Raw genomic sequence first — 113,358 nt, forward strand, 5'->3', positions numbered from 1 at the left:
GACCTCCAGAAAGCTGATACAAGACCCACCACCTAGAAATAAAACCTCACGGTTTACAGATAAGAGATGTTTCATTCATGTTTAGAGTGACCTGATTTTATCTTAATAGGCAAATGTAGAGTCAGATATATATTTTTTTGAATTTGGGTTTTTAAGTGGTTTTATAGATCATTTGCTGTATTCTGGAACCTTTGCAACCCATTCCCTTCTGGATCAGCTTGCTATCAGTTCCTGGCTCCTTCCCAGCAGCGGGAGAGTTAAAGTCGATATCTCTTGCCAGGAATAGCTCCATATTGATTACCATCAGCAACCTTGGCGTTTTTCTTCCACTGTCTGCCCTTGGGACCTAAAAACACAGAATATGATGGGCAAATCAGGGCCCATTAACCCGCCTGGTCTGCTCATTCTCCTGTCCACCAAGAAGCGTATTATTATGTCTTCTTCCAGGAGAAATATCTCATAATTGGGTGTTCTTCAGACCGTGACATTGTTTTTTCTCCTGGAAGGATTGTTCCAGGATTGTTTGGTGGACATTGTAGTGACAATAGGACCTTCGTCAATGTCTGTCGTGCCACAAAGAACGTGGCCAGGTCTTTATGCGGACACAGCCTGACACCAAACCACGGAATATGGGCTGTGACGCGACGTGATGCCACCTTGGCCAGGCAGTGGTCATTGCTAATGGATTTATAATGTGGGCCGGTCAACCACCATCTTTCCTGATAAACAGAACTATAAAATGACTATAAAATGTCGATTTCTGGGGTCATTTTAGAAGATCCATCACCTTTACAGAGGAGGTATCCATCTTGACCTGACTTTAGTAAATATCTCTCTCCATTCATTTATTGAGCGGGCCAGATGGAATCTGATGTGTTGTGGCCACCTCGAAAAGGAGGAGCGAGAATTGAATTGACCAAACCTGGTTAGATTGTGAGGTTCTCGACCGTGAAAACCCAAACTCTCTCCAGCTAAGACGACTGCCTAGGCTGCCCATGGCTGACGCTGCTTTGTGAAGCTGGTAGAGATCTTCCTCAGAAAGAGTTAAATGTTCCCGACAGCAGCAGAAGAATATGTTAGTGGTTGGATTCCTCTTATGACCCCTTTAGGGTAAAACTATATTGGAACCCAACATCGATAGGCAGTTAATTATCTTATTAATCAATGGGCTAATTAGGAGAGAGCGTGGTTCCTCTACAAGCCCATCACAAACACGGTCTTCATGACCTCGCCTGTTATTGATAGAATATGATGCATGGTACCTATAGAATGGGCACGGGGTGGTAATTTTGTAAGTAGTGGGGTAAGTGATGTCAGAATGATGGCATTTATTAATTCATCGTATGTTCTGCCCTCTCCTGGGACTGGTCTGACCCTGGAGGCCATGTTGGACGTTGGCCAATGTCTACATTGGCTTTTAGATAACGGGGTACTGGTATTTATGGGAACCTCTTCCATTAACAAAGGGGTAAAGGCTAGATTAGACCTCGATGTTTGTTTCTCCAGTGTCTCCTTCTACTTGTTTGAAGGACATTGACGTTTACAATACATTGTTTCAATCAACAGCCGACAAGGCCTCCTATCAGAGATATAAGAGTAAGCGGCGCTCGATTTTATTTAATTTTATTTATAGACAAAATCCTTCAGTAATTTGTCTTCCAGGGCAGGGAGCTCGTCATGACGTAGGATGCGACTATCCGGCTATTCCTCGATCTGTCATGGTGAGACTGTTATTGGTGACCCTCTTCATCCAGGGGTATTAGACAGGGTCAGGGCCGACGGGCTCAGCGGGCAGAGCCACACAGTGACCCGATCCGCTGCTGCAGAGGCCGATCTGGTGCCGCAGCGTGTGGCCGGTGGCTGGATAAGCTGCATGAACATAAAAACGACCTTTGTTATCAGGCGGCAGCTGGCCTTAAAGCGCCATAACCGCTCTGTGATCATCAGTCCAGCCCTGGACGGGGTATTTAAATAGGGAAATGTGAATTTGCCCCTTTGTGGCATGTTTTTTTAATTCACTGCAGGGAATCGCTGCAGACCCTCAGGATGTGATAAAGGGGGCATCTTGTATTTGCCTGATGGTGCTATACAGAGGCAGGGCCCGAGCAGCCACATGTTTGGCTCTGTGTTCCTGAGTAGGGGGAGATGAGTATTCCTTTGTCTCACCTGCCTGTACTCTCAGGCACCCTCCTGCCCCTCTTCCCACAGAATCTGAATACAAAGACTGGGGAGAAAAAAACATACAGTGTGAAATACTCCACTCCTATACTCAGATTCAGGTTTTATGGCTCACATACCCCTGAGCACCGGATGCAATGGGCACTGGGTATACAGGCTGGGTATCACATGCAGTGGGCACTTGGTATACAGTCAGGGTATCACATGCAGTGGGCACTGGGTATACAGGCTGGGAATTACATGCAGTGGACACTGGGTATACAGTCAGGGTATCACATGCAGTGGGCACTGGGTATACAGTCAGGGTATTGTATACAGTGAGCACTGGTATACTGTCAGGGTATCACATGCAGTGGGCACTGGGTATACAGGCTGGGAATTACATGCAGTGGACACTGGGTATACAGTCAGGGTATCACATGCAGTGGGCACTGGGTATACAGTCAGGGTATTGTATACAGTGAGCACTGGTATACTGTCAGGGTATCACATGCAGTGGGCACTGGGTATACAGGCTGGGAATTACATGCAGTGGGCACTGGGTATACAGTCAGGGTATCACATGCAGTGGGCACTGGGTATACAGTCAGGGTATTGTATACAGTGAGCACTGGTATACTGTCAGGGTATCACATGCAGTGGGCACTGAGTATACAGGCTGGGAATTACATGCAGTGGACACTGGGTATACAGGCTGGGTATATCACATGCAGTGGGCACTGGGTATACAGGCTGGGAATTACATGCAGTAGACACTGGGTATACTGTCAGGGTATCACATGCAGTGGGCACTTGGTATACAGGCTGGGTAGCACATGCAGTGGGCACTGGGTATACAGTCAGGGTATCACATGCAGTGGGCACTGGCATAGCTGGGTCTCTGGCAGAATTGCGGCATGAGACGGGTTAATAGATGTACAACTGAAAAGCTGAAGCTGCAAGCTCCGCCCTCCGTGACGTCTCCGCATTCTAAAATAGAATACAATAACAATCCGCAGCCGGGATCTGGAGGGATCGGGACCGCACACCGGGGAGACACACCGGCACCGGGGACACACCATAGGCACACACCGGCACCGGGACCGGGACACACCGGGATCGCGCGTCAGCCGCAGACATGGTGTCTCCAGTCACTGTGGTGAGTATCAGATTATTTACATTCCATCGGGGTAAACAGGGCAGAACGCGGGGTGCCAGCCGCACAGGGGGCTCATGCCAGGGGTATCAGACAATGCCCCCGATGATAAGCCCTGCACATTGCTCAGATCCGCCCCTAAAGCCGCTGAGTGATGGGAGTTTCCCAGCTGTCACTACCCCCTGTCTGTCTCACAATGTGCAGGGGGCTGTGTGTGTTTGGGGGGGCTGTGTGTGTTTGGAGGGGGGCTGTGTGTGTTTGGGGGGAGGGGAGTTTGGGGGGCTGTATGTGTGTATATCTGGGGGGGCTGTGTGTGTGTACACTATGTGTGTGGGGGGATGTTTGTGTACACTGTGTGGGGGGCTGTGTGTGTGTGGGGGGCTGTTTGTGTACATTGTGTGGGGAGTCTGTGTGTGTACACTGTGGGTGTGGGGGGTGCTGTGTGTGGAGGGGCTGTGTGTGTACATTGTGTGTATATGGGGAGGGTGTGATGCCCCCATCCATTTGGTGCAGTGGGTGAGCCCAGTGTGTGTACTGTTTTTTGTGCCCTTTGTGTGTTGTCTGGTGGTTGTTGCTGTGCAGTGTGTGTTGTGTATTGCTGTGTAGTATGTGTTGTGTATTGCTGTGTAGTGTGGCAGTGCCCTGGGTGCTGGGTATGTGGGCATCACATTGTGTCAGGTGTATTCCTCAGCACTTTGCATTGTGAGCTTTACTTAGTATTGTCTATTGTTTGAACAAATTGTGTAACCTGTCATATTTTGTGTTTTATTCTGTATCGTATTGTTTGTTTGGCAGTGTGCTGTATTTTTGCATTTTGTCTTGTCATGTATTGTGTTGGATGAGCGTTGTATCAGGATGCATTGTGTGTGTTGTGTTATTGGCTGTGCATTGTGTCTGGATGTATATTGTGTGCTTTGGCTGTGTGTTGTTGCGTTGGCTGTGTGTTGTGTTGGCTGTGTATTGTGTTATTGGCTGTGTATTGTGTTATTGGCTGTGTGTTGTGTCGGGATGTATATTGTGTGATTTGGCTGTGTGTTGTGTTGGCTGTGCATTGTGTTATTGGCTGTGTGTTGTGTCGGGATGTATATTGTGTTATTGGCTGTGTATTGTGTTATTGGCTGTGTGTTGTGTTATTGGCTGTGTGTTGTGTTATTGGCTGTGTGTTGTGTCGGGATGTATATTGTGTGATTTGGCTGTGTGTTGTGTTGGCTGTGCATTGTGTTATTGGCTGTATATTGTGTTCTTTGGCTGTGCTTTGTTGTCCGTTGTGTCTCACATTTGAAAACATCAGACACGTGACGCCGTGACATGTGTGTTTTTGTGCTGATCTGCAGTCCTGCCCCGGGGAGGGCTTTACCCACACAGAGTATTATACAGCCATTAACCCTTTAAGTGCCAGAACACACATTAACCTGCAAACATCTCCCCTTGTGTTAGAAAAACAACACTGTTTGTACGCCACCGCCGCTGTGGCGGGCGTCTCGGTGTGCAGAAGGATTACGGAAAAAACACGTATGGAAGTTCAAGAGTTAAAAAAAAAAAAGGAAAACACTATGGCTAGATTTAACCCCTTGAGTGCTCACCTGCATAATTGGGGGGGGTTGCATTAAGAATACTTTGATCCAAAATTAACCAGGTGTCTTATCACCATAGCAACCAGTGGAATTTCACCGCTGGTTAGACCATTCCATTGGTTGCTATGGCGATTGGACACCGTCTTAATTTTTTTTGTTTGCCTACGGATGGCCGGAGACCTTTGGGGGGCTTGTTGTGCTTGTTACCCGTGCTCTAGACAGCATTTGAGTTAGAAGGTCATCTCAGGACTTGACCCTAAGATTCTGCAGCGTCTTCTTCTCTAAATAGCTGACCGGCGCAGGAAATGAAGGAGTTAATTTAGCACCTTGGAAATGTAGAAGACGATCTCCATTCACGTGACGAGAGCCGCATTGAGAAATGTCAGTTCGCCCTTTGGCACAGTTTCCCCTCCTGCATAGATAGACGGGGAGGACCGCAGTGACCCAGAGCCCTCCGTTTTAGGTCTCCAAACATGTTGTCATCATCAGATTCTCACCGCAATGGTAACAAAGTCACGATAGATACTGCAACATCAACAAAAATGTTACCTTGTGATTCGGAAGGCCAAGTAGAGTTCTGTGGAGACGGGAGAGGTTGGGAGAGATCTCCACCGGTGGTCCAGAGCGACCAAGATTGGCCATCAAAAGACTGGTGGGGTTCCTGCCATGAGTGGACCTTCCTCAGACCCCACTGGGTTCAGCTTATACTCATTTACTGAGTGCAGATGGTCTCAGTAGGATCTTGTTTGATGTAACGTGGTGATGACCCAGAGCCTGGTCCTCACTGAAGTCCCAGGAGATGGAACCCACCAGATCAGCTCGATGGAGAGTTTGAGCTTTTTCAGTGGAGGCCCCGTGTCTCAAAATACATTTTATTAACTGTCCAGGAGATTAAGATGGAGTGCAGTGAGTTTTTTTCTTAGTAAATGTGAAAGAGAAGGCGGTAGATAAGTGGAACAGCCTCCCAGCCGAAGTGGTAGAGGCTAATGCAGTGAGGGTAGTAAACATGCATGGGATAGACATACGGCTCCTGAATCTAAGACGAGACCAACGACTGATTAAGGTTTGAGTCTTTACAGCAGGAGAAACGGGCGACTAGCCGGGGGCCGGATGGGGCCGATCTGCCGACAGGTTCTAGGTTTCCAGCACAAGTATAAGAGTTTGAGCCTTAATTTCTAAACCTAATTTTAATAAATTAATATTTTAGGGAAAAAGAAAGAACAGAGAAAGTAAACAAACCGTGTGTCGTTTGCATGTGAGTCCAGATAAGATTATGAGTATGGGGGGGGCTCGTGGGGGCGCGGGGGGGGGTAATGTCTCTGACCTCCAGCCCTCTAATACATCCGCTGATAACACAATCAGACTGAACGCCGGCTACTCGCTGTGACCGAGTTAAGTCATGCTGAGTTGAAAAATAATTTGCAGTCGAAGGTTGAAATCAAGTAAAATTCCATGCATGGAAAAGCAAATGTAATAAGGAACAGCCTCCCAGCAGAAGTGGTAGAGGGTAATACAGTGAGGGGATTAAACATGCATGGGATAGGCATACGGCTCCTGAATCTAAGACGAGACCAACGACTGAGTCTTTACAGCAGGAGAAACGGGCAGACTAGACGGGGGCCGAATGGGGCCGATCTGCCGCACATAACTCGGGCGGATGAGTTACCGCTCCATTGTACTTTGTCCAAAGACTATAATTCATTTCCTCGTTTAGCACCGACGCGTTTCTCCGTGCTGTAAAATTGGGTTTTTACTGACTTGTTTTGCTCTGTCCGGCATCACATGATCCCCACTGCAGCGCGAAAGCAGCGTGTCTGCGCATGCCCACCGCAAAAACTCCTAAAGTACCACCTCGGCTAACGAATCTCCTGCGCTGGTAAACACGGCGCGGCTGATACGCGGCACTTTGACTTATCAGGAGGAAATTTTAGGAGCTTGGCCGGCATCCAGCCATTGTGACGCTCGGCTTTCCAGCCTGCCGACCAGTTTGTCCTCTTGATAAAACCATTAAGCTAATTGCTCAGCTCGTTCCTGAACTTCAGACATTGTCGTACTTGTTGGAAACGACTTAGAAGACCAACCCACCTTATCTCCTCAGTCCTCTCCTGCCGTGGCCCAAACCCTTTAACATGATTATTCTTATAATGGGTATACTGGTCGGATTGTTAGACCCCAGCGGGTTACTGGGACGATCACGATGGTCATCACTTCTCCATTAACTCTCAGGAGTAGATCTTGGAAAGGTTCTTCACCAGTTCCCAACCAACCACCACTGGTTCAGGTAGAACGTGACCCATGGAAGCCATCAGAACCGGGGTCTTGCGCATGTACGGTCATTAGGAACATATGAAGAAGAAAAAAAGCGAAAGAAGAGAAGGAGTACAGGAAGAATCCAGGGAGGGTGGAAATGCTGTCTATAAGACTGTCCTCTGCTGTGATATCTGGAATTCTGGACCAAAGTCGACCGTGAGGAATCCTCGGGGGTATCTCCTCCTGGAGACCCAGGCGAGTCTGAACCTGCTTAGGATCATTACCGTGACTCGTTAGCCCTCATGCTTGTTAACACGATTTAATTAGTATTTCCGTCAAGTTTTATGAACGTTCTCTTTGTTCCACCGCGTTACACGCGTGACCCGAAATGCCTCCGTCCGTGGCCCCCGCTATTAAAGTATTAAGTAAAAGAACGAAAAGTGTCAAGAAGATTAAGGAGTCGGAATGTAAAGTATTCGAATTCCAAGTCCTTAAACTCTGAATGTAGCAAAACTTAGAGGAAGCACATGCTGGGGTCTCCAGAGCTGAATGCTTAGATGTTCTGGGGCGTCCTAGACGTTCAGTGTCCGATCACGGAACGGAACTGATCTGCGGGACGTAATAGGTCGCGGGGAAGTTGGGGCAATTCCTGGGTTAATGGCAGAATGATAAGCTATAGGACAGTAATAGGGAATCTTTACCTACTTCTGGTCTGGTGGTAGATGTAGGAGGTCTTCTAAGTTCTAGGTGGTCTTCTCTGTTGTGGTTTCCCTAACTTCTAGATGGCCAGTGACTTCTAGAAGGCCATCCAACCAAGAAGAGTCTCAATAGCTTGTCGTCAGAAGCGGGTAACACCGGTTAGATTCGCGTTTACGGAATAATATTTTTGTGCTGGAATCTTTGAAGATCTCATCGTGAGTCAAACCGTTGTCATATTTTAACTGGTATGGTGTAAAGGCGTTGGTTCCAGCCGCAGACATGAAAATACTTGTCTGGAAGTCGGTTGAGTATATAGGAAGGTTTGGCCGGATCGTTATCATGGAGGGGAGTCGGTTGGGTATATAGAAAGGTTTGGCCGGATCGTTATCATGGAGGGGAGTCGGTTGGGTATATAGGAAGGTTTGGCCGGATCGTTATCACGGAGGGGAGTCGGTTGGGTATATAGGAAGGTTTGGCCGGATCGTTATCATGGAGGGGAGTCGGTTGGGTATATAGGAAGGTTTGGCCGGATCGTTATCATGGAGGGGAGTCGGTTGGGTGTATAGGAAGGTTTGGCCGGATCGTTATCATGGAGGGGAGTCGGTTGGGTATATAGGAAGGTTTGGCCGGATCGTTATCATGGAGGGGAGTCGGTTGGGGTATATAGGAAGGTTTGGCCGGGTCGTTATTATGGAGGGGAGTCGGTGGGGTATATAGGAAGGTTTGGCCGGATCGTTATCATGGAGGGCAGTCGGTTGGGTATATAGGAAGGTTTGGCCGGATCGTTATCATGGAGGGGAGTCGGTTGGGTATATAGGAAGGTTTGGCCGGATCGTTATCATGGAGGGGAGTCGGTTGGGTATATAGGAAGGTTTGGCCGGATCGTTATCATGGAGGGGAGTCGGTTGGGTATATAGGAAGGTTTGGCCGGATCGTTATCATGGAGGGGAGTCGGTTGGGTATATAGGAAGGTTTGGCCGGATCGTTATCATGGAGGGGAGTCGGTTGGGTGTATAGGAAGGTTTGGCCCGATCGTTATCATGGAGGGGAGTCGGTTGGGTATATAGGAAGGTTTGGCCGGATCGTTATCATGGAGGGGAGTCGGTGGGGTATATAGGAAGGTTTGGCCGGATCGTTATCACGGAGGGGAGTCGGTTGGGTATATAGGAAGGTTTGGCCGGATCGTTATCATGGAGGGGAGTCGGTGGGGTATATAGGAAGGTTTGGCCGGATCGTTATCATGGAGGGGAGTCGGTGGGGTATATAGGAAGGTTTGGCCGGATCGTTATCATGGAGGGGAGTCGGTGGGGTATATAGGAAGGTTTGGCCGGGTCGTTATCATGGAGGGGAGTCGGTTGGGTATATAGGAAGGTTTGGCCGGGTCGTTATCATGGAGGGGAGTTGGTGGGGTATATAGGAAGGTTTGGCCGGATCGTTATCATGGAGGGGAGTCGGTTGGGTAGAGTTGGGTTTAATAAAAATGGGAAGAGGTTGGATTTCCAGAGTTTGGAGATAAGTCGGTGGTCTGTTGCTAGAGACCGCGGTGGGTTCTCAGATTTGAGTGCCGTGTTTCCAGAACCCGTTTATTAACGATGGGCGTCTCTCCACGGTTAATCTTTTTTATTGAATGTAGCGAGAAGAACCTTTTGTAGTTTGTAGAGAGTCTGTATTTTTATGTAGTTTGTGTTTTTAACCCTTTTTTTTTCTCTCCCCCAACAGGTCAAATGCGAGGGTCCAAAGCTGGTACCGTTTTTCAAGGCCACCTGCGTTTATTTTGTGCTCTGGCTTCCGACGTCGAGTCCGTCTTGGTTCAGCGCCCTCATTAAGTGTTTACCCATCTTCTGCCTCTGGGTATTCCTTCTGGCCCACGGGGTAAATTTCCTCGTCAGCCACCGCAGTGCCAAGAGAATTTTCGCCGGATTAATATTCTCGGCGGTGGGAGATGCCTTCCTGATTTGGCAGGAACAGGGATACTTTGTGCACGGTGAGTGGGGAGAAAGCGCCGGCGATCTTTAAACCCGCAGGATTATTTCTCAATTCAGCTTTCTGTGAAAGGAATTAACCGGCGATACAAAGTAACAGAACGTGCAGTGATATCACACCGGAGATAACGTTTTAATTTCTTATCAGGGGCCAACCTGTTTCCTACATACTAACTTTGTAATTACATTCGCTTTATAACCCCCAGCGCTGTATACAGTAATATAACCCCCAGCGCTGTATACAGTAATATAACCCCCAGCGCTGTATACAGTAATAACCCCCCAGCGCTGTATACAGTAATATAACCCCCCAGCGCTGTATACAGTAATATAACCCCCAGCGCTGTATACAGTAATATAACCCCCAGCGCTGTATACAGTAATATAACCCCCAGCGCTGTATACAGTAATATAACCCCCAGCGCTGTATACAGTAATAACCCCCAGCGCTGTATACAGTAATATAACCCCCAGCGCTGTATACAGTAATATAACCCCCCAGCGCTGTATACAGTAATATAACCCCCAGCGCTGTATATAGTAAAATAACCCCCCAGCACTGTATACAGTAATATAACCCCCAGCGCTGTATACAGTAATATAACCCCCCAGCGCTGTATACAGTAATATAACCCCCAGCGCTGTATACAGTAATATAACCCCCCAGCGCTGTATACAGTAATATAACCCCCAGCGCTGTATACAGTAAATATAACCCCGAGCACTGTATACAGTAATATAACCCCCAGCGCTGTATACAGTAAAATAACCCCCCAGCACTGTATACAGTAATATAACCCCCAGCGCTGTATACAGTAAAATAACCCCCCAGCGCTGTATACAGTAATATAACCCCCAGTGCTGTATACAGTAATATAACCCCCCAGCGCTGTATACAGTAATATAACCCCCAGCGCTGTATACAGTAATAACCCCCAGTGCTGTATACAGTAATATAACCCCCAGCGCTGTATACAGTAATATAACCCCCAGCGCTGTATACAGTAATATAACCCCCAGCACTGTATACAGTAATATAACCCCCAGCGCTGTATACAGTAATATAACCTCCCCCAGCGCTGTATACAGTAATATAACCCCCAGCGCTGTATACAGTAATATAACCCCCCAGCGCTGTATACAGTAATATAACCCCCAGTGCTGTATACAGTAATATAAACCCCCAGCACTGTATACAGTAATATAACCCCCAGCGCTGTATACAGTAATATAACCCCCAGCCCTGTATACAGTAATATAACCCCCCCCAGCGCTGTATACAGTAATATAACCCCCTGCGCTGTATACAGTAATATAACCCCCAGCGCTGTATACAGTAATATAACCCCCAGCGCTGTATACAGTAATTAGTGGAAGTTAATCTTAAGAACCAAGACTCTTTTGACCAGAGGTTTAAATCTACCAAAAATCTATACCCTTTGTGTGTAGGGGGTTGATGTTCCCTCCGGCTCTCAGTGGGTTAAATGTCCTTGTGAATGAATGAACCTCGTTCGTTCGCTTTTTGTGTTGGACGCGGACCTCGTAGCCGCTAACCTACAATAGCCCCATTCAGCAGCGTCTGACATTAAACGCTTTTCCCACGTTTTTATTTATTTCATTTATTTTGGAAGTTAAATAAAATCCCCTTAGGAGAGGGGCCGGGGCCGGGGGGGCCGAGGGGGGGGAGCAGAGGGATCTCAGCAGCTGGGGTATTTGGCAGGAATTAATACTCATTCAGGTCTCTATAGCACAGAAGACCTTTGTCATGATACGGCTAAGTTTCAATTTCAACCTTTTTTGCTTTTTCTTGGTAATTTTCTGGCGTCCCGTTCCAGCTCCAGCGATGACAATCGTGCGGGAAGCGGCCCCGGTTATCAGTATTTGAAACAATGTGTTGGGTTCCTGTCTGTTTTTATAACGTTTTAAAATTTTTCCACCAGAGTCTGAATCAGACGCGCGCTCCGAATGGAAAATTTCACTAGAGAAACATAGAAGTGAGATCGGCCCCATTCGGCCCCCTTCTAGTCGCCCGTTTCTCCTGCTGTAAAGACTCAAACCTTAATCAGTCGTTGGTCTCGTCTTAGATTCAGGAGCCGTATGTCTATCCCATGCATGTTTAATACCCTCGCTGTATTACCCTCTACCGCTTCTGCTGGGAAGCTGTTCCACTTATCTACCACCCTCTCAGTAAAGTAAAACTTTCTTACATTCCTTTTAAGCCTCTGAGCCTCTAGTTTAAAATTATGGCCTCTTGTTCTCCTTTGAAACAAACGTCCCTTCTGTACGAAGTTAAAGTACATCAAATAAATAAAAAAAATAAAAAAAAAAAAAATATATCTATATAATAAATAAATTTATAAAATATACTATATAAAATAAAAAATCCATATATATATATGTTTATAATAAATTTTTAATGAGATTGGGTACAAATAATTGAATATTTTCTGTTTTGCAAATAAAATCATTTAATAAGCGGGATGGCTGCGTAATACCGGCGATGGCTCCGCGTGTGACCGGCGCTGGCCCCGCGTGTGACCGGCGCTGGCCCCGTGTGCCGCCGTACGTGTCTCAGTTGTATGCTCTGTCTCGTTGCAGGTCTGCTGATGTTCGCCGTCACCCACATCCTGTATTCCTCGGCCTTCGGCATGAAACCCCTGGACCTGAGGAGCGGACTCGTCGTGGGTCTGATCTCCGTCGTTCTCTACACCTTTTTGTATTCCTACCTCTCCGGCCCGTTCACTTACCTGGTGGCCGTCTACACGGCTCTGATCTCGTTCATGGGCTGGAGAGCGATAGCCGGCGTCCAGCTCTGCAACGACCTCTGGACGTGGACCAAGCTGTCCGCCTGCCTCGGCTCCGTGCTCTTCATAGTCTCCGACCTGACGATCGCCGTCAACAAGTTCTGCTTCCCGGTGCCCAGCTCCAGAGCCATCATAATGGCCACTTATTACGCGGCCCAGATGCTGATCTCGCTGTCGGCCGTCGAATGCAGGGACGGCGATGACTACAAGAAGAGGAAGTAAATATCCGCGCGGACCTTTCCTGGAAAGAAAGAATAATGGGGTCCGAGACCTCAAAGGTGTGTACAGTGCGCCCGGAGCGGCATGTCCGCCGCCTATCCGGAGCCTCCTTTACAAGAAAAACACAAAAAAGGGTGAAAAAGACAGATAATCACTCGCTTGTTGCATTCCCTGCGGCTGCCGCCATGTATCGCTTCCTCCTGCAGAGTTTACTGTGAACCATGCGCAGGCCGGGGCCTGTATGTATGCGGAAGGGACCCGCTGTCTGCGCCGGTTACCGGATACCGGCAAAGTCTTACCCAGAACGCATCCTCCCTGTTACGTTGTGTCTCGGTGGCGAGCCCCCACCCCCCGGAACGCTGTCTAATTCATTGTCTTAAAGGCAAAACCACAGACAAAAAAAACACATTATTTCTACACAAATGTCACATTTTGCACAGTTTGGGGGCACCAGGCGTTTCGGTTGGTTAGGGCCACCGGCAGCAGGTCGCCGAAGGGATGAAGCCGGTGCGTGGAGACGTTCTGGATACCCATAAAAAAAAAAAAAAAGTGTTTACTGCGTCTCGTCTTAAAATGATCGGGTCCGAGATGAAACAACGGTTGCTATGGTAATAAGACCCCAGTTAGCCGGGATCTGCCCCACTAATTGCCATTTATCTTTAATAAATATAAGTTTCGAGTTGGGGGGCCCCAGAGACAGACTGAAGATATTTAGACCGCTCCGTCACTTTAAGGCCAGCGGCCGTCCAACAATTGCAGCCGGCGGTTGGATACGCGGCCGTGGCTGGGGGGGCCCTATTGTATTTTTTGATTAACAATTATTTTTATTGATATTTCAAACATCATTTTTTTGCTATAAAACAAAAAAAAATAGGTCTCCGTTTCCTCTTTGGCACCCAAATCGCAGCCGTGCCTTTAATTACAAAACTGAGAGATCTAATACCGATTACAAAAAAGAGCAAGTTTAAAAATTACAGATTTTGGTGCAATCTCATTATTATTATTATTATTATTTTGTTTACTTCTTTAGCTCAGCAGATCTGTGACGTTAATAGAAATAAATATTTTTCCTAGATTATTGATATTATATATAATATATTATATATAAAATTATATATATTATTATTATTATTATTATATATCTATAATATTATATTATAATATTATATATAATATTAATATTATTATTATTGGTTTTTTTTTTAGGAGTGAAGATTAATTAGCACTTAGTAACCAATCATTATAATTTTGATTTATAAAATTTGTTTAGATTTCCATAAAACACCTTAAAAAAGGCGTTATTCAGCGACGTTACAATTACTGGAAAGGTATTGATTACGGAATCAACCAGAAGCCAAAACTCCGCGTGAAAACGGAAAACATTGAACGTCCGGCTTTAAGATTTACAGAAAAAGTCTTTAAAACCGAAAAACGTGTATTATTAATTATTATTATTATTATTTTTTCATAGAAAAAAAAACATTTGAATTTTTTGGTGCGAATCTGTAGAAATAAATACGGGTTAAAGTAACAGTGTGATGTCATATTACACGGAGGGCGCAGATGATACGTATTTCTCCTTTTATGGGCCACTTAGGGAACAGCGAGACTTTACTTTTTTTGGTAATCAATTGCTTCAAATGTTTGTTTTTATCACCGTTCTGTTACACCGCCGGTCTGATCGGGTGTGAAAATGGCATTATATTTCAGAACCACTATTTTCTTTTTTAGATTTTTTTGTGGATTTGGTAAATTGTTGCGCAATTGCTGGGGTTTCAGTAATTCTTCCGACGCATTCTGGCAAACTGGCTGCTGTGGGCTTTGGCTGAGCATGATGGGAGTTGTAGGCCACAGCATCCCAGTAGCCCCCCCCATGGCTTCCTATATTCCAAAAACATTTACCACGTCGGGCATCGTCTTTGTTGCCCCGTTGGGGGGGGGCGATAAAACGACCTCAGTGAGGTAAGGTATTAGCCAGGTGCAGTCACCCCCTGGCCTTCTTGCTGCTTTGAATTTCCACTCCCATTCTGCTCAGCCATCATTTGGATTTCTTGACATTTTGCTAGATTTCTATGTTTGGAAGTAATGGGAGTCGTAGGACCGCCTGGAATGCCAGACGTGATTTGGGGGTCTTTCTAGCCGTGTTACACCCCCTGTCATTAAGTGATTAAGTCATTCGCAAAAGCAAGGGTTAAAAATTTATTTTCCCGTTGGGTCTTTCACAGCCCCGTATTAACGTTTTTAAAACACAAAAAAATAAAAATAAGTAAATTTGGACATTTTCAGAACCCCAGAATATTGCTTTTCGTCTATCCGCTGGCTTAAAAGACACCGCAGAACCTTACGTAAAACTCGAATCCCGAGAGGACCTGGCTGTATGCTCTATGGGACCGCCGAGCCCTTCCGTATTGCCGGGGGGAAGAAACATGCGCAGCAGCGCGGACTCTGCACGTTACCTGTTACTGTATCTCAGCTACCACTGAATTTTCTTACTCTGTATAAATGGAATAAACGTATAGCCGAAACCAGCAGAGTCTGACTTTTTTATGACTTTGTCTTCCTCACCTGCCAGTCACTGGAAATCTCCCGCTTCCTCCTGTGGACTATAACTCTCATACGCTTAGCCAGCCACTGGCATCCTGGGAGCCGGAGAAAGGTAGGTGTATTGTTCATCAACACAAACTCCTATAATGCACAGTTAGTCATCGTGTTGGCAAACTGTTGTACTCTTGTCACTGTGGACTATGACGCTGAGGATAACAAGCCAGTTGCCACCTCAGGTAGCACCCAATACCTGTCAGAATGTGACCAGTTGCCTGATACTCTTTATTCCAGCCCAAATTTAAAGGCTTGATCAATAGCCTGACATTTCGGACTGGAGAGGCTGCTCTTGGAACTGGTCTGCGTCCCAAAGGTCTATTCTAAGGTTGCGTTGACTCTGGTTGACTCCCACCTTGACTCTTCCATTCAAACTCCACTAAGTTGGCTGAAATCGTCCGTTCTTTGAAGTAAACCCAACTTTAGGCTGACTTGGCTGCCAACTCGTGATGAGTCGACGGCACCGAGACGTGTGATGACCGCCCAACTCTACCACAACCTGACTTTTTATGAATAGTTGGTTTCAGGAGAAGGAACGAAGGCGCAGATCATCTTCTTCCCCCACTAGACCACCAAGAATAGCCCCTCGCAGACCCCAATCCAGACAGGAAACATTTTTTAGGGATATGGTGCCACTTGCTGCCATGTTTCACTGGTGGGATGATGTTTCTGTGGACCCATCATATCTGTGCATTACGTAGCATGGATTGTCAACCCTAGATGGTCTTCTTCTGGACGAAGAGTCATCTAGAACACCAGATCTTTCCCTAAACCCCATAGAGGTTTTAATTTTGCGGTGGTGCCCTCTGCTGCCATTTTCACTGCTGAGTTGATGTTCTGGGGTCCCTTTAAATGGATGCATTATATTTATATCGATTGTCATCCCTTGGTGGGCTTCATCTTAACAAAGACTGAGCTAGAACGCTGGGCCTTTCCTTAGTTTCTCATTATTTGGTGGTAGAATCTCTTGGAATCGGGGGATTAAATGTCAGCAAAACTGGAAAGTCTCAGATGTATCCTATAAAATTATAGAACAAATCCCTTTTTAATTAGACCAAGATGTAAAAGAATAAATAAAAAGCCATGTAATCCTGCCGTAATGGGGTAATCCTGTAGTGACGCCGATATTTCCACCGTTTCTACAGGCTGTACTCTGGTGGATTTAATCCGATTCCGTCCCCGTTACAGTTACAGCAATTTGTTGCCGAGCCGTTGGTTCTTGGAATTCATTCTCACCAAGGACCCTAATATTAGACATGAGATGGATCAGGTTTCTCGGCCAATGAGGGGCGCCTCAAAATAAAAACACGCGCCTTAATAGTAAGTCGCGTGGAAACATAGTGGTTGATGTCACTTCGGTTCTTAGATGGATCGTCCTGCGGCTTTTCAGGAACCGCAGTGTTAAAAATAGCAGCCAAGAAGTTCTCCTTCGACTTCCATTAACTGCCCCGTCAGGCTGCACCGTGGGGGTATCACATCTCACTTCTAGGAGACCACAACTCAAAATACACACGGGGATCTGTTTATACGCATGACGTGGTGTCCTCGTTGGTAAACACACAGCATTTGGATCCCGTTTGGATGTTTCCATGAAATGAATATCGTCACATTGGGTTTGGTCTGCTGTGGTGCTGAAGGTAAACTCATCATTGACACTAGGAGTCCGTTAATAGCGCGATGAGCAGCTCGATACTACGTTGCACTTTATTTGTGCCGCCTGAGCAGGTTCCGTATCGCTGTTACAATAGGGGAGAGCGAAAGTTAGCGAAAACATTAAAATAAACAATATAAAACTTGGCGATACGATTAACACAAGTTAACACTTACTGGTACAGAAGGAGACGAGGGCCCTGTTCCTCAGAGCTTACAATCTAGTAGGAGGCTCAGGGGGTTGCTGTTCTAGTCTATAGGCTAGTGTCCCACCTCTGCCAAAAAACATGGGGTCTTTAAGTATGAGGTAAGGCCATCTATGTCAATAATAATTAATAATAATAATAATAATTAATATTTATGATTATAATTATGATTAAATGGAGTGGCTGTTATAATTTTATAGTTTAATTTTTTAATTTTTCACTCAAAGGGTTACTAATTTTTTTTTTTTTTTTACCCAATAGGCTACTTTTTTTTTTGAATGGCTTGGTTTCTCTTTTGTGAGGTGTTCTTGCCCCCTCTAGTGGTGACAGACTATACTGCAGGGCATATTATCCAAGCTCCTCTTCTCTACCACCTTCTCAGTAAAGTAAAACTTCCTTACATTCCATCTTGAAATACAAAGCGATCGCATAAAATATAAACCACGGAGCGAACCAAAGAGCGCGTAAGAAACGTCTCAAACCGGCTTTTATTTGATGTAAAATCCACATCAGTTTACAGCAATAAAAATGACGTTGAAAACATTTTGGAGGTGATTTTTTTCTATCACATTCATAAAAATTCTAAAAATGCCCGTGCAATGTATTCCTTTGAGTTTTTTTTTTTTTAAATAATTTATAAACACTTTTGAGTTTTTAATCTCTTCACTCCCAAAATAAGACCTGAATCACGCTTGTACGCTGCTCTTTTGGCAGTGAACGGGTTAACTATTTACAAATTATATCTCGTCGGAAACAACAAACAAAAATGTGCCGTAACTGAGAAATAAAAAGCAGACTTCGGTCAAGAAATAAAATATCGAGAACGGCGGCCAACATGGAATCGCTTAAATGTGGATTTCTATTGAGCGCTAATAACAAGTGGAGGTTTTGGCTGAAATCTCCCCAAATCTACTTTTTTATATTTTAGATTCTGCTGCATTGCTTTTTGCCTAAAAAAATACATTCTTATAACCCCCCCAGCGCTGTATACAGTAATAACCCCCAGCGCTGTATACAGTAATATAACCCCCCAGCGCTGTATACAGTAATATAACCCCCCAGCACTGTATACAGTAATATAACCCCCAGCGCTGTATACAGTAATATAACCCCCCAGCGCTGTATACAGTAATATAACCCCCCAGCGCTGTATACAGTAATATAACCCCCAGCGCTGTATACAGTAATATAACCCCCAGCGCTGTATACAGTAATATAACCCCCAGCGCTGTATACAGTAATATAACCCCCAGCGCTGTATACAGTAATATAACCCCCAGCGCTGTATACAGTAATATAACCCCCAGCGCTGTATACAGTAATATAACCCCCAGCGCTGTATACAGTAATAACCCCCCCAGCGCTGTATACAGTAATATAACCCCCAGCGCTGTTTACAGTAATATAACCCCCAGCGCTGTATACAGTAATAACCCCCCCAGCACTGTATACAGTAATATAACCCCCAGCGCTGTATACAGTAATATAACCCCCAGCGCTGTATACAGTAATATAACCCCCCAGCGCTGTATACAGTAATATAACCCCCCAGCGCTGTATACAGTAATATAACCCCCAGTGCTGTATACAGTAATATAACCCCCAGCGCTGTATACAGTAATATAACCCCCAGCGCTGTATACAGTAATATAACCCCCAGAGCTGTATACAGTAATATAACCCCCAGCACTGTATACAGTAATATAACCCCCCAGCGCTGTATACAGTAATATAACCCCCAGCGCTGTATACAGTAATATAACCCCCCAGCGCTGTATACAGTAATATAACCCCCCAGCGCTGTATACAGTAATATAACCCCCAGTGCTGTATACAGTAATATAACCCCCAGCGCTGTATACAGTAATATAACCCCCAGCGCTGTATACAGTAATATAACCCCCAGAGCTGTATACAGTAATATAACCCCCAGCACTGTATACAGTAATATAACCCCCCAGCGCTGTATACAGTAATATAACCCCCAGCGCTGTATACAGTAATATAACCCCCAGCGCTGTATACAGTAATATAACCCCCAGCGCTGTATACAGTAATATAACCCCCAGCGCTGTATACAGTAATATAACCCCCAGCGCTGTATACAGTAATATAACCCCCCAGCGCTGTATACAGTAATATAACCCCCAGCGCTGTATACAGTAATATAACCCCCAGCACTGTATACAGTAATATAACCCCAGCACTGTATACAGTAATATAACCCCCAGCGCTGTATACAGTAATATAACCCCCAGCGCTGTATACAGTAATAACCCCCACCGCTGTATACAGTAATAACCCCCAGTGCTGTATACAGTAATAACCCCCAGCGCTGTATACAGTAATATAACCCCCAACGCTGTATACAGTAATATAACCTCCAGCGCTGTATACAGTAATATAACCCCCCAGCGCTGTATACAGTAATATAACCCCCAGCGCTGTATACAGTAATATAACCCCCAGCGCTGTATACAGTAATATAACCCCCAGCGCTGTATACAGTAATATAACCCCCAGCGCTGTATACAGTAATATAACCCCCAGCGCTGTATACAGTAATATACCTCCCAGCACTGTATACAGTAATATAACCCCCCAGCGCTGTATACAGTAATATAACCCCCAGCGCTGTATACAGTAATGTCAGTTGGTGACAAAAACCTGGTTTTATCTCATTTTGTTCCAATAAACTCCATTTATCTGCAGACCTGGAGCTGCTGTTGTTATCAGTGACTTTTAGATGACGTTCACCACACTGAGCTGGTGCTTTATGGCAATGTTAATGAAGTCTTTCCTCCATAGACTTTTATTAGTCACAGAGTCCATTAGGGTGATTAAGACTTAGCCATTCTATCCTACAGGCAGTATGATAAGGAGTCGAGGTCTTTGTCTAGTAGATAACATCATATTATGGGGCAAAAACTACAACTGAGTTATAAAAGAAAACAGAACAAAATGTATGAAACCTTATTTTGGATCGGATATCAGGAGTAAGACGTTAGTGATCTGCTTATAACGATTACATCGGCCCGACGCTAATTATTTGAATGCTCTTAAGAGGAAACATTCAGGGCTGACATTTCCCTTTATGTTTCTATAGCAGATCGTTCTCAAGGAGCTCATCCGAGTGTCACCTCCAGCTCATTAGATCCGAGTGTGAGGTGGGGTGGGAATAATTAACCGTCGGCTTCTCAGTTTATCCACAGTCTATGTGAAACCCATGAATTCATCACATTACTAAACTGTGATAACAATTAGCAACTGATGGGCTCTTTAAAGATGCCGGTGGCAGGCGAGGCATCGCTCATAATACGTGTATTATTATTATTTTTATTTTTATTATTATTATTATTATTTATCCTGCTCTGGAATCACTAACGTATTTTTCTTTTAAAAATGGATTGTGAGAACACAGCCTAGAATAAGGTGTAAAGGGTTAAATCTTACAATTTCAAATGAAAAGTTCACACTGGCCTTTAAGGAAAGTAATCAGCCGTTTGTATGACTCCTGACTCCTTATCATACTGCCTGTGGGGGACAATGGAATGGCTCGGTCTTAATCACTCAACTGGACTCTCTGAATAATGAAAGTCTATGGAGGAAGGGACTTCATTAGCATTGCCATAAAGCATCAGCTCAGTGCTGTTCCGGCTGCCTTTAGGGAGGTTTGGGTGTTTTCACAACAGACCAACACTCATGGACAAGACTCCTCGTCTATCAAAAAAGACAACAAAAGCTATTAATGAATTTCTTCTATGCTGCCCATTTTTAATGGAATTTACATTTTTCATAGACTCCTTTACAGCATTATGTAGAATACGGATATTTTGGAATTATTATTATTATTATTATTATTAAAAAAGAAAAATAAATAGTTTGGCCTATAAAAAAGAGGGAACAAGGGTCATTTTAAGGGGTTAAAGATGAGACAGCCCCCCCGTCATGCTCCCACGCGTATGTTTTGCTTACAAGATGAGGTATTCAAACCGAAAGCCTTTAGCTACGTCATTCATTACAGAGCTTCGACAATAAACAACAGGACACAGTATCCGGTAATGAGAAGAAATATAAAAACCAGTCCGAAAAAGCAAAAAAAGGTACTTCCCAGCGTTAAGATCATATTATAGAATTATAGAATTCCGCAAACACAGCAATTCCAAGCAATTTATTCTCTTGCCTTTTTTTTTTGCCTCCTGAAAAATAGCAAATTTAAAAACACAAAAAAAAAAGATTATTTTTTTTAAATCATCCTATAAACCGGGCCGGCGTCGTATATACAATAGAAAGTTTGGATTTGTGAAGAATGTCCCGTAAAATAAGCAGTGTGTGGGGGGGGGGAGCGTTCCGCGAGTTCTTAGCACGTTAGGTTTTGGAACTCGGCCTTAAGAGGTCACTCGGAAAGTCTCTGCTTTCCTCCAAAGTCTCTTTAGATAACCGTTCCGCCAGAACCCAGAAGCTGGGAATGAAATCTCGCTCACGTTGAGTTGGGTCAAGTTGGCCAAAGACGCCAAAACCTTGGAAAACCTTACTCTCCGACGGGGTGAGAACGTTGCTTTACGTACAAACTCAACACGTGGTGGACAAACTGGTACTGCTCGCTCGTCTGAATCATGCCACCCCTAAAAAAAAGAGACCAAAAATAGGTTACTCTCTTGGAAAGCCCACCTTTCAGGTCCATCATGGCGGCCAATATACCTTAAAAAAAATTATTTATTTATTAATTTATTTTATATTTATTTATTTATTTTTTTATTAATTAATTTAATATTTATTTATTTATTTATTTCACCAATAATAAAAAAATCTGTTCATAAAATCCTGATTTCATTTTTATTCCAGAAAAAAAAAATTAAACCACTCAACCATTGAAAAAAATCAATTTTAGGCAAAAATAAATAAATAAATCGATTGTCCTACCTGTCCAATCTCAACTGGCAGGTTGTTCTTAGAATGTCGACGGTTCTCTCGTATTCCAACTGCTTACAAAGAATACTCATCGCGATGAAGCACCCGGTTCGCCCGATCCCTGCGCTGAAACATTAAGTAGGTATAATGCTGATTAAAAGGAGAAAAAAAACACCCAAAACGGATTGTTTAAAAACGCATCTATCTGTCTGTTATGATTTAATGATAATAGAGCGCTAAGACGTGTGTCTCATTAATATGCGGTTATTATGAAAGATTGTCATCGCTTGTATGAAGTCTATGTACTCGGGGAGAAGCGCTCTCCTATCTGGCAGCTGCAGGTAAGCAGACGCTCGACAGGCATGGGCGTAGGAACCCCTAAAAATCTGGGGGGGATAGCATTTTTACTGGTAGGGTATATTCTTGTTCAGTAAACTGGGAATTGTTCATGGCAAATTTTATATAAATGTATGTGTGGTGTGTGTACAATTTCCGCACAAAAAAAGTATCATGTTCAGTTTTCACAGACAAGCTCTTTATTAAACAAACAGGTCAAAGAAAATTAACCAAAAGTTTGGCCTATATTTCAGTTATTTCACTTAGAACAACCGGTAATAATACTTTAAGTAATGCACAATTGCCAAAATTTTAACAAAAGATCCTACAGAAATGCAATGATGCAATTAACCCTTTCCGCATTTGTGGTCTGGGAGCAGACAACACTTAAATACTCTTATAGAAATATTTTATTAACTGCAGGCAGAGTAAGACCCTACAACCAACGCACTGTAGTGGTTATGGTGCAAAGTAGCTGTTTTGCACACTGGGGCACAGTCATGATCCCCAAAACTGTTCCCACAAAGTTAGAAGCATAGTGTTGTCCAAAATGTCTTGGTTTATCGCCTTCAGCTCATAAAACGTTCTACTAGATGAATGGGAGAAAATTCCCACAGAAACAGAAAAATCTTACAACCACAGATGGACCCCGCTGGACACGGCCACAGAGACTACTATGATGTATTGAAGGAACCATCTAAGACTCCTAACACGTCATACACACAGGAACATATCCACACACTTAAACACTTGAATAACATACACACGCATGCACACACTTACGTACACACACACACAATGGGTTAAACATGTGTTACAGGGAATCATAATCTTCCCTTTAAGTACGACATGCCTGCTCATACACACACATATGCACTGCTCTTACGCATGCCTGCCCACAAAAACACACATATACGCTGCAATTGCCTGCACATACACACTTGCCAGTACTCACACTTATGCACTACCCTTATACACGCCTGCCCAAACATACATAAACTGCTCACACACACATGCCTCCCCATAAATATACACTGCCCTTGCACATACTTACACAGACATATACACTATAAGACAAATACACTCCTTATATACACACATATACACTGCCCATACAGACGTACACGTAATACAATGCCCATACACACGTACACATATACACTGCCCATACACACATACACATATACACTGCCCATACAGATACACACATATACACTGCCCATACACACATACACATATACACTGCCCATACAGACGTACACATATACACTGCCTATGCAGACATACACATATACACTGCCTATACACACGTACACATATACACTGCCCATACACATGTACACTGCCCATACACATATACACATATACACTGCCTATACACACGTACACATATACACTGCCCATACAGACGTACACATATACACTGCCTATGCAGACATACACATATACACTGCCTATACACACGTACACATATACACTGCCTATACACACGTACACATATACACTGCCCATACACACACATATACACTGCCCATACAGACATACACATTTACACTGCCTATACAGACGTACACATATACACTGCCCATACAGACGTACACATATACACTGCCCATACAGACATACACATATACACTGCCTATACAGACGTACACATATACACTGCCCATACAGACATACACATATACACTGCCTATACAGACGTACACATATACACTGCCCATACAGACATACACATATACACTGCCTATACACACGTATACATATACATATACACTGCCCATACACACACATATACACTGCCCATACAGACATACACATATACACTGCCCATACACACATACACTGTCTATACAGACATACACATATACACAGCCCATACACATATACACATATACACTGCCCATACAGACATACACATATACACTGCCCATACAGATACACACATATACACTGCCCATACAGACGTACACATATACACTGCCCATACACACGTACACATATACACTGCCTATACAGACGTACACATATACACTGCCCATACAGACATACACATATACACTGCCTATACACACGTATACATATACATATACACTGCCCATACACACACATATACACTGCCCATACAGACATACACATATACACTGCCCATACACACATACACTGTCTATACAGACATACACATATACACAGCCCATACACATATACACATATACACTGCCCATACAGACATACACATATACACTGCCCATACAGATACACACATATACACTGCCCATACAGACGTACACATATACACTGCCCATACACACACATATACACTGCCCATACAGATACACACATATACACTGCCCATACAGACGGATGCACATACACGCACATATACACAGCTGCCCTATACACATATGCCTGCCCAAGTGCCCATACACATGCCTTATCATATGTATATACACACACAAATCTACCATCAGACTCCCCCACCTTCGTTCTCCACATCAGACCCCCTCCCACCTTCATTCTCCACATCAGACCCCCCAACCCACCTTTGTTCTCCACATCAGACCCCCCCACAACCTTTGTTCTCCACATCAGACCCCCTCCCACCCACCTTCATTCTCCACATCAGACCCCCCTAACCCACCTTTGTTTTCCACATCAGACCCCCCCACAACCTTCGTTTTCTACATCAGACCCCCCCACAACCTTCGTTTTCTACATCAGACCCCCCCACAACCTTCGTTTTCTACATCAGACCCCCCCACAACCTTTGTTCTCCACATCAGACCCCCCAATAATCAACCATCCACCCACCTTGGTTCTCCACAAATCTTACCTTTTCTTCCTTCTTCCTCCTTTCTGCTTTCTCTTCCTTCTTCCTCCTTCCTGCTTCCTGCTTTCTGCTTCCTCCTTTCTGATTTCTGTTCTAACTTTTCTTCTGTTTGCCGCTCGCAGTCTGTGCAGTGCGGCTGCGCAGAGCTGTTTCTGCTGAGCGCCGGGGCTGGATATAAACGTCATATCCCGTCGCCCCGGCGCTCAGTTACAGACAGCTGGTGAGTGTGACCTTAATGCAGCTGCAGGACTGGTTGAGGAGATCACGGATTTCCTTAACCAGTCCTGCAGGCTGCAGCTGCCGATCGGGCAGCTGTGAGCACCCTCACAGCTGCACCCGAGTGCGCTCACCCTGGGGGGGATTTCTATATTATCGGTCCCCCCCGCATGATTTCCTGGGGGGGATCCGTCCCCCCCGTCCCCCCCGGTTCCTACGCCCGTGTCGACAGGTGATCCTTTTGTGTATGAAGAAGGCTCCATTTATCATAATCTCATCGAGGGAGCCGCACGTACCCCCCCAGCAGCGCCACGCGGGCTGCGGCTTTTCCTACATGTACCTGGACTTTATCCGTCGGGATAAAAGCGGACGAGTAGCTGTGGCCCCGGCCCCCTGTCTAAGACGTATTACAAAAATCGTGCAGAATTCTCCCAAGAACGTATAATTAAGTCCCGCTGGGAGCTGATGAGATTCCTCTGTTCTTTCTGTAACTTTAATTAGGTTTATGGTCCAGATCTGCCCATCTCCTGGACTTTGCTCATGCAAATGGCTGTTCTGTACATACTCTGGGAGATCTAATGCCCCTTATTGCCCCTTAGCTTTATAAGCTTTCAAATAAGATCTTGTAGTATGTTCCTCCTAAAGCCAAGGGTAACCAGGGTACAGATCTCCTTCACTTTTACTCCTTTTTTGTGTTCTCCGCTTCTTCATTCTTCATTCCTCTCCAGTGAATGGACGTGGTGCTCCCCCGAGGCTCTGTCCTGTGGCAGAAGTGCTCCAGGAGACCAAGATAATTCAGACGGAGAAAGAGAAGCGTTCCTCCGCAGTTCTCTCTGCGCTATTTTGGTCTCCTGGAGCACTTCTGCAACAGAGCATCACCCCGCAGCCCACTATAGACACAGCCCCTCTCTCTCATTCCCCCGATCGGGGAGAGGTCACCTTAGTGGTGCGAGCCGAGGCAGAAGTGCTCCAGGAGACCAGGGTTGATTTTGTGGATCACTGGGAGAAGCGGATCACCGGAGAAGAAGGAAGACACAGCGAACACGAAGAAGGAGAAGAAGAGGAACGGTGGAAAAAGAGACAGAGACGGTAGGGAGACATTGAGAGAGTGTCAGAGCTAGACAGAGAGTGACAGAGAGCGAGTGTGAAAAAATTGAACTTTCAGCTTCTTTTCCTTTTGTTTCACTTGGGGTCCCCACAAATTCGAATGTAGACGTTTAATAGGAACTATTTGGACTACCTGCAATGAACAATGATGGGGCCGCTGCTCTTGGAACGCTGCATGGTCTCGTCAACATCTTGCACTAGCTTTAGGAGCGGCGGGGCTTGATCTGGGGTCTTCTGGTCTGGCCATGAGGTGTACCAGAAATGTTTCAGGGTCCTTTCCTCTTCTCCCTTCTGTGACACCGAATGTAAATCAAATCAAACACAGGCTTCTACCACTTTCGGCAAAAATAGCTTGACTATGTCCACCGACGCTCAAGAGACGTTCCCACGGAACGTGGCCGCCACTCGTCGCGTCCTCTCCAAGACACAAAGCAAGTTTGGAAACAAAAAATGTACAACTCCACCAAATGTTACATTGTTTCAAAGACGTTACCTTCAAGCTTATCAGTCTTAAAACGTAAGCGTCCTCCTGGATGATGAGGTTTATGGTGACCTCTATTCCCTCGTAGGCAGCTTGCTTCTCCGGCCAATATTCTGTGCATTTCTATTCAAAGAAAGAGCGGAAACTGACCCAAACCAGTACACCCATTAGCTTTCTACGTATGGACGCAGGCCTTATAATAACGTGGAAGGATGGAGCGGCCAACGGGTCCCTCATTGTCTACCTACTTCATTGACTTCTTCGATGTTTGTGATCATGACGATTATCGGAGCTCTCTGCTGCCAAACCATGTTCCAGAAATCACCGACGGTGTTGACCGTGGGGCCCTGGGTCGCGATATAAACCTTTTCTTCTTCTCCATAACCCTGGAGACAAACAAAGGGTCAGCCGGAGAGAGAGAGAGAAACGCGTTGCCCACCCAGAGCTCGGCAGCGTCCCAACGTACCCGTATGTAGTTGGCATTTATGTAAGAGCTCAGCGGGTCATCCTCCTGGCCGGGCGACGTAAGGCACACTCTGCTATGGGGGTCTGAAACACACAAAATCCCTTCTTTTAAAAGAAAAAATCTTTTTCTTGAAGAATTTAGAAATTCTTAACGTTTTGGTGCTTAAGAGTATTCTCTTCCCAATAATTATAGCAACATTCCTCGGTTAACTGTAATATACAGGTGTATCTCTCTCTCTTTTTTTTTTTTTTAAATAGAGTTTTTTGGTTGCTAAGCAACAGCACAAAATCAATGGGGCAATTACCGGATAAAAAAAAGCATTTCTGTTTGTAGACATGAGTTTTTTCAGGCCTGTTTTAATCATACTTGGTACCTACTTGGTAATATTGTTTTGTATCTGTTCTTTCTTACTAATCCCAGGATTTCATATTCTTTTGGATCCACAAAATTCATCGGAATTTCCTGATAAAAAAAAATACAGGTAGAAAAAATTCCAATAAATAAGATAAAAAAAGATTCATAGCAAACAATGTGCAATCGTATGTTCAAAGATCAAGTCCACGGTTAAAAGTGGTAAAAATGCAGCAATTGCCATAGCAACTGATGCAATATTACGACCAATAGGAGCCACTTGTAGCGCTTTTATTTTGAGAACAGCGCCCCCACGCAGAAGACAGGTTGCAGCTGGAATTACAGTTTGGGAAGCTCTGGATTAAAGTCTTCTGCTCTAGATATTGGTAAAGTATGCCCAAAAAAGGAGTTGGGGCGTGGAACAAAAATATAGTGGGTGGGACTTATTTTAAACCCCTCCCACTGGCATATCACGTCGTGAAAGACGGCTAAAGACTAACTTACCTCGAACCCTAAGTATCTCAGAAAATAATTTATTTTAAATTATTCTGCCTGTAAAGGTGTAGAAAATAATTATTTGCTTAAATAGTTAAAATTTGACATGAAATGACTCAAAACTGATTTTTGTTATTTTCAATAGCTTTTTCTTGCATTATTTTTGTATTTTTTTTCCCTGCACGTCCCCCCCCCCCAGCGTTGTTCTGCGTTACTAATCACGAACAGAAAAAAAAGAGCATTTCCCCGATATATAAAAGAAAAATAACTTACAAAGAATTCTTTCTGGAGAGAAAAAGAATCCAGAGCTCGCTCGTGTAATTCCTCCTTGGTCAGGACGTTGCTCGCGGTCTCCAGGTATTCCCGAGACGACTGCTCCCGGGGGGACATGATGTGTCCGTAGGGTTCCATGGATCCCGGGGTGCACATATCCAGGGTCAATGAAACATTGGAGCCCCGCCTGTACAATGAGAACGTACACCGGTGTAAATGCACCCAAAGCAGCACAAATGCCCCGAGTGGCTCTTATCGGCCGCCATATTCTATGTTTCTACCCCAATTCGTGTTTAGCTTTGAGCCGGGACGTAGACATCACCTCTCCTGGAGTCCCACGGGTTTCACGGACAGGGTCCCGAGATCCGTGTCTCCTCTGATGTCCATCAAACAGTCAAAAACCGGAGTGTCCGGGACGGGCTCGAGGTCTAAAAACTCCTCCGTTTTGTCATCTGTCCATTCGGAGTAAGTGAAGGACGGCTGGCGGCTCACAGACTGACGGCGGTCGTCGGAGAAAACCGGCTCGCTCTGCGACCTCAGATACCAGATCTGAAAGCGGGAGGGGGGGGGGAAATAATCCAGAAGCACATTTTTGACCTTGTGTTTGCCAGACGGCGCTTGTTTGGACACCCCTAGAATAACAAGAGCTTTCGTGCACAGATGTCACACTCGGTCACATTCTAATTGTTCATCTCTGCCCAGCCTCGTACTTTCATACCGTCGATGAATACAACATTCTAGAACACAGAGGAAACATTCAATGCCGGCCTGTCCTTTTGTTCAAACCTAAGCTATTAAATAATAATAATAATAATAATAATACTAATAATAATACTAATAATAAGGGCTGCGGCATTGGACGGCGTTATATAAATGATTATTAATGATATGAATTCTAAAAGGGTTTATCTGTTCTAGGATTTCTCGCTAAGGTTCTAGAACCTGCGAGGGGTGAGGAGGACGCGCGGAACGAATGAGCTCACCGTGGTTCCCGCGAGAGCCGCCGCCAAGAACAGAATCACCAGGAAGAAGCCGGAGACTTCTATTTTCCAAAATCCACTCTGCATCGTCGTAAGGTCCTGAGGAGAAAAAAATACAAACGGCAGTTTTTTCAGGGTTTGGCATTATTTTGGTTCACTTGGGGCCCCCCCCGCACACCGCGCATCATGAAGGCTCAAGGCGCCTGGGGCAGGGTTGGGGGCTTCACCTTGTGGCTCCTGTAACATGGAAGTGATAACGCTGGATTGGCAGGTTCTGTGTTGGCTTATTTTGGGGGGGGGGTCAGCCTTGGGATCCTTCCAGCGCAGCCAATGAGAACAGAGCAAGATCCAATTTCCCATTGGCTTCATGTGATTTGTCATCATGGAGCTTCTGGACAGCATATTTCTTAACCTTTATTCACCCAAATACAACTTCAAATATTTATTCGCAACTATCTATCTATTATATCTATCTATCCATCCATCTATCTATCTATCTATCTATCTATCTATCTATCTATCTATCTATCTATCTATCTATCCATCCATCTATCTATCTATCTATCTATCTATCTATCTATCTATCTATCTATCTATCTATTATATCCATCCATCTATCATTCTATCTATATCTATCTATCTATTATCTATCTATCTATCTATCTATCTATCTATCTATCTATCTATCTATTATATCTATCTCTCTATCTATCTATCTATCTATCTATCTATCTATCTATCTATCTATCTATCTATCTATCTATCTATCTATCTCTCTATCTATCTATCTATCTATCTATCTATCTATCTATCGATCTATCTATCTATCTATCTATCTGTCTGTCTATCTATCTATCTATCTATCTATCTATCTATCTATCTATCTATCTATCTATCTATCCATCTATCTATTATTTATCTATCCATCTATCTATCTATCTATCCATCTATCTATTATTTATCTATCTATCTATCTATCTATCTATCTATCTATCTATCTATCTATTATCTATCTATCTATCTATTATCTATCTATCTATCTATCTATCTATCTATCTATCTATCTATCTATCTATCTATCTATTCTAATCTCGTGTTCGGAATCGTTTCTGATGTAATGAAATAATATGAGGAGAGTCGTGCTCAGAAAGCTTGGCCGAGGTCACAGGGTGGGCGTCCTCGTCGGGTGACATTATTCGGGGGTCCACGTGATTTTATTTCAGTCTCGGGGTCGGGTTGGAGGCTCCAGACGGTCTGAACGGAAATCTCATTTACTCTTCCATCCGGAAACTTCTAACGGCTGGTATTGGTCTTCGCTGCGGCATTGAGGACGCTCCTCCCCGTTACCCGCGATATTCTTCTCCCGCAGAAAGTGAATTATTGGGTATTAATGCTATTTGGTATTAATGAGCTTTTATTACCTTTTGCCATTTTCTGTATAAATCACTTTAATTGTCCTCATTTCCCCGAAGGTTCCAATAACTTGCATCGTCTCTATATGTAAATATTCTCGCGGGGAAAGGAAGTCGACGGAAATTAAAAAGTTTGGAAGGAAGATATTATTATCACACGGGGGGGGGGATTACCGTGACGATTCCAGGCGATTGTTACTTTATGACATCATCGCTGGTCCACAAAAGGAAAGTATTAGGTTCTACAGAGTTGGGGTTCAGGGGTTTGGGTGGAGAGGACTTACTAATATCTGGGAGAGGGCGAGGAGGCAGATGCTGCCCCCTATCGTCATGATATTCCATAACGCGGCCCAGCTGGAGCGCCGGTTCCTCTCTACGTTTGGCGAGGGATCCATCCCAACGTGCCGGTCCTGGCGCTCGTCGGTCTCATCCACGGTAGCCATGTCCTCATAAGAACTTCCGTCATCGAGGGACCTAACCCCGGGGCGGAATAAACACAGCGATCAAACGTTTGCAGCGGCCCCGCCATCATTCTAGACCTAAAGCAGACGCTCTACTTGTCTCAAGTCCCACATTTTACATTTCTATACCCAAAATAAACCCGTAGAACAGCGTTTCCAGATTAAAATCAGCGATATATATCATAAAAACCATAATACACGGGGAAAGTTTTCTTGCAGGATTCTGCAGGATTATTCCTCCCCAGTGGGTCATCTCTCGGCCATCGCCATATCGTCCCTGGTCACCGACCGCCATTTTCATTATATTAATAAATTTCAATAACTTCGGCAGATTATAATAAGAAACATATATATGTATATACGTATTAAAAAACACTTTATGCATCTGCAACGGAAGCAGCCGAACTGCATGATTATTCCTCCCCATTAGGTGATTTCGCGCTATCGCTGATTGTCGTTGGATAATAATTGATAAAATAATAAATAAAGCGGTCATTTTGATAAAATAGGCGACAGATTCCGGTTCTGCATGCCGCTCGTCTCGGGGATGACTAACCCGTGCATGCGCAGAGATGAAACGTCCCTCCCCGCGCAGCGCTGGATTTATCCCCATCTCTGCCGTGAGTCATGAGAATATATTAGAATTCCGGACATGTGCGCAGCCTGCGTGGGCTGAGAAGGAAGAGGCTTCCGAGACCTCGTTCTCTTAGTTTTTTTTTTTTTTTGTAGCAGAGAACGATCTCTCGGCTCCGGAAAGATCTTTCAGATAAAAAAAACAATAAAAAAATGACAATTTAAACACGCACATTCTAATCCACGGAGAACGTCACGTTTTGAGGACGTTTTCATCTTTTTTTTCTCCCTTTACGTAAAAAAAAAATAAAGATAAAAAAAAAAAAATCCCACGTAATAAAAAAATATACGATCGGCGTTTAACCCCCGGCTTCCCGAGCCGGACGTCACAAAAAAGATTATTTGCGTTATTTAGTTACAGTCTTTGAGGATTGAATGATATATTTAGGTGAAATAATATATTTTTGGGGATAGTTTTGCCGGATGCCTGCTGGTGATTGGACGGTGTGGTCGCTGACAATTCTCTGCGGCGCTGTTGCCATGGGAGATGCATTTCTGGAGTAGACTTTAATATATTTTAGCGGATTTATGCATTATTTTAGTTATTGGTGTGAGAAAATAAGATTTCTGTCTCCTTGAGCTCCTCCCAGGTGCCCCTGCTGAGAGCCGGAAGTGTACCTAGGTATGCTTCCTGCACATGCTCAGAACACGGGAGTTTTAGTCAGTCTGAACATGGAGCAGACACGTGATTGGCTGACACTGCTTTCATTGAAGCTCAGCTCTCGGTGGCTTCGATAGGAAGTGCTGCGGGGCACGTGCAGGAAGTGTACCTAAGTATGCTTCCTGTTTCAGTGAGACATGTTTATTAACCCCTACAACTGCAACGCGCACAGAAATGCTTACATCCATGCAAAATGGACTCCAATACGTGTTGGGAAGAAAGTATGTGCTGTTACCCCAATCTGGGGGGTAAATGGGCAGATTCTCAGGGATCACACAGTTCACAGCCGGACCCTTCACACTCAGCTCTCGTTTAATGATGTCTGAGCATCCCAGCTGGTGCTTTTCTCATTCATATGCCACAACCGAAATCCCTGCTTGAACACAGGTGACTTCATTCAAAATATCACAGTTTTCAGCAAACAGACCGCGATGCGTGAGAGAAGACAGATAGATGCTTCTGCATACAGTTCCGAATGCTTACTTTCTGTGTGAATAATAGACTTCTCTGCCTTCCCTTCAGTGCCCCTCAGACTAATGCTTCTTATTTCCTACCAATTTCTGCTGCAATCTTCTAGGTCCACCTGACCTTCTCTCGCGTGCAATTCCCACCAACGCCGCTGAAACCTTCCCGTCCCTCATTCATCCTTTATGCCTCCAACACCCAATGATAAAAGATAATCAACCCTGCTTAGCGTACGGCGCTCCTATTTTTGGATTTTTAATATTAAACGCCGTGCGATATAAGTCTTAGCTGCTACGGAGAGAGAGAAGGAATGAAAAACAGAGAAAAAGAATGAAAAACAGAGAAAAAGAATGAAAATCGCCTACTTTTTTTTTTTTTACAATGGGAAATCAGGCAAAAGCTCCATTCCAACAGCTCTATATACAACAATACAGATGACTCAAAGGTCTCTTTTTTACTGGGATCGGAGATGGTATAAACAGCTGGGGAGCTGGCAGCACCAAATCCCACGTCTGACACCAATCGTCTGATGTAAGATCCCAATGACATCACAAGGAGTAAAAGTGACATCACTGTGAACCCGGCGGTGATCAAATTTATTTTTAATAATAATAAATATATCCTCTCAAAAATATAACACAATAGAAAATGGTAATAAAAGGCAGTTCTGGGCATAATTTTAATTTACGAATGAAGCTGAAATCTTGTGGAACGCATCATCACGCAAATGGCTGAGATTCTGGCCAGAAACCCTTATTTAATCATTTTCTTGCTAGGAGTAGAGATGTAAAATTCCCAGAAATGTTTTAACCATTTATTTTTTTTGTTAAAAGGTCTAAATTAATTCAATGACACGACAGACTCTGCTAGGGGGGGGGAGGGGGATACTTTTTTTTTTTTAGAGAATTTATTTATTAATGAATATCATAAATATTTAATTGCCAGTTTTCCATGACAATAGACAAAATACTATAGAAAGAGTGTTTAACCCTTTCCTTTCCCACTGTGCAAAAGAACAAAAAAAATAATAATAAATACATTTAAAAAAAAATAAAAAGACCTAATTCTGGGGTATCCACCATCAGTTGTACCCCATTATTGGATGACGCTGTATAAATAAGGCGGGGATGCCCTTTAAAGACCCCTGACGTAACACGCTGCCCCCCACTCGTCTCTGATGCCTAATGACAGATTTACCTGCTTGATGTCTAATAAAAAAACAATTAGTCATTCGGTGTCAATGAATCACTAGATCCATACATCGCCTTCCACGGCAAGTTATTAGTGAGACCCCCTCGTAGAGCGAGTTCTTTATAGCGAGACGTCAGACGCTGCCAGGTTTAAAGGACGCTTTTCATTCTTCTCATTTTTATTTTATTTTATTACAATGAGCTGCATTGCCCCCCCCCCCTGAAAAAAGACGGAGTCATCAGCATTAAGGGTGATTTTATTATTATTATTTTTTTGGGGGGGCGAGGGCAAACATAAAAAAAAGTCATAAAAAATTATAAATAAAAATTACGGTGCCAACCTTGACTCTGATTTTAATTTTAAAACTTGGCGTCTTAATAACAGCAAAACAGTTAAAATTAGAAAGTGACAATAAATCAGGAAACAAAAAAAAATTCACGTTAATTAGTTATTTTTAGTCTGGTTTTAAGTTATTTATATGTTATATTTTTTAGCATTTTTTATGCATTTTTTTCACCATCACTACACAAATTAATGAACTTTACTTTAAATGAAGACTGGTTTAAAAATAGCAAGCCCCCCCCCCCCAGTTTAATTCAAATTTTGGGTTGATATGGAAATAATACAACGTTTAAATGCGGTTTAAATAACGTGATGCGGTTTCCTAGCGTTAGACGTAAGATCTTGGTGAATGGCTGATAATTACATTTTTATAATGTCATATTATTAAAAATACAGAAACACCTAAAATACACAATCAGTAATTCATTAATTTAGTAGAGGAACGTCTGATTTCAACGGACGACATAACTCTCCGTGATTATATAATTGTTATTATTATATAAGGATCAGAGCCGTCGATTGTGCTCGTGGCCCCTCGGGCACGGACGGGGGTCTCTCCTCTCTGGGAAAGAATGGGGTATAGGAGCCGCATGGTGGCTCAAAGGGCCCCTCACCGCGCAGCACCTGGGGCAGCTGCCCTTCTCCCCCCCCCCCCACAGAAGCTACAGCCCTGCCATGGACAGAATAGCCCAAAACTATACATTATCAGCCAGCGCGATCATAAAAATATTTAATAAACCCAGCAGAATAATTGATGCCTGAGTGTGAGAGCCCACTTACCACATTCAGCAGCCCATGTCTGTACCCCTTTAAACGTTAAATTCCTTCCTCAGCACCAAATCATCCAGGTACCTGTAACGATATGATGTGAACACGTTAGATATTGCCTCACGTCCCTCGTGTCTCTGTGTAGTCTGGACGGTCCTTTTTTGTGCCCCAAAACCCCTCCTTCCTCTGCCTATGGCCCTCTTTTCTAGGTGTTAGCATGTGTGAGTGTATGCTGTTAGAATGTGTGTGTGTTACTGTATAGTATTAGAGTGTCAGCGGGTGTGTGTGGTGTTAGCATGTGTGAGTGTATGCTGTTAGAATGTGTGTGTTACTGTATAGTATTAGAGTGTCAGCGGGTGTGTGCGGTGTTAGTGTGTGTGTGTGTGTATGCTGTTAGAATGTGTGTGTTACTGTATAGTATTAGAGTGTCAGCGGGTGTGTGCGGTGTTAGTGTGTGTGTGTGTGTATGCTGTTAGAATGTGTGTGTGTTACTGTATAGTATTAGAGTGTCAGCGGGTGTGTGTGGTGTTAGTGTGTGTGAGTGTATGCTGTTAGAATGTGTGTGTTACTGTATAGTATTAGAGTGTCAGCGGGTGTGTGGTGTTAGTATGTGTGAGTGTATGCTGTTAGAATGTGTGTGTTACTGTATAGTATTAGAGTGTCAGCGGGTATGTGTGGTGTTAGTGTGTGAGTGTATGCTGCTAGAATGTGTGTGTTACTGTATAGTAGTAGAGTGTCAGCGGGTGTGTGCGGTGTTCGTGCGTGTTTGTGAGTGTATGCTGATAGAATGTGTGTGTTACTGTATAGTAGTAGAGTGTCAGCGGGTGTGTGCGGTGTTCGTGCGTGTTTGTGAGTGTATGCTGATAGAATGTGTGTGTGTTACTGTATAGTATTAGAGTGTCAGCAGGTGTGTATGGTGTTAGTGTGTGTGAGTGTATGCTGTTAGAATGTGTGTGTGTTACTGTATAGTATTAGAGTGTCAGCGGGTGTGTGGTGTTAGTGTGTGTGAGTGTATGCTGCTAGAATGTGTGTGTTACTGTATAGTAGTAGAGTGTCAGCGGGTGTGTGTGGTGTTCGTGCGTGTTTCTGAGTGTATGCTGATAGAATGTGTGTGTGTTACTGTATAGTATTAGAGTGTCAGCAGGTGTGTGTGGTGTTAGTGTGTGAGTGTATGCTGATAGAATGTGTGTGTTACTGTATAGTATTAGAGTGTCAGTGGGTGTGCGGTGTTAGTGTGTGTGAGTGTCTGCTGTTAGAATGTGTGTGTTACTGTATAGTATTAGAGTGTCAGTGGGTGTGCGGTGTTAGTGTGTGTGAGTGTCTGCTGTTAGAATGTGTGTGTTACTGTATAGTATTAGAGTGTCAGCAGGTGTGTGTGGTGTTAGTGTGTGAGTGTATGCTGATAGAATGTGTGTGTTACTGTATAGTATTAGAGTGTCAGCGGGTGTGTGGTGTTAGTGTGTGTGAGTGTATGCTGATAGAATGTGTGTGTTACTGTATAGTATTAGAGTGTCGGCGGGTGTGTGGTGTTAGTGTGTGTGAGTGTATGCTGTTAGAATGTGTGTGTGTTACTGTATAGTATTAGAGTGTCAGTGGGTGTGCGGTGTTAGTGTGTGTGAGTGTCTGCTGTTAGAATGTGTGTGTTACTGTATAGTATTAGAGTGTCAGCGGGTGTGTGGTGTTAGTGTGTGTGAGTGTATGCTGTTAGAATGTGTGTGTGTTACTTTATAGTATTAGAGTGTCAGCGGGTGTGTGTGGTGTTAGTGTGTGTGAGTGTATGCTGTTAGAATGTGTGTGTTACTGTATAGTATTACAGTGTCAGCGGGTGTGTGGTGTTAGTGTGTGTGAGTGTATGCTGTTAGAATGTGTGTGTGTTACTGTATAGTATTAGAGTGTCAGCGGGTGTGTGTGGTGTTAGTGTGTGTGAGTGTATGCTGTTAGAATGTGTGTGTTAATGTATAGTATTAGAGTGTCAGCGGGTGTGTGCGGTGTTAGTGTGTGTGAGTGTATGCTGTTAGAATGTGTGTGTTACTGTATAGTATTAGAGTGTCAGCGGGTGTGTGTGGTGTTAGTGTGTGTGAGTGTATGCTGTTAGAATGTGTGTGTTACTGTATAGTATTAGAGTGTCAGCGGGTGTGTGTGGTGTTAGTGTGTGTGAGTGTATGCTGTTAGAATGTGTGTGTTACTGTATATTATTAGAGTGTCAGCGGGTGTGTGGTGTTAGTGTGTGTGAGTGTATGCTGATAGAATGTGTGTGTTACTGTATAGTATTAGAGTGTCAGCGGGTGTGTGGTGTTAGTGCGTGTGTGTGAGTGTATGCTGTTAGAATGCGTGTGTTACTGTATAGTATTAGAGTGTCAGCGGGTGTGTGGTGTTAGTGTGTGTGAGTGTATGCTGTTAGAATGTGTGTGTTACTGTATAGTATTAGAGTGTCAGCGGGTGTGTGGTGTTAGTGTGTGTGAGTGTATGCTGTTAGAATGCGTGTGTTACTGTATAGTATTAGAGTGTCAGCGGGTGTGTGGTGTTAGTGTGTGTGAGTGTATGCTGTTAGAATGTGTGTGTTACTGTATAGTATTAGAGTGTCAGCGGGTGTGTGGTGTTAGTGTGTGAGTGTATGCTGTTAGAATGCGTGTGTTACTGTAGAGTATTATGCTGCTAGAACAAATAAATGCCAGGAATCCCATTTTACTTGGTAACAAAGCCTGCTTTAAAACACTTTTTGTATCAAAGAACGAATGTATTTATTTCTCTTGTTTTATTTGTTTATTGGGTTGTTTTTGGAAACTGCGAGAAAGAAACATTAATAACAGAAAAGAAACCGATCCCAATCACAGCATAAAAGGAAATACCGAGTATCCGACAGCCTTAGGAGATGTCTGAATCCTCGGTTATTGCATCCTTCACGCTGAATAAATAACCTTTAGAAGAAGAATAATGGGGTTTATTTACCCCGTTTCATTTATAAAGCCAATTCCTGCTGTTTCTATACACATTATCGGGGCTTTTAGGGCTGTAGAACCCTGCGATCCCCTCATACCCAGCAAACATTCTGACCTCCTAGAAAAGAGGGGCATCAGGGGAGGAAAGAGGGGCATCAGGGGAGGAGAGAGGGGCATCAGGAGCAGGAGAGAGGGGCATCAGGAAAGGAAAGAGGAGGACAGATGACAGATGAGGAGAGAGGGGCATCAGGATGTAGGGACCAAAGAGGGACTGGTCAAACTGAACAGGGACACTTAAGCTTTGTGCTCTTTTCTCCCACTGATTATGTGGGCGTGGCCCGCACTTTCTCGCACATTAAGGCCCTTTATCCGTGGAATACGATGATTCATTTCAAAGAGAATTCTGTCATCAAACATTCGTTAAGTCAGAGAGCGTTTCATTTATTCTGTGGGTAGTTCCAAGTATTATCCCCCCGCCGGCAATCTGCTCTCGTTATAGAGTTACTCTGCATCATCTCACATACAAACCCAGAACCTGCCCGCAGATCGGCCTCATTCGGCCCCCGTCTAGTCTGTCCGTTTCTCCTGCTGTAACGACTCAAACCTTAATCAGCCGTTGGTCTCGTCTCAGATTCAAGAGCCGTATGTCTATCCCATGCATGTTTAAATACCTTTTACCACTTCTGCCGGGAGGCTGTTCCACTTATCTACCAGCTTCTCAGTAACACAATTTCCATACATTCCATCTCAGCCTCTTGACATGGTCCCGGTCTCTGCCCCCCCCCTCCCCGACCGGGCTCGCAGTCTGCCGCATGACGCAACGCTGTATTTTTAACCGCAAAGCGGTAAATAAAAGATGTTGTGTGTTCGGAGCACATGCAGCGCATATTCGCTGCCTACACGTCATGTGTGGGTGCGCGGTTAGTCATCTAATGGGCATGTGTGATTGACAGAGCGCATTTCGTGTTTCATGTCAGGATGGAAGACAGTCACCAATTTAGTTTTAAATACCCGGCGTGTAATCGGCTGCCAGCGCTCCTTGGATCCCTCGCTCCTCGCTGTCTTTTGCAGCCTTCTGTCAGAAGGATTCTGCTGGCAACGCTTCGCACCCTCTTGGCTAAGAAATAAATTAAGGCTCAAAAACCCACTTTCTGCATGACCTTCAAGAACTAATTGTTTCTGAGTCACCCGGCCGGCTTCTGCAATCCTCAAAGAAACGCTCAACAATTTTATTAATTTTTAATTATTTTACTTTTTTCTTTAGGTTTTTGAATCTTGGGGCCGGGTTCTAACATGGAATCTTTAAAGAAACGCTCAACACAAGAATTTTTATTAATTTTCAATTGTTATAAAATTTGTGTGATGTAATGTAATGTTTTTTTAATGTAAAAACTAAAAATATAAAATGTTCTAAATAATAATAATAATAAAAAAATATATATAAAGGCCATAATAGCCATTCAAATAACTGTGTTGGCAGGTGCAAAGTTTGATAAATTACCATAGCAACCACTGACTTTGTCCAATCAAAACTTTTTGTTAGAAAAAGTAATTCAGGTGTAAAGTTTGATAAATTACCATAGCAACCAGTGACTTTGTCCAATCAAAACTTTTTGTTAGAAAAAGTATTTCAGGTGTAAAGTTTGATAAATTACCATAGCAACCAGTGACATTGCCCAATCAGCAGGAATATTTCCAGGGTTGCTATGGTGATAAGAGCATTTTAAGACCAGAATCACTTTTGACATATGTTTTTTAAGTTGCATTTTTGATCTATGTTATAGAGTTTTTTATTTTTTATTGGATTTCCTTACGTTTATCTTTTCCAAGGAAACGAGGATTTATGGAATAACTTCTCCGACGCTATTTTTTGGAAAATACATTAGTTATGGTTATTTTTTTTTTTTTGTTTGATTTCTTTAAGCAAATATAAAAATATAATTGGCACGGGAAGCATTGGATAAGTAAGAAGCCATCATATGAGAAGTAAAACAGGTTTTTTTAAAGCACGGCCACGTTCGGCAGATTGGAATGAATGCAAAATTAAAATGTAAAAATAAAGTCATTTTTGGCAACGCTCAACGCAATATGCCCCGAAAAAACCCTCCATGAAAGTGATTTTCCTCCTTGGTTCTTTAAGGGTGGCTTCTGTAGGTCATATACATACCTGGGAACTTCTGGACTCCCCGGAGCCCACCCTTATGGGACGCGGCCAGGCCTGACCACTGACGTTGGAGGCGTTCCCGTTCATGTAGAGGGCGTTCCCGCTGGCGTCAGGGGCGTTCCTACTGATATCGTGGGAAACACCCCATTTAAAGAGGAAATGGGTGAGGAGTGGGGACTGTCAAGACCCGGCTCCCGCGACCTGGAGGATTCGGGTGTTGACCTGGAGAACCTAGAGAAGCGGTTCTTCCCTTGGGGTTTGACCCGGAAAGTTCCCAGGTATGGAAAGAGGGCCACAGGGGAGAAAATAGGGGAATCATGGGAAAAAAGGCGGGCACAGGGGAAGAAGGAGGGGCATCAGGGGAGGAAAGGGGGGATCATCCTATAGCACCCTCACTGAGAAGGAGTTGAGTTATCTGACTGTATTCACTGAAATAACATATCAGTGGACAAGCAATTTACAGGCCCATGTAAAAAAATAATTGGCCTACCAAGAAACCAATCAGAAGACAGCTAGAGCACCAATCACGTTCACTGATATGAAATTGTGAACGCAAAAAAAAAAAAATAATAATAATGCCGACGTCTGTCACAGAATTTAAACATCCAAGTAAAAATAAGCAAAATTATGGAAACGCCTCAAAATATAATATTTTATGTCAACTGAACAATAATTTAACCCCTTCCGTACCGGCGTTCTCGGACTGTGTCTTCCCTTGAAGACCGCAGTTTTATTTAAATATTTTAATTCCGTGCTCGTGATTCGCTTCCATAGCGACGCTGGATCGCGCATCATCGATGACGTACCTGGTACGTCCCGGTCTGTGGGTGACACCCAACCAGGAAGTACCAGGTATGTCATCGGTACGGAAGGGGTTAAGAAATGTATTCTAATGTTTGTTTTATCGTAAAATGATATGTCGGTGTCGCCATTTATATGAACAGAACCAGCTCGCTTTTCTAGTGAACAGCAACCGTTGAATTTTAAAAAAGCCAAAAACTAAAGAAAATATTTTAGACATAGAGAAAAAAATTCTCAGAAAATCATTTTTTGCAGGTGGGAATTTTTTTCTCTTTTATGTAACAATTAAACTATTAACAATGTAACAATTTGTGACTTATGAATCATTTTCATATATCGGAAATAGGATTTTACTTATTTCTGGGTTTATTGTTGGTTTTGCTCCGCCGGATACAGGAAAGAAATAATATTTTTAACCTCTCTTGTTTTTTAAAGTAATCATACAAATGTGTGAAGGCTATTTATGTCACGGCAAAATACCCAAAGGAGTGTGACTCAGCCCAGAAACGGGGGCCCATTAAAGTCATGAGTCAACGGTGTGAATTTAAAGCGCGCCCCACGGAGAGGAGAACCGGCGCTCTATAAATTAGATTTCTGCGTCACCTCGACTACCGCCTGACGTTTTATTTCTGCGATTTCCAAACCCGTGTAGGATGTCGTTTTTCATTAAGATTAAGTTCAAAGCCGGACATTTCATACTCTGATAAAACAATGGACTTCAGAATGAATATAAACGTAGATATTATCTATTGATACATCTTATGCTAACACACATTCTAACACCATAGACTGACACTCAAACAATAACACTAACACACACACACACTCTAACACTGTACATAGACACTCCATCCAGTCTCACACTGTAGACTGACACCCCACACACATTCACTCTAACGCCGTACACTACCACCCAACACAGTCTAAAACGACACATTGACACCCCCATACACAATCACACTAAGACCACACACTGACATCCCACACTGCACACTAACACACACTCGGTCTAACACTGTACACTAATACACCACACACACTCACTCTAACACCATACACTAACATCCAACACAGTCTAACACTGTGACACATTGACACCCCCACAGCACAAACACTCAAACACTGTACACTGACACCCCACACTGCACACTAACACACACTCGGTCTAACACTGTACACTAATACCCCACACACTCCCTCTAACACCATACACTAACACCCAACACAGTCTAAAACTATACATTGACACCCCCATACACAATCACTCTAAGGCCATACACTGACACCGCACACTGCACACTAACACACACTCACTCTAACACCATACACTAACACCCAACACAGTCTAACACTGAACGTTGACACCCCCACAGCACGCTGTACACGGACACGCACACACACATTAAATTATTTAATAATGCAAATAAACGACCTGCTCCAGAAAAATTTGTCCTTTTGAATCAAAACGAATGATTTCATGTATGTGTGTGGGGTTTGTCCTCTTTGGAGCGGTAATGTTATGAATTTACTTACGTGCCGTTTACTAATGATAATAATAAAAAAGAACTACTAGGTACCAATGTGAGATTTTTGGATTTTTTGTCCCCTTTGTGCAAGTGTTGGGTAATACATGACATCATAACACAATATATATTTATATATATAAAAAAGAAAATAATGATAAATATATATATATTTATATTATATATTTATATAAAATATATAAAATGTTCTAAATCATATATATATATATATATATATATATATATAAATATATATATATATATATTAACCCCTTAAGGCATGATCCTTTGGGCATCTAGGTCTGCGTCAGGTGGCTGCGTTTGCAAAGATTTACTGAATAAGAGGGTCCCATTGGTCAAACTACCGTTTATAGTATTTCAGACGCGAAACACCACAAATCAAATTATTTTTACAGGGTCAACTACAAAAAAGTTACAAAGGACAGTAACTTTATAAATTATATTTCTTGAAATTATCTCTTCAAACAAAACAGCCCCCCCCCAACCACTTTGAGCCCCGACAGGCATGTAAACAAATCTCAATGGAGAATAACACATCATCACCAGGTAGATAGAAAAAACAGTACATACAGAATATGAGAATAAATCTACAAATTTCCAGCTCGGTGGTAGTCATGGATACGGCAAAATCCACAGAATGTCGAAACAACAAGCCGACGACACATAGGGCCATGTTTATCGCGCCCCAACTCAAGGCCATGTTGGAGCAAAAGAGGCAAATTTGTAACATGAATGCTGATTGGTGGAAATGCAGCTCTCTGATCCAGAATCAGTGTCTTATGATAGAGAGAAAGGAATTTGTGGCGGCTCTGAGGGTTTGTCGTCTTTCGAGTGGATCCATCGCGTGGAGCAGGAAATATTTATGATTTAATATCAAATAAACTGGGAATGTGGAGGATTCTGAAGGAATGTGGAGGATTTACACAATAAAGTCCAGAAGGGGAGATAGTGTTGGGGAGAAGGAGAAGAATGGATTGGAGGAAAGGACACAGAGAGAGAGATAGAAGGTTAGGGTGGGAGAAGAGAATGAATGGAAGAAAAGTTCAGAGAGAGGCAGCAAAGTGAAATACAGAGACGCCTATTATCCATTATCCATTATCCAGGGCTCCCAATGGGCAATCATTGTATACTTTAAACGCAACTACTATCAGTAATTAAAATCAATATGTACACTATTCTAACAATCGCGTCTCTCCGAGTCTCATTTTCCCTTAAATAGGTATCGAGTCACCTTTCTTTTTGATGTTCTAACACCTGAAGCATTCTGGGAATCTCAGGCTGGGTACAGGAGAGACACTGATGTCCTTTAACTGCGACCCCTGCCAGCAGGCGCCGTGGGTGCTGAGGGGGCATGGGGGCAGATCGCATGGAGAATGCAAGATACAGGGCTCTGCATGCTGCGATAAGAGAGGGACAGAGAGTGTGTGTTAGTGTTCATGTGTGTGTATGTTAGTGTATGGTGTTAGAGTGTGTGTGTTTACCATATGGCGTTAGAGTGTGTGTTTGTGCACATTAGTGAATGGTATTAGCATGAATGTGTGTGTTAGTAATTGTCAGCATATATATAACCCCAAGTGACACTTAAGCTGGGATGTCTCCAATTACCTCTCTATCTATCCGGAATTTAAAGAATATGGAAAAACCACTAAATGAAGATCAGATCTTCAAAGATCAGAACATATGCCAAAACAACGCCCTTACTGTGATAGAAACCTGTTAAACATGATACGTGCCATATCCAACCCTCCGAAAAATGACATGAGGTTCCGTGACCTCACACGAGCCAAATTATATCCAGTCCAAGGACCTTCGAATGTCCAGGGATCATCTGCGAAACTAAAATTGCGATGGGTTGGATGTAAAACTGAAAGGTACGTAGAAATCCCATCTCCATCGATGATCAGAGAAAGTTCTATTTTTCCGTGAAATGCAGACGTCCGCTAATGTAGCGTGAATGAGATAAAGTGCTATTATCATTGATAAAAAAAACAAAAAACACTTACTAGCATCACGGCTGTTAATATTTAAAAAGATGCTTCCTCTCCTCTTTGAGAGAACAATCATTTGACCCCCCCTCTCCTCTCCTCCCCCCCTCTCCTCTCCTCTCCCCCCCTCTCCTCTCCTCTCCTCTCCCCTCCTCTCCTCCACATCTGCCGAGTGTCGGCAAAACAGCAGGGTTACAAGCAGATGCCATCTCAGAGCAAACCGAGAAGGAGAGAGGTGAATAAGACGTTCTAAAACAATAAAAAAAACATACAGATTTTAATAAAAAAGAAAAAAAAACTATAAAATTTTGCTAAAAATTGACAACCTCCCCGTTTTTTTAAGGAAATGTGATGTCCGTAAAGGGTACCCCTGATTTGTGACATCACCGCCCCTAGAATAGTTTTGATATTTGTAATACATTTTCATGTTTCAACTAATGCCAGCGTTATTATGTTTATTTAGAATTCATTACCAAGAAATGATCAAATTTGTCTTTTATTAAATTTTAGTTTTTTAGTTAATCAGAGCCAAAAGTAGCCTGCAAGCGCCAGGGATACTTTATTTTTGTTCACGCTGGGAGAGCACAACAGTTTCTAGAAGAACATTTTACCAGATTGTCACTTTTTTTTGCCCCATTATGTCTAAGGCCTTCTATTATTATTATTATTATTATTATTATTATTATTATTATTATTATTATTATCATTATTTTAGCACAATTATCTTACTCTTGAAGTTTATTGGGGACAAAATTCTTTATACATTTCCTTAAATCTCCCTGATTGAAAGGGTCAAGACGTGCCATACCTGAAATAACCTGAAGTAATGTTTTATTGATTAGGTAAGAAGGTGGCTTTAAGTATTTTAGATTTGTGAATCTGGATACATTTACAGAATGGGTAAAAAAAAAGGCATAAAATAAAAATAAATATAACTCTTAGACCTGGCTATTGGAAGCCAGACGTGACGAATGTCCCCTTGGCACGTGTCTACAATGCTAATAGCAACAAATCCATCCCAGACCCACTCATCGGGGTCGGTTGTGTTGGTTTAGGGCACACAATGACATTGTTGGTCCTTTCAAAAAAAAAAGAACAACTTCAAATAGTTGAGTATTTGTGGAAACCGCAGGATACGGAGAGACAATATGTGCTCATAATATACAATTACCCAACTGGCCGAGAGGATCAGATGGAAATGAATAATCACAGCTTAGTATTTGGTAAGTTTGGGCTAAACCCCCCCCGAAGAAGCTCTAGCCATGGGGATCTACAGTGGGATGACCCCCATTCGTCCTAAGAGCTCCAGAAAGGGTCAACGAGACTCGACTTCCAAATAATCGAGAGGGTTCTACTGAATGAGAAGATTCCACTCTACTCCAGAACGTGGCGTCTCTTCTCTCCCATAACGATGAGATACAAAATAGTTGAATAAAAATGGTAACAGTGTTACAGTGTCGCGGTTCTTGGATGTAGACGATGGAGCCGCGTTCCTTCTACCTTGGCCCTGGTGCATCGGCCGAGAAGGTCGGTGGCCACCAAGCTGTTGTCCTCCTTACAGCTCGACCAACACAATTACTGTTGATCCAACACAACGGGTGTCTTAAAAGGACAAACGCCCTTATGTAAGCTCATAATTAAGTCAGCGCTTAACCCTTTGATTGCCGGTATGCCCTCCGACGCCCCAAAAAACGTCGTTTCCAGAGCTTGCGCTTTTATCATTTTGCCAAATGACTCAACAAATGCTCATCTCTTCCACGGGCACCGCTGCGCAGACAAAATAGATTTGGACTTTTTTTTTGGTCATCGTGGGGTTTTTTTTTTTTGTTTTTTTTTTTGCACGGACGCGGGATTTTAATTAAAGGGATTTGCGTATCACGCGACGTTGGTGCCCGAGAGTGAAGCTATTTAAGCTGCCGTTGGAAGCTACTGAGATACAGAAAACACAATAATGCGTCAGGACGAAGCCTCGAGAGGAGATATGGGAACAGCGTGAGCGGTGGGGGTAATTAAGCCTGTAGGTAACACGGACTTTCCCGCTTGCGTGTCGTATGTGGGCTTGTACTGCGGTACAAAGCGGCGCTGGAACATGTTTCGTGGATACATGGAGTTGTTGCTTGTTTCTTATTGAGTAAGACCTTCAGCTTAGCCCATTCACTAACCGTTCCCCCCATAACACCTCTGCCTATTCTTTATTAGCCAGACCCTCGGATCGCCAGCGACTTCTCTGTATCCAGAACACTCGTTAAGACACATAAACAGTCGCTAATCAGCCAGCCCCTCGCGCGGCTTCCACGCCAGACCCCTTCCCCACGCTACAGACGTGCTGAGAAGATGAAATGCTATCGATTACCCCAACAATACAATTATTATTCCTTTCATGTGCTGATGTACACAAAACAAAAAAACGACACCAAAATCACGCAGCCCCGAAAACGGAAGGCATTAACCCTCCGAGCCCCGGCAAGCTGAACGCCCAGCTGGGATTTAAATGGTTAACCCAGGTAGCTTCTTTACAACGTATGAATGAGACGGTCTTGTTTTTCTATCTGCATTGAATCTTTGCCATATTGTAAAAACGCAGAGTCCCTCAAACTAGAAGGGGGGGAAAAAATATATATATATAAAAATACAATCATCCTATATATATTAAAAAAATCTATTCTGTACACAGAGAATTTCTGCTCTAAATGGAATTTATGGAATATTGATAGAATTCTAACATTGCCAAAAACCTTCTCATTGTTATCATGTTGCAAAACCGCAAACTGCATGTAAAAAAAAACAAACAAAAAAAAAAAACAAAAGGAGTTTTTACCTTAATAAATGGGAAGTTTGGGTTTTCGGGCTTTTTTTCCTCTTTGCATCAATTTAGAAATTTCTTTTTTTTTTTTTCCTCCCCTTTTTCAGCGGTGTTTTGATTTTCCAGATTCCGAGAGAGCCTGGGGGGGGGGGACGCGTTTATGAAGCAGGACTGCGGTCTCTGGAAGCACTTGGAACGGATGCTCTTTTACGTTGCACCCTTTTGAGCATCTATTGCCTCTCCTCCCTTGCAAGCATCGTCACCCCCTGCATCCCACCTCTCTTCTCTCCTCTTCCTCTCTTTCTTCCCTTATATTTTTTTTTCCCCTCCTCGCTCCTTCTCAGATCGGTGACTTGATTGATCGAGAGAGCCCACCCACACGCGTGGGTTTCTTTCTTTTTTCTTTTTTTTTCTCAATAGAAAAAAAAAGACGGTGGGAAAGGGGGAGGAGAAAGAAGGAGGAATATGAATGAAATCATCGGGCTCTCCAGCTCCAGTAAGCGCTGCGCGCAGGTTTGTGGAAGCTGTCGCTGGAAGACTCAGGAGGCTAGTGTCACAACGTATTAATCCTGCCTCCAGCCGCCTGTGTCTGCCATGGCCGCAGAGCCAATATGTAGCCAGCATCGCTGCGTCATCGCCTGCTGGAGGAGACCTCAACTCATTGAGGGACAGCCTGAGCCACGGGGCACGTTACGTATTCATTGCAGACGTTCGAAATTTAGCTCCTCCGATCTTTGATTTGCAGGATTTGGGAAGGGCGTTAGGCGGCGGAGGCAGCAGCGACGGGTTTAGAGGGGGGGGGGTATTTGGCCAAAGGTCCACCAATGGACCATGGGTTTCCACAAGCCTCGTCATGGAAGCCAAAGTCTGTTAGGTTAGCCTAGCCCTGGTTATTAGCCAGCGGAATCATAAATAACGAGATCCACCGTAACTGTAAGAGGAGGCCTTGTGAGTTAATGCAGATACTTGGTTTTATACTAGTGGAAATGTTGGAATTCTTTGGTTTTGATACAAAGTACAGGGGGGGGGGTTTATTTCAAAGAAATGTTGAAAAGAGCGGCCATAATCACTAGAGGCTGAGATGGAATGTAAGAAAGTGTTACTTTACTGAATAGGTGGTAGATAAGTGGAACAGCCTCCCAGCAGAAGTGGTAGAGGGTAATACAGTGAGGGTATGAAACACGCATGGGATAGACATACGGCTCCTGAATCTAAGACGAGACCAACCACTGAGGTTTGAGTCTTTACAGCAGGATAAACAGGCCACTAGACGGGGGCCGAACGGGGCCGATCTACCGGCAGGTTCTCTTTCAATGTATTTAAAAGATTCTAATGCTTTAAGTAACCAAAACTCTGATTATAGACTACATTTTGCGTACAATGTTCTTATTGCCTACATTTTTTAAAAACCCCACAAAGTGTCGCATTCCGCTGCATTGCTGCTACTTTCACTTTTTTGCGTTTAAAGCAGGAATCGCCGAAATGTTTACAAAGCTCGCCGCCATTTGTAGAGCGAATGCTCGTATTCCGTTCCGTTCTTTATACGGCTTCTGGTAAACATTATCGATCGGCAAACATTTCATATAGGAAATGCCCAAATCTAGAGAGTTTGGATGGTAGTACTTCTGAAACATTTACAGCAATCCTGGCGACCATTATCTACTCTTGGCTCTTGGGTCGCACCTGATTGATGACCAAATACATTTTAAGAACCGCTTGTAAACTTATTTACCGGTTCCTTCAATGGCATTCCAGATTTTCGAGGCTCATCAGCATTCATCGGACGTTACTGGGGCTTCCATAAACAGGCGAAGAACCTCAGTCTACACAACGAGTGTTGGCCAAAGCTTGGATGGCTTGGAACCTTCTGAATCAACATTTGGAAAAGTTACAATTCTCTAACCTCTTGGTGGCTGAAGACACGGAGAATTGTAGCCAGAGGTCAACAAAGTACCCCCAGCATTGATGCCCCCGATGTTACCCACGGTGCGGCAGGTGGAAAACCAGCCTTTCTAACCTTATTCCACATGGCTGCCGCGGTTGCATTTACATGGCCGCTCTGTTCACGTAATCATTTCTAGTCATCTTAGATCCTACCAAGGCCACAATCCAGAGCCTCGAAACGGTTGGGACATCAAGGTCTCGGGGGACAACAAGGGTAAACGGTACGCCGCGTATTTTCGTTACCTTAGAAATCTCAGCAGAATGACTTGAATGCTTTTTATTATATTTTTTTTTATTATTTACTTGTTTCTCTTGAGCGCTCTGAAGGTTGTTTGTTGTTCGAGGTACATTTACTGCGCCGAGAGATAAACAGAATAGAAATCGGAAGCGCGTCGCTACTGAACTTAATGCGGACGGCCAACTCCCGTTCCTGGTTGAGGTCTCCATGTTGTATATCATGGGCCATAGGTGGGATATCGCAAACCCCCCCAATTCCCACTGCACTTAATAATCTTGGACGTGGTTTTCCGCCACCTCCTCCATTTGTGTCTGACGCTCCTATCGATCGACCGCACAAAGGAAAACTGTTTTTATATATATAAAAAAATACTATTGTATATATTTTTTTTTCTTATTTTTAGCTTCCTTTGTATTTGAAAGAATTGCCGTCGAATTATATCACCACCCACGAAGACAGCTGCGTGACGCAAACCCCGGATGCATGACAGGCGTTGGGGAAAGAAAGAAAGAAAGAAAAAAAAACAAAAGATGGAGATAGGACGATGGACAAAAGAATACATTATTCTTCAGAGCGCACGACGGAATGAGAGGTAGGGAGCGTTCGCCGGTCCTCCGGAGGTCGGTTGCAACAGTAACTCACTTTTCAGGCGTCCGGGGGGGGTACTTCTCGCCGGTTATTACTCACTTCCTGCTCCCCGCGTCAGAACGTGTTTGGGAAAGTGTTATGTAGATCGTTAATATAGAATCAAAAAGGAGGTAAAAATGCCATGTGTGGTGTGGCAGCCGTAGGAAGAAATCCGTGTTCCGGTGTGGGCTGAAAGGACAATTTATTTATTTTTTTTGTATTTGCACAAATTGCATCCCTATTCTCTTTGAGCCGAGCCATCGCCGGAGCTACGAGTCTTCGAACACCCACATTCCTCCATTATGTGATTACTCCGAATGGCAATGAACCTAAATAACCCGATAATTCACTCCCAGATGAAGTAGATTTTTTATTTTTTTTATTTTACATTTTTCTGTTTTTTTTTTTTTTTGATAGATGTTACGGTAACTGGAAAAAACTGATAAAACGGATAAAATGGAGAAAAAAAAAATCAATGCGTTCAAATGATCAGCATTAGAATGCTGATGGCTTGGCGTATTATTATTTTGTTTTCCCCATTTTTCGGGCTCTGCTCACTGCCGATACCCGACGCGTAATGACCCTGAGCATGAATCGTCCTTTCATGGAGATGTTAAGGACATGCGCGGCTGGGGGTATGGAGTTCCCCGCAGGGTTAGACCAGGTTGACAGCCCTGCCTCTTTTGGGGGATAACCTGGCAAGGGTTGTAGTTGAAGGGCATCATTCTTACGTCTTTCTCCGTAGACCTGATGGAGACTCCTGTGTTCTCAAGCTACATAAGACTTTATGGCATACGGACAATAGTGAGCCAACAGGGAACATGCGCAACACCTGAGTGATGCCCAAAACTGATTGAAATGCTACCTTTCACTTTAGAAAAGAAGCCCTCGTTTTAGCGAGATGTCCTACAGAATTTTGACTTAACCGTGAGGCTCTCAGCCTGCCCTAGTACCCCGACAATGTCTATTTTAATCACTCATTCTTTCCTATCAGATACCTCTATTAAGATGGAAAGAAGATACAATGGAGTTTGTTCTAGGTTCTCGTTTGAGCAAATAAAATGTTTTCGAATCTAATTTTAATTAAAAAAAAAATGAATTAAAAAAAATATTTTTTTATTATATTATTTTATTTATTTTATTTAGCTTTTTCATCGTAGATTCATAACACTTCAGAAAGATATTTTATAGAAATCAACACAATATTTTGTTTTTCTCGTCACCCAAAATGTTAGCTCATTTTCACTTAAAATTATTTTCTAATTTAAAAAAAAATAAAATAAAAAAAATAAATGGATGTTCAGTAAAAAGCGGGACAACCTTTCAAATAAATTATGTTAATGTGATTTATTTACCGATTATGCGAAGGCTTTGTTGTTGTTTAATCAAGTGGTCGTTCTCGGTAGGCAACACGGCATTTTTTATGTTTTTATCGCCTGGGTTTTTTTTTTAAAACAATAGCGGATGGGCCCCTAATAAAGCTAAAGGCGTCATAAACAGCAGAAAACCCTATTGTCTCCGGGAGTAATTGACCTGTTTCACCAGAATTTGTACTTTACATTCAAATTCCTCGTACGGTGAGCTCCATCCGTTCCACTTACCCGCTGAATGATGTAAAATAATCAGATCCTGTTGTTTCCATGGTAACACCTACTTCCTGTTTTGCCGTTTATTCTCCAGGGTATCCGATAATACCACCAACTACTTAGCGTTACTCACTTTGTTCCGCTATCTTTCCATTCAGGAAGCGCATTGTAAATATGTTTTTTTTTTTTTTTGTGTAATTTGAAGCCGCTTTCGTTGAAATTTATTCCGTCGTTATGGTTGCACCTGAACGTTTCACGCTCTTTGCATTTCCAATGGCCGATATCTTTTGATTCGGCCCCATATATAATATAATTACGGTCAGCGAGTACAACTTAACCGCTTCCGTGTTTCCAGTTTATTAATGTTTCATTTTTTTTCTAATTTTACGGTGGAAATTAAATATTCTCATCACAAATTAGATTTTCTTTAAAAAAAAAAAATCAATAATTATTTAAACTTTGGAAAATCTATGTGCAAAGGTAACTCCATTTACTTAACTTGAAACAACGCAAGTCAACCAATCCAAATGGCAACTCGTCTATTCACGAAGAGCCAAGTTGCTGTTGAGTTGGGTTGGGTTGGGTTTGGTCGACCTGAACCTGGAAAGTCTTCTGTTGACTTGGGTCGAGTTGTTGGCTGTCTGTTGACTTGGGTCGAGTTGTTGGCTGTCTGTTGAGTTGGGTCGAGTTGTTGGCTGTCTGTTGACTTGGGTCGAGTTGTTGGCTGTCTGTTGACTTGGGTCGAGTTGTTGGCTGTCGAGCTCAACTCAAACGTAGCAAAGTTAACTGCAGTTGCGTTAATCGTTGAGTGTAAGTCTACCATCAAGTCTATCTGAAGAGGCCGGCAGTACGTCGAGACAATGGTCAAGTTGGTCTTTGACTTAGGCAATCCTTTACTGTTTTAACGGTGTTCTGGATTAAAGTCAAGTTGTTTTTTTTAAATGTTTTTTTTTTTACTTTAGTTGACTCAATAGATGAGTTTTCATGTTTTTTTTATAGCATCTTGCTGAGTTGGCAGTTTTTAAAAATATATATTATTATTTTTTTATTATATGCAATGTTTTGTGTGGGCAACAGTCAGCTCCAGCAGTTGATGTTATATTGGGGTATTTTTTTTTATTCTGAAATCTCTAAAAGGTAATTTTCTATCAGATCCTTTTTCCAGAGCATAACTCCATTTTTATAGACTAATTCTTTAGAAAAATAAAAATTGTTGCCTCTATTATGTTGTTTAAACTGACAATTCCAACTTGCTCTCTCTTAATAATTCAATTATTAAGATTTTTTCTTTTTTTTTTGCATACTCATCAGGTTGCGTCTTTTGAATATTGCTATAAATGCCTAAATTAAATGTTTTTTTAATTTAAAATACATCTAAATAAAATATATACGCCACCATTTTTGAAATGCACTTTTATTAAAAGTTATTCGTTTCCAAAGTTATTTAAAGCACTTAGCTTTTTTTTTTTTTTTCTTTCAAAAAAATCTCCAGAAATAATGTACAGCCGCATTCTTCGGTTTCTAGTTTTCTGGCATTTAGCCCAAGAACATGTGATAAAATTGTAAAAACATTCAATCAGATTGTTACCATGGCGATTCTTAACTAAAATTACCAATACTAACATGTGTCTGTGTATATTCAGGGACTGGGGGAAAAAAATAGAATTTTGAGAATCCTCAAGAAAAAAAAGGCAAATAACGAGAGGAGCCGCTTGTAATTGGACTTTATTTAACTTGAGTTGATTAATTGTTGCCCAATTGTAAATAATATGTTGGTATTAAAAAAAAACACACACATTGACGTCATTTATCATGTCTTCTTGTAACGCTTCCCCATGCGCTGGCTGGACTTGTTTATACTTTGCCTTATTTATTTCCTGTTTCCAGCCACTAGTGGCCGCCCTTGCTATTCAGAGCCTCTCAGACTAATTATCAGGTCCAGCTGCAGTTGATCTCATGATCAAATCAGCCTTTATAAACCTGCCCAGCCCTGCAGTCTGGGCCTTGACTGTAATGTTTGAGGACTACCTGTTTGGTTCCTGATTTGTTCCAGTACCTTGCCGTGTTCCAGTACCTTGCCTTGCTCCAGTACCTTGCCTTGCTCCAGTACCTTGCCTTGCTCCAGTACCTTGCCTTGCTCCAGTACCTTGCCTTGCTCCAGTACCTTGCCTTGCTCCAGTACCTTGCCTTGCTCCAGTACCTTGCCTTGCTCCAGTACCTTGCCTTGCTCCAGTACCTTGCCTTGCTCCAGTACCTTGCCTTGCTCCAGTACCTTGCCTTGCTCCAGTACCTTGCCTTGCTCCAGTACCTTGCCTTGTTCCAGTACCTGCCTTGTTCCAGTACCTGTCTTGTTCCAGTACCTGCCTTGTTCTAGTACCTGCCGTGTTCCTGAGTTGCGGCCTGCGCCCCACTAAGTGGACTCCCAAGAGGAGTGCCCTGCATCGCGACTCCCAGGATGACTGCCAACTAGCGGACTACCCTGGTTGAGTGCCCTGCAAGTGGGCAACCTGCCGTGTGCCCTGCAAGTGGGCAACCTGCCGTGTTCCTGAGTTGCGGCCTGCGCCCCACTAAGTGGACTCCCAAGTAGAGTACCCTGCAAGTGGGCAACCTGCCGTGTGCCCTGCAAGTGGGCAACCTGCCATGTTCCTGAGTTGCGGCCAGCGCCCCAGTAAGTGGACTCCAAAGTCGAGTACCCTGTAAGTGGGCAACCTGCCGTGTGCCCTGCAAGTGGGCAACCTGCCATGTTCCTGAGTTGCGGCCAGCGCCCCAGTAAGTGGACTCCAAAGTCGAGTACCCTGTAAGTGGGCAACCTGCCGTGTGCCCTGCAAGTGGGCAACCTGCCGTGTGCCCTGGAAGAGGGCTTCTAGTCGTGTGCCCCGCAAGAGGGCTTCTAGCCGTGCCGTGTGCCCCGCAAGAGGGCTTATCTGCCGTGTGCCCCGCAAGAGGGCTTATCTGCCGTGTGCCCCGCAAGAGGGCTTATCTGTCGTGTGCCCCGCAAGAGGGCTTATCTGTCGTGTGCCCCGCAAGAGGGCTTATCTGCCGTGTGCCCCGCAAGAGGGCTTATCTGCCGTGTGCCCCGCAAGAGGGCTTATCTGCCGTGTGCCCCGCAAGAGGGCTTATCTGCCGTGTGCCCCGCAAGAGGGCTTCCTGCCGTGTGCCCTGCAATTGGGCTTCCTGCCGTGTGCCCTGCAATTGGGCTTCCAGCCAAGAGACATTCCTTTCTTAAGTTCTGCTTCCCTTATGAGGTTTGCCCCATCCGTGTGTTCCGTTTGTCTTAGTCTGTAGTCCAAAGGTATGTCTCTGTGTTATGTGTTTTGATTACATGTCTGTTTGTTCCGTATCTTTGTCTTGCAGGGATTAGCGTTAGGACCCACCGTCATTGGAGTACTTTGGCGTAGTGGTGGGCTAAGCATACTATGGCCATAAGATGTGACGGAATCTCCAATAGTTATCTAATAGTCCTAGGCTAGTTTCTGTATAGTGTGTCCTGTCTTGTTCGTGTCTGTTGTATCACCTGCACCTGGGCTCCTTATCAACCTGTGTCCTCGGTTCGTGACAGAATGTCAAGGCCAATACGAGGAGTCCGCGGGGATGCCTGCAGTACTGGAATTAGTGGTGAACACGAAGACCCAGACACAAAGAGACCACAGGTCTGTAAGCATCCGGGGGCTGCTCCTTGCGGTGGGGGTATGTAACGCTTCCCCATGCGCTGGCTGGACTTGTTTATACTTTGCCTTATTTATTTCCTGTTTCCAGCCACTAGTGGCCGCCCTTGCTATTCAGAGCCTCTCAGACTAATTATCAGGTCCAGCTGCAGTTGATCTCATGATCAAATCAGCCTTTATAAACCTGCCCAGCCCTGCAGTCTGGGCCTTGACTGTAATGTTTGAGGACTACCTGTTTGGTTCCTGATTTGTTCCAGTACCTTGCCGTGTTCCAGTACCTTGCCTTGCTCCAGTACCTTGCCGTGTTCCAGTACCTTGCCTTGCTCCAGTACCTTGCCTTGCTCCAGTACCTTGCCTTGCTCCAGTACCTTGCCTTGCTCCAGTACCTTGCCTTGCTCCAGTACCTTGCCTTGCTCCAGTACCTTGCCTTGCTCCAGTACCTTGCCTTGCTCCAGTACCTTGCCTTGCTCCAGTACCTTGCCTTGCTCCAGTACCTTGCCTTGTTCCAGTACCTGCCTTGTTCCAGTACCTGTCTTGTTCCAGTACCTGCCTTGTTCTAGTACCTGCCGTGTTCCTGAGTTGCGGCCTGCGCCCCACTAAGTGGACTCCCAAGAGGAGTGCCCTGCATCGCGACTCCCAGGATGACTGCCAACTAGCGGACTACCCTGGTTGAGTGCCCTGCAAGTGGGCAACCTGCCGTGTGCCCTGCAAGTGGGCAACCTGCCGTGTTCCTGAGTTGCGGCCTGCGCCCCACTAAGTGGACTCCCAAGTAGAGTACCCTGCAAGTGGGCAACCTGCCGTGTGCCCTGCAAGTGGGCAACCTGCCATGTTCCTGAGTTGCGGCCAGCGCCCCAGTAAGTGGACTCCAAAGTCGAGTACCCTGTAAGTGGGCAACCTGCCGTGTGCCCTGCAAGTGGGCAACCTGCCATGTTCCTGAGTTGCGGCCAGCGCCCCAGTAAGTGGACTCCAAAGTCGAGTACCCTGTAAGTGGGCAACCTGCCGTGTGCCCTGCAAGTGGGCAACCTGCCGTGTGCCCTGGAAGAGGGCTTCTAGTCGTGTGCCCCGCAAGAGGGCTTCTAGCCGTGCCGTGTGCCCCGCAAGAGGGCTTATCTGCCGTGTGCCCCGCAAGAGGGCTTATCTGCCGTGTGCCCCGCAAGAGGGCTTATCTGTCGTGTGCCCCGCAAGAGGGCTTATCTGTCGTGTGCCCCGCAAGAGGGCTTATCTGCCGTGTGCCCCGCAAGAGGGCTTATCTGCCGTGTGCCCCGCAAGAGGGCTTATCTGCCGTGTGCCCCGCAAGAGGGCTTATCTGCCGTGTGCCCCGCAAGAGGGCTTCCTGCCGTGTGCCCTGCAATTGGGCTTCCTGCCGTGTGCCCTGCAATTGGGCTTCCAGCCAAGAGACATTCCTTTCTTAAGTTCTGCTTCCCTTATGAGGTTTGCCCCATCCGTGTGTTCCGTTTGTCTTAGTCTGTAGTCCAAAGGTATGTCTCTGTGTTATGTGTTTTGATTACATGTCTGTTTGTTCCGTATCTTTGTCTTGCAGGGATTAGCGTTAGGACCCACCGTCATTGGAGTACTTTGGCGTAGTGGTGGGCTAAGCATACTATGGCCATAAGATGTGACGGAATCTCCAATAGTTATCTAATAGTCCTAGGCTAGTTTCTGTATAGTGTGTCCTGTCTTGTTCGTGTCTGTTGTATCACCTGCACCTGGGCTCCTTATCAACCTGTGTCCTCGGTTCGTGACACTTCTGTAGATCTGTTTGGGGTCTACTGATAAAGATTCGAGAAGATGGTCAACTTGAGTTGCTTGGACGAGTTGGTTGAAAATAAACTTGACTTCTGACTTGACCACCATTAAAGTTATCTCGACTCCAGTCAACTTGACTGCCAACCCACAAAGGTTTGCTATGAAGACCACAGCAACCCTTGTCTTCACAAAAATTCCACCTAAGCTGAATAGTCAGCCAAGCTGGAAAAGGGTTTCAACTCAACTGAGTCAACCCAACCCTTCAAAGAGGAGGCAACTTGGTCTAGAACTCATCTAAAGTCTATCTGTCTGCTTCACCTGATGTTTCACTTGACTTGGAAAATCAACTCAACTGACAGACTCGATGATCAGCTCAACAGTCGTTGAAGACAACTCGATGGCAACGACACTGGACTCGAGTTTACCTAGTTGAGTGCTGTTGAGTGGCCTTGTGTTAAGTCAGACAACTCGAACTTTAGTGAATCGACCTGGTTACTTAACGTGTTCTAATATGTGTCAAAATGAACAGAGGAACTTATATTATCTGAGACAGCCAATAGATGGTGCTCTCGTGTCGCACATCTCACCACAATACCTCGCCTCAGCGTAGTCACAAGACAAGTATTGTGTTTGTAGCTGGAATCAGGATATCTGTTCTCAATCTAACCGGCTGCAGGTTTCCTGTTTGCACCACGAGAAGGATCTTGGAAGAAAATCCGTTTAACAAAGAAGGGCAAGTAGTTAGGAGTTGGGGCAGATCGATCAGGTACACGTAAGATCTGTTCCAACAGAGGTGGCAACTCTCAGCGTGTTCGGTAATGCAGGTGACTTGGGCTTGGCTCAAATGTAAACGTGACCTACATGGGTGCATTTTACCTGCCCACTTCATGGTGCAATAAGTGACATTTTGGGCCCTTCTAGTGAAAAATGCACACAAAACGCAAGTCTCGGCACCAAAGTTCACCCAAAGCGACATAAAAACTGCAACAAAATAAAAGCTTTATATATTAATAAAACAATAATATGAGTTGGAAAGTGTCACCTACCAAAAGTTTAAACAGAGCTAAGAGTGAGATGGTACAAAAGCCTTTTTTTATGAGAAAAAAGAAAAATGCCCGGGCAGAAATATATGGAAATCAGCAGATCGTCTAGATTTCAACTGATCTTATTTGTAATGCAAATGTTTCATCTTTAAATGGATTTGAATATTCCACTCATTCTAATGAGCCTGTAGATCAAGGTCGTTCTGGACAAACATAGAACACGATTCACACTGAATACAATGTATATTCATGTAGAATGTTGTCTACTGAAATTATCTAAATTGCAGCAAATTATTACAGGTTATTGACGAAATTGAAATCTATATATATATATTTCAGCACAAATGCGTGACTTGTGACTTATCCTAGTGGAACTATAAGATTTCATAAAAGTGTACTAATGTTTTTGCTGTTTTAGTGTATTTTGATAACTTTCATTTGGCAGAGGGGTTATCTGGAACTGAAAAGGAAGCGTGCAAAATCTGTATGATGGATCTGACCAAGGCTTTCTAATTGAAGAGATCTTTTTTTTTTTTCATTACTGTACTTATTAAAAAGAAGATTAAGGTGGAACTTCAGATCTTAGGAAAATATTTTGCCAAGTTGAGCGATTTCTTGTGCCAATCTGTATTTTGAAAGGTGTTTCCTTTCCCTCCGTACATCCTGGCGAAGTCCACCCTCCGTTTCCTGCTAAGCAGCTCATTACATCAGGCTGGAGGGAAAGTCTTGTACATATTATTGGCTTGTAGGACCTCATTAGTCCCCCGAGAGTACAGCACGTGTTCCGCCCGCCGTCACCGTGTAATAATATGTCTAGGATAAAAAAATACACTATTTCAGTTTTTCTGTCCCAATAAAGTTTATTTATTAAAATCCTGTTTAAAGGATGAATTTGTGAAATCCAGACACACTGAGATTGGTTAGAAGTAGAACTGAGCTTCCTGATTTGGCCACCAGATGTCAGGGATGACGTCCAAGCCAAAAAAAAAGAATGGTAACAATATGATGTTTCCATATGGCTCCTTCAGAGATACTGAATATTTGAATATTATATTTCATAAAGACTTTAGTTCATATTTAGGATTAAGACATTAGGACATCTCTAGTATGGCTGGCTGGATAACGTTGGCTTGACTCGAGCTTCTGGCTTGAATTGGCTCGTCTAGAGAGGAGTTGCCAACACCAGCACTTGGCCAGGGCGTATTCTCTGTATCCTGCAAATAAACCCTATTGGAACTTCATACTAACCCTTGCCTAAGGACAGAAAAATGAGAATACTGATATTTCAAGTTCTTCCGGCTTCCATCTCTTGAGTGACATGAACAGACATAACTGCATTGACCTTGGCTTTCAAAAACGTTCTCAAGAATACAACGACATATTTTTTTTTGTAAATGTAACAAAGTTAAACATAAACCAAGCAATAATTTAGAATTCAGATACTGATTAAGCACATGGGCTGTGTGCATGGATATGTCGGATTATTCGGTATCTTGGACACCCTTAGAAAGCGCCGGATGCTTTACCTACGACCTGATGTCCTAGACACTCTACAATTGTCCCATAGAATCTTCTTGCTGTGGTGCTGAAGTTGCGGTCTTGGAAAGTCACAGTTGTGTGAGGCAGGAAAATGTCCCCAAACTGTCACACAGCCAATGTTACGTTTCTTTCAGAAATGAGATTTCTTGTTACGGCCAAAAAGTTACGCCTTTCACTTTCCTGTCCGTGGAACATTGTGCTTCTTCACGTATGTGATCTTTCATGAACTTGACATGAGCAACAAAGTTCTTCTTGAAAAGCAATTGTTCCCTCTTAGATATCCCACCAACGAACGTCATTCCAAGGGAAGGGTGACCTGAAGATACTTGGACATCTTCCAGTGGTTCTTTGCAAATTAATGGGTGCTCTTGTGGAGGTTTTGGAAGAATGATCCCTTCTGGGTGGGGTAATAATAATCAAAAGAAATCCATGAAGGTGTTGCATTATCTAATTGGAGTTATGGTCGACCGACCAGATCTAACCCTAGAAGGTTATGGAAATATTTCCTACGAGGCTACATTAGAATGATTGCTGCCGGTCACCAAAGTTTATGGGGAACCCTTCCCAACCTCTCTGTTTAAGACGTTTGTTGTCCACCCTATAACTTCCAAGATGCCATCAAAACAACGTCCCGGCCATCGGTGGAGTTTGGGATGCGCGGCCATTGTATACAATGTTTCCAAAATCAGAATCAGAAACTCTGACTTAACTTTTATTAAAAGACTTCGCTAACAAGGATGGAACTACATATAAACATCTCACTAATTAGCAATTACTACCTGAGAAACTTTTCTGTATTCATTCAATAGTCCTTTCAGCCGGTCCATGAAGAAGGTCACTTGACTTGTGTTGTCAGCAAACCACTTTATGGTTCAAGGCAAGTTATACTTTTACTAGTGGGAAATTCCGATAAGGTTTCAGCCTGAATACCTGAAAAAACAAGGTTTTTATTACGATGGTTGGATTTTTCTCATAATCCCCCAGCACAACATATGATTTTTTTTATACATAAATATCCCAGGTCTTGTTAATATTTAGGAAAATAAATGTGTCCACGAGAGAAATGATCGTGTTTGGTAAATATTTCCTCTTAACGATCGGGTTTAAGTTCTGCTGTCCTTTGAAGTTCTGCTAGGAAATGTGTGGGAAGGGATCACTTTGTAATATAACACCATCTTGGGCTACAAAAGTCAATTAACCCAAAATATCGGTGATTTCAGCGAGTTTGAAAAACAACTTCCACGGGTGAGATAAAGCACTAAAAAACAGCACTTGCGTAATTATTTTTTAAATTATTTTTCCCTTATTCAGATTTATATTTTACAACTCTCGCACCCACCCATTAGACATTTCCTAAATTTCCCATGATCCCTCAGGGCAGAGACTGTACCGGAATCCTCCCGTCAGCCGGAGCGGGAAGTTGTAAGCCACTTCCTGTTCTCTCCCCGTAGACGGCGCATGAGCCTCTAGCGCTAGAGATTGTTTCCAGCCGCGCAGGTCCCTCCGTAACGCTGTTATCACACATATAATATAATATGTGATGGGGCAGCAAGATGGCGGCATAGAATAAGAGAGGTATTGCATGTTGCCTGCTGATGGTGGACGCTCTGCCGCTTTACCCCCTGGGTTTAGCTTTTATTTTTATGTTATTAACCCATCTAAAACTATTTTCCTGAATTTTATGTCTATGCATGTCCTTAAAATTAGTTAAAATTCGCCGCCTATGGTCAGTGGCAACTCAGTCTACTTTAAGGCCATTGGCTGCCAATCGACATATGTACGGTCGCCGACTGGATATGCGCGACCACATCTTACTACCACAGACTACTGGACAGATCTGCTGCCTGAACGGCAGTATAGGTAAATATGTGGCCCTATTAGCCACCGGCCCCGACGGCCATTCCGGGCCAAATACGCAAAGCTGCTTAATGCTTTCACCGACCTCTTCACAATGTATGAGATCTAGTTAATATTACATTTTTCATCACCATTAATTTATATTTTCTAAAAATGTAGAAAAAAATTTTTTTTATACAACAGGACTGAAAAAAATATGGACAAGGTTGTATTCAATTTTAATAAAATATTATTTGGCAGCATTTGGTGAAGGCTTCATATGAAGGGTAATATTAACATAAATATTTTTTTTAGTATTTTTAACAAATATGTTGTCATCGAACATGATAGAGGTGATTTATCTGGCCAAAACCACATTTTAACACTTTTGAAATTTTGTTAGAGAATTTTCCTTTTTTTGACAATTATTGCGTTTCCTGACAATTGTTTTTTTTTTTTTTGTAGGATGTTAGTATAAAAATAAGTTTTTATTGTACAGTGCAATGGAATATGATGGCGCTATAAAAAAAATAAAAAAAAAATAATGCAAATAATTATAATAATAATTAATTATGAAAGTATTAAACATTTTTAACTTGACTAATGCATCTTTAATTATTTTTTCTGTCTATTTGTTCACTTCACATGGTGCCATTGGTCCATATACATTTTTTATAAGGGTTGAAAATATAGCAAAAGGCAAAATGGTTACAGAAAGATTGTAAGCTCACAAGCGCAGGGCTCTCTTCTCCTTATTTACCAAAAGTATCATTGTCATGTTAAATTGTCTGTTGAATATTTTCACTGTTCCCTATTGTAACAGCGCTACGGAGTCTGCTGGCGCTACATAAATAGATGGAATAAAATAATAATAAATTAATAATAATAATAATCCCATAAAATACTAATTTATAGTTAATTAACCCATTATTGTACCCCCATTCCTAAACTCCCCGATGAGCAGACGAGTGCGTCCAGAGGTTCTGTTCCTGTTTTGGGGTAGACCGATTCTTGTAAAAACTGCCTTTTTTAGACAGTGAGACGGATTCTGTCCTTTCTAACCAAATTATAATGGAATGTGGGAGGAGTGGGGGGCAGAGATCATTTTTTTTAGTGAGCAACTTCCTCAAAGTCATGGTGGGAAAGGAATGCGAAAGAAGAAAAAAAAAAAATATATATATATATATGAAATCCTTGAGGAGGGAGCGAGCCAATGACTTCACTGTGACAGCAGCCAAATTGTCAGCTCCACACAATGAATGGAGGCATTTGACCCTTTCCTAACCCCCAGCCCCGGGACTGACTGCACACACAACTCACACTCCCAGCAGTGAAGGTGTTAAACCCCAAAAAGGAGCTTGACACTAGTGTTTTTGCTCCACCCAGACATTTTTCCCCCCCTCTCTAGAGCTCACATTTCTGCTAAGGCATGAAGGCAAGAAGAAGTACAGCTTCCTATTATCCCAAGTGACAGGGAGCCTGAGTGAAGCCGGGACCCTTCCTGCCATGTCTCGGGGGCAAAAAGAAGCCTGAAGAGGTCTGATCGCATCTGGAGATGGGGTTACTGGGGGTGGCCAGGAGGGCGACCCTTCTGCTGCTGCTGGTGGGGCTGCTGATCCTGAAGAAGGTAGGAAAATGATGTGCATTGGAGTCATCCCTGCTGCGAAACCGAGTGACAACGTTACACCTAGAACTCCTCACCTGCTGTTTCTATAAGTCAAATTGTTAAGTTTTATATATATATATATATATATATATATATATACCGGTATTTATATATATATACTTGTTATGTCCTGTCTACCCATTGTACAGCGCTACGGAATATGATGGCGCTATATAAAACAATACATAATAATGATAACTGAAAATACTGAGTGCTATGTGGATACAATGTATCGATAGTGCTTTGTTTATTTTCTTGTGTAGAATGATAAATATTTACAAACATTACTTCCCATATAATATTCCTGACCTCTGTAAGATACCCGGGGAGGAGTGCGTCGTATGCCTCGTTAATGTATATAATGATCGTATTATATAGGATTTAGCAGGTTCTAGTGGCTGGTATTACAATATTCTATACGTTCAGATCATCTGCCATTTGTTTCTTGAAAGTTATGTCTGCCTGTGAACCGTCCGGGTTGCCCTTTATGTCTGAGTTTTTTAGTCTGAGTCTTAGGGTCTTGTGAATAGGCAGATTCTGGGGGTCACATAGTCTGGATCTACTCGGATATAATGATATCTCAGCATCCCATTTGGTGCCTTTTCTTCCTGCTTGAATACAGGTGACTTCATTCAGAATAACCTTACTTTCTGACAAGTCATGGTTTTCATAAGATCCATTATTATAGCAGAAACACACGGCCGGCTTGGAAAATCCCGTGTTTTTAACTTTTTTTCTACTGTGCTTTAAAATAAACATCAGGAGGTGACATCAGTTATTAAGAGAAGAATAAAGAACTGTCAGGGACGAGATCTCCGGACGCAGTCCCTACGTTGAGATTGTATCGCGTGGAAGTGTCATTATAACCCGTAGGCCCACAGGGGTCCTTTAATGTATCCGAGAATGAATCACAGCCAAGCTCTATACCTACATCCTTCAGGAAATCCTGGAAGAAGCCAGCGATAACCTTAAATAGACCCGAGACCCCCTTCCGACCTCCTACTTATCAGACGCAGGAATTGTGGGATTTCCCTGAAAAGAACACTTTGTGGGTTATAAAACATTCATCGTATGTTAGAGCAGTTATAAGAGTAATGCTACTAGAAAAAACATTTTTATAATAATTGCATTACCAAATATCTTATTATTACATTATTATTATTATTATTATTATTAAACAGTAATTATAAGTTGCAGCATTTATAACAGTAACGTTACTAGAAGACAGTATCTGCACTAATATATTACATAATTATCATTTAAAAAAACATTTTTATAATAATTGCATTACCAAATATCTTATATTATAATTATTATTATTATTAAACAGTAATTATAAGTTACAGCAGTTATAACAGTAACGTCACTAGAAGACAGTATCTGCACTAATATATTACATAATTATCATTTACATTTTTTTTTAATAATAATTGCATTACCAAATATCTTATATTATTATTATTATTATTATTATTATTATTAAACAGTAATTATAAGTTACAGCAGTTATAACAGCAACGTTACTAGAAGACAGTATCTGCACTAATATATTACATAATTATCATTTAAAAAAACATTTTTATAATAATTGCATTACCAAATTCTTATATTATTATTATTATTATTATATTATTATTATTATTATTATTAAACAGTAATTATAAGTTACAGCAGTTATAACTGTAACGTTACTAGAAGACAGTATCTGCCCTAATATATTACATAGTTATTTCAAAAAAAACATTTTTATAATAATTGCATAACCCAATTTTATTATATATTATTATTAATATAATTAATAGTATTAATATGATTCATATTATTATTATTATATTATTATTATATTATTATTATTATTATTATATTATTGTTATTATTATCATCTTTTATTTATATGGTGCCACCAATTTCCATAGCTCTTCTTACAGTCCCTACATTTAAAGGGTCGGACAAAACTAAGAACCAAGACAAACCAATACATTGGGTACGGAGGACTGGGCTCACAAGCTTACGATCTATTGAAAGAATAAATCAGCTAATGTTTAGTTCAGAACGCTGGTGCTAAATGTGTAGAACAAAAGGTCAGAAATGATAATTATCGGCCAGTCTATCCCTGACGTTATCCGCACTGAGGACACAAGTCACATTGTGTCGCTATAAGCGTAAAACACTTGTACATTTGTGCGTTTTCTGTGCATTCAAGTAAAAATTATGCTGAGAGTGGTGAGAAAAAAAACGCCGCTTTATTTCATACTTTATTTTTATTATTTTTGCAGAAAAAAAGGGGACAAACCATAATGACATAATAGAAATGATACAAAATAGACCCACTTTTTATGCATAACCCCTGTATTGCATTAATCGTGATCGAAGCATTAGAATGTACAGTGATACGTTAGCGATCAGCGCTTTGGGGGTCTGTATTAAAGTTTACAGCAAGCACTGACTCCCCACCTCACGGGGTTTGATTTATCACAGGTGTAGCTGGGGTAAAACGCTCCTTAGCACAGGTGTGAAGGCGCGTGACTATCTCACGGATTAGCTTGTTTGCATGATGTCATTTGTTAAACGCACAGACAGTAAGCAAAGCTTCTGATACTTAATGAAAAGTGGGTTTTAAATAAAAAAAAAAATTAAGAATTTAGGCAAAAGTGCATCTGGTGCGTAAATCCCATTATTTAAATGGTGGCAGTGTCAAAGGAGACTACAATTCCCATTACCCGTGACCTGGGTAAATACTGCTCCGGGGTATATTCAGAGATCAATGAGTTCTGATTGGTACGGCCTATGGGAGAGAAAAGAGAGGGGAGACGGGGAGAGAAGAGAGAGAGATGGGGAGAGCCAGAGTTTTAGCTATAAGTTTTGCTTGAGAAGATGGTAGATAAGTGGAACAGCCTCCCAGCAGAAGTGGTAGAGGGTAATACAGTGAGGGGATTAATCATGCATGGGATAGACATACGGCTCCTGAATCTAAGACAAGACCAACGACTGATTAAGGTTTGAGTCTTTACAGCAGGAGGAACGGGCAGACTAGACGGGGGCCGCATGGGGCCGATCTGCCGGTTGGCTGGGAACACTTTCCCTTTGTTCTTTTCAGGTATCACCTGCACAGGTTCTCAACACTCCAAACGTTTGCAATTTTCCATGTGAATTCCATCACGCGGTTCCATTCCAAGAGGAAACGTATCATTTTTTAGGATAAAACTAGTGATCTGTGATATATACACCTGGCGTGAGATTTAGTCATTTTTCTTATATATGTATTTTTAAGGACACTAAGAGCTGAAGGGGACGTTTTTGCCCTTGTGGAAATTGTATTTACCCCCAAATAGTTATTTGGATCGTGTCGGGCGGCGGGGGCAGCACTGCTGGAATTGTCGGGACGTTGAATATCTGGGTGAAACCTGTTCTCCGAGGCCCTGGATTCACATATCTTTTTTTACTTATTAACCATGCGAAACAAACACATTCTCCCAGCACCGGGGCTCTCAGCAGCGCATTGCCTAATGTATAGGTTTCATAGAAGAGTTTATTTATGGCTGGAATAAAGACCCCCCCACTAGCCCGTCATCCATATATTATATATGTTAATTATACCAACCATTCTAACAACATAATACAGGTATTTACAAACATAATTCAATTAATAATGTTAATAATTAAAAATATTATTATTTTTTTTATTTATAAGTAGTTAAAGTAATAGTTTATTTGACCCAATAAGAATGCTTATTAAAGTATGTATTCCTTAAAAAATAGAAGAAAATGCACTTGAGGTAGAAGCTGCAGCTCAGCAGGTGAAGCTGCCCTTTTGCTCCATGGCAGTAAAGTACTCCTATTGAAATCAATGGGAGTGCTTTTTGTGCATGCAAGCAGGGGTCAGACAGACCCAACCCTGCCTACCGTGTTGGCCATATGCTAATTTAACTATGCATTATACAGGGCTGGCTAACAGATTTAAGTATACATTATACAGGGTCAGGGTCCCCCTGTCATAATACAGAGCAACGTCAGGATATCAGAGATGTTTTGTGAGATGTCTTAAATTCTTCTCTTTGAACAGTCTTATCAGGCTTGTCCTTGTCTGGCCCCCATTGTGTTGAATGGACCATTGATCCTATATAGGGGCAACCCTAGAACCTGGGGGACTCAGAGGACTTCAAAGACACCTTTACAACCAACTCCATTGAGCGGTGACAGCCGCTGGGCAGTTGAAAGGGCTTCCCTTCCGTGTGGGCGCGTTCGCTGCCGGGGCAGATATTAAAGCTCAGAGCCACTGACATACCAGTCATTAAATCATAATATTATACAACTTTATACAGCTTTATCGTTTCTGCTGCTTTCGGTAAAAAATCCTTTTTCCTTGAGCCTGAATGGATGCCCTCTAGTCCTTTGCACAGTCCTATTAATGAACATATAATGTATTCTATAAGCCACGAATAGATTTGAAAATATATTTACATTAAAATGCCTGATGTTATATAAATGTATGAATAAAATGTATTATTCTCCACCCAAACACCTAATCTCATAAAGGCCAATTCTTAAAATACAGATTGGATTCTGGGAACTGCGTCTGTGTTATTATGTTCTTTAAATGCTGACAGTTAAAGGAAATGTGTCCCTTTCACTCCCACCAATTAATGTTTTTCTTATTAAGTAAGTTCAAAGATGTTGACAAAATATTAAACCCAAGGCCTAGTTTGGGAGATTTTTTTCCTGTTTTTCTTATAACTTCTCCCTCTCGACTTCCAGCAAAGATCTCACATTAGTGTTCGAAGAAATGAAGCCAAAATGGTGGAGTTTACCCTCATTAGATTTAGATTAGTGTTCAAATAGAGATGAAGCCAAAATGGTGGAGCTTAGTCTCATTAGATTTAGATTAGTGTTCGAATAGAGATGAAGCCAAAATGGAGGAGCTTATATTATATACAAGATAAGAGACTAATTAACCATTCTGTGCCCGGGCTGATAAACTTTTCCAGAATGTTAGAGCCAGAAAGACCAACGTACTCTATACTGAGCTCCTATAACTTTGGTGCTAAAAGTAATCTTTTTACTGATCTCCGGATTTTTTGTATTCTTGTTCTAGCGTTTAAAATGCTGCAAAACATGTAAGGGTAACATATAGGAACACTTCCCGAGTGTCCCAGCTTAGTTTGTCCAGTCCCTTGTTGGTTCTCAACTCTCTCCTTTTCCTCCCCTGATGCCCCTCTTTTCTAGGAGGTCAGAATGTTTGCTGGGTATGAGGATATCTCAGGGTTCTACAGCCCTAAAAGCCCCGATAATGTATATAGAAACAGCAAGGAACAGCTTTATAAATTAAACGGTTTAAATAAAACCCATTATTCTTCTTCTAAATGCCCCACCCAGTTATATAAATACCCCGCAATAGGGGACAGAGCACAAGTAGTGTTTGTTCTTAGGAGCTTACAGTCTATCCGGTTTTGTGCCATTCTATGTATGAATATGGGTGATGGGCCAGACTGGTGATAGCCAGGTGGCCCCTGGAACTGTAAGGTGGCTGCCGACGGCTGGATCCGCGAAGCCGCGTGCTACTTCTTTCTGGTCACGTAGGGCGTAGCTGTTGGCCAACGTCCCCCCGGCATTTGGATCTTATCTCATGAAATATTCAGTGACGTTAACCTTCATCTACAATGTATCCATTGCCTAGGAACATTCTATAAGTCACTGTTATTTTTGGTGACATTCTAGAGTATACTCCAGGAAAGCGTGGAGAAAAAAACAATATTTAACCTCTAAAGGGTAATTTTTTCCCGATGTCTTCTGCTCTAGAACTTGTCATGTATGAATGTGGATGAGCTCGTCTGATGACCTACAACAATTTTGTGAGCCTTTAGTATGTTGCTTTTTTGAGACAGCCATTTGAATGTCTTGTTCGGAACAAAGGAGCCTTTCCATGGCGGCCACAAAGAGAGCCCTTTCTAGAGTCGGGCATTTGAGGGTATTTTGAATATCCGCGAAATGAATATTGGGCACAATAGAGGATTATTTGTTTCAAGCAAATTCGTAACTGGAAATCATGCAAATGAAGCCCGTTTTATACTGAACATGCGCTGCCACTAACATTCCTCGTATTAGCCGTTTTTCTCTATCCCCCACGGTGTTTGAAACTTGTCACAACGTAATCACCCGAGAACTCGGAACACCTTCTCCTCATAACTTCTGTGTACGTGACTTAGCATGTGTATCGAATGCTAAACTTTGGCCTTACTTCCCAAAAGTCCCAGTTTAGTTTGGCCAGACACTTTTTGCCCACCCCACCAAATACGTGTGCCCTTCTCTACTTCCCTGACGCCCTTCTTTCCTCCTCTGATGCCTTCTTTCCTCCCCTGTGCTCCAGTTTCCTCCCCTGGTGCCCTCTCTCCTCCCCGATCCCCTGAGGGTATCACAGGGTTCTACAGCCCTAAAAGCCCCAATAATGTGTATAGAAACACCAGGAAACGGCTTTATAAATTAAACGGGGTAAATAAACCCCATTATTCTTCTAAATGCCCGTCTCAGTTACATAAACATCTATCAATAGATCCCATAAATAAAGTCTTGGTGAAACACCTGATCTCTAGTCATACAACCATGACCTCTAAAGGTTGAGTAACTCATGAAATCCTCTGAAATAAAAAAAAAAATAATAGCCCCTCAGTAAATTCTACTAAATTTGCAACAATTACTGGTTTCAAATCTATTATTGAATATTATGGAATTCTTAAATAATCAATAATGACTGAATTGATTAAATAGAATTATGGTTACAAATACGACTCAATGTTTAGGGTGGTTTTGTTTTTAATTGGAGAATATTGTTGGGTTCACCTCATAGCAGAATAATGAATGTTGTGGTCTGGGTTAACCACAAAGGAAGTTCAATAGAAAGTAGTTCAATTGAAGATCGTTGGCCAAATCTCAAGTACCTAAACCTGTTTATGTTATTAAACGTGGGATTTACCGCCGAATAGTATCACGTTATGCTGGTTTGAAGCTGCGTTCGACATCGACTGAGTATATTGTGGGTCAGTCTAGTGTTTGAAGAGCTTGAATCGAGACGCTACCCTAGCATGTGACCCAAATTTGTTTCCACTGGCGTTACCATTACATATAAATCTATTTTTTGATATTATGACCGTATCATTTTAGAAGCTCCCTTTGTGCTGAAGAGACGGTCGTGATGACTTCCGGAATGCCCGGAAAAGGTGTGAAGCCATTTGGAGCGCGGTCTGTGTCCTCTCATCGAGGAGATTTCGGAGAGCCAATCACCATCTACCCCATTCTCAGAATTAGTTGTTTTTTTTTTATTGTTTTCTGCCTTTTTGATTTGTGTGCTACTTCACTTCTCTTGTCTTTGAACCCCTTGTTCTTAATTTTCCAGGTATGATTTACGGTAATGCTTGGTATGAAGGAATGTAAAGACGTTTACACTACACGTCCAAGCCAGGTTACAAAACCTGCAATTTTACATTCCGATTGTACTTATTTTTATTTATTTTTTTAAACAAAACTCTTTTGAAAAGGTTATGGTCTGTCTTAGTTTAAGGCGTCCATCTTTGCATCATCAGGATTGATAATTTATCAGGAGAGATCGCATCCTTCAAGTAGGACCTTCCTTCTTCAAGTATTGGCCTTGTTGGGACTTTTAGGAGGAAGCATGGGTTCTTTGTCTTTCTGCGAGGCCTCATGTTTCCTAGAGATAAAAGGAGCGTCAGAATTGTCTATAAGTGAAAGGAAAAGGAGGAATTAAGAAAAAAACAAAAAAACCAAACAAAAAACAATGCAATCACTATGTAATAAAGGCTGATACAATGTAGGTTGGGCAATTCTCTCACCTGATGCTCCTCTTTCCTCCCCTGATGACTCTCTTTTCTCCCCCGATGCCCCTCTGTCCTCCCCTGATGCCTCTCTTTTCTCCCTTGATGCTCCTCTGTCCTCCCCTGATGCCTCTCTTTTCTCCCTTGATGCCCCTCTCTCCTCCCCTGATGCCCCTCTCTCCTCCCCTGATGCCCCTCTTTTCTAGGAGGTCAGAATGTTTGCTGGGTATGAGGGGATCGCAGGGTTCTACAGCCCTAAAAGCCCCGATAATGTGTATAGAAACAGCAGAAACTATTTTTATAAATTAAACGGGGTAAATAAACCCCCATTATTCTTCTTGTAAATGCCCCCCTCAGTTACTCGAACATCTATCAATAGATCCCATAAATAAAGACTTGGTAAAACACCCGATCTCTAGTCATACAACCATGACCTCTAAAGGTTGAGTAACCCATTAAGTGCTCTGAAATAAAAAAAGAAATAACAGCCCCCCTCCAGTAAATTCTAGGGAATTTGCAACAATGATCGGTTACAAATCTTTCATTGGATTCTTAAATAATTAATAACTACTGAATGATGAAATATAATAAGATTGAATATCATTTATCTTGTATTTTTAATGTTTTTCAACGTATAAGAATTAAAACAATGATGACACTGATCGTGGGCCGTACTTCTAAATGGAATTTTAGGGAAAATTACCATGTTCTCGATGGTTCTCCGCACTCGGAATTACAGTTAGAAATACGACTCAATGTAGGTTGGACGATGCTAGCATGGAACCAGGGGTTCCGATCTTCTCTGCCCACCTACTGTATGACCTCAAAACCCAACTTAGTCCTTGGTCTTACGTCCAGGACGGCCTTCTTTCTACTGAAGCTCTGCTTTTCCTAAATGCCTTCTTCTCCGCCTAATAGAACTCCGACTGAACCCGTACTTCAGACGAGACGTTCATCTTTATTGAAGTTTCTATAAATAAGGGAGACTTAATAGAATTAAACATTAGGAGGGGGGGCAGATAAACCCCCGATGAGTTGGTTCATTGTAGGATTCGGTTACAGGCGGACACGACCCATGCTAATGAAGATCCGTCCTGGCCATATTGCACAATAAGGTTTATTGTTTTCCCGCGACTGTAGCAGAAGGGATAGATGGCGGATTGTATCATCTGTCTGAAAGTGCCCCGGGGTAACACGGTTGTGGGGTTTATAAGACCGAGTTGCAGAGTAATAGCTTGGCTTTGTGTTAAGTTATTGGTCCAGTCCTGGACTATGTTCTCTCTCTCTGAATCTACCGGGAATGTGTGCTGGCCAACTGGCACATTGGGCAAATGCCTGGTAGACCACTGGCCAACATCACCACATAGTCACATGATCTGCCGCCATCATGGAAGGATGGAGCCTTCAGCTGCCCGTATGCAGCTGTTGACCGCGCTGATGTCATCATGGGGCCACCAGCCTTAAAATGGCAGGGCCACCTGTCGGTCGCCAGGCCAGCCCTGGTGCCATTGCCTATTCATGACGCCCAGCGCGAGGTCCCCCAGCGTTCCCGGCCTCGCGCCAAGGGCAGGATCTGATGGCTCAGGAACCATGAGACACGTTTGTAGCTTTGATACACAAACTCATCTAAATTCACCAGAAATAAGGAGCCTTTTTAAACAGAGATGCAAAAAAATACCTAGGTGTATTAGAGAATGTGGTGGATAATTGGAACAGCCTCCCAGCAGAAGTGGTAGAGGGTAATACATTGATGGGATTTAAACATGCATGGGATAGACATACGGCTCCTGAATCTAAGACGAGACCAACGACTGATTAAGGTTTCAGTCTTTACAGCAGGAGAAGCGGGCGACTAAACCTGGGCCGAAAGGGGCCGATCTGCCGGCAGATACTATATCTCTATGTATCTATGTTTATGTAAGCTCCTTGCTGTGACACCCAGTGAGTGAGGAAGATATAGTTTGAGGACTGGCTGGGGCCGAAAGAGTTTTTTTAACATTGACGGCAGAGGAATGTGATTTTTGTGACCCGCTGATCACGTAAATTCTATCTGCGCCTCAAAATAGAGAATGGAAATTTCTTAGCAGGAAGGAGGAAGTCAAATTACTTTAAAACCTTTTCTGGTAAAATAAAGACAAAGGTTTCCGGGTTGTTGTACTTTTACCGTTTACATTTTTGGGGTAAAAATGCAGGTTATAAAAAGAGAGATTGTAAGCTCTGCAGAACAGGGAGGGACCTTCTTTTCCTAATCTATTCATACCTACTGTACCCCAATCAAAACGTCCGATTGCCGTACTTATTATACAACTGCCTTTATTATCATTCAGTTATATATCAGTGTAATATATTAGCGCACGTTATATTTCTGATGATATATGATGTCATATCCGGGCGCCCAATCTTAAATATTATGCTTATTATCTAAAGTGTAAGTATGAGGCCATCATGATGTAGGAACTTTTACACGTGTTTTTTAAATGTAATGTAAGGAGCTTTTACTTTACTGAGAGGGTGGTAGATAAGTGGAGCAGCCTCCCAGCAGAAGTGGTAGAGGGTAATACATTGAGGGTATTAAAAATGCATGGGATAGACATACGGCTCCTGAATGTAAGGCGAGACCAACGACTGATTAATGTTTGAGTCTTTACAGCAGGAGAAACGGGCGACTAGACGGGGGGCCGAATAGGGCCAATCTGCCTTCTATATTTTTTGGCCTTCACGAAGCCATGACCTTTTGGGAAACACATTTACAATGAAATACAGTTTGCATTTAGATTTGTAGCAGATGAGAAGTGTAATTATATCTGATGATAAATGGGAGTCTCATTCATCTAACTTGAGCTTCTTCCTGTGTTTCAGGCGAGCGGCTCCTGCGATGGTGAGTGACGTCATTACTGTATGTTTCTGGGTGGTGTGGGGACCCCTAGTGGCCGGTAAAGGGTAAGACTATAAATAGGAAGGCTCGGGCCAAGTGTGTCTGCGCCTGTGAGTGATGAGACTCCGTGTCTGTGCAGCGGCCTCCATTACTGTCTGTCTGGCCTGAAGATATAACTGTGGATTTGTTTGTGAAAATGTAAGTTATTTGCTTAGTCCATACCGGCCTGGCTTTACCTTTATTACGGTATTTCTCTTCTTTGCAATCCCTAGCAGTAATGTGCACAAGCATTACCCGTGTGTTATATTACATCACAACCTCACACATCACACCTTATTATCTCACACATCACTACCTCTCACTTTATTACCTCACACACCACTACCTCACACCTTTTTACCTCACACACCACTACCTCACACTTTTTTACCTCACACATCATTACTTCACACCTTATTACCTCACAAGCACTACCTCACACCTTTTTACCTCCCACATCACTACCTCACACTTTTTACCTCACACACCACTACATCACACTTTTTTACCTCACACATCATTACTTGACACCTTATTACCTCACACACCACTGTCTCACACCTTTTTACCTCACACATCACTACCTCATGCTCCATCACCTCACACATCGCTAAATCACACCTTATTACCTCATACCTCACACCTTATTACCTCACACATAACTACCTCACACCACATTACCTCACACACCACTATCTCATACCTTATTACCTCACACACACCACTACCTCACACCTTATTATCTCACATACCACTACCTCAGACCTTATTACCTCCCACATTACTACCTCACACCCCATTACCTCACATACCACTACCTCACGCCTTATTATCTCACACATCACTAGCTCACACCACATAACCTCACACATCACTACCTCACACTTTATTACCTCATACCTTGTTACCTCACACACTGCCACCTCATACCTTATTATCTCACACATCACTACCCCACACCCCATTACCCCACATACCACTACCTCACACACCTTATTACCTCACGCACGAGTAACTGCGTTTCTTTCTGTTGCAGACGTTCCAGAATGCAGATCAATCAGTATCCAAACCACAACGTCCCAGATCACCGTGGCCAACATGGCGCAGGGGTTTGCCCTGCAGAATATTACGTATTTAAACGGGACAGTTCCCCCATCATCTTCTATCAGTAATAACGTATCTGTAACGGGTTTAACGTCTGGCACTCGATTCTTACTCCAGTACGGAAACTCCTCACTAAGATGCTGCCAGAACGTTACAACAAGTAAGACTTCTGAATAAATGGGATGATATGTGCAGTTCCTTATTGGGGCATTGGGCATTCACAGCTGCTTTTACAGATGGTTAGTACAGATGGCGGACCCGCTGATGGGACCAAAATGGCGCTTTTTTGGGCTTAGTAACTTAGTAGCTCTTAGTAACTCTTAGTCTTGATTGTATTCAGCTTTATTTTTGTGCTGGAGTCTGAATACTTTGGTGGTTTATAGAGACCTTAATCCTATACAGAGACACAATGAGAAATCCTGGGGTCCAATATAAACGTGCCCTCCGCCCGTCCCACCTCATGCTCCTCTCACCAACCCATGTTCCTTCAACTGCCCCACCAGGCCCCCTAGTCTAGAAAGGAGCCACCAGGCACAATTCCTGGAATGGGGCCCTATGAAAGATCAGGGAGGCTGGGCACTTCTACTTGCCTGAGGCCCATACACTGTGAATGCCAGTGGTAATATGTTAGCCTTTGTGCTCTAGAACGGATGTTGGTGAAAACAGTTTCTATCTAGACAATAAAGTGACTTCACTTTTCTGTTGTTTATCTTGAATGGGACAGTTTCTTTTTAGCTTTTTCATGTATCTGTGATATTTTACACTCTGCCAAGACATAATGTATTATTTTTGGCTCTTGTATGTTTATCCTGAGTTTTCTGTTGCCAAATCTGATGCCTTTTGGTTTCTTACTCTAGAACCCATGGTGATAAACCAGCTCCGAGACAATATTGTGACTTCAGATTCTATATCCCTGACTTGGATTAAACCTAATGAGTATAACAGTGATTACTCCTACCGAGTACAAGCCAACTCATCGGCTGGGATGCTGATCAATGAAACAATCGTAACATCTGAGTCAGTTACAGTAACTAATCTGACACCCGGGGAAACATATACATTCACCGTGTTTACAAGAGCGGCCGATGGCATCACCGAGAGTCAGCCGGCCTCGTATACGACCTGCACATGTGAGTACTCATTCACTTCTGGCATGGAAAAGGAAATTATAGTGCTGGTAATTTTTTGCATTTAAATTAAAAAGAAATTAGCCCCCCCCCCCCGTGTGAAAGTAGAGGGCAAGGAACCATAGCGTAGACGTGGAAGATTCCTGCACTTCGGGTTTAAGGAAAAAACAATTCCAACATATACATTCTTATAGCCCAGCATAGAAAGCAGACTGAAGCCTGGAGTTGTGCATATAGTCAAAAAGAAAATGTATAAAAATTGTAAACATTAGAAATGAAACCTAAATTTGTTACAAATGTAAAAGTAACAGGGGTATTATTTTCAGTAAGCTCTGCACGGGCAATAAATGCTCTTCTGGGTGCCCTTTAAGCCGTCTGCCACGGCCAAGTATTAACAAACTTCTACTAATCCACAGGGTCATATAAGTAGACCTCATCACCATGGATGCTTCTGTATACATAAAATTAACTATTCATCTTATCATTTATTTATTTCAGTACCCGGAGCCCCTCAGAATATCTCAGTCCAACATTACAATTCTACGAATTCCCTTCTGGTGACCTGGATAGAACCACCAGGGAAAGTGAGTTATTACAATGTTACTCTGAGAGGAGTCGTCAATCAAACAACCCAAACTAATTCTACCCGAGTGAATTTCAACGACTTACTCCCGGGCAGAGAATACTCGGTCACTATACAGACAGTGAGCGGGACCTGCAGCCGGACATCAGATCCAGTGAAGGAGGCCACGTGTGAGTATATTGGGGTCTGTGTGTGAGACCAAGTCCATGTGACTATTATGCTAAATATTTTATTACTCTGTATTTTGTATTTATAACAATATTTTTTGTTGATTAAATAAACATTGTTTCTTTTTATTTCCCAGACCCGACCCCTCCAGGCCCCATAACCTTTCTCTCCATTGGAACAAAGAGCGTTTCATTGTCCTGGGGAGACCCAATAAATATGACCAACGCGGAGAAGTTTTTTAATATAACTTATAGGACTTCTTCAGATACAAGGAGTGTCTCAAGTAACGTGTCAAACATCAACCTCCAGAACCTCACATCTGGGACAAAGTACACTATTTCTGTAGTAACAGTTGGAGCCCGGGAGTATCAGAGTCCTGCTGTCAGTAGAGATGTTTACACGAGTAGGTACCTGATTTCTGTAGGTTCTGTAATGGATCATCTTGTTATATCAGATCCCATGTGACATGATGGTCAAATGGCTTCTAGACAATAATGTGACTTCAGTTATGGTCGCTTCTCTCTGACAGTTTGTTAGCCTTTTCATGTATCAGTAACATTTCCCATTCTGTCAATTTATAATGAAAGCTTTGAGAAAACTCCGTAGAGGAATATTAATCAAAGACGTAAGCTCCTGTATGTTTATTCTGTGTTTTCTGGTGCCGATTCTGATGCCATTTTGGTTCTTACTTTAGAACCCATGGTGATAAACCAGCTCCAAAACAATATGACTTCAGAATCTATATCCCTGACTTGGAATAAATCTGATGAGTATAACAGTGATTACTCCTACCGAGTACAAACCAACTCATCGGCTGGGATGCTGGTCAATGAAACAATCGTAAGATCTGAATCAGTTACAGTAACTAATCTGACAGCCGGGGAAACGTATACATTCACCGTGTTTACAAGAGCGGCCGATGGCGTCACCGAGAGTCAGCCGGCCTCGTATACGACCTGCACATGTGAGTACTCATTCACTTCTGGCATGGAAAAGGAAATTATAGTGCTGGTAATTTTTTGCATTGAAATTAAAAAGAAATTAGCCCCCCCGTGTGAAAGTAGAGGCCAAGGAACCATAGCGTAGACGTGGAAGATTCCTGCACTTCAGGTTTAAGGAAAAAACAATTCTAACATATACATTCTTATAGACCATCAAAGAAAGCAGACTGAAGCCTGGAGTTGTGCATATAGTCAAAAAGAAAATGTATAAAAATTGTAAACATTAGAAATGAAACCTAAATTTGTTACAAATGTAAAAGTAACAGGGGTATCATTTTCAGTAAGCTCTGCACGGGCAATAAATGCTCTTCTGGGTGCCCTTTAAGCCGTCTGCCACATCACACGCCTGTCACAGAGAACTGTTCCTAAATAATTAGATTTGTGTCTCTGTGTTTACGTTAAACCTACTCTTCAGGCCAAGTATTAATAAACTTCTACTAATTCACAGGGTCATATAAGTGGACCTCATCACCATGGATGCTTCTGTATACATAAAATTAACTATTCGTCTTATCATTTATTTATTTCAGTACCCGGCACCCCTCAGAATATCTCAGTCCAACATTACAATTCCACGAATTCCCTTCTGGTGACCTGGATAGAACCACCAGGGAAAGTGAGTTATTACAATGTTACTCTGAGAGGAGTCGTCAGTCAAATAACCCAAACTAATTCTACAGGAGTGAATTTCACCGACTTACTCCCGGGCAGAGAATACTCGGTCACTATACTGACAGTGAGCGGGACCTGCAGCCGGACATCAGATCCAGTGAAGGAGGCCACGTGTGAGTATAATGGGGTCTGTGTGTGAGACCAAGTCCATGTGACTATCATGCTAAAGATTTTATTACTCTGTATTTTGTATCTATAACAATATTTTTTGTTGAATAAATAAACATTGTTTCTTTTTATTTCCTAGACCCGACCCCTCCAGGCGCCATAACCTTTCTCTCCATTGAAACAAAGAGCGTTTCATTGTCCTGGGGAGACCCAATAAATATGACCAACGCGGAGAAGTTTTTTAATATAACTTATAGGACTTCTTCAGATACAAGGAGTGTCTCAAGTAACGTGTCAAACATCAACCTCCAGAACCTCACATCTGGGACAAAGTACACTTTTTCTGTAGTAACAGTTGGAGCCCGGGAGTATCAGAGTTCTGCTGTCAGTAGAGATGTTTACACAAGTAGGTACCTGATTTCTGTAGGTTCTGTAATGGATCATCTTGTTATATCAGATCCCGTGTGACATGATGGTCAAACGGCTTCTAGACAATAATGTGACTTCAGCTATAGTCGCTTCTCTCTGAAAGTTTGTTTGCCTTTTTGTGTATCGTAACATTTCCCATTCTGTCAATTTATAATGAAAGCTTTGAGAAAACTCCGTAGAGGAATATTAATCAAAGTCGTAAGCTCCTGTATGTTTATTCTGTTTTCTGTTGACGATTCTGATGCCATTTTGGTTCTTACTCTAGAACCCATGGTGATAAACCAGCTGCGAGAGAACATTGTGACTTCAGATTCTATATCCCTGACTTGGAATAAATCTGATGAGTATAACAGTGATTACTCCTACCGAGTACAAACCAACTTATCGGCTGGGATGCTGATCAATGAAACAATCGTAAGATCTGAATCAGTTACAGTAACTAATCTGACAGCCGGGGAAACGTATACATTCACCGTGTTTACAAGAGCAGCCGATGGCATCACCGAGAGTCAGCCGACCTCGTATACGACCTGCACATGTGAGTACTGATTCACTTCTGGCATAGAAAAGGAAATTATAGTGCTGGTAATTTTTTGCATTTAAATTAAAAAGAAATTAGCCCCCCCCGTGTGAAAGTAGAGGCCAAGGAACCATAGCGTAGACGTGGAAGATTCCTGCACTTCGGGTTTAAGGAAAAAAACAATTTCTACATATACATTCTTATAGACCAGCATAGAAAGCAGACTAAAGCCTAGAGTTGTGTATATAGTTAAAAAGAAAATGTATAAAAATTGTAAACATTAGAAATGAAACCTAAATTTGTTACAAATGTAAAAGTAACAGGGGTATTATTTCCAGTAAGCTCTGCACGGGCAATAAATACTCTTCTGGGTGCCCTTTAAGCCATCACTTCAGGCATAGTTTAAACAAATGTCTACTAATTCACAGGGTCATATAAGTAGACCTCATCACCATGGATGCTTCTATATACATAAAATTAACTATTCATCTTATCATTTATTTATTTCAGTACCCGGCGCCCCTCAGAATATCTCAGTCCAACATTACAATTCTATGAATTCCCTTCTGGTGACCTGGATAGAACCACCAGGGAAAGTGAGTTATTACAATGTTACTCTGAGAGGAGTCGTCAATCAAACAACCCAAACGAATTCTCCCCGAGTGAATTTCACCGACTTACTCCCGGGCAGAGAATACTCGGTCACTATACTGACAGTGAGCGGGACCTGCAGCCGGACATCAGATCCAGTGAAGGAGGCCACGTGTGAGTATAATGGGGTCTGTGTGTGAGACCAAGTCCACGTGACTATTATGCTAAAGATTTTATTACTCTGTATTTTGTATCTATAACAATATTTTTGTTGATTAAATAAACATTGATTCTTTTTATTTCCCAGACCCGACCCCTCCAGGCTCCATAACCTTTCTCTCCATTGGAACAAAGAGCGTTTCATTGTTGTGGGGAGACACAATAAATATGACCAACACAGAGAAGTCTTTTAATGTAACTTATAGGACTTCTTCAGATACAAGGAGTGTCTCAAGTAACGTGTCAAACATCAACCTCCAGAACCTCACATCTGGGACAAAGTACACTATTTCTGTAGTAACAGTTGGAGCCCGGGAGTATCAGAGTTCTGCTGTCAGTAGAGATGTTTACACAAGTAGGTACCTGATTTCTGTAGGTCCTGTAATGGATCATCTTGTTATATCAGATCCCGTGTGACATGATGGTCAAATGGCTTGTAGACAATAATGTGACTTCAGTTATAGTCGCTTCTCTCTGACAGTTTGTTAGCCTTTTCATGTATCAGTAACATTTCCCATTCTGTCAATTTATAACGAAAGCTTTGAGAAAACTCCGTAGAGGAATATTAATCAAAGACGTAAGCTCCTGTATGTTTATTCTGTTTTCTGTTGCCGATTTTGATGCCATTTTGGTTCTTACTCTAGAACCCATGGTGATAAACCAGCTGCAAAAGAACAATTTGACTTCAGAATCTATATCCCTGACTTGGAATAAATCTAATGAGTATAACAGTGATTACTCCTACCGAGTACAAACCAACTCATCGGCTGGGATGCTGATCAATGAAACTATCGTAAGATCTGAATCAGTTACAGTAACTAATCTGACACCCGGGGAAACGTATACATTCACCGTGTTTACAAGAGCGGCCGATGGCGTCACCGAGAGTCAGCCGGCCTCGTATACGACCTGCACATGTGAGTACTCATTCACTTCTGGCATGGAAAAGGAAATTATAGTGCTGGTAATTTTTTGCATTGAAATTAAAAAGAAATTAGCCCCCCCGTGTGAAAGTAGAGGCCAAGGAACCATAGCGTAGACGTGGAAGATTCCTGCACTTCAGGTTTAAGGAAAAAACAATTCTAACATATACATTCTTATAGACCATCAAAGAAAGCAGACTGAAGCCTGGAGTTGTGCATATAGTCAAAAAGAAAATGTATAAAAATTGTAAACATTAGAAATGAAACCTAAATTTGTTACAAATGTAAAAGTAACAGGGGTATCATTTTCAGTAAGCTCTGCACGGGCAATAAATGCTCTTCTGGGTGCCCTTTAAGCCGTCTGCCACATCACACGCCTGTCACAGAGAACTGTTCCTAAATAATTAGATTTGTGTCTCTGTGTTTACGTTAAACCTACTCTTCAGGCCAAGTATTAATAAACTTCTACTAATTCACAGGGTCATATAAGTGGACCTCATCACCATGGATGCTTCTGTATACATAAAATTAACTATTCGTCTTATCATTTATTTATTTCAGTACCCGGCACCCCTCAGAATATCTCAGTCCAACATTACAATTCCACGAATTCCCTTCTGGTGACCTGGATAGAACCACCAGGGAAAGTGAGTTATTACAATGTTACTCTGAGAGGAGTCGTCAGTCAAATAACCCAAACTAATTCTACAGGAGTGAATTTCACCGACTTACTCCCGGGCAGAGAATACTCGGTCACTATACTGACAGTGAGCGGGACCTGCAGCCGGACATCAGATCCAGTGAAGGAGGCCACGTGTGAGTATAATGGGGTCTGTGTGTGAGACCAAGTCCATGTGACTATCATGCTAAAGATTTTATTACTCTGTATTTTGTATCTATAACAATATTTTTTGTTGAATAAATAAACATTGTTTCTTTTTATTTCCTAGACCCGACCCCTCCAGGCGCCATAACCTTTCTCTCCATTGAAACAAAGAGCGTTTCATTGTCCTGGGGAGACCCAATAAATATGACCAACGCGGAGAAGTTTTTTAATATAACTTATAGGACTTCTTCAGATACAAGGAGTGTCTCAAGTAACGTGTCAAACATCAACCTCCAGAACCTCACATCTGGGACAAAGTACACTTTTTCTGTAGTAACAGTTGGAGCCCGGGAGTATCAGAGTTCTGCTGTCAGTAGAGATGTTTACACAAGTAGGTACCTGATTTCTGTAGGTTCTGTAATGGATCATCTTGTTATATCAGATCCCGTGTGACATGATGGTCAAACGGCTTCTAGACAATAATGTGACTTCAGCTATAGTCGCTTCTCTCTGAAAGTTTGTTTGCCTTTTTGTGTATCGTAACATTTCCCATTCTGTCACTTTATAATGAAAGCTTTGAGAAAACTCCGTAGAGGAATATTAATCAAAGTCGTAAGCTCCTGTATGTTTATTCTGTTTTCTGTTGACGATTCTGATGCCATTTTGGTTCTTACTCTAGAACCCATGGTGATAAACCAGCTGCGAGAGAACATTGTGACTTCAGATTCTATATCCCTGACTTGGAATAAATCTGATGAGTATAACAGTGATTACTCCTACCGAGTACAAACCAACTTATCGGCTGGGATGCTGATCAATGAAACAATCGTAAGATCTGAATCAGTTACAGTAACTAATCTGACAGCCGGGGAAACGTATACATTCACCGTGTTTACAAGAGCAGCCGATGGCATCACCGAGAGTCAGCCGACCTCGTATACGACCTGCACATGTGAGTACTGATTCACTTCTGGCATAGAAAAGGAAATTATAGTGCTGGTAATTTTTTGCATTTAAATTAAAAAGAAATTAGCCCCCCCCGTGTGAAAGTAGAGGCCAAGGAACCATAGCGTAGACGTGGAAGATTCCTGCACTTCGGGTTTAAGGAAAAAAACAATTTCTACATATACATTCTTATAGACCAGCATAGAAAGCAGACTAAAGCCTAGAGTTGTGTATATAGTTAAAAAGAAAATGTATAAAAATTGTAAACATTAGAAATGAAACCTAAATTTGTTACAAATGTAAAAGTAACAGGGGTATTATTTCCAGTAAGCTCTGCACGGGCAATAAATACTCTTCTGGGTGCCCTTTAAGCCATCACTTCAGGCATAGTTTAAACAAATGTCTACTAATTCACAGGGTCATATAAGTAGACCTCATCACCATGGATGCTTCTATATACATAAAATTAACTATTCATCTTATCATTTATTTATTTCAGTACCCGGCGCCCCTCAGAATATCTCAGTCCAACATTACAATTCTATGAATTCCCTTCTGGTGACCTGGATAGAACCACCAGGGAAAGTGAGTTATTACAATGTTACTCTGAGAGGAGTCGTCAATCAAACAACCCAAACGAATTCTCCCCGAGTGAATTTCACCGACTTACTCCCGGGCAGAGAATACTCGGTCACTATACTGACAGTGAGCGGGACCTGCAGCCGGACATCAGATCCAGTGAAGGAGGCCACGTGTGAGTATAATGGGGTCTGTGTGTGAGACCAAGTCCACGTGACTATTATGCTAAAGATTTTATTACTCTGTATTTTGTATCTATAACAATATTTTTGTTGATTAAATAAACATTGATTCTTTTTATTTCCCAGACCCGACCCCTCCAGGCTCCATAACCTTTCTCTCCATTGGAACAAAGAGCGTTTCATTGTCGTGGGGAGACACAATAAATATGACCAACACAGAGAAGTCTTTTAATGTAACTTATAGGACTTCTTCAGATACAAGGAGTGTCTCAAGTAACGTGTCAAACATCAACCTCCAGAACCTCACATCTGGGACAAAGTACACTATTTCTGTAGTAACAGTTGGAGCCCGGGAGTATCAGAGTTCTGCTGTCAGTAGAGATGTTTACACAAGTAGGTACCTGATTTCTGTAGGTCCTGTAATGGATCATCTTGTTATATCAGATCCCGTGTGACATGATGGTCAAATGGCTTGTAGACAATAATGTGACTTCAGTTATAGTCGCTTCTCTCTGACAGTTTGTTAGCCTTTTCATGTATCAGTAACATTTCCCATTCTGTCAATTTATAACGAAAGCTTTGAGAAAACTCCGTAGAGGAATATTAATCAAAGACGTAAGCTCCTGTATGTTTATTCTGTTTTCTGTTGCCGATTTTGATGCCATTTTGGTTCTTACTCTAGAACCCATGGTGATAAACCAGCTGCAAAAGAACAATTTGACTTCAGAATCTATATCCCTGACTTGGAATAAATCTAATGAGTATAACAGTGATTACTCCTACCGAGTACAAACCAACTCATCGGCTGGGATGCTGATCAATGAAACAATCGTAAGATCTGAATCAGTTACAGTAACTAATCTGACACCCGGGGAAACGTATACATTCACCGTGTTTACAAGAGCGGCCGATGGCCTCACCGAGAGTCAGCCGACCTCGTATACGACCTGCACATGTGAGTACTGATTCACTTCTGGCATGGACAAGGAAATTATAGTGCTGGTAATTTTTTACATTTCAATTAAAAAGAAATTAGCCCCCCGTGTGAAAGTAGAGAGCAAGGAACCATAGCGTAGACATGGAAGATACCTGTACTTTGGGGTTTAAGGAAAAAAACAATTCCAACAAATACATTCTTATAGCCCAGCATAGAAAGCAGACTAAAGCCTAGAGTTGTGTATATAGTCAAAAAGAAAATGTATAAAAATTGTAAACATTAGAAATAAAATCTAAATTTGTTACAAATGTAAAAGTAACAGGGGTATTATTTCCAGTAAGCTCTGCACGGGCAATAAATGCTCTTCTGGGTGCCCTTTATGCCGTCTGCCACATCACACGCCTGTCACAGAGAATTGTTCCTAAATAATTAGATTTGTGTCTCTGTGTTTACGTTAAACCTACTCTTCAGGCCAAGTATTAATAAACTTCTACTAATCCACAGGGTCATATAAGTAGACCTCATCACCGTGGATGCTTCTGTATACATAAAATTAACTATTCGTCTTATCATTTATTTATTTCAGTACCCAGAGACCCTCAGAATATCTCAGTCCAACATTACAATTCCACGAATTCCCTTCTGGTGACCTGGATAGAACCACCAGGGAAAGTGAGTTATTACAATGTTACTCTGAGAGGAGTCGTCAATCAAACAACCCAAACTAATTCTACCCGAGTGAATTTCACCGACTTACTCCCGGGCAGAGAATACTCGGTCACTATACAGACAGTGAGCGGGACCTGCAGCCGGACATCAGATCCAGTGAAGGAGGCCACGTGTGAGTATATTGGGGTCTGTGTGTGAGACCAAGTCCATGTGACTATCATGCTAAAGATTTTATTACTCTGTATTTTGTATCTATAACAATATTTTTTGTTGATTAAATAAACATTGATTCTTTTTATTTCCCAGACCCGACCCCTCCAGGCTCCATAACCTTTCTCTCCATTGGAACAAAGACCGTTTCATTGTCCTGGGGAGACCCAATAAATATGACCAACGCGGAGAAGTTTTTTAATATAACTTATAGAACTTCTTCAGATACAAGGAGTGTCTCAAGTAACGTGTCAAACATCAACCTCCAGAACCTCACATCTGGGACAAAGTACACTATTTCTGTAGTAACAGTTGGAGCCCGAGAGTATCAGAGTTCTGCTGTCAGTAGAGATGTTTACACAAGTAGGTACCTGATTTCTGTAGGTTCTGTAATGGATCATCTTGTTATATCAGATCCCGTGTGACATGATGGTCAAATGGCTTCTAGACAATAATGTGACTTCAGTTATAGTCGCTTCTCTCTGACAGTTTGTTTGCCTTTTCGTGTGTCGGTAACATTTCCCATTCTGTCAATTTATAATGAAAGCTTTGAGAAAACTCTGTAGAGGAATATTAATCAAAGACGTAAGCTCCTGTATGTTTATTCTGTTTTCTGTTGCCGATTCTGATGCCGTTTTGGTTCTTACTCTAGAACCCATGGTGATAAACCAGCTGCAAAAGAACAATTTGACTTCAGAATCTATATCTCTGACTTGGAATAAATCTGATGAGTATAACAGTGATTACTCCTACCGAGTACAAACCAACTCATCGGCTGGGATGCTGATCAATGAAACTATCGTAAGATCTGAATCAGTTACAGTAACTAATCTGACAGCCGGGGAAACGTATACATTCACCGTGTTTACAAGAGCGGCCGATGGCGTCACCGAGAGTCAGCCGGCCTCCTATACGACCTGCACATGTGAGTACTGATTCACTTCTGGCATAGAAAAGGAAATTATAGTGCTGGTAAATTTTTGCATTTAAATTAAAAAGAAATTAGCACCCCGTGTGAAAGTAGAGAGCAAGGAACCATAGCGTAGACATGGAAGATACCTGTACTTTGGGGTTTAAGGAAAAAAACAATTCCAACAAATACATTCTTATAGCCCAGCATAGAAAGCAGACTAAAGCCTAGAGTTGTGTATATAGTCAAAAAGAAAATGTATAAAAATTGTAAACATTAGAAATAAAATCTAAATTTGTTACAAATGTAAAAGTAACAGGGGTATTATTTTCAGTAAGCTCTGCACGGGCAATAAATGCTCTTCTGGGTGCCCTTTAAGCCGTCTGCCACATCACACGCCTGTCACAGAGAATTGTTCCTAAATGACTGGATTTGGGTCTCTGTGTTTACGTTAAACCTACTCTTCAGGCGAAGTTTTAATAAATGTCTACTAATCCACAGGGTCATATAAGTAGACCTCATCATCATGGATGCTTCTGTATACATAAAATTAACTATTCATCTTATCATTTATATATTTCAGTACCCGGCACCCCTCAGAATATCTCAATCCAACATCACAATTCTATGAATTCCCTTCTGGTGACCTGGATAGAACCACCAGGGAAAGTGAGTTATTACAATGTTACTCTGAGAGGAGTCGTCAATCAAACAACCCAAACTAATTCTACCCGAGTGAATTTCACCGACTTACTCCCGGGCAGAGAATACTCGGTCACTATACAGACAGTGAGCGGGACCTGCAGCCGGACATCAGATCCAGTGAAGGAGGCCACGTGTGAGTATAATGGGGTCTGTGTGTGAGACCCAGTCCATGTGACTATCATGCTAAAGATTTTATTACTCTGTATTTTGTATCTATAACAATATTTTTTGTTGATTAAATAAACATTGTTTCTTTTTATTTCCTAGACCCGACCCCTCCAGGCCCCATAACCTTTCTCTCCATTGAAACAAAGAGCGTTTCATTGTCCTGGGGAGACCCAATAAATATGACCAACGCAGAGAAGTTTTTTAATATAACTTATAGGACTTCTTCAGATACAAGGAGTGTCTCAAGTAACGTGTCAAACATCAACCTCCAGAACCTCACATCTGGGACAAAGTACACTATTTCTGTAGTAACAGTTGGAGCCCGGGAGTATCAGAGTTCTGCTGTCAGTAGAGATGTTTACACAAGTAGGTACCTGATTTCTGTAGGTCCTGTAATGGATCATCTTGTTATATCAGATCCCGTGTGACATGATGGTCAAATGGCTTCTAGACAATAATGTGACTTCAGTTATGGTCGCTTCTCTCTGACAGTTTGTTAGCCTTTTCGTGTATCGGTAACATTTCCCATTCTGTCAATTTATAATGAAAGCTTTGAGAAAACTCTGTAGAGGAATATTAATCAAAGACGTAAGCTCCTGTATGTTTATTCTGTTTTCTGTTGCCGATTCTGATGCCATTTTGGTTCTCACTTTAGAACCCATGGTGATAAACCAGCTGCGAGAGAACATTGTGACTTCAGAATCTATATCCCTGACTTGGAATAAATCTGATGAGTATAACAGTGATTACTCCTACCGAGTACAAACCAACTCATCGGCTGGGATGCTGATCAATGAAACAATCGTAAGATCTGAATCAGTTACAGTAACTAATCTGACAGCCGGGGAAACGTATACATTCACCGTGTTTACAAGAGCGGCCGATGGCATCACCGAGAGTCAGCCGGCCTCGTATACGACCTGCACATGTGAGTACTGATTCACTTCTGGCATAGAAAAGGAAATTATAGTGCTGGTAATTTTTTGCATTTAAATTAAAAAGAAATTAGCCCCCCGTGTGAAAGTAGAGGCCAAGGAACCATAGCGTAGACGTGGAAGATTCCTGCACTTCGGGTTTAAGGAAAAAAACTATTCCAACATATACATTCTTATAGCCCAGCATAGAAAGCAGACTAAAGCCTAGAGTTGTGTATATAGTCAAAAAGAAAATGTATAAAAATTGTAAACATTAGAAATGAAACCTAAATTTGTTACAAATGTAAAAGTAACAGGGGTATTATTTTCAGTAAGCTCTGCACGGGCAATAAATGCTCTTCTGGGTGCCCTTTAAGCCGTCTGCCACATCACACGCCTGTCACAGAGAACTGTTCCTAAATAATTAGATTTGGGTCTCTGTGTTTACGTTAAACCTACTCTTCAGGCCAAGTATTAACAAATGTCTACTAATTCACAGGGTCATATAAGTGGACCTCATCACCATGGATGCTTCTGTATACATAAAATTAACTATTCGTCTTATCATTTATTTATTTCAGTACCCGGCACCCCTCAGAATATCTCAGTCCAACATTACAATTCTATGAATTCCCTTCTGGTGACCTGGATAGAACCACCAGGGAAAGTGAGTTATTACAATGTTACTCTGAGAGGAGTCGTCAATCAAACAACCCAAACTAATTCTACCCGAGTGAATTTCACCGACTTACTCCCGGGCAGAGAATACTCGGTCACTATACAGACAGTGAGCGGGACCTGCAGCCGGACATCAGATCCAGTGAAGGAGGCCACGTGTGAGTATAATGGGGTCTGTGTTTGAGACCAAGTCCATGTGACTATTATGCTAAATATTTTATTACTCTGTATTTTGTATTTATAACATTTATTTTGTTGATTAAATAAACATTGATTCTTTTTATTTCCCAGACCCGACCTCTCCAGGCGCCATAACCTTTCTCTCCATTGAAACAAAGAGCGTTTCATTGTCGTGGGGAGACCCAATAAATATGACCAACGCGGAGAAGTTTTTTAATATAACTTATAGGACTTCTTCAGATACAAGGAGTGTCTCAAGTAACGTGTCAAACATCAACCTCCAGAACCTCACATCTGGGACAAAGTACACTATTTCTGTAGTAACAGTTGGAGCCCGGGAGTATCAGAGTTCTGCTGTCAGTAGAGATGTTTACACAAGTAGGTACCTGATTTCTGTAGGTTCTGTAATGGATCATCTTGTTATATCAGATCCCGTGTGACATGAAATCAATCTGACATGATGGTAAAAACGGCTTCTAGACAATAATGTGACTTTAGTTATAGTCGCTTCTCTCTGACAGTTTGTTAGCCTTTTCATGTATCGGTAACATTTCCCATTCTGTCAATTTATAATGAAAGCTTTGAGAAAACTCCGTAGAGGAATATTAATCAAAGACGTAAGCTCCTGTATGTTTATTGTGTGTTTTCTGTTGCCGATTTTGATGCCATTTTGGTTCTTACTTTAGAACCCATGGTGATAAACCAGCTCCAAAACAATGTGACTTCAGAATCTATATCCCTGACTTGGAATAAACCTAATGAGTATAACAATGATTACTCCTACCGAGTACAAGCCAACTCATCGGCTGGGATGCTGATCAATGAAACTATCGTAAGATCTGAATCAGTTACAGTAACTAATCTGACACCCGGGGAAACGTATACATTCACCGTGTTTACAAGAGCGGCCGATGGTGTCACCGAGAGTCAGCCGGCCTCGTATACGACCTGCACTGGTAAGCGTGTTTAGCAATCTCTCATAATATTGTTGGAGAAGGTATTAATGTGTATCTAAAACATTTACAGGAGTAAATAGTTAATGGCAACGTATGTACCTAATAAAAAAAGCATCATTAATGAAGTCTAGGAGAATTTAAGCTGTATGTCTGCACTTTTCTATAGCACCTTGTATATTGCATGTAAACTCCCTCATTCGGAATATAAGAACACATTGGAGATTTGTCACAGTTTCACAAGTAAATCTACTTAATTATATAATCTTTCAGTACCTGGGATTCCTGGAAATATCATCGTGAAAAATAACAATTCTACGAATTCCATTCTGGTGACCTGGGTAGAACCACCAGGGAAAGTGAGTTATTACAATGTTACTCTAAGAGGAGTCGTCAGTCAAACAACCCAAGCTAATTCTACCCGAGTGAATTTCACCGACTTACTCCCGGGCAGAGAATACTCGGTCACTATACTGACAGTGAGCGGGAACTGCAGCCGGACATCAGATCCAGTGAAGGAGGCCACGTGTGAGTATATTGGGGTCTGTGTTTGAGACCAAGTCCACGTGACTATTATGATAAAGATTTTATTACTCTGTATTTTGTATTTATAACAATATTTTTTGTTGATTAAATAAACATTGTTTCTTTTTATTTACCAGACCCGACCCCTCCAGGCTCCATAACCTTTCTCTCCATTGAAACAAAGAGCATTTCATTGTCCTGGGGAGACCCAATAAATATGACCAACGCGGAGAAGTCTTTTAATGTAACTTATAGAACTTCTTCAGGTACAAGGAGTGTCTCAAGTAACGTGTCAAACATCAACCTCCAGAACCTCACATCTGGGACAAAGTACACTATTTCTGTAGTAACAGTTGGAGCCCGGGAGTATCAGAGTTCTGCTGTCAGCAGAGATGTTTACACAAGTAGGTACCTGATTTCTGTAGGCTCTTTAATTGACGGGCAGTTGTAATTTTTTTTTTTTTAAGGATTTATTTTGATAACTTTTTACTTTCTTACTTTAGCGCCGATGCCTGTAAAAAATCTCAGGGCCAGAAATGTGACTTCAGGTTCTGTTTTTCTGATTTGGGATAAACCTGATGAGTATAACAGTGATTACTCCTACCGAGTACAAACCAAGTCATCGGCTGGGAACCTGATCAATGAAACAACCGTAAGATCTGAACTATTTAATGTAACAAATCTAGTTGCCGGGGAAACGTATACATTCACCGTATTTACAAGAGCGGGCGATAACATAACCGAGAGTCAGCCGGCCTCGTATACTACGTGCACCGGTGAGTGTCTATTACCAAGTATTTAAAATATATGTTATTATTATAAATTTCTGTTATACCAATGAGGTATCAATTATTTACTTTAGAAAATATAATTGTACAGCTTGACTTTAAATCTGCAATAACCATCTCGCTAAGAAATCTCTGTAAACAACCACATACCTTGATTACGAAACGGAAATATACGCATCATTCAAGTGTGCTGTAATCTTCTCTTATTATTTTTAGGATTCTAAAGCAACACACACTTACACCCTGAGGCTAACACGCACTCTCTCTCACACCACTTACACATACAGATTCATGCTAACACACACACACTTACACATGCATGCTAACACATGGACACACACATACACATCCATGCCAACACAAGGACACTTACACATGCACATTTATGCTAACACTTTTCCTTTGGTCAAAAACACAAAGAAAGCTCATGCCAGTTGTGGTGACATAACAAGTATGGTTGTCAATGTTTTTGCTAGTTGAGCTCCTGCTGTATCACACGTGTCTTTTGATCTGTTAACGAGGGCAAACTTACAGTGATTCAATATGCCCGTTGAATGCAAAATCTTAGTTCAGTCTCTCTGCCCACCATCCTGCATGGATGGGGCAACCGGTGGTCTGCTGGGTTATGTAGGACCTTTACTTTGCAGGTTAGTCTTGGAAAGTGTTGCATTGTATGCTGGGCTGTCACTCATGTATTGTATGTTACTGTGTTTTTGTCTCTTATGAAATATCTGTTAAAGTAGACAAATCTTTGTGTTATATTTTTATCTTTTGTTTAACACCACATTTGGCGACCACGAATACCAGACTTGTACAGCAGATATTTGAGAGGCCAGTGAATAAATTGCATTTTTTAGTGCATAGCGCAACTGCAGTGCAGCATTTTCACAAGACAGGAGTGTAATTACTGATTTGAATATATATTGTGCATAGTCTTGTTGTTTCAACACCAGCATACTTATTGCTAATTGAAATGAGCAAATATGCCAATGTTCCTATAAAACTCTGCAATTGGAGGCTAATAAAAGTAATTCATTAGGAATAAGAAAAATAGGATCTTAGTGCTTTTAATGACTTAAGAAGTAACTCCAGGGGGAACAAATACACATGTGAGATCATGTTAACATCATAAAACATAACGGCAGTTCGTATATGTTCTGTGCTTACTGATTTCACATCATGTAAATGGATCCCCCGCTTCTGACGAAAAGACCACGGCATAAAGTTTCCTCAATTCTGGCTAAATTATTAAATTGTGTTTCTCTTCCCGTTCAGTACCTGGTTTAGTGGGATCCAGAAATATCCAGTTGACCAATATGAATTCCACTAATTTCCTTCACGTTAATTGGACAAAATCAGATGGAATAGTGAGTTATTACAATGTTACTCTAAACGGAGACGTCAATAGAACGATCCAAACGAATTCTACCACAGCGGATTTCCCCAACTTACTCCCGGGCAGAGAATACTCGGTCATCATACAGACAGTGAGCGGGACCTGCAGCCGGACGTCAGATCCAGTGACTGAGGCCACGTGTGAGTATCACGGGATACATGGGTCAGACTAAATCCATGGAACTATTGTATTAAAGGTTGCATGACTTGTGTTTAGTTTCTGTAACAATATATTTTTCTGAATAAACATCGTTGCTTTTTATTCACCAGACCCGACTCCTCCAGGCACCATAACCTCTCTCTCCACCGGAACAAGCAGCGTTTCATTCTCCTGGGGAGACCCAATAAATATGAAGAATGCAACAAAGTCTTTTAATGTAACTTATAGGAATTCTTCAGGCACATGGAGTGTCTCAAGTAACGCGTCAAACATCAACCTCCAGAACCTCACATCTGGGACTAAGTACACTATTTCTGTAGTAACAGTTGGTGCACAGAAGTATCAGAGTTCTGCTGTCAGCACAGATGTTTACACAAGTAGGTACCTGATTTCTGTATGTTCTGTAATGGATTCCCCTGTTATATGAGATTCCAATCGTTTCCATTGTTGGGTTCCGTTATGATTTTATTCTTCACCCATTTAGAGTATTTATAATATTTCAAATTAAACCAATTTATAAATTCTAATGTTTACAAACCTCTCTCTCTCTCTCTGTCCAGAGAAATAATAGTCAGACCGGTAGTTGTATATTCTTATAGAATGTATTTTTTAGGATTTATTCTGATAACTTTTTACTTTCTTACTTTAGCCCCGATGTCTATAAAAAATCTCAGGGCCAGAAATGTGACTTCAGGTTATGTTTTTCTGATTTGGGATACCCCTGATGAGTATAACAGTGATTACTCCTACCGAGTACAAACCAACTCATCGTCTGGGAACCTGATCAATGAAACAACCGTAAGATCTGAACTATATAATGTAACAAATCTAGTTGCCGGGGAAACGTATACATTCACCATATTTACAAGAGCGGGCGATAACATAACCGAGAGTCAGCCGGCCTGGTATACGACCTGCACCGGTGAGTGTGAATCATTATTACAGAAAGTTAATGTTTACAGATAAATGATGATTTGATATGAATTATATGTGCAACAAAATTATTTAATTATATATAAAAAAGCTACTTAATAGGATAATATAAATTATATTATAGAGCATCTTTATTTGGAGTTATTTTGTAGAATGGATCTGTAGCAACAGCATAAGATGTATGTTCATAAAATAAAATAATTCTTGTATTAGGTTTAAATTCTTTTTATTTCCTTCAGTTCCAGGAGTTTCTCAGAATATCATCGTGAAAAACAACAATTCTATCAATTCCCTTTTGGTGACCTGGATAGAACCACCAGGGACAGTGAGTTATTACAATGTTACTCTGAGAGGAGTCGTCAATCAAACAACCCAAACTAATTCTACCGGAGTGAAGTTCAACGACTTACTCCCGGGCAGAGAATACTCGGTCACTATACAGACAGTGAGCGGGACCTGCAGCCGGACGTCAGATCCAGTGACTGAGGCCACGTGTGAGTATAATGGACTCACATAGCCTGCAATACTGTTAGCATATCAATTATTTATAATCATCTATTGCTATAGCTGAATACTCTTTTCTTTGATTTATAGACCCAACCCCTCCAGGCTCCATACCCTCTCTTTCCCCTGGAACAAACAATGTTTCATTGTCCTGGGGAGACCCAATAGAAATGACCAACGCGGAGAAGTCTTTTAATGTAACTTATAGGAATTCTTCAGGGGCATGGAGTGTCTCAAGTAACGTGTCAAACATTACCCTTCAGAATCTCAGATCTGGGACAAAGTACACTATTTCTGTAGTAACAGTTGGAGCCCAGAAGTATCAGAGTTCTGCTGTCAGCACAGATGTTTACACAAGTAGGTACCTGATTTCTGTATGTTCTGTAATGGATTCCCCTGTTATATGAGATTCCAATCGTTTCCATTGTTGGGTTCCGTTATGATTTTATTCTTCACCCATTTAGAGTATTTATAATATTTCAAATTAAACCAATTTATAAATGCTAATGTTTACAAACCTCTCTCTCTCTCTCTGTCCAGAGAAATAATAGTAAGACCGGTAGTTGTATATTCTTATAGAATGTATTTTTTAGGATTTATTCTGATAACTTTTTACTTTCTTACTTTAGCCCCGATGCCTGTAAGAAATCTCAGGGCCATAAATGCGACTTCAGGTTATGTTTTTCTGATTTGGGATACCCCTGATGAGTATAACAGTGATTACTCCTACCGAGTACAAACCAAGTCATCGTCCGGGAACCTGATCAATGAAACAACCGTAAGATCTGAACTATATAATGTAACAAATCTAGTTGCCGGGGAAACGTATACATTCACCGTATTTACAAGAGCGGGCGATAACATAACCGAGAGTCAGCCGGCCTCGTATACGACCTGCACCGGTGAGTGTGAATCATTATTACAGAAAGTTAATGTTTACAGATAAATGATGATTTGATATGAATTATATGTGCAACAAAATTATTTAATTATATAAAAAAAAGCTACTTAATAGGATAATATAAATTATATTATAGAGCATCTTTATTTGGAGTTATTTTGTAGAATGGATCTGTAGCAACAGCATAAGATGTATGTTCATAAAATGAAATAATTCTTGTATTTGGTTTAACTTCTTTTTATTTCCTTCAGTTCCAGGAGTTTCTCAGAATATCATCGTGAAAAACAACAATTCTATCAATTCCCTTTTGGTGACCTGGATAGAACCACCAGGGAAAGTGAGTTATTACAATGTTACTCTGAGAGGAGTCGTCAATCAAACAACCCAAACTAATTCTACCCGAGTGAATTTCACCGACTTACTCCCGGGCAGAGAATACTCGGTCACTATACAGACAGTGAGCGGGACCTGCAGCCGGACGTCAGATCCAGTGAAGGAGGCCACGTGTGAGTATAATGGACTCACATAGCCTGCAATACTGTTAGCATATCAATTATTTATAATCATCTATTTCTATAGCTGAATATTCTTTTCTTTGATTTATAGACCCGACCCCTCCAGGCTCCATAACCGCTCTTTCCACTGGAACAAACAATGTTTCATTGTCCTGGGGAGACCCAATAGAAATGACCAACGCGGAGAAGTCTTTTAATGTAACTTATAGGAATTCTTCAGGGGCATGGAGTGTCTCAAGTAACGTGTCAAACATCAACCTCCAGAATCTCAGATCTGGGACTAATTACACTATTTCTGTAGTAACAGTTGGTGCCCAGAAATATCAGAGTTCTCCTGTCAGTGAAGACGTCTGCACGGGTAAGTTTCCTTTATATGCCTCATTTTGGGCACCTGTTAAACCACAAATGGAATATAGAAACTCCCGCATAAACACGATTTCAGCTGTAAATTGCATCATTAAAGGTTTAATGTTTTGTGACTTCTCTTCACATCACAACTATCCTACTGTAACTTCAGCCGGAGATTTTTTTTTTTTAAAAATGTGTCCAGTTTTAATAAGGGTTAGATGAGTCCAACTCCCCCCAAACCAGATCCTTGGAGCAAACCATGGAATGTCCCAGGTATGATTACCAAACTCATGTTTTTCTAATAAATCCCCCACTCGCCACAATCCCTTCTAAACCTTTTCTTGAGAAGATAATAAATAACGTTTAAAAAAATTAATATTTATTTATTTATTAAAAGAGATTTATATAATTTATTAATTAATGATTTATTATTATTGTTATTAATCATTTGTTATAAATTATGTATTATTTTATATATGATTATTTATTGTTTTTGTATAACACTGTTTTTCCTTTTTTTCCCCCAGTTCCCGCAGCTGTTCTTTCCTTTAGTTGTGCTGCTTTTTTTGGACAGGCTTCCCTCTCATTGAAGTGGACATGTCCTGACACCTTGTTCACTAACTTTGGTCTGACGCTAACTAGTCAAGGGTCATTCAGAGAACTAAATATCTCTAGGAACTGCAGTGCTGGGTCACCAGAATTTAATGTCACAGATTTAATGTTTTTTACTGAATACTCCATAAGTATCACCACGTTGGCCTGCAAGAAAGCAAGTGATGCTAAAATTTCTTCTTGTCAGACTTCAATAGGAAGTAAGTTTCTATAATTTGATGAATGTGCGGAATAATAATTTTAAGATTAATGCACCTTGATGTAGGGTGCGTGTTCCTCTTATTATATATTATATACTCTCTGGCCGTATAACTAATCCCGTCCTTATAACCCGTTATATCCCTGTATATTCCTCATATTATATATTATATACTCTCTGGCCGTATAACTAATCCCGTCCATATAACCCGTTATATCCCTGTATATTCCTCATATTATATATTATATACTCTCCGGCCGTATAACTAATCCCGTCCTTATAACCCGTTATATCCCTGTATATTCCTCATATTATATATTATATACTCTCCGGCCGTATAACTAATCCCGTCCTTATAACCCGTTATATCCTGTATATTCCTCATATTATATATTATATACTCTCCATCCCGTATAACTAATCCCGTCCTTATAACCCGTTATATCCCTGTATATTCCTCATATTATATATTATATACTCTCCGGCCGTATAACTGATCCCGTCCTTATAACCCGTTATAACCTGTATATTCCTCATATTATATATTATATACTCTCCGGCTGTATAACTAATCCCGTCCTTATAATCCGTTATATCCTGTATATTCCTCATATTATATATTATATACTCCCCCCCCCGTATAACTAATCCCGTCCTTATAACCCGTTATATCCCTGTATATTCCTCATATTATATATTATATACTCTCCATCCCGTATAACTAATCCCGTCCTTATAACCCGTTATATCCCTGTATATTCCTCATATTATATATTATATACTCTCCGGCCGTATAACTAATCCCGTCCTTATAACCCGTTATATCCTGTATATTCCTCATATTATATACTCTCTGGCCGTATAACTAATCCCGTCCTTATAACCCGTTACATCCTGTATATTCCTCATATTATATATTATATACTCTCCGGCCGTATAACTAATCCCGTCCTTATAACCCGTTATATCCCTGTATATTCCTCATATTATATATTATATACTCTCCCCCCGTATAACTAATCCCGTCCTTATAACCCGTTACATCCTGTATATTCCTCATATTATATATTATATACTCCCCCCCGTATAACTAATCCCGTCCTTATAACCCGTTATATCCCTGTATATTCCTCATATTATATATTATATACTCTCCGGCCGTATAACTAATCCCGTCCTTATAACCCGTTATATCCCTGTATATTCCTCATATTATATATTATATACTCTCCCCCGTATAACTAATCCCGTCCTTATAACCCGTTATATCCCTGTATATTCCTCATATTATATATTATATACTCTCCGGCCGTATAACTAATCCCATCCTTATAACCTGTTATATCCCTGTATATTCCTCATATTATATATTATATACTCTCCCCCGTATAACTAATCCCGTCGTTATAACCCGTTATATCCCTGTATATTCCTCATATTATATATTATATACTCTCCCCCGTATAACTAATCCCGTCCTTATAACTCGTTATATCCCTGTAAATTCCTCATATTATATATTATATACTCTCCGGCCGTATAACTAATCCCGTCCTTATAACCAGTTATATCCCTGTATATTCCTCATATTATATATTATATACTCTCCGGCCGTATAACTAATCCCATCCTTATAACCCGTTATATCCTGTATATTCCTCATATTAAAATTCCTTTTTTCCAGGCCTGAATGGATGCCCATTTTGTGTCTAAACGTAGAGATGTTTAATAAAAAAGTTCCTTCAATAAATTCCTAATAAATGAATAAATTAAGTTTCAATCTATTGATTCAAGTCAAATGTAGGGACTGTAAGCAGGGCTATGTGAATGGTTGGCACTATATAATAATAACAATGATTGAATGACTATATTATTATTACTACTAACAACAATAATATATTAATAATAATAATACATTTAGTGCTGTTTAAGGTGTTAAACCTAATACAGATCCATACAGTAATGCTGTATCTTTATCAATGTAGGACCGCCAGATATAAATACGCAGATTATAGAGCTGGCCGGACCCTCTTTATATGATCAATTCGATATTACATTCCGTGAATTTAATGACTCAAATGGACGCATAGTAGCTTACGCTGTCATCGTCACTGTGGGAATTAATGGTAAGATGTCACACTTTTATTTATCTATTGATTTGTTTTGCATTTTATATCTAAATATAGGTGTGGCCATTGTAAATATTTGAAAGATGTATCCCTCTGGTTGCTATGGTGACTAGAATGCTTTGTACCAAATTCACTTTTTTTATAAATAGCTCTTATTGTGCCCAAAAGGAATAGCCAAGATGAGCCTATTTCATTTTTAATATTTTAATAACTAGTGTAGTGTATTTATTTGTAAATATCGATTACTGTCTAGATTAAGATATTAATGTGTAATCTCCAGACACACGTCAGTGTTAACAAATTCCGTTGCCATTTCATCTTATCTTGTTTTACTTCGATGTGCGGAACCAACATGTTGATTAACTCTGTTAGTGTTTTTTCCACTTTCGCAGTTACCGGCCAAAAACCTCGTCCAGGTATACTCTCCAAGACATATTCTGATCATAAAACCGGGTCCACAAACACGTATGTCACACGTATCGTGAATACCACACAGAGGACAACGAGTGGAAATGGTCTAATAACAGTGCGGGTCGGAGACGGGTCTTCCACACGTGCCTATACTAATGGACCTCTGGCACCATTAACATCTTACTGGTAATTCCAAAGCACAGTAGATCTGTTCAAAGGTTTGGGGTCACTTAGAAATTTCCTTGTTTTTGAAAGAAATGCACATTTTATCCATTAAAATAACATGAAATGAATCAGAAATCCAGCGCAGACGGGGTTAATGTTGTTAATGACTATTGTGGCTGCCAACAGCTGATTTTTAATAGAATCTCTTCATAGGCGTACAAAGGCCCTTTATCACTCCCATCACTCCTGTGTTCCAACGGCCCTTTATCACTCCCATCACTCCTGTGTTCCAATGGCCCTTTATCACTCCCATCACTCCTGTGTTCCAACGGCCCTTTATCACTCCCATCACTCCTGTGTTCCAATGGCCCTTTATGACTCCCATCACTCCTGTGTTCCAATGGCCCTTTATCACTCCCATCACTCCTGTGTTCCAACGGCCCTTTGTCACTCCCATCACTCCTGTGTTCCAATGGCACGTTGTGTTCGGTCATCCAAGTTTATGTTTAAAAGGCTAATTGATGGTTACCCTTTTGCAATTATAGCCAGAAATGTATGTGTTTTACATAAAAACAGCTCTTTATCATTTCTTTCCAACGTATAACCTTTTCTCCATAGTCCTATGTAAATCACCCGTGATAATCAAATTTTAAACGTTTCAGACTGATTCAGCGATGAAATCATTCTGTTTGATTCTGTGTGTCAGTGAACGTGGCAGGCATTCCTGTTTGGTCATAGCATGTAAATGTAATTACAAGGCAGAGTTTGGCAGGCTAATAATTTAATTGCAATGTTCACTACCAGATACAGTGACCCTTTATCACATCCTCTGTACATTCTGTACATTAAGTCATCAGGAGCCCTGTCCTTTTTTTTTTTAATTTGAAAGTTTTTGTTAGTCACCTTTTCATGTTGATGTTTTTTGAATATCTATTCCAGGATCAGTATTGCTGGGTTTACGGCCATTAACGACGGCATGATTATGGAAGATCAGTCCTTACTATCCTATTGTCCATATTCATCCGAATTTAAGACACCTGAGAATACAGGTATCCATCTTGTTTTACTATATTGCCCTTCATGTTTAAGTCCTTTTGACACTAGACCCTAGAATTTTGAACATATTTAACCAAATGTACCAATTAGAAACGGGGTCAGGTCTTTATCATTATTCAGAAGTTCCTCTGCGTCTTCATTTTACCCAGTGAAATGGGTTCATACTGGCTGTGACCCAATTCAAAATGGAGGACCGTAGAAGAAAGATGCCAAAATACAGACGCAGCATTTGAGAAAGTATATTGTTACCTACAGCAAATGCATCTAAAGATAAGCAAATTGTTACTGTGAGCCGGTAAAGTTAGAAGCTATAAATATGAATCAGGGTCAACAAAGAAGACCATGGTAATTCAGATAAAGAGTTTGGAGTGGAATCTAGAAGTCTTTGAGACCTTTGACAGAAAGGAAAATGTTTGGTCAATTAGATGTCAGAATGTTTAAGAATACACTCCACGGGTTTCCCCAGAGCAAGAATAATAGGAACATGCGCTTGTGGGTTGTAGACACACAAGTTGAGTCGTTCATGGCTGACCCATTATGTATGTCCATCAGGTGTTATCATAGGTGCCGTGGTGGGATGTATCCTTGGAGTAGCTGCTATCAGTATCATGGGATCTTTTATCTGGTGGAAAAGAAGGTAAGACTCTTCATATCATTCACTCATCTATCCCATTATACACAAAAACCTATGCCCTTCACCTTTCTGAAGACACGTTCTTTTTAAAGGCAGTGTATAGATCAAGAGTAACCAATGGGTTATTATTAACTTTTATTGTATATATCATAACAATTTGACTAACAGAAACAACAGGTAAGGAGGGTGATGCTCAATGGCGTTAGGGTGTATTACACAATAGGTAAAAGTGCCACTGTTAGGTCAAGACAGCCGCACTAGTATCGCAGGAGAGGGACTAGGAAAGGTGAGCTAAAGAAGAGAGCTAATATGTAATGTTGTAAGGGTCCTTAAAGAAGTGGGTCTTGGTCTTGAGGGATTTTTTGAAGGACTGAAGACAGGGAGAAGGGAATTCCAGAGGATAGGCATGAGGGCATGGAGAAGAGCCTCGGTGGGATTAAATAGTCGAATAGCATGGACCTCAAATGAGGAGAACGAAAATGATGGACTAGAGGGAATGGGTTAAAAAAGTTCAAGTTGGGGAGAGTAGGATGCCTACTCCACCACCCTTTCTTTCATCAGGTCTGGGAGTGTGAGTGAGGTGGATGCCGCCATAGGAGAGAGCAGCAGGAGAGGCTGGAGACCTTTAGTGGTATTTTTCTGTACCTGTTAAACAGGAAATATTTATGTTATATGAGTGACTGAGGCCAGCAGGGGGCAGTATCACCGCATCAACAATTGTAATTCTCAATCCGAAGCCTTCCATTTCACTTGATGTATGGTTTCTCACTCTGCCGTCCGAGTCAATATATTAAAAACTGAGTGTGAGACCCGTACTCGGACTGAGTAGCTTCTCCATAGAGATCTTCCTTGGCGCTGAAAGCTCAGTTGCTCAAGAGGTTAACCCTTTGTTATCACCCAAGCACTAGTCGAGACTTAGTGTAGGGTGCAAACAGAACTAACTTTATTAGACACACATACAGGTATTTATACACAGCAAACGCAATTCACATTCCAGCAAGGGGAATACACCAACAAACAATACATCAGGAAGATAGAATTATCCCCCCTGACTCTGGGACCCCCTATGGATAAATGCCACTCCTGGTCCACCCAAAGGGGCTCGCCCACAACCAGAGTGTCGTTTGAAACCTCAGGGTCCCCACTGTCTCCAGTGGCCCCGAGTGACACCTCTTTAAAGATTTACCGAGTGCAGATGGAAAAGCACCCAGCGATTGAATCCATTTCCCCCGGGTGGAAAAAGGTACAATTCCCGGGGATCCCTGTGGAGCTCCTCCACATGAAAGCTGTCACCCGAAAAGACTTTCCAAAAAGAGCCCTCTCCCAAACTCAAACCTACCCCATGCGTCCTCAGGCTCAAGGGGTTACAATGACACTAAAGTATTTCTACCCCTTTACGCCTAATGCATGGAACTGGCACGGTATACATTTGGCCTCGACTAGTTTGCTCACATTTTGATTTGTGCTTTTAAAGATAAAAATTTCAAGATGTATACTGGATTTTAGAAAGCAACTATCGGAATGTTTCTGCTAATTACTCAACATTCCGGTAGTTTCTACAGTGAGTAGTTTCTTCTGTTGAGCGCTAACTCTTTATAAGTATGGCCAGATTTGTCTGATTTGTCTAAATTAATATTTATTACAGACAAGGAGGAAAGAAGAAACGTGACTTCTTTGAGAACAAAATGAAGTGAGTTTTTGAAAATGTTATGTTAATATTTAAATATCTATTGACAAAAATTGGATTTGGGAAATAAAGATAAATTAGTTTTTCTTTTTAATATTATACCACATTATATATATATATATATATACATATATATATAGTGGTTGTGGCAGCACCATGAGATTTCTGAGGGAAAAACAACCCATCTGGCTTGTCTGGTGTCTGTAGATGAGTGTTTAATAATACTTCTACTACGTTTATATATATATATATACAATCAATTATAAAAAAAAAAAAAGGAAAATTGTAATTAATTAATTAATTAATTCAAAAATATTTTTCAGAAATGTTGCATATATTTTACGGAATTGTATATTGATTCATCACTCATCTTTTTGTATTTTTTCTTTTGTTTTCTCCATATAGAGATGTGAAAAAGTAAGTACCGTTAATATTTCCATCCAACCAACTCCATTTAATAGTTTGGTTTGAAAGTGATTCTAAACGGCTCCTGTTGTTTAATAACAGGTCGCAGTCGATAAGGTGCGTCAGCTTTGCCTCCCACTTCGCTAAGCAGCAGGCGGATATGAATCTAGGCTTTAGCAGAGACTACGAGGTAAGTGCGAGCTTTCGATAATGGAGGTAGTGACGTAATACAAGATTCTGCCCCCTGCCCCTTCCAACTGCACCTTCATTAACACATTAACACTCTCACTCTATCCCACACAAATTCATTCTAAAGCACAAACTCACTCTATCCCATGTACAAGGATGAATGCCATACACTTTCATACTCACTTTATTCCACATACACTCACTCTAACACACACTCACTCAATCCTACACACATGATTCAGCTTTTGGTAGAGAAAGTTCTTGTCAGGTGGGTAATAGTACTGATGATTTGTTTTAACGAGGGGATGTGGAGGGATAAAATATCGTAGACTCTGGGTTTTGTTTCTTAGATATCCAGGCATAATTGTTCTAATTTTTTCCTGAATTTAGCGCCTTGCATCTGTTGGGGTCACTCAATCCAAAACGGCAGCTGAAGATCCCGAAAATAGGAGAAAGAACCGATATACCAATGTTTTGCCATGTAAGTCATCTTATACGATTTAACCCAAACGTTCCATGGACTGGAATGGCTTTTGTGTTCGGAAATGGAATTTGTTTCCGCTTGTTTGTATCCTGAATATCTTCGTAAAGCGTTGAGTATAATTTTTCTTTTTTCTCGATTTTTTTATTTCATTTTTTTGTTCAGACGACGTATCTCGTGTTAAACTTTCCATTAAGGACAACCCGACAGACGATTACATCAACGCGAACTACATTCCTGTAAGTGGTCTTTCGAATCTCGATCATTTTTAATTTCGATAAAAGTGAGAGATTTATCTCTTAAAGGGCCACTGCTTCTTTTTCAGGGGTACAGGTCAGATAAAGAGTTCATCGCAGCACAGGGACCTTTGCCGCACACAGTGAATGATTTCTGGAGGATGATTTGGGAAAAGAACATACGTACCATTGTTATTGTAACGAAATGCGTGGAATCTGGAAAGGTACCCAGTTTTATTGTAATAACATCCCGAAAGTGGCTATATCAGGGTCTCCGTTCTGATAACATCTTATTACAGTATAATACCTTTTACCACACTAGCTCATTGAGAAGAAGAACACAACGTTTCGATATCTCAGCGGCCAGAAGGCGCCATCTCAGAGGCTTCCAAAGCCTTCCTGACTATATCTTCAAATAATGTCCACAGACTCTACTTAGATGTCCATCGTTAAGGCTTGCTGTCTCTTTCATGAATTGAATTACCAGCCCTTCTTCATACTCCTGTTGTGGATGCGATATCGCTACTACGGACGTGGCGGTTATTTGTGTTGGGTTTTTTTGGGGGTCTCCAAAAACCTGACAAATAGGCGGCACTGTTTGCTATCGTCTCTATAATGTGACCGTCACTGTCTGGAAAGCGTGTTTATGCTTTGGCTCAATTGCCATTTCTCGTGTCTTCCTGTCTGGGAAGTATAAAAAAGTCACCCACGTTGTATCGGGATTCATAATGCCCCCAGTTGGCCTTTCAAAGTTAGTCTGAGAAACAATAAAAGATACTGTGTTGCATTTGATATTGAAAGTCTTAATTTTTCCATATTTTAGGTAAAATGTGAGGAGTATTGGCCTACAGGACGAGCAGCGCATTTCGACAAATTAGTAGTATCTTTGAAAGGAGAAAGTGTCTTCCCTGAATGGACGATCCGAAATTTCACAGTGACAAATGTGAGTATTCTTGGGTCCAGAAAGTGGTTTAATGAGTAATTTTATAATAAAACCGGCTCTTTATCGTGTAAATCATTCATTGAATTAACCCGTGAGGGTTAAATTTGGCACCAGTAATCCTAATACTTTTAAGCCTGGAATACTTGGGGTGTGATCATAGGATGTGAAGATCATAGGATGGAGAGAATAAAGGATCATTGAGTTAAATATATTGAAATATGTTAATGTAATGTGCGACGGCACATATCCAGCCGCCGGCCGCATTTACGTCACCAAGTGCCCGCATGCCTTAAAGCACCAAGAGTCCCGCCATGTTATCCCCATCAAGAGAAAAGCTCCATGGGGGATATCGTGTTATAGTGCTGTCCTTTGTATAATATATATATATTATAATATATCCCTTCTTTGATTCCGATTTTTTTTTTTTTGTAACTTTGTAGAAGACCAACAAAGAAATTCAAGTGCGTCAATTTCATTTTACTGCCTGGCCGGACCACGGCGTTCCGAAGACAGCAAATATTCTGATAAGCTTTAGGAACATCGTCTGCGACTACACAAAACTCATCCCCGACTCTCCGATACTGGTGCACTGCAGGTACCGAGGCGTTCTGTGCAGCTCGCGCTTCTTACATTTTACATTTTTTCTGGTCATATGTAACGAATCAAGGCTCATTATAATGTCTTATTAGCATATACACACTATACCGTTCAAAAGTCTGCGGTCACTAAGAAGTAAGCACTTTAATATGCATTAAACCTGTTTAAAGCAGCCAATCAGTGGCAGGAAAGTGTTCCTATTAAAATGAATGGGAGCTCTTACTGTGCATGCATAGGGGGTCTTGTTAGACCCACCCCAGAACCATTGCATATTCACCGGCAGTGAATATACCCCATGGGCTGGTTGGGGAGGAGGCAAAGGCATATGGGGACATTGGGCAGAATCCCTCCATATAGAGAAACCACGTGAACATTTAAAGGGAATTCCCAGATGCAATAAAGTGGATGCGATTCTCTGAATGTTTAAGCAACGCTTCCTGTGTTTTTATTGCAGTAAAGGTATAATTGGCTCGTATCACGTGGCGTCTGTTATTGTAACACAATGTTTGCGATTTCTTTGAAAGCCGTAGTGACACAAAGATTTTATTACAGACGTAAAGGAAAATCAGTAGTTCCTTCGCGTGAAACATTCCTTTTTAGGATTTCATTACCCTTTTAACCCATTTTTCAATCTGCCGCAGTGCTGGGGTCGGCAGGACGGGTACTTTCATTGCACTCGATCGCGTAATAAGACAAATTGAAGCCGAGGACAAGTTAGACATTTTTGGAGCTGTATATGATCTTCGAATGCATCGCGTACTGATGGTTCAGACCGAGGTAAGCGCATGGGGCATGGTGACCTAAATGTTGGTTAATAGACGCATTCAGCCATAAAATCACCCATTACATCTGATGATTGGTGTACCAGGCCAGTCTCTCCTTCAGTTATATTTGTATTATGGGATGAAGCGATGTAGGCTTCTGCCTGTGAAGACATTGGCCGCGTTCAATCTGTGACCTCCACAAGCAATCCATGAAACAATTCATATTCTGAATCCCTTTGAAGCCCCTGCTGCGGGCAGATCTCATAATGTCAAGTTCAATAGAACCCACTAAAAACATGGAAGGACGCAGGTTCTGTTCAGTTCAGTCAACGTCTTCAAGGTGGGCATCGACACCCCGTCGAGCTTTCCAACTTGACGATTTGGCAAAATCTGAAATAAATCCATGAAAAATGTAACACAAAAACTCTCCTAAAAATAGTAATTTGTATTTATCTATCACTAGTAAAGGTCTAGGTGTCCGCTAACGGTATTTTGATTATTCCTTTTATAGAGTCAGTACATCTTCCTGAATCAATGTGCGTTGGATTTTATCAAAGCCAAAGAAGACAAACCGGACCTTATTTACCAAAACACCGCAGAAATTTATGAAAATATTTACCCGTCTCTTGGGGTCTTAAGAACAAACATTTGATGAGAGAGCCGCTTGATGATCTGACCTCATGCAGGAATAACTCTCGAGGAACTGCTACAATGTTTCTGGCATCCCAAGACATATCTGAAGAAAAGGAAAAGCACTTTCAAGGACTACTTGTTAAAAAAAAAGTTTTCAAAAAAATACTTTATTTCTAATAATTTAATGTATGGAATGGTGTAAATTTATTTTTTTCTAGAATCTGCTGGTAGGATGGACTGTATCTTATTATATTATTTCGGGAAAGGGAAATATTTTATCGGACTGCGTCACATTGAAATGACATTGAACCAAAAGTGATTTTTTTCTAATTGTTATTGCACATTTTTTTCATGGGCGGATTTCAGAAAGTTTACATGATATTGGAATATGTTTTAAAGGAAAGTTCTGCTGTTTCTAGAAATGTACATTAATGAAAGGTTAGAGCTTCAGCACAAAATTTCCTCTAAAATTAAGGAGAATTACCTAAAAAAGAAAATGAAATATTTTTTTGGGATCCAATAATCAGAATTGGAATATTATTATTTTTATTTATTGGCGCTATAAGCTTGGCGTCTTCTTTTTATTGGAAAGGTCTAACGAGGCAGCTTTTGAGATCCTACTTGAAACCTGATATCCGGAACACTGAATAATTTATACAACTTGAAACTCTGTTTATTAAATACTTTAAATTCAATATCATCGCAAAAAGAAGAGCTAGATTTTTATATGTTTGATGGTAAAAAGTGAAGCTGCCGTCAGCTACAAAAAAAATGGCTTCCAGGGACCTGATTTTCCACATTCTGGGTAGAAAATTAATACAACTCTTAGAAAACAGATGACCAGACAGCACTGAACATTTTACCAATTAAATCATATTGTTTGACAATATTTTTCTTTTTTTTAATGTTTTCTCCTATAAACAGAAAACGCCTTAATTTTTACCAAAAACACCTTTAATTATGCCCAAAACTTGGTGCTCCTACAATGTCACGTTACATGGAATTTTTCAGAAATATTAACAAAAATGTTACTTTCTGAAATCCCAAAATGAAGGTCAAAATGTACCGATAGAACTGATTGCAAGACTATCTATTTTTCTTAGACTATTATCATTGTATCAAAATAGTGTATTTTTACAGAATAGTTTATATTTGTATTTTGGGAATTTTACTATCTAGAATCTATATTATTTTCTTCTTGGGTTTACCCAACGACATTCTCTTAAATTGGCTAATTAAATTATGATTATTTTAAACAGATTATTTGATTGTATTATATATTTAATGTTATTTTTGCAATACTCAGGGTCTTTTTGCACTGAAAAAGTAACCTGTGAAGGACTTAGCGGACTGTGTATATGTGTAAATAGAAACAAAGAGACTTTCTTGCACTTTGAAATGTACAATTTAGCAAAACAGGACCAAACGGTAAGGAATTTTGTGTCAGAAGTTAGCTTTTTTAATATTGAGTTGTTTCTTGGTGACCTTGCGTATGATTTTATAAGTTATATAATAGGCTCACGTGGGAAAAATAAATTAAAATATGCTGTCTTAAAAAATTATATATATATATGTATTCCAGTGTATGTTTTGGGAAGTTTTCCAAATCGGGGTAAGTTTCCTGAATTTCCATTCAGTTTAATTCATATCATAAAAAAGAAGCTTTAGTAACCTGAAGGCTGTGAACAATCCTGAGCCTCTTTTCCTCAAATATTTGACTCAAGTATCAAAAGGAAGAAATAAATCATAATTCACAAAAAAAGTTTCCATTTAACCCCAAATTCTCAATAACCGAATTGCCAGAGATTTCATAGAATTTTGAAAACATTTAAATATTGGTTTGTGATGCGTTTTGAGACGTTTAGAACCATAGAATACGGCCGACCATTTAAAATACTAAGAATAATCAAATACGGAGGCAATTGTACCAATTTGGCCTTCATGCTGCATTGTAGAGGTAAAGAAAATACATTTTCAGCTTTTACGGTGATTTAGGATTCCAGATTCACCCACATTTAATTTTTTTATGTTATTTTTCCAAATACAATAATATATTTCTTGTTGGCTGCTTTTATTATACAGTTTGTGTTTTCTGTGCGTTTTCAATGTGAAAATATGTGAATCATCTATTTTGTTGATTTAGTATTTTTGGAAGGAAATGATTTACGGGACCAAATAATTCATACAATTTTATTTTTATTTTTTGAAAAGCTAAAGAAAATGTAATAAAAAGAGAGACAAACCGGTTAATTATAATGGAAATTCCAAATATCACGTTCTGTTTAAACAAATTGTTTATTTTATCCTTTTTTTCTATCATCTCCAATAAAATTCATTGAAAAATCTTAGATTTACATTTTTGGATAAAATTTTGAGTAGGATTTTTTAAAGAAAAAATAACTTTTTTGTTGTTGTGTACTTGGTGCATGGGGGAGTAATTACCCCCCAAAAATATTTGAATTAAAGGGATTTTAATAAATACAAATGGATTCAATGTTGGGATTTGGAATCTGAACACACAAATATCATTTTATTAAAGATTCTGCCCGCGTTCCGTGCCTTTTATCTGTGTGGAAATAAATATATTGTTTCGCTATGAACACCGATGGTTAAAGTTTATCCTTAAAATAAAGATAAGCATTTTTTAAAACATTTTTAGTCTTTGGGGTTCTTTTTGTCCAAAATATTTTAGCTTCTGATATTGCTTTGGGATTCCGTATTTTATCGGGATGCGTCTCCATTCCATGCCCTGTGTTTCCTGCGTGTATGTCACAAGGGGCGGAGTCAGCATTGACAGTATTGAATAAGTTGAGAGTGAGAGAGGAATTAGGCGGGGAGTGGGTGTGGCTTAACGCTGCTCCCTGTGCCTAATAAGGAGGAGAATGACCCGGAGACCCAGGGAATCCGCGCTTCATCTCTGAGACTCCGAGTCAAACCCAGAGAATGGTTATGTTCACATCATGGCCCGTGTGAATCTTCCGGAAGCAAAGAGATTTTTTGCGGTCCTCGGGGCTTCTGTGCTTCTTATGGGGGGGTCTACAGTACTTTAGGAATGTTGGCCCAAAAATACCCTCAAGTAAAAAAAAAAAGAACTTTTGATCCATCGCTGCTAGCGATGTTCTTAAATCTTGCAGCCACCAGTCCCATTTTTTTACCAGTAGCCCAGTTTAAAAAAACCCTATAATTTGATTAATATGCAGCGACCTCCTGGGCATTCCTTTTGTAGGAAACATCAAAAAAGAATTTATGCAGAAATGCCACAATTTGAACATAATTGCAATGCAATCGGTTTAAAAATACCGCAGGTTTCGTTAAAGGCCACTAACGCAAAGTGTCGTTTCTGAAATGACAAACGGCGCCGCACGTCCCTCGCCGCTGATTTATTAACCTGATTATCGTACAGAACTCCCTGCCTCGCGTCTCTCCCCGATAAATCAGCGAGAATTCCTACCCTGGGAAAAGTGGATTAAAACCCAGAAACATTCATCTCTCCCCGGCTCTCATTCCGCGTCTCTAACAGCCCGGCAGGGAAAGCGTGGGGAGGAAGAATGACCCCTTTCGGCGAATGACGGCTTCAGAGGCTTTAATAGGCTGCTGCATCGCTCCTTTTTTTTTTTTTTTTCTTGGCTGACTTCCATAACCACCACCAGATAGGAAAATGATGAAAAGCATCGCATATTCCCCAGCAATATAGGGATTATTTTGCGAAAAACCCCATTCTTCCCATGCCGTGCTGCACTGTAAGTAGAAAGAATCTATTTTTATTTATAATATATACTTATTTATATATTTTATTTCATTTAAAAATCAGCAACGCGCGCAGGGGCTCTCGGGGGCTTCCGGCTAAATCATTCAGAAATGAAACGATAAATAGAAAAATGACAAATCCAATAATGCAAATAAATGTCGTTAATGTCATTTTATTTTTATTTGATTTTTTTCCCCTAAAACGAGCAAATAGATTGGATTTTTTTTATTGTCAAAGTCACCAAAAGAATGTTGTCATTATTCCGAAAGAATATTCCTGAAAGCCGGAGGATACTTTGTTGCACGAACGGAATGAATCGGTTTGTTTCGTAGGCTGCGATTGTATAGAAATTTGAAAGAAGAATTTGAAACACATTTTCGGGATAAAAATGTGATGGTAAAAGCCGTGTGAGCTGCATGTGGGATCCAGCCGGTGGGATCAGATACTGCATTGCACCGAATCGAGTTGCAGCGGTAATGTAGGGGCAGTTGGCTTAGTTTTACCCCAACCATGCGTTATTATATCGCCCGGAAGAGGCAGTGTGAATATAGCGTAAAGTCAAAATGTGAAGAATAAGATAAAATTGTAAAAAGAAACACCGTGAGGCTTAGAGATTTGTGTTTCTAGACTCGTGAAACATGTGCTTTTCTGTAAAGGCGGCAGCAGAGCCCAGTTTAACCCAGTTCTCCCCAGAACGACCTGATTTGCATAAAAATGTGTCAAACGCCCACAATATCTAAAATAAGGAAGGAATTCAAAAACATAAATAGCACATTTTGAACACGCACGAGATGTTTATTGCTCGGAGAGACGTATATAACCCCATAGCATTCAGCAGAACGATGACTGATATATATATAGATACACTGCGGTTCAAAAGTTTGGGGTCACTCAGCTGTTTTCATGGAAAACAATGAAAGTTCTGGCTGTAACATAATTACAAAAGGCTAATGATCCATTGGAACACAGGAGTGATGGGAGTGAAAAAAGGGCTATTGGAATACAGGAGTGATGGGAGTGATAAAGGGCCATTGGAACACAGGAGTGATGGGAGTGATAAAGGGCCATTGGAACACAGGAGTGATGGGAGTGATAAAGGGCCATTGGAACCCAGGAGTGATGGGAGTGATAAAGGGCCATTGGAGCACAGGAGTGATGGGAGTGATAAAGGGCCATTGGAGCACAGGAGTGATGGGAGTGATAAAGGGCCTCTGTACGCCTATGAAAAGATTCCATTAAAATCATTTACAACCCCGTCTGCGCTGGATTTCTTATCCATTTCATGTTATTTTAATGGACTAAATGTGCTTTTCTTTCAAAAACAAGGACATTTCTAAGTGACCCCAAACCTTTGAACTGTAGTTTATATTTCCAAATCATGTTTTTCTAGTTTTCAAGTATGAATTTTGGAAAATATCGGCGTTCCTTGTGTTTGGCTGCGGGGGTATGGCGCATGTCCATCATCTAGTGATCTGGTAATATAGGTGTGATATAATTTACTTGAATTCTATGGTGGTTATGGTTATCAGAGAAGCATAGGTTGGCCTCATTCGGCCCCCGTC

General features: G+C 41.5%; 4 protein-coding genes and 1 long non-coding RNA gene across 5 annotated transcripts in view; 4 read left to right on the forward strand and 1 right to left on the reverse strand.

Moving 5' to 3' along the window:
• Positions 1-3,158: 3,158 nt before the first annotated feature.
• TMEM86A (transmembrane protein 86A) lies at positions 3,159-12,880 on the forward strand. The gene is made up of 3 exons (XM_053448461.1): positions 3,159-3,316; positions 9,556-9,820; positions 12,417-12,880. Exons 1-3 carry the CDS (start codon positions 3,296-3,298, stop codon positions 12,842-12,844), a joined length of 714 nt encoding a protein of 237 aa, XP_053304436.1. The 5' UTR covers positions 3,159-3,295; the 3' UTR covers positions 12,845-12,880.
• Positions 12,881-21,760: 8,880 nt separating this feature from the next.
• Positions 21,761-47,963, reverse strand: PTPN5 (protein tyrosine phosphatase non-receptor type 5). The gene is made up of 13 exons (XM_053448457.1): positions 47,926-47,963; positions 35,687-35,758; positions 31,438-31,627; positions 29,745-29,840; positions 29,084-29,310; positions 28,762-28,948; positions 28,020-28,104; positions 27,643-27,725; positions 27,425-27,562; positions 27,189-27,299; positions 26,829-26,986; positions 22,219-22,332; positions 21,761-21,920 (listed from the first exon to the last, which is right to left on the reverse strand). The coding sequence occupies exons 2-13, from the start codon at positions 35,689-35,691 to the stop codon at positions 21,827-21,829; spliced, it is 1,488 nt and encodes a 495-aa protein (XP_053304432.1). The 5' UTR covers positions 35,692-35,758; positions 47,926-47,963; the 3' UTR covers positions 21,761-21,826.
• A 762-nt stretch (positions 47,964-48,725) lies between these two features.
• LOC128466974 (uncharacterized) lies at positions 48,726-51,795 on the forward strand. The gene is made up of 3 exons (XR_008345657.1): positions 48,726-48,858; positions 50,496-50,684; positions 51,714-51,795. It is a non-coding gene; the product is annotated as an uncharacterized LOC128466974 (long non-coding RNA).
• Positions 51,796-63,351: 11,556 nt separating this feature from the next.
• On the forward strand, positions 63,352-108,760 carry LOC128467564 (titin-like). The gene is made up of 52 exons (XM_053449226.1): positions 63,352-63,761; positions 74,483-74,501; positions 75,574-75,801; positions 76,499-76,771; positions 77,267-77,521; positions 77,656-77,922; positions 78,214-78,483; positions 79,051-79,305; positions 79,440-79,706; positions 79,995-80,267; positions 80,760-81,014; positions 81,148-81,414; positions 81,704-81,976; positions 82,544-82,798; positions 82,933-83,199; positions 83,488-83,760; positions 84,253-84,507; positions 84,641-84,907; positions 85,197-85,478; positions 86,038-86,292; positions 86,427-86,693; positions 86,983-87,255; positions 87,824-88,078; positions 88,213-88,479; positions 88,769-89,041; positions 89,609-89,863; positions 89,997-90,263; positions 90,572-90,841; positions 91,112-91,366; positions 91,501-91,767; positions 93,427-93,687; positions 93,817-94,083; positions 94,879-95,133; positions 95,234-95,500; positions 95,773-96,045; positions 96,296-96,550; positions 96,651-97,103; positions 97,435-97,719; positions 99,704-99,844; positions 100,240-100,444; positions 101,363-101,472; positions 102,032-102,116; positions 103,759-103,803; positions 104,124-104,149; positions 104,262-104,395; positions 104,785-104,875; positions 105,041-105,114; positions 105,201-105,335; positions 105,935-106,054; positions 106,495-106,649; positions 107,293-107,428; positions 107,927-108,760. The coding sequence occupies exons 1-52, from the start codon at positions 63,690-63,692 to the stop codon at positions 108,065-108,067; spliced, it is 11,391 nt and encodes a 3,796-aa protein (XP_053305201.1). The 5' UTR covers positions 63,352-63,689; the 3' UTR covers positions 108,068-108,760.
• Positions 108,761-111,718: 2,958 nt separating this feature from the next.
• OSBPL5 (oxysterol binding protein like 5) overlaps positions 111,719-113,358 on the forward strand; it is a 33,396-nt gene continuing 31,756 nt past the window's right edge. The window contains exon 1 of the mRNA XM_053449384.1: positions 111,719-111,788. Coding sequence (XP_053305359.1) covers positions 111,774-111,788 — 15 coding nt within the window. The 5' untranslated portion in view covers positions 111,719-111,773. The remainder of the gene's footprint in view (positions 111,789-113,358) is intronic.

The sequence above is a fragment of the Spea bombifrons genome, chromosome 10 (genome assembly GCF_027358695.1).
Source record: "Spea bombifrons isolate aSpeBom1 chromosome 10, aSpeBom1.2.pri, whole genome shotgun sequence".
Lineage (NCBI taxonomy): Eukaryota > Metazoa > Chordata > Amphibia > Anura > Pelobatidae > Spea > Spea bombifrons.

Bases quoted from the DNA above. Each gene is read 5' to 3' on its own strand.
- TMEM86A (XM_053448461.1), top strand. From the start codon at position 3,296: ATGGTGTCTCCAGTCACTGTG. The intron at 3,317-9,555 runs GTGAGTATCAGA...CTCCCCCAACAG, and splicing joins TGGTGTCTCCAGTCACTGTG to GTCAAATGCGAGGGTCCAAA. The intron at 9,821-12,416 runs GTGAGTGGGGAG...GTCTCGTTGCAG, and splicing joins ACAGGGATACTTTGTGCACG to GTCTGCTGATGTTCGCCGTC.
- PTPN5 (XM_053448457.1), bottom strand. The intron at 29,311-29,744 runs GTGAGCTCATTC...TCCCGCTTTCAG, and splicing joins CGGCTCTCGCGGGAACCACG to ATCTGGTATCTGAGGTCGCA. The intron at 26,987-27,188 runs GTAACGTCTTTG...TCGGTGTCACAG, and splicing joins TAAGACTGATAAGCTTGAAG to AAGGGAGAAGAGGAAAGGAC.
- LOC128467564 (XM_053449226.1), top strand. From the start codon at position 63,690: ATGGGGTTACTGGGGGTGGCCAGGAGGGCGACCCTTCTGCTGCTGCTG. The intron at 102,117-103,758 runs GTAAGACTCTTC...TATTTATTACAG, and splicing joins TTTATCTGGTGGAAAAGAAG to ACAAGGAGGAAAGAAGAAAC. The intron at 106,055-106,494 runs GTGAGTATTCTT...GTAACTTTGTAG, and splicing joins GAAATTTCACAGTGACAAAT to AAGACCAACAAAGAAATTCA.